Genomic DNA, 122,538 nt, shown 5'->3' with positions numbered 1-122,538 from the left:
TGGGGTGGGGGGGGGGGGGGGGGGGGGGGGGGTTCTGGATAAGACTGTTTATTTGTCATTGTGCTTTATATGACATTTTGTTACTTTTATTTTTATGGTTATTTGTTGTTCAAGAAAAACAATAAACTAAACTAAACTAAACTAAATATAACTTTTGTCTCCTGAATAGTTCTGTTGCAAACTTCAGTTAGCTTAATTTTATTTTTTATAATATCTAATTTTATTTGTATCACTTTTTTTATTTTTTATTTTGTGTATTTCATTTTTCTACATATATATTTTATTTATTTTATCTATCCTGTGCAGGTGAACTAAAGCTGGGGCAGGATCACAGAAATATAGAGAACCTGTTGTGTAAATGTACCTTGTTTAACTATTCATTTATTCATTCATTCATTCATTCATTCATTCTTCTTCTTCTACCTCTGTTGAGGAAACAATAAAAAGTATAACTGAGAATGTACAAAAGCATGGAGCCTACTTGTGTGAAGCAGGCTGGTTGCCTTTTTGCCCTTCCACTTTTTCCCTGTTTTGTAAGTCCAGTTTATGACTATTAAATGACTCAACAGTTTTGACTGCTGAGTTGTTCATGTGACTAATACAGTAATTACTGATGGTACTGGATCCTCACTGTGATGACAATATTAATTTGCCAAAAACAAAATACACAGACAAAAAATCACAGGACTGAAAAATGTTAACCCTGAAATTCCAGACAGTTCAAAATCCGTCTCACTCTCACAACTCAAAATTAACATCCAAAGAAGAGCTTAGGTTTCATTTCCACATTTGCATCTCTGAAATGGAGGGTTGGGGGTCTTCTGGCAAACAAAAAAACTAGAGCATTTAAGACTTAATTTCATCCATTTGGGTGATTTTTTATGCACCAATTTGTGCCTTTTCTTTTTATTTTTTATTTATTTTATTAAAGGGTTAATTGCAAGCAGATTACCAATTACCAAATTATTTCATTATCCTTTTTTAAACGGTGTGTACCCTGTAAAGTTTTCTCTAACTATTTTACATTGTGAAAAAGGGATGTTAAAGGCATACATTATCAAATTGGGAGTTATTCCAGTACATTACTTTTAAGTTGGTTAGGAGACCAGGCACTCTTGCAGGGATCTATCAGTTTGTCAATACCAAAAATGTGGCAGTGATTGTCGTACGTATGGCATCCATTTTGACCATAACTTCATAAATCTATTCATTTGCCCATGTTCTAGATAATGAGGGGAACATGTCCCCTGCCTCACCTGCCACATCTATGCATCCAAGTTACATGTTATAGTGGTATCACCCCTGGAAAAACAGTGCATTAAGAACATTATTCTTGGAGTTCTGTTTCTGTCTATCTGCACTTACTCTGGTGTGGCATCACAGATTATTGGGTGAGACAAACTCTTCTCTGCTGGTATAAGGAGAGTTGTGGATTTTAACTGATACAGACTGAGCAGTCAAATCAATAACAAGTTTGAGCCCAGAAATATGATGGTTTGTTTCTTCACACAGACAATACGGGGCATGCATGCACACAATTTCTTATCTTAATGTCTTGTTAAAGGAATGTTTGATGAACCCAGACTTAAGAAGGCCATTGTCAGGTTTAACACTGACATTAACAGCATTTACTGTGCCAATAGGTGAAATACATTGCATATGTGCAGTTCCTGTAGCCATAGCTGTCCTTACTGGGCAGAATTTAATGTATTTTGTAGTGGTATATAGCATTGGTCTGTGAAATGCCACAGCACTTACTTGAACCTTTGTATTATTTTAATGTTATTCTTTTCCCCCCTGCGACACAGCAGTTATTGGAAAAACCATTTGCTGTACAGCCATTTTGTCAGACAGTCAATTAGTGTTCGACAAAGCTTCTCCTTTCCATCTGACAAGCAGTTAACAACAATGGAATGAAAGGTTACCAGGAGCACGTAGGTGTTTGATGCTGCACCGCTGTAAAGGTCAGCTTATGATTATAGTGGCTTTCTTCTGGGAAGGCGGCCGTACCCACAGAAGCATAAGAAGGTATTAAAATAAAAGTGCAGCAATGTAATACTGGTCGGAAACAAGTAGCTAATTAATGACAATGTTAGGCATCTTTACTGTGTGTGATTAAAAGGACTTGCCAACCTCTTGTACAGTGTATTTCAGCACCATGGAGAGCTCTGACACTCTGCTCAGAGTAACCTTCCTCCAGCAGGGGTCGCGCTTCAGCAGGTTTTTCTCAGCGGAACCATCGAGCTGTAGCTCTGCGGAGCGGGGGAATGGGAACAGTGTGACACACCACCAAACAGTAGCCGTAACAATGTGAAAAGAAGGTAAATAAATGATTTATCATTGCTACCTTTAGATATTATGTTATTTGTAATATGGCCCTTTGAATTGACAACTTTACAGTTTCATTTATACATTAATTTGAATACGAGTTCGTCGCTTTGTACGTCGTTTGGTCAGTTAAGCTAATAACTGTTAGCTGCTCGTTCAATGTCAAGGCTTCATTGACCTTTATATATTGGAATTCGTTTGCTGTCATCTGACTTTAACTGCCAGAAACCACAATATAACTCATAGTTTCTACGTTTAATAGCATCAAACCTGTAAACTTACAGCTGAACTGCGAAATGCGACAGTCTCAGGTCTGCTGCATGTCTCATGCACCTGTCACAACCCTGTGTTAAGGGATTATCCAGTTTCTTACAATTAGAATATAAAAGGTAATTATACATAGCTTCCTTGGTTTATTACAGGAGATTATTTATGAGTGAAAGTCCACATATTGCCAGGTAGTTATGTTGTCACAGTACGTTAAAACATACAAACTTAATTTGTGTTTCTGTCATTGCAGTTTGTTCATGGTCTGCCATATCTCAAGACATCAGTTGCATGCAGTAGATGAGCAATGTCTCTAATGCAAAGCAATCATAAATCCTTGGATTTGTCATTAAATAAAGAAGATAATTATTTTCTTTGTATCGCTCTTTTGAAGCAAGCACGAAGTGAGAAATAAAATGAATAAAATGCAACTAAAACAGTCATAAAATAAGATAATATAATCCTTTATTAGAACCACAGTGGGGAAATTGGCATCTTTACAGCAGCAAAGGGATTAGTACAAGCAAAAAGCATCAGTAAAATACAAAAAAAAACCCACAAAGCAATATAATAGGAATGCAAATAAAAAGATCTCAAATATGTCTAATAAGTAAACAGTAAAAAACATGGAGCAACTAAATAAGTAAACCATAAAAATAAAAACACAGAGCGATATAATCAGCAAACAGTTAAAAAAAAAAACAGGACAATATAATAAGTAGACAGTTTAAAAAAAAAAAAGAGCAATATAAAAAGTAAACAGTAAGAAATCAAAGAGACAATATAATAAGTTGACAATAAAAAACAGGGAGCAATATAATAAGTAAACAGTAAAATAAATGGCAATATAATAAATTGGCAGGCTGATGAACGTTGGGTATTGCACAGTTAGCATGTACTGATATTGCATCTGATTGATAATTGTAAACAGTAAATGTAAAAGCAAGATATAATAAACAGGCTGAAGATTAGATTCACATTATTGCATGAATAAAGTGTAGATATTGTAGAATTGATATATACTGATATTACACATGACTGACCTGTGGACACTAAAACAACGTGTGGACATTATAACACAACATAGAGAGGATGTGAAATCCAATTATTGTAAAAAAAAAAAAAAAAAAAAAGAAGAAATAAATCAAAAGGGGCAGGTAAACAGTTTAAATAGTCCATAGTCCCTGCAAATCCAGCACCTTAACGAACATCAGCTATTTTTAGAGGAATCATTTCAACCTGGGGGTCACATAGAAAGACCACACTATAAAAAAAATAATTTTAAGGCATTATGGTGTACAAGAAGGTAACCAGTTAAAGGTCTAGTGTGTAGGCTTTAGTGGCATCTAGTGGTGAGGTGGCAGATTGCAACCAAATGAAAATTCGCCCACATGCCAAGTGTGTAGGAAAACTTCGGTGGCCAATATAAAAAGGCATCTAGAGCCAGTGTTTGAGTTGGCTACTGTAGGAACAACATGGCTGACTCCTTGTAAGAAGACCTGCTCGCGTGTAGGTATGAAAGGCTCATTCTAAGGTAACAAAACACAACAATTCTTAAACTAATAGTTATGATTATTACTTTCCATGTCTGCCAATATGTCCCCCTAAATCCTACACACTGGACCTTTAACTAACAAATTCCATGTTTAAAGTGCAACAAGTTCTTTAAATGATGGCTGGATACTCGCCCGAGAGGCTGGCTGCAATAAAACATCTTTCCAACCAATGTGTGAACTGAGGCTGGTGTTAATTTCCCTCTAGGCTTTCTGCACATTCATGTACACATTAAAACAAAATGCCACTGCAGTTGTTCCCCTCCTCCAGCGTCTGACTCTGCCACATTTATTCTTGCCAGTGTTTCTAACTGCTTTGGGTGTCCCGCTGATGAATGAGCAGAGAACGGCTATGCTACGTGTTGCTCACTGGGGCCACCTATACTCACGCTGTGCTCATATATTGTGAGGTGCTTTGGGATTAAAAAAAACTCCCACGACATGACAAATAGGTTATTAAGGTAAATGCAACAAAGGCACACCTCTGCACAGTGTGGCAGGTACTTAAAGTGCAAAATGACTTGTAGATATATGAAGTTGTTCTACACAGTACCCTGTCGAATGTTCTAGATGCTAGCTTCATTCAGTCTTCTCACCTTTGCATCCAAACTTCCACCAATGCTAATGACACTGTCTTCTGCTGTCCTCCAGCGTTCTTTGACAGCGGTGTGAGGAAGTCAACCAAGATGGTCGCCCGCCGTGTTCCACTAGTCTTGCTAGCCTGCGGCTCCTTTAATCCCATCACCAACCAGCACATGAGGCTGTTTGAGCTGGCCAGAGACCACATGCACAGCACAGGTCAGATCCAGACATCACACACTGCGCCTCCTAATTGTTTGTGTGTTTAATATGACTGTCTCGATAATCTTTAGGGCCGAAGAAGCTCCTGTAAAAGTAAAATTATTATTCTTTATATTAACAATGAATCCAACGAGTGTGTATTTTAACAGCGGTAGCTCACAGTGATGAACCTGTCGAGAATTATGACCGAACTCTGCAGCTGTACGGTGCTTTTTAAGACTCCTGCTCATTGGTTTTCTTTTATGGCGTCAAAATTTACTGTTTGGTTCTGTCTCCCCACTTTCATCAGCCTCATTTCCAGCAGCAACAGGCAGCTCCTTCCAGAAAACAAACCCAGATAAACCTTCTGTCTCTGACCTGTACAGCACCAAACAGCAGGCGCACAAAGTTAGAGACAAGCCAGAGGATAAAGTTGAATAGATAGATAGATAGATAGATAGATAGGTGTGTAGCCCTTCTGCCCCCTAGTGGCCCAAATATCAATTTACGCAGCTTTAAACGCTCCACATTCTCGTCCATTTGCTGAGCTACAGAAGAATAATCAATAAAAATCACTTCATTGATTGTTCATAAAGAGTTATATGCCATTTTGTCTGATGCTGCAGAGACCTAGGTTGCACTCCTTGCTCTCTTCTTGTATGACGCAGTCAACCTATGCTTTGTGCATTGTCATGTGCTGCCATTAAACCATGTAACAAGCATGTCAGCAGATACCTTCCAAAGCTGCTCTGCATAAGAGTACTGGCACGGTCACATGGTTACAACAACATCATTATACCTTACACTGTTCCTGAGTCAGCTCTTTGAGTCTAAGATGCTTTATGAATCCGTGCACAGTGCAGCACTTCAGAGGGCAGGAACATAAATAATGCTCTTACAGTTTCCCTTTGACCTCTCACCTACAACACATATCCTGACTAATTTGAGGGTAGCCAGCAGAAAATTAAGCTGCGTGCAGGAGCTGTTTTTATTTTCCTGCAACTGAATGTGCTACAGCTGCAAATACACCTGTTTTTAATCTGTTTTCTTTTTTTCAAACATTAGAAGTAGCACATTTTTCTTCCGTGTCTCCCCATCCAAATTCTAATTTTCAAACTTTTGGTCTGATTAATTGCTCAAAGCAGTTTCTAAACCCTTCAGACTGATTACACAGTATAAGATGCCCCTCATCACCATGTTTGAAAGGGACAGTTCACTCCAAAATCAAAGTACATGTTTTTCTTCTTACCTGCAGTGTTATTTTATCAAACTAGGTTATCTAGGAGATGTCAGCTGTAGAGATGTCTGCCTTCTCTCCAATATAATGGAACTAGATGGCATTCAGCTTGTGGTGCTCAAAGTGCCAAAAATACATTTGTAAAACTCAACAGCAATGTCTCTTTCCAGAAACCATGGCAGGGTTACTCAAGATAATCCACAGACCATGTTGTGAGCAGTTTCATGTTGGAACTATCTTCTTTCTACCAAACTACACCTGCCAACTATATCGCCGTGCAGAAGGGAGCATGCATTGTAGACCTCACCAATGGGGATTGCCCGATTACCTATTTTTAGAGCTGATGATGGAAGTAGCGAAGGAGTGAGCCATCTCACTTCTTTCTAATCTCTGTACCATACCAATATCATTTGGGCACTCGTGAGAAAATGGCGGCATTTAAAGACAAAGTTTATCAGCTGAAGTGTAGGGGAGCATTTCAGTTATTGTGGAAACAGCTGGCTGGTGTAGTTAGATCGAAAGAAAATACAACTACATGAAACTGCTTACAACACGGACTGTGTATTATCTTGAGTAAGCGGGCCAAGATTTCTTGAAAAAGACATTGCTAAAGAGTTTTTCAAACTGATTTTACTGGTGCTTTGAGCACCACAAGCCAAAAGTCATCCACTTCCACTATACTGGAGAGAAGGCAGACATCTCTACAGCTGATATCTCCCACACTGTATTTTTTATTTCAGGGTGAACTGTCCCTTTAAGAAGATCAATTGTAACATTTGTCCTCAACTGTGAGATATGACGAAGCATGAATAATATTACCATCAGTATCTCAGATATTACTTTATCTGCTGATTTATATTCTGTTTCTGTATCAGCTGTCATGACCCAGAAAAACTGTATTAATCTTCCTCTCTCCCCTCAGGCCAGTACCAGGTGGTGGGTGGCATCGTGTCTCCAGTGAGTGACGGCTATGGAAAGCAAGGCCTGGTACTGGCTAAGCACCGAATTGCAATGGCAAAGCTGGCGCTCCAGAGCTCCAACTGGGTCACGGTTGATGAATGGGAGAGCCAGCAGCCAGACTGGACGGAGACTGTGGTCACCATGAGGTATAAAACAAGTTTATAGCAGCATTAGAGTTCACACTGCTTCATTTGAAAAAAGGTTTCCATGCAAGAACATGTTGGGGAATATAAGCCTCTCTGGGCTGTCATTGTGAAATTTGTTTGCAGCTAGACAAAGTATTGGGATCTTAATATTAATAGGTGTCCGTACCTTTAGTTGTTTTTCTGTGCCAACAGAACCAAGCACATCTTGTTCACAGTTTATAATCACCACTCAGTAGGTGCTATTTGTTTTTATTAGCTTTAACTGTCCTCTGTTACATCCTTCTTTCTTGATGGGAGAATATTTTCTCTTTGCTGACATGTCCTCTTAAATGTTTTATTTGGAAATGTTGACAAGCACCAAATTCAGTGAACAAGTACCTGCCTAATCATAATATGATAACCCAGAGGAACAGAAACAGAAACAATGAATGAGGTCACATTTAGCTGTACCCAGTGTCATTATGTAAATACAAATATATACACCGAGCAGCCAAAACATTAAAAGCACTGACAGGTGAAGTAAATAACTGTGATTATCTTATCAGTGCAAAGTTCTGCTGGGAAACCTTGGGTCTTGCATTCATGTGGATGCCACTTGACGTGCTTAACCCACCTAAACACTGCTGCGGACCAAGTACCCCCACTTAATGACAGTGACACTCCCAAATGGCAGTGGCCCCACCAGCAGGACAATGCCACCCCGCAAAAACTGCTCAAGACTGGCCTGAGGAACGTGACGAGTCATTGCAGCTCAAGTCGTTGACCTGGCCTCTAAATTCCCCAGATCCCAATCTGATTGAGCATCCGTGGGATGTGTTGGTACCCCAGTTCGCACCCCACAGGACTCAAAGGATTTGCTTCCAACGCCCCAGCGCCAGCCACCACAGGACACCCCCAGAGGTCCTATGTTCATGCCTCGACAGGTTAGAGCCAATTCCGATCTACAGTGGGGCCTCTGACCTGTCAAGGCATGAACACAGGACCTCTGGGGTGCTGCCAAATCCAACGGGTGCACAATCAGATTGGGATCTAGGGACTTTTGGGGACAGGTCGATATCTTTGGCTCTCTGTAACCTTTCTTTGGCCATTGCTGTGTAGTTTTTGCAGTGTGGCATCAGAGAGTGCTGCTGCCATGAGGGGGTGTACATAGTCTGTAAGAGCTTATTTAAACTCCCTTTATGTATTAAAATTGATACCCCCATTTCAAACACTGCTAATGTCACAGGACTCATACTTCTATGGGGTCTTTATGATAGCATAGCAACAGCCAATAGACTGCACTAGAGGACAGAGTCAAAAGTTTGGCACAACAGATGAGGCGAAGGTGGAGGTCATAATAATGTACCTTTTAATGGAGGAAGCATTGCAGACAGCAGTGGTCTTTGAGGCCAATTAATTACCAATTTGTACTGTTGTGACATTTTTTAAATGTCTTTGTGGTCTCAGTACCACAACCTATGGTGGTACTGCTCCGTTTTGTGCATATCCGTAAGCTTTCAGAAAACATGCACAAATACAGACCAAACGAACACAGAGTAGGCGTAGTTTTAAAGACGCTGTATGTAAGAATGTGGCCAAAACGGTTACTGCACTCAAATTCAAAATACTGCCGCGAGTCGTGTCCGCCCCCCCTCCCCTACAGATTCGAGGTTGCTGGACAGCGGCACGCTGGAGACTGATTTGTTTGCCCACGGGCGGCTGCCGTGGCAGGGCCGCGTCGCCGCGTCCTTGATCTTCGGTTTTCCAGCGGACCGTTCGAGCAAGTCCGGCTTCTCTGCTGCTAACGCTGCTGCCGGGATACAGCTGAGGAGGAGCCGGCTGCTAATGCTATGTACCGGGACACTGCTAATGCTGCTTGCCGTGCTGCTGTAGCTCAGTCGTAACTGTAACTGATGCTGAGACTCTACTGACTGCGTGACTGGTAGACGGCGGTGGGTGGCGCAACAGGCCAAAACACAAATTCAAAACATAAACATGATTTGCGGACCGTAAAAATTTTTTTTAAATGCGAATATTCTGGCTGTACTATTGTTGTCGGTGAGATCAATATGTTATATGAACATTATTCCTTAGTCTCTGTGACATATTAGGAGGATTTTACGACTATTTGCTTTAGATTTCTTACATATAGCTCCTTTAAGTTTACCTAGATATGTTAAAATAGGATCTCCATTGGAGAGAAGTCTCTCCCTGGACTCCCTAAGAGAGTATTTTGTCTTCTCTAACTGGATGAATTACATCAGGTCACTCAGCCACATGGTGGTTAGGTGGATTTATTGATTTCCAATGTTCCAATATTCTTCTACGTACTTGCAGCGTCATAAAAGCAATGGTGTTTTTATGTCTTTTCCTTAATATAGATTGTTTTCTATCTGTGATACCAAATGTGGCTGCTGCTGGGTTGGAAATCAATATTAAGTGCCTCGCTGTTTTAAAGATCACAGACCAGAAAGTTGCCAGAGCAGGGCATTGCCAAACATGGGTTAAAGGGGCAGTCGTGCTATTTATCAGTCTAGATTGTTTTGGTGTGAGTTGCTGGGTGTTGCAGATATCAGCTGTAGAGATGTCTGCCTTCTCTCTAATATAATGAAACTAGATGGCAATCAGCTTGTGGTGCTCCAAGTATCAACAAAATACATTTGAAAAACTCTGATGAACTTTCTGGTCGACTAACGTTTGGTCGACTATTAGGGGGCAGTCCTACACCCACCAACCGTATCACCATATCAGTTTGGTAGAAAGAAGATAGTTCCTACGTGAAATTGCTCACAACAAGATCTTTGGATTATCCTGAGTAAACAAATCATGATTTCTGGAAAGAGACATTGCTGTTGAGTTTTTTAAACACACTTTTTTTAGCCCCACAAGCCGAGTGCCATCTAGCTTCATTATATTGAAAGAATGCAGACATCTCCAAGGACGATATCTCTATCTCACAGCAACTCACACCACAACAGTCTAGATTGATAACTAGCACCACAGGCAAGAGGAAAAATATGTATTTTTGATTTGGGGGTGAAGTGTCCCTTTAATTTAACACCAGTATTTTGACATCTGTCTTCACTTGCGTCTGTTTTAGGGTATATTTTAGCCAGTCTTGCTTTGGGAAAGTGATGTAGAACTTTGCTGACATGCCCTAGTTTTACCACGGCACCAGCAGAGCTCACAGGGATGTACTCTCCTTTGCTGCTCCTCTGCCTGCCCGGCTTCTCACCAACTTCAACTGCTTATGTAACAGAGTGTTGCCAGGTTCTGGCCTCTTGGGGGCTGCCAGGCTAGACTGGACTCATGTCAGGTCTGGTTTTTTCATGAGGTGAAATCGGGGGCACCTGCTGTTAAATTTACCGGCAGAGTGGGAATGGTGGAGTTGCAGAAGGCAGTCTTGGACGTGAATATGGGTGAAGAGAGGCAGGCATAGGTGATGTGAGTAAGGAACATCTTTTTTGAGGATTGGCTCGCTCCATATCGCAGTTTACTGTGCAGAAATATGAAATTGATTTGCAGCCGGGCCTTATCAAGAGTTTGACCCCAAGGAATGAATGGATTACTGCACACACCTACTGTATGTGAGGAGTATGTAGGCTTATTTTAGAAAGGTCTCTTACACTTGCGTCATTCAACTCTTTCCGTTTCATTCACTCTCCTTCCTCCCTGCTTCTCGTTTCTCACAAATCCCCTCATGAGTGTTTGCGCAATGTGGGTGCTGATCAAGGCATGAAGTGGCCTGTTGTTGTCCAGAGGCTGTGAACAGGCCACGTCACAAGTCCTCTCACTCCCCAACACTCACACACAGAAATAACACCTCTAAGAAGCTTTACTTGAAAACAGTTTGTTTTTTGTTTTTTTTACAAGTTCCTCTGTGACTCATAGATATTTCTCTTTCCTAAATCGGTTCTGTTGGATGAGGCTTTATTGGCATGATTGATGTTTAGATTGACAAACATGTTGCTTATGCATGGAGATGCATGGAGTATGGAGATGCTCAAAATCAGAATAAGGAAAAATATGTGTTACCATTTCTAAAATGAAAGGAACAAAGTCTCACTCTTTCAAACCTTTTGTTGTTGGGCAGGTATCATTATGGGCGGATTCTGAAGGAGTACGAACAAAGCACAGGGACGCACAATGAATCCAGTGGAAACACCCCTCCCCTGTCAAGTAAGAACCTCCTACTGTTGGGATCAGCTCAGTAACCCTTTGACCTCTGAGTGTTTTCAGGCTTTTAATATTTGGTTTTAATACGTGGTGGTCAAGTGCATGTATTTTGGTTGGCTGGTCTATCATTTTGGTCCAAATATAATTTAAAAATAAAGGTTTTGTTCAGATATTCATGGTCACCAGAGGATAAATTCTAACCTACGGGTCCATTTTTGAAAACCTGAACCTACCCATACCCGTAAAGCTCAGTACAAGAACCAACCTGTTATCCGTCATTATGTCTGAGTCAAAGCTGCACCTGCCCGCACCTGTTAATAAAAGTCCCGTGACCCAACCCGTAGCCATGATTAAACAATCACAGGCTACAGTCGCTCACATTAAGCTGGGTTATCAATTTTTGAATTACAAATCCAGCGGAGGAAAAGTCTCTTTTACTGGCTGTGCTCGATGCCCAGATGCAAAAATATTCTGCACAGTCACTGCCAGGTTAGGAAACATTTTAGCATGGTCCTTCCACTTCAATAAAACCTCAAAAGGATCCTCCTTGGGTGTCTTGAACGGACGGCAAAGTTTCATCACTGGAGTCGTCCACATTGGTGACGAATGTGACAAAGGGCTCACAGCTTTTTGCGGGTTACCTGACCCACTGCAGGGCTCTGGCGAACATGATAAACATTACACCTGCTTAGCATCAGCATGTTCATGTTCTCATTGTAGGAATGTTAGCATGCTTACGTTAGCATTGTGGTGCAGAAGCACAGCCTCACAGATCCACTAGCACAGTGGTTCTCAACCAGGGGTCTGGGAACCCCTGGGGGTCCTTGAGGGAGTTCCAGGGGGTCCCCAGAAAAATAGGGAAAAGTTTATTTTCACTTTTTAATTCACTATAGAGGTGAGCTCGATAAAGATAAGAGTCATAAAGGGACTATTCTGAACGCTGGTTTTACTTCCTCCATGGTTGTCTCCTCTCCTGTAGTTAACAACTATAAAATTTTGGTCTTATTCATATCTGACTAATAATATACTAGTATTTTCAGATGGAGGTCCCTGAAGTGAAGTCTTATCAAATATTGGTCCGTGACCTAATGTGGATCAATTTAGGAGTCCTTGACACAAAAAGGTTGAGAACCACTGCTCTGCCGTGGCTGTTAAGGCACGCTGTTTTAGCAATTCTGCCTAGTCAAAAGGAACATTTCCGATATCTACAATGACATCCTTCCAAGGACTTCCATTCATGTGTACTGGGCCTTTAATTTCAGATATCCACAATGTCATTTTAACTATCAATAATGTAATTCCAACAGACACCCACATCACATATCTGGATATCTGCGTTGTTACAAGTCTTAATTTTAATTGTAGAAATGGCATTTTTACTTTTCATAATGCCAGTTTTGGATATACGTAATGACATTTTTGCTAGTAAAAAATGTATTTTCAAATATTCACAATAACATTACGGATATCTGGAATGTTTTTTTTATTTTGGATATCTGAAATTAAAAATATGGCTAGTAATAATTGGACAATAAATATTTTGATGGGAGTTTTTCCTTCTAATAATTCTACTGCAGATATCTGAATATTTATTCTGGATATCTAATGACATTGTGGATGTCTGACACTAAAAGCTCAATACACATGAATATTTAAAAGGGATGCCATGTACCTAAGGAAGAATGACAATGAGCAAATCTGAAATGTTCTCTTTGACAAGGAAGAACTGAATTATGGATATCTGCAACGATATCTGAAATTTAATTTTGACAAGCACAATTGAAGTTGTGGATATTTTAAAATTCAGTTTCTTATATTAAGATTGTTGAATTGCTTTTCCATTGCAATAGTCTGTGGAAATGCTAGTACAAATGGTGTGTCATAGGCTGTAGGCTCTAAGAGTATAGATGATCATGATATTCTTTAATGTATAAATCACATACTGCTTGATTTTCATCACGTCTTTAACAAGCCCTCTAACAGTGTTAGGGTTAAGGATTTGTACCATTCCCACATAATGTGCCTGTGCTTAACACGTTCAAAGTAGAGGCCCAAATGGTGCTCTGTGGACCTGGCTAACGGTGGTTACAGGGTATTAGGAGTAGGTTTAATACTTTGAAGACTTTGTATGCATGCATGCGTGTGTGTAAATTCTCAAAGGACGGACAAAGTCACAAATGCATAGCTGTAGTATGTGTTAACATGATGGTTGTTGTGTAACTGGAAGCTAGCCAATCAGTATTCAGGAACGTTTTTCAGGATTATCTATGATTTATTGAACTCATTTACAAGGATGTTTGTTTGAGCCCAACACAACACTGCATAATAACTTTAATAAAAATTAAATTGTGAATAAGAGTCACTGTGAGATCTGTTGTGAATTTAGTGGATAAAATATGTATGCAACCAAAATTAGGAAGAAAAGTTTGCTGTTTTAGTCTCATTTTTAGTTAATCCTATGTCGAGTCACAGTTCAGTTTGAGTTTTATTGGGAAAGGTTGAACTCCCTGAGAGTTTGGTGTTGCCATGTTTTGATGTAGCCTCGAGCACCATGAATATCTTGGTTGTGTAATTTTTAGAACTAGTGAGTCCATTTTAGTAATGTTCAGACTTTTCATTTGCCTGCTCTAGACTCAAAATACTCACTAATTATTTTCCTCCATATTCACATCATTATTGCCTCCAGTTTTTTTCTCCTCAGCAGTATGAGCACTCTTTGAAGAGACTGTTCAATAATTTCTTAGGGGATTGCAATTTTTTTTTAGCTTGATTGTGAACTAGCCAGTTGGCACGCATCCACTGGACTGTTTCCAGGAATTAAAAACTAAGCACCACTTGAGGATTATGTCACTCTTTGCCATTGTAATTGTTCAGAAAAAAAATATCAACGATTTATTGCACAGGCTGATCACAGAATGATTATTTTTGGGTAAAATCATTTGAAGGAAATTAGTGTTACCAGACCCCAGTGTCTGATGAGTGAATACCTGTTGAGGATAAAAAAAGGATTAAGAGGACTGAGATGAGGCAAACCTGTTGATATTCAAATGATATTAGTTTTGAAACACCTAACTAATGCTAAGTTAATGCCTAGCATCCACACTTCTCTGGTGTTTCCGAACCCCTAAAATGGATATGAGCTCATTCAAAGGCACAGAGTGCACAGCACTGTTAGTCCTTGTAACTTGGTGCAGGTGATGGCAGGAATAAGTAGATGTTTCACACACAAGAGGGCTAAATTGCTTCTTTTAATTAAATCTTCACTTAAAACGTTACAAACAACGCGTTTCGCCCATGGCCTCATCAGGTTTGCTGTACAATACAATGCACAGGTGTTAGCTGCACCCTGAAATGGAGACTTTTGAAAATACTGCTTGAAAGCTCTGGGGTTATTCTTCGGTTTGGACAAGCAGGTGGGGATTTTTTTGGAAATGATGAAGCCGACACGTACGACTTGACAGTCACAACATGTCAAGTCAGAACATTATAGCTAGGGCTTTATACCTTTGGTGATTTCATCCTTCCTTTGCTATTTCCGTAGTATTTTCTATAACCAAGTAACCAGCCTCAAAGCAGACAATCTTCTTCCTGTTTGCGTCGGCACGTGCATGCCCAGTGTATGTGTATTTTTTTATTCTAAAAGTGAGTAATATCAAGCAGTTGCTGCAACCCCTCACTACATATTAACTCTTCTCTCAGCTTTATGTCATGCCATGTCTTATTGTTTTACAGTTTTTATGTTAAAGGTCCAGTGTGGAGGATTTAGGGGCATCAATCAGCGGAAATGGTGTATAATAATCCTAGCTATGTTTTTAGTTAGTTTTAGTTTATAACCACCTGAAAATAAGAATGTCTGTTTTCGATGCCCTAGAATGAGCTGTTTATATCTGCACACGGAGCGGGTCCTCTTTCATGCAGTCTGTCATGTTGTTCTACAGTAGCCCAGAACAGACAAATCAAACACTGGCTTTAGATAGGGCCATTCATGTTTTTGCCCATCGTGTCAGCCTCCGTAGTTCTCCTACATGCTTGGCACACAGGAGAAGTTTCAGTTCTGCAACCTCACCGCTAGATGCCACTAAATCCTTCACACTGGCACTTTAAATATTAAAAGATATCTTGGTTAGTAAAGAGCAAAGGTCCTCTTCACTGTCTTACTCCGCCTCTCCCCGCAGGCCCCCGTCCCCAGTTGAAGCTCCTGTGTGGAGCTGATTTCCTCAACACTTTCAAGATCCCTGGCATGTGGCTGGACGACCACGTGGAGGAGGTGGCCGGACGTTTTGGCCTTGTCTGCATCAGTCGAGGGGAGCTTCAGCCCGAGCGAGCCGTGAATGAATCGGACATGCTCTCACACCACCTGCAAAACATTTTCTTCGTAAAGGAATGGGTGAGGAATGAGACAAGCGCCACCGAGGTGCGTCGGGCTCTGAGACGGAATCACAGTGTGAAATATCTGATCCCAGACTCTGTGATAGAATATATTCACCAGCACAACCTCTACACAGAGGACAGCGAGAGGAAAAATGAGGGCACAGTGCTGAGGCCGCTCACCAAACAGGCACAACAGCCAGTGAAGAGTCTTGATGACTGATAGATGAGCTGCTACAGCGCTGAGCTGGACGCTGGCCCTCGAAGTGTGAAGTCACTCACAGATCAGTGCGTCTCTTCAGGGACTGGAAGCTCTGTTAACGTCCACTGGACTGCCGTGTGATAGGGGTTTGCGCCACATGCAGAGAAACACATATCAAGTGTTTTTAAAGCATCGCTTGTTTTCAGTAGGAAGCATCTACACAGTGCTGTGGTGTCTTTGAATCATACTCATGGAGTGTTGCAAATACTGAGCCTCATCTTTGTGCCACAGTGTCGATGAACATTTGTTTGCTAAAAGTTTTCATCCTTCGTAGTTTTACATATTTCACATCATAGTAGTATATACATATATTTATAATATCATGTATATTTGAAGTATTTTTGACTGACTGATGTTTGTTCCTTTTGCTGAATAAATATATAAAATAATAACCACAATCAGGATTTTAGAAATAATGAGGTTATGAGTCCAACAACCCACATCCCACCCACAAAAACACACAAAAAGAAGCTACTAGGGTTTCAGTTTATCGACATCATTCTAATATATTTCTCAAAATACATATCAGAGTTTGTTAGAGATAAAAAGATAAAGTCCTGGACTTTTTATCTTTTCATCTCTGTCCTTGATGTTTACACAGTCAGCCAACATTTATTAAAACAGAGACAGGAATTCAGTTCCTGGCATTAAGATATGTTAGAAAATAAAACCTAAAGACCTTTAAAACTGAGTCATATGAGCAAATAATTGATTTTATTTTCAGAAGCAGGAAAAGTAGAGAAAAGCAACCAAGAAAAGTTACTAAATGGTTATGAAACATAGTTCAGGGTGCAAATATCCACTAAGATGTTTCGTAATTAAAGAGTGACATGATGGTCTAATTCAGGGGTGTCAAACATGTGGCCCGCAGGCCAGACCCAGCCCTCCAAAGGGTCCAATTATGACTTTATACACCTAATATTGATGTACTTCTGAAGACTAAGAGTGGACAGGTTTCAGGAAAAGGTTAAACAGTGAGTAGCTACTTCTTGTAAAATACTGTTTTAGAGGCTTGACAGGAATATGGTCATCCATAAAAACAATGAATACTTACTATTGTTATATTATGGATATTGAACATTGTGCAAAGTGTTGTCAATCAGCAACTTGGGTACAAAAGAATCTTTATCAGACTAAAAACAATATTGTTGGAGCCGTACGACACTGCCAAAACTTTTTATCTGTAAATTGTTTGTAAGGCGAAAGATAATGTGCTTCCTCTCTAGCTTCCAATTTAGTTTGGTTTAATGATACCAGCATTATTACACAGGAGTGGAAATGTATGTAAAAGTAGTAGCAGACTGATTGAATGTGGAAAAACTAAAACATATTGTTGTAAACTGAACATATGTTTCTTAATACATCTCAGGCTGTTCATTGTTTTGTAGATGGATGAACATTTTCAGAATGTTCTTTACATTAAAAAAGGAAACACTTGGGAGGTGTTGTTATTTATAGGTTGATATGTGGTAGTTTTATTGGTCTGGTCATGGATGGATAAATGAACAGGCCTACAGGGAACAGGCCCAGGGACCCAAAATGTCAGGGGCCCTCCTGACCTTTAACTGTAAAATGTCACTCAAATTAACACATCCACACATGAGGAGGCTTAAAATGACTAAAAAGAAACATAAAACGACACAAAACAACTACAAAGAGATGCTAAACAGCTGCAAAGAAACACAAAGAGACTTACAATTAGCAAAACAAGCACAAAGAGATAAAAAATGACCACTAAGAGATGCAAAGCACCTACAAAGGGACACAAAAACACCACAAAGGGACACAACGCAACTACAAAGAGAAGCAATATAGCTACAAAGAGACTCAAGGAGACTCAGAACAGCTGTGACGGGGTAAAACAACAATGAGATACAAAATGACTACTAAGAAATGCATTGCAACTACAAAGAGAGACACAATGAGTACAAAGAATCAAAAAACTTAAAAGAGAGACTCAAAGAAACAAAAAATGACCACTAACGGATTCAAAGCATCTACAGGGAGACACAAAAAGACCATGAAGAGACACAACGCAGCTACAAAGAAAAGCAAAACAGCTGCAAGGAACCACAAAGAGACACAAAATGACCAGAAAAAGGCTTAAAATGATCAAAGATGCAAAGGAACTACAAAGAGACTCTAAATGACTACAAAGAGACACAAAAGGGGGGGGGCGTCGGTGGCTTAGTGGATAGAGCAGGCGCCCCATGTACAAGGGATTCACTATGAGTTCAAAAAGGGACAAACAACCATAAAAAGACAAAAAATGACCATTACGTGATGCAAAGCACACAAAGAGACTCAGAACAGATATGAAAGGAAGCAAAACAACCATAAAGAGACATAAAGTGACTACCAAGAGATGCATAGCATCTACAAAGGGACACAAAAAGACCACAAAGAAACACAACACAACTACAAAGAGACACAAAACAGCTGCCAAGAGACACAAAGAGACTCAGAGCAGATATGAAACGGGACAAAAAAAGGAGACATAAAATGCCTACTAAAAATGCTTAGATACTACAAGGAGACACAAAATAACATGACACGAAGCAACTACAAAGAGATGCAAAACAGCTGCAAAGAGATTGACAATGAGTTCAAAAAGGGGCAAACAACCACAAAAAGACAAAAAAAGGACCACTAAGAGATTCAAAGCATCTATAAAGAGATGCAAAAAGACCGCAAAGAGATGCAAAACAGCTACAAAGAGACACAAAACAGCTACATAGAGATGCAAAACAGCTACAAAGAGACACATAAAATCTACAAAGAGATGCAAAATGGCTACAGAAAGACACAAAATGACCACAAAGAGACACAAAACAGCCACAAAGAGACACAAAGTGACCACAAAGAGACAAAAAACAGCTACATAGAGATGCAAAACAGCTACAAAGAGACACGAAACAGCTACAAAGAGATGCAAAACAGCTAGAAAGAGGCACAAAAAAGCTACAAAGACATGCATAATGGCTACAAAGAGACACAAAATGACCACAAAGAGACACAAAACAGCCACAAAGAGACACAAAACAGCTACAAAGAGATGCAAAACAGCTACAAAGAGATACAAAATGACTGTAAAGAGACATAAAACAACTACAAAGAGATGCAAAACAGCTGCAAAGAGACTCACAATGAGTTCAAAAAGGGACAAAACAACCACAAAGACACAAAAAATGACCACCAAGAGATTTAAAGCATCTAAAAAGAGACACAAAAAGAACACAAAGAGACACAGAACAACTACAAAGAGATGCAAAATGACCAGAAAAAGGCTTAAAATTACTGTAGATGCAAAGCAACTACAAAGACATTCTAAATGACGACAAAGAGACACAACGTGACAATTACAAAAGGGACAAACCAACCGCAGACACAAAAAACTGCAAAGAGATGGAAACAGTACCACATAGAGACACAAAACCCCAGAGAGATGCGTAACGGTTACTAAGAGACACAAAACAACAAAAAGAGGCTAAACAACTGTTAAGTCTGTGTCTTAGCTCCTTCGTAGGAGAGGCAGTGGGGTCTTCTGCTTGTCTGTGCCCTCGGGTCCGGTCTACTTGAGATCAAATTAGGCCCATTAACTAAGATGACTTTGACACCCCCAGTCTATATGCTGTTTAAAGGTGTGGGGAACTATTGAAGTCTTTAATTAGGTGTTCATTTTTTGTTGGCCCTATGTGTAAAACTGAGAATCACACTTGAAAAAAACCACCATGTGTGTTTGTGTATATATATATGATACATATTAGATGGTGAACATCTTAATCGTCAGCCTGCCAGACCGCCCCATTTGTAGGATTTTAATTGTAGACATCTAAGCTGGATCCTGATTTAAATTTCCTCTCATATGAAGATCATTGTTGGTGTGTCTACTCTGCAGCAGCCTCCCAACAGCAATTCATTGTGGATCTATTCAGTTCCCCCATTATCATCCACACACTGTGTCTGCGAGCCTGTATTTTTTCCACCAAAGGATTTAAAGTAATCCTGACAGTTGCTCAGCTACAGGAGGTGTTTTCTCACTGAGGCCAATGGCTGAAAGCGCCACTGTGACTGATACTGACTGGCATCCTTTGAAAGATGGTGTGTATGTGTGTGTCTTTGTCTGTGTCCCAGTCAGTGAAGGATTTAGACAGTGGGTTTGCTGCAGCTGGTCCAAAAGAGAGATTATCAAATTAATTGAGTTATTTAGGCGAAACAAAAGATATGACAGTCCTATTGTGCTGCATTTAATTGTTCCAGTCGGATCATTTTAAGCTCAGGTGATTCTGCTTTTGTACTGTTCATATCATCTGCGCTGTGTGCTGCGCTCAGCCACATTCACAAGCTGATCTGTGTTTTGATAGATCTTTGTGGGATTTTACCCCATTAGGCTGATTGTTGATGGTCCTGCATCATGATTAAAACCTCATCTTATACAACAGAAGCAGGCCAAATCTGCCACACGTGGAACTCTGCAGAAGTGGGCCTGTGTCAATTAATAAAGGAAGTGTATTCATCCTAATCCTACGCAGGCGGAGTAAGCACTCTCCAACATAAAGCACACAAGTGTATTCGACATTATGTATGTATCCCTGCACACAATATGTAGGGAAAGCGTGGGGAGGATTGAGGGGTTACGTGGAGTCGACCGAGGGAGGGAAGTGGGAGGTAATCGGATTAAAGTGAGTTTGGTTCAAATTGAGGCTTTTGACAGCAGGTTCTGCACTCGGTCACAAGTAGCCATCCACAGCGGACCTCTTCATCATTCACTGGGAGTAAGGAAGGCAGCAGAGCAACAGCCAACATGCCAGTTGACTTGAACGGATATTGGAAAATGATTTCCAATGAGAACTTCGAGGAGTACCTGAAGGCTCTTGGTGAGTTTGTAGGAGGCGATAAAGGAGGATAGGCCTGGTACAGATGAAAGCATGGGAGCAAACATACCATCATTAGAGCTCTTAAAAGCAAGGTTGTCATTTTGGATAAATAAAATCCTAATATTTCAACTGTAGTAGAACAAGACTGCAGCCATCTTGTGTTATGTTTCATGTCTCACATTGTAGCAGTACAATAACGAGAGACATCCAAATTTATTGACATACCTAATATCTTCCAGTTACTTTTACGCAATAACTAAAGTTATTGTCAGCAATACTGGGCATTTATTAAATCTTAAACCAACAAAAATGTTCCACCTTACCTCAAAATAAACAAGCTGGATTGAAAAACGTCATATCAACACAGCTGCATCACACAACTTTAAAAATCTGTGCATACATGTGTGAGTCTCTTGTCATGTTTCTCATTCATTTTCCTCTTGCAGATGTAAACGTTGCCATCAGGAAAATTGCCACCCTGCTGAAGCCTGACAAGGACATCACCCACGATGGGGACCACATAATCATCAAAACCCTCAGCACCTTCAAAAACTACAACATGGACTTCCATGTGGGTAAAGAGTTTGAGGAGGATCTGTCTGGAGTGGACGACAGGAAGTGCATGGTGAGCATTTAGAGCTGATGTATCCAGAGGGGATTTAATACAATTTAAAGGTCCCATACTGAACTCATTTTCAGGTTCATACTTGTATTTGGGGTTTCTACTAGAACATGTTTACATGCTTTAATGTTCATAAAACAATATATTTGTCTCATACTGTCGGTCTGAATGTACCTGTACTCACCCTCTGTCTGGAACGCTCCATTTTAGCTCCTGTCTCTATAAGCCCCTCTCCTGTAAAGCCCACTCTGCTCCGATTGGTCAGTTTTTACTGGGTTTTTTTACATGTGTTATCAGCATCTCTGCACCATCATTGCAGCCGAGTAATCACAGTAACAACAATGTAGCAGCAGTTTCTACCTTTATACAGTATGGTTGTGGCATGACAACCTCACGGAAGTCCTGACGGCATGTTTATGGCGACCTGGTCTCACTCAGAAGTCAGCGAAATCTGATGCATGGGCAGTGACTTGCGGTGTCAGACACTGACAAAAAAGCGGTCCTTTAACGTTGGCATGATACGCAGCTGGTCACCAAAATAATTTAACGACACTCGGCAGTGTCGGGGGGAAACACGGTGGGAAAAGAACGGATGTTAAGGCGACGAAAGTCAGAGTAGGGCAGGCGTGATGGGTGGTGGATGGGTCCAACAAACACGGACTGTCACCTGGGAGAGCGGTGTTTGTGTCCTTTAAGATTCTAAAGCCAAACCCTGTTTTTTTTCCTAAACCTAGCCACCTACTTTTGTTGCCTAAACCCAACAACGTGCGTTAGTTTTTGGACAAAAAAAAGGTCAATTTGCGATGTTGTACTGACGTAGTGCGTCTATTTTGAAAGAGACTGTATGTAAACTGTAAATTTCCTGTGAAAATGGAAGTGTATTTTGAAAGAAGACAATGCATTTGAGAGGCAGAACTTGACATGGCGTCCCAGAACATCAACAACCAACGTACCCAGGGTACCTTGCACGCTGTATCTGGATGTGGAAGGTCCAACTGTTTTTAAGTATGGCCTGTGCATTTCTTTTTGATACCCTCACAGTATTTATATAGCACCTAAACCTACTGTAATATCTAACTCACAGTATGAGACCTTTAATGAATAAACACGTGATACATTACTGTTTCAAACTTCTAGGAAACCTGTTAAACCTTCACGTTCTCCCATTAGTGCAAACCCCTGTAAACTAACTTTTCCTCTGTGGCGTCCCTCCAGACTATAATGAGCATATGGTGGGCTGAGGTTTTATACAAAACTTTCTACTTACGAAACTTTCCTCAAACTTTTCACACCTGTGTCAGTGAATTGATGTAATGAAGACCGGTGTCAGATACTGCATGAGAAGAAGTGGGGGAGCCAAAGAAATGAGTCAAGACTCACATTCTTTTAATCAGATTGTGTCCCTGAATACTGAATAGGATCAAAGATTATCTGTGGTCCCCCTTGAAAAACGTTTTTTTTTTTTTTTTGGTATGCTGATAGGCTGATTATAGATAAGCTATAAGCTGTTTGGATGAGAGAAAAAGGGTCATGTGCGTCTGTATGTGCAGATTGTATCGCGGTAATTATTTTTAATAGGGGTGCAGGAATACGGAGCCTCTCGCTCGGCATATAAATGTTTGAATCTATATGTTCACGCATCCACATTGTTAAAGCCTCCACTGTTGCATCCTGTGTTATAATCCCATTTTCTCCGTGACTTGTGACCTCATGCAGACCACCATCACCTGGGAGGGAGACAAGCTGGTGTGCGTGCAGAAGGGAGAGATTGAAGGAAGAGGCTGGACCCACTGGGTGGATGGTGATGAGCTTCATCTGGTAAGAAAACACCAGCTCCTGCCATGAATATTAATGTATGCAATTTGGAGACTTTAATCCAAATCCAAAATGCCTCTCAGCACTGTATGTGCAGCGCATATATTTTTATGTGTGAGAATTGGCCCACTAGCTCCGGTGGTACTAACATTAGACCGTGTGAGGTGCATGTGTAACTCGTTTACTGCCAAGGAAATCATATTATTTCTGCATAAGGAACTGCCTCTAAAGGTAAAACAGACTTAAATATTTTGTTTCTTAAGTGCGACTCATTTATTCTGTATTTCTGTCTGTCACCACTAACTGAGACCTCCAGCGATCCGGCACATATCAACATCCGCCACTGCCATGTTATTCTCTTGACTTTTTCAATCTCATTTCTGTTAGTACTTCAATAACTTTTATTTTCTCCTCTGTGAAATTCATAGTGTGGCCCAGTGTGGCCTGTAATGAAACCATTAGCATCTGAAAAGACTTTAAAGTAATGACTAGCACATTACCATTTTCATTAGCTCAGCATTATCAGATTTCCCTCTGTGTGATTACTGCTATCAAAGATAAGCAAAACAATCTGCCAAATTATTTGGTTTAAGTGATGCCAACAGATGTTTTCAATCAGCGGCCATGAAATTAGTTATTAGTTGGAAGTTCCCAAGAGCTGGAGGAGGGTTTGAATGTGGAGCAACAGTGGCCTCTGGTGGCAGGAAATACATTGCAAGGTGGATGAAAGAATTTTGTCCCAGACACACACAAGCACAAATGTATTTTAATGGTGGATTTCTATGCTAAATGCACTCATAAATCATTATATATATATATATATATATATAACACATTATTAGGATACTTTATTATGTGTTGTTTTTTCTGTCCATTTCAATGGATGGAGAATGTGAATGCAGAAATCAACAAATAGTAAAAATGACAATAAATGGCCTAACAGACCCACCCACCCTAACAGAGTTTATTAATTTTTCATGAATGGTTAACGCATATCAACAAATAAAGTAAATTAAAAAAAATAATAAAATGAAGTGGATAGCAAGGTGGTGCAGTGGTTAGCATTGTCACCTCACAGCAAGAGGGTTCCCGGCTCGAACCTACGTAGGAGGCCCGAACCCCTGGGGTGGAGGAGCCCCCCTGTGCGGACCCTGCATGTTCTCCCCGTGTCAGCGTGGGTTTTCTCCGGGTATTCCGGCTTCCTCCCACAGTCCAAAGACATGCAGGTTAATTGGTGACTCTAAATTGTCCGTAGGTGTGAATGTGAGTGTGAATGGTTGTCTGTCTCTATGTGTCAGCCCTGTGATAGTCTGGTGACCTGTACCCTGCCTCTCGTCCTGTCAGTTGAGATAGGCTCCAGCCCCCCTGCGACCCCTAACAGGATAGGCAGTTATGAACACGATAGAAAGTTGTTGCTGTTTTTTGTACCCTAAATCAGAGGTTCCCAACTGGTCCAGCCGCAGGGTCCAGATTTCTCCTTGGTCATTAGTTCAAGGTCCACACAGTTTAATATATTCAGTGTCGTACTTGGGTTTGGACATGTTGTTGAGCTAGTGTCTATGCATCTTTTACCAACAATAGACCAATGCTCAGTCCCTCCCACCCATAGTAACTGTTGCTAAGTCAGACAAATCTTTGTAAGTGATTGTACGACTTAGGGAAGACAGTAGGGCCTAGGATCCTCCATCTGATCATTCCCATTAGTCAAAATTACAGTCTGAGTCTGTTTGAATCTAAGAATGTGTCAGTCTAAAAACTCTAATTGTCTTTTGTTCTCTGCAGGAGCTGAGAGCTGCGGGAGTTGTTAGCAAGCAGGTCTTCAAGAAGACTTAAGATGGGTCTTATTGGACGAGACAGCGCTCCCGGCTGACATCGACTTAAAGAAACACCAGACACATACCATCCACCCTCCCTTTGGTCCATTTGTACACTCCTTCACCTCTCCGTCCACCCATGTTTTCTGTTATGCATATTATTTTCATGAAGCACACATTTATATTCCATCAAGACTGTTGCTCTTCTCTCAGTGTGTAACATGCAGTACTGTATATCTGTCTCAGGGTGGGTGCTCTTCTGATTAACAAGTTTAGATGTGTTGGACGCATGCAGCTGATCTGATGGGTGACCACTGGGAAAGTAAAGGATGGCAGTGACGTTAAGAGAGCAGTGGGTTAATCCAGTTTTAGTTCTTTGAATGCTGTGAATGGAAAAATGAAAGTGTTTGAGGGCTGTAAACATCTGTGCTGCTGATGTTTAGTCTCCAGAATGTATATCAGATATGATGTGTGTATTTATCCATCCTAATTGCTTTGGGAATGTGCCATTGATAGTGAATCAACCAATAAAGTAAGCAGTGCTCAATAATTTGATTTGTCTTTTTCTGAGAGTTTAAACCTGACGTTTATTTTGCTAAACCGACTTGCTGGGAAAGCAAATGATTTGTTTGGCAGCTCAGTCATAGAGAGGCAAACCATTTAAATGACTGGTTGATGTTAAGTTTCACAGGCCAACAGATCAGCTGTTTGAAGCTCCTTTTTTATCACAAAATGCCTTTCCAGACATGCACGAGGAATCTGAAGGCCTCTTCTTAAGAATTTCAGTGAGTGAAGTGAAGCCTGTGGAGCTTCGGCCAGACAATTCGAGCCACGCTGTGCTCTGAATCAGCTTATCTGTCAGCTCACTTTGTGCATTGCCATTACCAATTGGGCCGTCTGTATAAACTGTCCAACTCACTTGCTCATTCTTTGCTGCTACTGCTGCTGCTGCTGCTGCTGCTCACCCTGCTGTTCAGCCTCCTGCCGCTTCTTGTGCATTCACGCCCCACCACCACCCCTGTGTCTACCTGCGGAGCTCTGTTTATTTATGGTTCCCCAGGGGGTTGTTATTGATCTCTCCCTGCTCTTGCTTTGGCTGGTTGAAAAAAATTATGGTCTCAGAGAGGGGTCGAAACGGAGTCTGGCGCCAGGGTAAAATCTGCATTTGCATTTATTCTCAATAAAACGTTTCCACTAAGTGCAGGGGTGGTCTGGCGGAAAGTCAGTAACTCAACTCTTATTTTTATCAGCAATCAACAGGCGAGCAGCTCAATACAGCAGAGGATTTTCAGCCGTTGATTTTGGTCCAACTCTGCTGAAAATTATGTTTTTCTTATTGCTATTTCACTTCGGTGTTTAACCTTCACTGTACAGAATGATGTATGTGCAGAATGTGACACGAGGAGACTGCTTTCACATTTATCTGCTGAAAGAAGGAAAGTTTCTCTGGGTGCACTTTAAATCTGTGTTTAAGGCGTGTATGCATCATTTTGTGACATCACAACTTGCTTGTAGAATAAACCATGGTTCCATGGACACTTACATACTGTACACAGAGAGTGGACAGTGAGTAGGAGACATCTTCTGTCCAGCTGTAAAAAGTCTATTGAGTAGAATTTAGGGAGATATATGAGCATAAATTAAATATAATAATTATAACTATATTTTCATTAGTGTATAATCACTGGACACTAAGAATAGTTGTGTTTTCGTTACCTTAGAATGAGTCATTCATATCCACATACAGAGTGGGTCCCCTTCTGTGGAGTTTGCCATGTTGTTTCTACAGTAGCCCAGAATGGACAAACCAAACACTGGCTCTAGATAGGGCCATTTGCGTTTTCGTGTCAGCCATTGTAGCTCTCCTATGTGCTTGGCACACAGGAGAATTTCCAGTTGGTTGCAATCTGCAACCTCTCCGCTAGATGCTTCTGTATTATCTTTGTTTTTTAAGAAAATCCTGCATTATATATCTTTAAAAGTTCTGTATACGACATTCAACATATGCTCTAAATGTTGCTCACAGCTCCTTTAAACTTTTGAAGAAAATCGTAACAGGTAGGTAGATAGATAGATAGATAGATAGATAGATAGATAGATAGAATTATTTCCAAATATCAGCATAAATGCTGATTTTTTAAAACTTGAAAACCAGTTGAACTTTATTAACCTCCATGCTCAAAGTTCGGGTATTCTGGATTAGCATGTGAACTTCAGAAAAAGAACAAATAGAGAGCGCACACTGTTGGCAGATGTTACAAAACAGCTTCTCCTGTCTGTACATTGTACAGTGACCATCACTGCAGCGTCTGCATGTGTATGTGTGTAAAAGTGCATGTGTGTGTACATGAGAAGTGGTGTGTGTGTGTGTGTGTGTGTGTGTGTGTGTGTGTGTGTGTGTGTGTGTGTGTGTGTCACATATGCCCTTCACAACCTCCCCCAGTGATCGCACAAAGACTGAAAGAAGAGGGTGAGTTTCCCCCCTCCCCCTCCAAAACAACTGCCCCTGCCAATCCCCTTCAAGCCATAAATTTACTTATCAATAGTTCTCTGCCCTCATGCCCCCTGACTCGTATAAAGCAGGAGGACGCCCTGCACCTTCCCCCTCTATACACTGTCTAAAGTCTACACACCAGCTGCCAACATGCCTGCAGACTTCAGTGGGAAGTGGATACTGGAAACCAATGATAAATTTGAGGAGTATTTGAAAGTGTTGGGTAAGAAACTTTTAATCTGGGTGGGCTTCATTTTGCTCAAGATGTTAAAGTAGTGTTTCAGGGTGATGTTGCAGGTTGCACAAGCTGCACAGAGAACAAAATCATCCAATTTTGTGGTCTTATAATTTTTAAAAAAGTGTTTGTCCCTTGTGTTCAATCTAATCTGAAGGTAAGGCAAAAATGTTTTTCTGCAGCATTTATCTCACCTCTGATTATTGAGTATACAACAATTATGATGTAAAATACTAAAAATATTCAGATTTGAATATCATACCTTGTCAGCTGTATCATTTGTCATGGACATTAGGTCTTGATTTCTGCATCATTAACACAATTCAAGGCCTAATTTTCAACAAAAATATTAAGTATAAACATAGAAGTGAGTCAAACTCTCAGCACTACATCTATTCCTATAAAGAATTTAATTAAGTACAATAATCTCTGTTCTGCCCTTGTATAATGAAGTCTCTGTATTCTGACTCTAGATATTGACTTTGCCACAAGGAAAATTGCCATCTCGCTGTCTCAGACCAAAGTGGTATCCCAAAATGGAGACAAGTTTGAATTCAAAACGCTGAGCACCTTCAGGAATTATGAGCTCTCCTTCACTGTAGGGGTTGAGTTTGATGAGTACACCAAAGGACTCGACAGCAGAAACATCAAGGTGGGTCGACCTCTCATATATGGAGTCCTTGAAGGGATAAGAGTCAAGGATAGCTTATGTGATGAGTCAGTATTTCCCATTATACCTCTTGATTGTATGATAATGAGAGCGTGTTATCTGTGCATGTGCAGGGTAGAGATTGGCCTGTGGTTGCTGTGTGTAACATCAGTGCTGAAAACAGATGCAACAAACAGTGTACAGATGATAAAAAATGCCCAGTGACTTGCAGAGATGCACCATTACACTGAGTGCCAACGGGGGAACGACATATGAAAAATAAGTCCAGGGAAAAGGAAGGTTTAAATATCTTATTAATATCTTCAGTCTCTCCTTAAATCGCTGACATCCAACTGCTTCTTTGCACAAAATGCATCAGATACTTGCAGGTATTTTAGCCATACAATTTTCATGCCACAAAGGGCATAGAAAATGCTGTTGTGAGGGTAAATTGTATTAATGAAATAAGTGGAGACCTGTTTTTACAGGTCAGTATGTTAAAGTGTATTAAACTGGTTATTAGTTGATAGTGTATGCTCAGTTATTATTTTGAGACATCAGACCGCTTATTAGTGACAATTTTCATTTCAGGGGCACATTTCAGAAATATAACTAGATTAAAAAAAAGCTAATATTATCAGTCTATACTGAAGGCATTCAGCCCTAATTACACGTCAACTGGAAAAGCAACCCTAAACTGGTGAGTCTTAATGGCAGCAGTAGCCGTCAGGTTAGAGGAGTTAGCCTGTGAGTGGTAAAAGTTGTCATTTCAGAGGGGAAGGCAGGTAATTTTAGTGACAGGCAGTGGTGGAATGTAACTAAGTACATTTACTCAAGTACAGTACAAATTCAGGGTACTTGCACCTTACTTGAGTATTTACATGTTCTGCAACTTTCTGCTTCTACTCCATTAGGCCTACATCTCAGCAGCACATATTGTACTTGTTACTCACTCACTACATGTGTCTAAAAGCTTTAGCTACACATTACTTTTCAAATTACAAATTTTCATACCTTTATTACCCAAATCTGGTGATTCTGAAATTAAAATTTTCTAATAAACTAAGGATTTAAGGTTTCTTATGCAGGGCATAAGAGGGCAAAGTTTCTGGGGCCAAGCCACAGAGGGGGCCCATGCAGGACAGCAATTATCATGTCAGGGGCGTAAATATAGACAGTGAAGGCAGTGCGGTTGCACCGGGGCCCGTGAGGTGGGGGGCCGATAGAGAGAATGGGCCCTCTAACAATGTGTTGGGTGGAGAATGGGCTGTTATAAGTCACTGCATGACTTCAACCTTGAAAATATGCCTGTGTTCAAAGAAGAACTCCCATTAAATTAAAAACAGTGCCATTTTGCTATATATTCCCTCAAAAAAGGCAAACCCATCTTAGTCCTGTTTCTTTTGTAAAATAGTCTATAGCATCTGTAACAAGTTATATGCTTATTCAAAATAAACTATAATAAACTATTAAAACTGTTAAATCAAACTAATAATTTCTTATTTTCTTTGATATTTTTGTCATACACAGATATGCACTGATGATTGTTGGGTACTATGTTTGTTGATGTTATCCAATGTAAAGTCTCTGATCATGTGATGAGAGGATATGTGCACAATAGTGTGCATTGGGGTGCGTCACAGCTACCTTATGCCACTGAATCATGTTCATCCTAAAGATAACCAATGATGACCACATATTATTTCAAACCAAAATATTCACCATTACCTTCTATAAGAAGGAAAATAGACATTGTATTTATCCTTGCTTTCATAAAATGTAGCCTGAATATTAAAAACTCCCTCTTCTGAAAATGGTATGGGCTTTTTTTTTTTTTTTTTTTTTTTAAACGCAACCAGTGTGAAAAAAAATGCTGGCGTGGACATGACCTGAAAAATTTACTGATCTAAACTAGGATAGAAGAGACGGATCATGTGCGTGCTTTGATATGTGTTAAGCAGCTTTTTGGAGGGCCCTTCACTAGACCTTTTCAGGGGCCCTGCTATTTCTATGGGCCACCCTGCCTTTAAATTCCCCTACTACTTAAGCTTAATAAACTCTTTAAAAACCCTCTTGGATCAGCTGGAAATGCATCACCACAAAGCTCAACACAGAGCTGTTTTTCTGACACCTTCAAAAGTTGACTTTTTGGAGATATGTGGTTTTTACAGGACGGCCATGCTACAAACATATGATGATCTTGTTGAATATGATGCAGCGCTGTCGATTAAACTACTTAACAGTGTATAAAGGCGTTAAATTAGCACAACACCTACAGCAGTAAAATGAAACATACACACTAATGCAGCAGTAAGATTAACACAAAAAACATCATATATCATAGTAAAATGGACACAATCAATACCTTCACTATAAGTACTTTAAGTACATTTGGCTGATGTTTAGATAACTCAACTTAAATAAGGTTTTTAATGCAGGACCTTTAATTGTAGTGGAGTATTTTCACTGTGCTGTAATAATATTTAAGTAAAGGATCTGAATACTTTTTCTACCACTGGTGACAGGCTTATCTGCAGAGGAGTGAATAAATACTTAAAATATGTGTTCAATAATTAATTAAGTTCACTGTTTAATGAGCACACTATATGTTGTCTGGTAGTGTCTGGTGACCTGGGAGGGGGACAAGCTGGTGTGCACTCAGAAAGGAGAGAAGGCAAACCGTGGCTGGAAACACTGGATCGAAGGAGGCAAACTCTACCTGGTGGGTTCACTATCTGTCATATTAATTAGATTTTTGTTGAAATATTTGAGCCTAGCTGATGAATAAAGGAGATATGTGTTGGATTAGTGGGACGTATTGTGCAGCAGAATGTGATTGTTGAGTCTGATGAGGACAGTTTTATCACAGTTATTGCTCTAATCTTTCCCTCTTGTCCTCCACAGGAGCTGACATGTGAAGATGTAGTTTGTGTTCAGGTGTTCAAGAGGAAAGAATAAAAGGCAAATATCTGTTTTAGGTTTTCATTCCCTCAGTAAAGTATTTGTTTGCTCCTTAATAACATGTTTTCCTACATATGAACAAAACAAATAAAGGTGCTTTTCAGACATACATATCATGTTGACAATGAGCAGAGACAAACCTGTTACTGCAATAAATAAACTTTAAATCTGAGTGTTCACAGTGGGCGTAACATCAGAGGAAGTGACAGTACTGTTTGACAGAGGAGAGTGAAAGAATAACCTCACACAAGGTGCTAACTAACCAGTATTTTTCATTCTGAAACACTTGTAATCAACATAACCTGACATATCTCCTGTTGAGGGGTTTTAACAGCTGCCTGTGAAGTCACATACAAAAAGACTGATTTAGAAGGGTTTTAACTTTCACATTGTTTATCAGTTACACACTGCATTGAACACAGCTTACAGTCACTACAGTGGGGCATTTTATAAACCAATGCTTGAATCGCCATCTGCTGGAACAATATGGTAATAAGTGAGAGGAGATGACCTCTAATAATAAAAGAGTGTAGGTTTTGTTTCTACATTGGAGAGGACAAACGTGAAATGGGGGGTTTGGGGTCGTCAAGCACTTAATTTCCTGCATTCTTGTGATTTTTTATGCACCAGTTTGTGCCATTTCTGCATCGATTCACAATGTAAATGTCTTTAATTCTGTCAAAATAAAAGTCCTCTGCTACTTTCATGTTTTTACTGGGGGAGACAAATGCACAAGGGTCCATAAATTGAGGGGAACTTGTTTCCTACACCCCCACATCCCCAAAATATATACATAATATCATAATAACCAAAGGATGTAAGCCTCAGAAATGACAGCTTGAACTCTGTTCATATAGAGCAGTGTGTAACTTTCTACTACTATTATTAATAAGCAAATTGATTTAAAGTGGAATATTTAATTCATATTTAATTTATTTATTTACTTATTTCATTTAATATCTAACTATTTTATTATTTATTGTGAAATAAATCCATACCATATGCATTATACCTTGTGCAAAATGATGGTTTGTTGGGAAACTAGTGGCTAGATGGTCAAGTATATTTGAATCATTAACACTCCTCCTCACTTACTAGCATCAGTTTGTACTCTTCAGGGTGCACATGATGTTTTGTAAAGAAATGAATGACAGCTCTTTGTAATCGGGCCATGCTTTGATGACAGTTGGGTTATAGCAACATTTTCTTGTGACAAGATAACCATCTTGTTGGAATCCGTTTACTCATGATCAACAAAACAACTTAACAAGTTATGCTTATGTATATATTTTATGTATATTTTTGCTATGATGAGGAAAAAGTAATTAAAAAAAAGAACATGTTTTCATTGCAAACATCAAATTCAGTGCAATATCAGTGTCCTCAGTCTCCTCTATAGTGTAATGAATTTAATTTAATCAGCTCAGTGATGAGGAATTTGAAAAAATATGTCCCACCAGAGGCGTAAAGTAGTTACAAGGGGCCCCAGTGCATGCTACATGACAGGCCCTAAGGCATTACGCTATGGTTACTTAGGGTTATGTGCCTAAACTAGCTACCGTTTAATCTTATCGTCACATTATCATCAAATAGAGACTTGATATTGACTTGATAACACCAACTTACATATGACCCAGGTATCATCATGGCATATATATGACAAAAATACCAATGGAAATAAGAGATTATTTGTTTAATTGTACAGTTTTTTTTATAGTTTATGTTGAGTAAGCATATATTTTGTAACATATTTTGTTATAGATTCTTACTGACTATTTAAAAAGAGAAAAAGAAAACAATATGAGGGAGATGGGTTTACCTTTTCAAAGGTATATCTAGCAAATGGCAAATGGAGTTTGTCTTTAAACATAGGAATATTTCAAAGGTAGCAATCTAAATTACTCACAAAGGCCTGTCCTCTGCCTAACGTATGCTTGGAGGGCTCCCTCTCTTTATGGGTCCCCTCACCCCATGGGCCCCAGTGCAACCACCCCACCACTGTCCATATTTACGCCTCTGCCTCCCATTAAGGTCCTCTCCATTGCTCAGTTAATCTCAGAAAATAGAGCAAATTAGTAATCTGAAAACATATTGATGTAATGTCATCTCAGTGTGACATAAAACTACTGACAGCAACAAACTGGGCAGACTTTTACTCCCTGTCATCGTGTCATCCATCGCCTGTTGCAGACAGCAGCATTTCATGTCACGTCACCACTTCCAGCGCAACTCTCGCGAGATTGGGTTTCAGGAAGTTCCACGTCAGTATCCAGTGCTCTGTTCACTGAAGTCGCAACATTTGGACCCCGATAGCAACTGTTCGCAACTCATTTATTTGATCTTATTGCGACAACACGGGGATAAAACATGGTAAGACACATTTACAGGAGTTCCCGGTATGTTTTGTTTTCTTACATGTCATCTAAAGGTCCCGGTTTTTTTTAAAAGGACAGTGAAACTGGCAAATAATAATGCATTATTGTAAATAGCTTAGCGGCTAACTAGCTTCAGTTAGCATGAGAGCTTGTAACTAACGGCTGTTAACGTTTATAACAATGGTTGTTTGTGAGCTTTATGTGTGCTTACAGTAGTTTTGAGTCCATTGTCGATTTCATTATTATAGGATGTATGCGTGTAGGATTGTTGGGATCATTTAAATATATTAGGGCCAGTGTTAGCATGCTAACGGTTTTTGGCTTTACTGTCCTGTTATTCCGGAGCTATACGTTGACGCTACTGTGTTTAATAAATCCTTAAATGCCCGTGTAAGGTCACTCAAGTTGAGAGTTTGAACGGTGTAGGAAATGACTTTGACGTCCTCTGTCTTTTCAGCCTCTGAGGCTGGACATTAAGCGGAGGCTGACAGCCAGGTCAGACCGAGTGAAGAGTGTGGACCTTCACCCAACCGAGCCATGGATGCTGGCTAGTCTGTACAACGGCAGTGTCTGTGTGTGGAACCACGAAACACAGGTGGGATCACAAATCAATGGGCCATCCATACAGAGTTTCACCACACAGTATGGAAACACATTCTCTCTTGAATATGTCATTTTGTAGCCAGAGACTGACATCACAAACACATAGAAGCAGTTATGATACTGTGAACCTGAACTGAATCTGTAATGTCCTTTTTTCTAGACTCTTGTCAAGACCTTTGAAGTATGTGACCTCCCTGTCAGAGCATCCAAATTTGTGGCAAGGAAGAACTGGGTCATTACAGGAGCGGTGAGTTACGTCCATTGTTTGTGTAGTGATCACAACTCTGACAGTTGTCATCTATAACACCAGTCTTTATACAAGTTAATAGTATAAACAGAGTGTGAGCTCTTGTTTAATTTGGCGTTGTGTTATGTGGGCAGTGGTGTCACATCACAGTGTTTACATTTAGCCTTTACGTCTGATTATCTTGCCTTACGTTTTTCTCGTTGTGTTAGACTCAAATATCATATACTAATGGCAGATTCTGTAATGTATTTTGCTCGTTTGTCTTTTTCATGTGTCCATTAACCTAATAACCTGTGTATTCATAAGTTAATATTCAAACTGTTTTCCCTGCACAGGATGACATGCAGATCCGAGTGTTCAATTACAACACCTTGGAGCGTGTCCACATGTTTGAGGCCCACTCGGACTACATCCGATGCATTGCTGTCCATCCCACCCAGCCCTATATCCTCACCAGCAGTGGTACGCTTGTACACTTATGATATTAATTGGTACCATATCATTGAGAGACTCAATAGTCTCTTTATACCAGTGTCTTCAAATGTATGTGTTGCGTTCACATGCATGAATGTATTTCTCTTTCTGTGCAGATGACATGTTGATCAAGCTGTGGGACTGGGAGAAGAAGTGGTCGTGCAGCCAGGTGTTTGAGGGTCATACTCACTATGTCATGCAGATTGTCATCAACCCCAAGGACAACAACCAGTTTGCCAGTGCCTCCCTGGACAGGACAATTAAGGTAGGTACTGCTTGCTGTTGTCACCTTTACTGCTGCTAATTTATCTTGTCAGTGGGTGAACGCTGTGGACACTCTTCTTTAATGTCTATAGATTTAGCTTGCCTTAAGTACATATAATTAAAGGCCTCTGAAGTGCATTCATTGACTCTCTGTCGTGTCCTCTGGGTTGTTCCAGGTTTGGCAGCTAGGCTCTTCGTCTCCCAATTTCACTTTGGAGGGTCACGAGAAAGGAGTCAATTGTATTGACTACTACAGTGGAGGAGACAAACCCTACCTCATCTCAGGGGCTGATGACCGCCAAGTAAAGATCTGGGACTACCAGGTTAGAAAACTTTTAATTCACTTCCTTCTCAGGAAGGTGAGAGTAAGCCACAGAAGACTGATCATAGAACAATTAAGCACTTACAGTCTCATTTCCTGCTTTTGTTTCATTATGTTTAAGTCAGTGATTACAGCTCACTAAAAGAGCTGATAGTTCTAAAAAATATATGTTTTCCTAATTGATCTGCTACATCCTTTCTGTGAGCATCTTTTTGCATTGTGTCTGTATATAAATGTTTAACTGTTCCTTTGTGTGTTGCAGAACAAGACCTGTGTTCAGACTCTGGAGGGCCACGCCCAGAACGTCTCTTGTGTCAGCTTCCACCCCGAGCTGCCAATCATCATCACTGGATCAGAGGACGGTGAGCAGGAATCCCACTCGTTCACCCCTGTACACAAACACCCCCAGAATGCAGCTCACCTCATGGCTTTATTGATCCTTGCTTCATGCAATGTTACCTCCTCCCTCTGTAGGTACGGTGCGTATCTGGCACTCAAGCACGTACCGCCTGGAGAGCACTCTGAACTATGGCATGGAGAGAGTGTGGTGTGTGTGCGGCCTCAGGGGCTCCAACAATGTGGCGCTGGGCTACGACGAAGGCAGCATCATTATCAAGGTGAGCGGAAGAGAGAGTAATTCTTAAAATATGTATTTGAAACTTTTACACAAGGCACATCCAACCTGCTAAATACAGAAGAAAAATGAGTTGTGCAGAAAAAAAACAATCAGCTTACAAAGGAATTTTATCTATAAAAGACATCAAGATGAAATATTTTATGGATATTATCAAAACTTAAATCTTTCTGCTCTGTCTCCCTCTGCTGTGCAGGTGGGTCGGGAGGAGCCAGCAATGTCTATGGATACAAATGGAAAAATCATCTGGGCTAAACACAGTGAAATACAGCAAGCCAACCTGAAGGCCATGGGTGACGCTGAGATCAAGGATGGAGAGAGGCTGCCATTGGCTGTTAAAGACATGGGCAGCTGTGAGATTTACCCCCAAACCATCCAGCATAACCCTAATGGAAGGTATGCACACAGGCCCTTTGACTGGTTATGATTGTAACAAACAGGCAGACATGAGCACTACATATGTTTAACTCTTTTCAGGCAGACTAGAGGTGAATTTAAATAAGATCTCTGTCATTCATTTATGCATTTTTGTGTGCACCAGGTTTGTCGTGGTGTGCGGAGATGGAGAGTATATCATCTACACTGCCATGGCTTTGAGGAACAAGAGCTTTGGCTCAGCACAGGAGTTTGTCTGGGCGCATGACTCATCTGAGTAAGTATGCAGTTTGAATTAGGTGTGATAGGTGTGACTTCGCTGCTTTATACCTCTGTGTCAGTGAGTTAACTGCTATACTCTTTTTTTTTTTTTTTTTCAACAACAGATATGCCATCAGAGAAAGCAACAGTATCGTCAAAATCTTCAAAAATTTCAAAGAAAAGAAATCCTTCAAGCCTGACTTTGGAGCTGAAGGTAACATGAACATTGTTGTTTAGATGTGTAGTTTTGGAAGTTGATAGTTCCCACTGATTTCCTCAATGGATGTGTTCCCATTCTTCCCTGCAGGGATCTATGGAGGTTTCTTGCTTGGGGTGAGGTCAGTGAATGGCCTGGCATTTTATGACTGGGAGAACACAGAGCTGATCCGCCGCATTGAGATCCAGCCCAAACACGTAAGACTGACTTTTCACTTTCACTTTTTTTTTAAACGTTAGGGTGTAAAAGTCGTTATATAGTCTTACATTTTAATTTCTTAGGTCTAAATTACCACAAACATTTTATATAATTTATGTATCTTTAAATTTCTGTTTGTCAAAATGAGTCATGGCCAAGAAAGGCTGTTATTTTATTCGCTCCCTGTTTCTGTCTGATTCTCTACATTGTCATTTTTTTCCCTTATTAATAATTTGTCCAGATCTTCTGGTCAGACTCTGGTGAACTGGTCTGCATCGCCACAGAGGAGTCCTTCTTCATTCTGCGTTACATGTCAGATAAAGTAGCTGCTTCTCAAGAGAACAATGAAGGAGTGACTGAGGATGGTATTGAAGATGCCTTTGAGGTGGGTGCATTTAAGTTAAATCTCAAAGAAGTACTCACTGGGTTTAATATCTGTCCCAGTGAATTTTGTTTGTACCCACAAGGTGCTATTCCAGCTTCAACTAAAAACTTTGTGTGCTTGTTTTTTTTAAATGTGCAGGTCCAGGGAGAGATCCAGGAGATTGTTAAGACTGGACTCTGGGTCGGAGACTGCTTCATCTACACCAGCTCTGTGAACAGACTCAACTACTATGTAGGAGGAGAGATAGTCACTATTGCTCACCTGGACAGGTACAAATACAGCATATAGTTCAGCTTCAATTTAAGTGGGTATATGATTTGCTGAATAAAATGTAATTATGAAAAAATGTAATAGTCTGGAGAAATAGAAGCTTATCTCTAAAAGTTTAATTGGTTGCTGTGAAGGATGCTGCATCTTTTTCACCTGCTGCCTTCTCTCCCTGCAGAACCATGTACCTGCTGGGTTACATTCCAAAAGATGACCGTCTGTACCTGGGAGACAAGGAGCTCAACATTGTCAGCTACTCCCTGCTGGTCTCCGTCCTGGAGTACCAAACTGCTGTCATGAGGAGGGACTTTGGCATGGCTGACAAGGTGCTTCCCACAATTCCTAAAGAACAGCGCACCAGGGTGGCCCATTTCCTGGAGAAACAGGTAAGGAAATACAGCAGGAGTTGATTTTCTCTGTTATTTAATTGCAGTCTTTTAGTTTAATAGAAAAGATGCCAATTTTTTTGTACACAACTTGATAAGAGGTCATGCACGGGCACCATCAGTGATACCAGATGATCGTCTAATTGATAATGTATTTAGCTTTTACTCCAACAATGATGAACAGTTTGTGCTTGTAGGATGCTGATAGGTTTTGTTTTTGTTTCTTCAGGGCTTCAAGCAGCAGGCGCTGGCTGTGTCCACAGACCCCGAGCACAGGTTTGAGCTGGCGCTGCAGCTGGGAGAGTTGAAGATCGCCTACCAGCTGGCTGTGGAGGCAGAGGTAAGAGCACACTAGCTGGCTTACCACATCTTCTGACCTTCTAAAAACCTTGCCAGACAATTCACAATGACTCACAAGATTTTGTCCATCGCCTCCCTGTAATGTCATTACTGATCAGGTCCTCTGTCCAGTACATTTCTAATATTTGTCATTTTAACTCCTGCAGTCAGAGCAGAAGTGGAAGCAGTTGGCGGAGCTGGCTATCAGCAAGTGCCAATTCGGCCTGGCCCAGGAGTGCCTGCACCATGCCCAGGATTACGGTGGCCTGCTGCTCCTTGCCACAGCGTCCGGTAACGCCACAATGGTGGGCAAGCTGGCTGAGGGCGCAGAGAGAGACGGCAAGAACAATGTGGCCTTCATGACCTATTTCCTGCAGGGAAAGTGAGTACCAGCTGAATGTGACATTGGTGGACAAATTGGGGAATAGATGTGTATTGATCACATAAAATTTGTTGTAACTACATATAATCTTTTTTGCACAGTCTGGATCAGTGTTTGGAGCTTCTGATCAGGACAAACCGACTGCCTGAAGCTGCCTTCCTGGCTCGCACCTACCTGCCCAGCCAGGTGTCCCGTGTGGTTAAATTGTGGAGGGAGAACCTCGCTAAGGTCAACCAGAAGGCAGCCGAGTCTTTAGCAGACCCCACAGAGTATGAGAATCTCTTCCCCGGGCTGAAGGAAGCCTTTGCAGCTGAGCATTACCTCCGAGAGTCCTGCTTGGGCACCACTAGGCCTGCCAAAGATTATCCTCTTGTCACGGTGAGTTTTATGTTGACAAATGAGGTAGTGGTGTTGCATGCAGGCAACATTTCTATAGTTGTATCTCAGTCCTCTCTCCTGTATTTTAACAAACTCCAACATTTTTCAGCTCAACGAAGACAGGAATATTCTTGAGGAGGCTCAGGGATACGAGCCCAAAGGAACCTTTATTCCTACTGTCCCCAAGGTTTGTCTGCTCTATCCAACATTTTCTATTCAGCCAACTTTTATCTAATAGTAACCTGAGTACATACATTTTGCAACAGTCAAAACTTTTTCTTAAACTTTATTTGACTCGCTCTTTCCCAGCAGACACATGACAGTGATGAGGAAGTGGCAGCAGCTCCTGTCATCGCTGCAGCGGTAGCAGCTGTGGCGTCTTCACAGCCTGAACCTGTTGTGCCTGCAGCAGTGGACAAAGAAGAGGAGGAGGAGGAGGAGGAGGAGGAGGAGGAGGAAGTCCCTGAATTCTCCACATCACAAAAAGAGGTTGGACATGTTCTTCTTCTGTTTTTGTCTGTTGATTATACTGTCTGTTTATAACCAAAAAAAATTGTGGCATTATGTACTTTTAGGAATATAATACAAGGAAATGTTCTCAATTGGTAGTTATATTCTTGATGAGTAATGCTTATAAAATCTATTTCTCCTTTGTGCGTGTCTTTATGTAGACTCTGGACGAGCTGGAAGTGGACCTGGACAACATGGAGCTTGATGACATCGACACCACAGACGTTAACCTCGATGATGACTTTCTAGACGACTGAGACCTGACGCCACTCTGCTCTCCAGCACTCTTCAGAGCTTATTTAAAAAAAGAAGAAGAAGAAAGAGACCAAATCCCCTTTTCCCTTTTTTGTATTTGTACGTAAAAATATTATATTGTCAAGCCCGCCCACTGCAGCGGCAGGATTTAAGTAGATAATTATGATGATGATGATGATAATGATGATGATATCAGTAATGTTTTATTCGCAGAAGAACAGTAGACTCTCCACGTCTATTTCAGACTCTCCATTTTGTACACCTTCTATTGATTGAGTAACTTTCATTAACTGTCCATTGAGCGATATGGTATATTTACTCTTTGCTTTGTAATGTCTGTTATGGCAAATCAAAGTTCATTCAGTCCAATAAACTCCGGTTGCTGTACATATTCACATTTGACTTGAGAGCGTATATTACTAGATGCTAAAACACAGGAGTTCATGATATTAACCTGTCACTTGTTGTGTCATGCCATCTGTCTACATTTATGTAATTGGAGGTGAAGAACTAATTGGTCAGCTTATGTAACTGGCATAGTGCAAATGTAAAAATGCTGGTATAACTCAAGTAAGCTTGATGCCAAATACACTTGAAAAAAGGTATTTCAGACATAAAATCAATCACACTACCACCGGTGTTTTCATTTACTCAGGCTAATTAGACCTCTGCTCAGGTTGGGCGGAGCAACAATATGAATTTGAGAAATCCCAAATCCATAAAGTGATTAAAATTGTGAAGGTTTTTTTATGGCATTGGTGCAAGAAAATAGAGAAAAGACTGAGATACAAGTCACTGTACCTGCCTATAGAGCACTGAGAAGAGGTCATAATAAGCCATGATAACCACTATTTGCTATCTAAAGATATGGTGGAGCAACGGTTTCCTTTGTCCTCTGGTTCCCCCCCAGTTTACACTGTTAGAACTGTTGTCATGCATTAGCACTGTTTATAGAATTAGCATTGTTAGCTGCTAGCCACTGGCTCAACCACCTCCATGTTGGCAGCCATGTCCAGACAACTTACATGCTCTAAATTTCACATAGAGCCCCTTTAAAACACCTGTGGGTGTACCAGCTGTGGGTAAGTGTCTTGGGTTTATTATAGTGCTTCTTAAGATGCACAAGGATGTTTCCATTATGCTTTTTTATTTTACTTACTTTTATTTATTTAAGAAAAGGGACAGTGTGCATTAATTAACAGTTTAACAAACGTAAAGGCACCCAAATTATCTGAAAGGCTAGTTTTCATCAGCAGTCCCTTCACCAGCTGTAAAAAGGCATCCTAGAACAATTAAAAACAACAATAAAATACAGCAGCAGCAGGTGAGTGCAAATGTTTAAACTGAGTAGCAGGTGGCACCTTGTATGGTAGCCTCAGCCACTAGTGCAGGGGTGTCAAACATAAGACCAGGCCCGGCCCACCAGAGCGTCCAATCCAACCCTCTAGATGACTTTGCACACCAAATGTCAATGCACTTGTGAAGGCTAACAGGTTTCAGGAGCACTTTAAAGAGTGAGCAGATACTTCATGTAAAATTCAGCCTCAGATGCTTTTCACCCTGACCAGAATACAGCTCTCTGAAATAACAATGAGTACTTACTGTGATCATATTCACAGATATTGAAGACTGTGCAAAATATTGTCAACCAGCAGCTTCAGTACAAAATAATCTGTATCAGACTTCTATATTAGAACAATATTGGTTTAACCCTGTTGCTAAGGCACTGACAAAATTTCAGTAAATTTGTAAATGGTTTGTAAGGCAGGAGATGACTTCACCTGCTTCTTCAATAGCTTCTAGTTTAGTGGAAAATTATGAAAAAATACACATGTAATGAAAGTGAGTAGTAGACTGAGTGAATGTGGAAAAAACAGACATACTGTTGAATGTGCACATCTTTTTTTAGGATATTGCAGGCTGTTCATCATTTGTTTTCAGAATGTATTTGAAGAGGTTTTTTATTTGTTGGTTATTATGCAGTGGTTTTGCAGGTCCGGCCCACTTGAGATCAAATTGGGCTGTATGTGGCCCCTGAACTAAAATGAGTTTGACACCCCTGGCTGCAGTGGTGTATGAATGTGTGAATGTAAGATGTAGTGTAAAAGCACATTGAGTGGTTGGAAGTGTAGAAAGGCACTATATATAGCACAATCTCTGAGCCATTAATCCCACATCATATATTCCCTGCCACATGTGGCCCCTCTGGCTGCAGGGGCCTGCTGCCTCTATCTGTATGACCGCCTCTGTTGACTCACGCACTGCAGCAGGAGTAACGTAAAGCTGTCAGTCTCCTCCTCTCCTGTGGATGGCGCCCCTCCGAGACAGGCTTGGACGATTTTGTGCAGTTTCGTGTGCAACAAAGTCCCGACTGAGCCTGGCAGCTAGCGAGAGGAGAAAACCGACCCTTCACAGATTGTTTATCTTCACCTCGTTTTCAAACAGTTTTCCAGTCATTTCTAAGCTTTCTGCGGCGCATTGAAAGTTTAATACAAACGGGAACTAACGCGGTTCAGTCCTCGGGCGGTGTTGGGACGCTTCGTGGAGGAGCAAGGGTTTTTTTTAATAGAAAGGCAGGCGTAACGCTAGCGAACTGGCGTAGAGAAAGAGAGAACCAGGGCTACGTAGCGAGCTGGTCAGCCAGGGAGAGCCGGGAGGACCACGGCACAGCCGCCGCCAGCGCCACGGGGAGTCGGGGCCCGAGAGGGAGCCTGCCAGGCCCTCGGCTTGATGCACCCTGCCTGCCTCGCCTCAGCCGCAGTCCGAGATGGGGGAGACCAAGATTATCTACCACCTCGACGACCAGGAGACACCGTATCTGGTGAAGCTGTCGGTGCCGGCGGACAAAGTCACTCTGGCAGACTTCAAAAATGTCCTCAAGAAGCCAAATTACAAATTCTTCTTCAAATCTATGGACGATGACTTCGGGTAACTGTTGAAGGGTTTATTGTGTTTAACATGGATACAGCACAACACACCAGTGGTTTCTGTACATTAGAGCAGCTACATTAACGTTAACTTAGTTGCTACCTCTCCCAGCTGGCTTGTCATCGGTTTAAACGTTACCTGGCTGTCGATCATTAGCTAGCTAGTTCCTTTGTTAGCCGTTAGCTCGCGGCGTTAGCAGGTCTGTTTAGCGTCCCGACCCCGTTTGTTTACATTGCCTGTGTGGCTAGCTTATGCGTCTTGTGCCTTGACTTTGTCTGACCAAGTTTGGTGTTTGTCAGTTTCACCAACACTAGTGAAAGCCCCCAATGGCATTTAGCCCATCTTAGGTGAACTGGGGTAGTTGACAACACTGATAATAACCAGTTACTGGTCACACCGCTGTCAGTTGGTGGCTAATGTATGGCAGGTTTATGCTAACAGGCTAAAGTCAGAATGTAAACGACCAGTTTCAGTTAGTCAGTGAGTTCAGCAGGGCCCTGCTGTTGTTGTCTATTAGCCCGAGGAATGCAGAGTTGGACACAGGAATGCCCTGTTCATCACTCTGGCAGCTTTATGAGCATGTCCTTTTGTGTTAAAACACGGCTGGAAAAGTAGATGTTTAATGCTCCTCCAGACTGTGCCTTCTGCAGAGTTTAAAAACAGAGGAAATGTACTGTTTTAAAACATTTCAGCCAGGTTTCCAAAGTTGGTTTTGGCCTGGGTCAAACTAGGGTGGGGCAGCAACTTCTTAACATTTACAAGTGGGGAAAGACATGTTTTGAAAGGACCCACAGCTATTCATATTCTGAAGAGTGGAGGGATATTCTGGAAATAGACCATTGAAACCTTTACTGCAAACGGTGGTGTACTCTGAGCAACCTGTCAGACTGGAACAGAGACTGACTGGTGTCCATATACACCAAGACTCTTACAGTAATACTCACTGACTATCACTATTCCCTTTCTCTAAGAGGCACAGCTAATTGCCAGTAGTCTGAGGCATGCCTGATTTGTTCTTGATCCTCGCAAGCAGGCAGTTAAAGATTCATTGACTGGGAAAGTTTGCTGCAAATTCATCCACTTGAATTGGTTAAAAACACAGGCAGAGCCGTGTTTGCGCAGAAAATCTTTACATGCCTTGTTCATTTCAGAGCCAAGAGCTTTCCTTTTTAGCAGCCTTTGATGTACAGACAGACACTTCTTGATGCCTGGACAGATTTACGTCAAGCTTGCCCTCCATGCCTGTGCTGGAAGCGTCTGACATGTAGTGATGTTTGCTGCCCCCTGAGATTCTGGGATTTTGTTTAACATGGTTAAACTGTGCAGTAGCATGCAGAAATGTTGCTCCTGTGCTTTTTTGGATTCCTTAAATATGTTGTTTCTTCAGCTTGGTTATATATTACTTTCTAACTAACAAAGCATGAAGGAGCAGGTTTATTTTTGCAGAAAGATTTAGAGAATACGTTTGATTTGTTGGCCTGCATTTATTACACAATAATCAGCACTGACTTTTTTCCTGTTGGCAATATTGTATATCTGTGGCTGGCAGTATGAATCAGCAGTGTAGTAAGTGCACCATTAAATCAGCATTTGTTGTCAGTGTCTGTCCTGATTGGAAGCATTGCCCATCTCCAGGCTCGAGTTTATTGCCCTGAGAGTGCTTTTGTGTTGGTTACGGTTTACTGAAACAGAGCTTTGTTCTCTTTACAGGGTGGTAAAGGAGGAAATATCTGATGACAACGCTAAACTACCCTGTTTTAACGGACGCGTGGTGTCATGGGTAGGTTCAAAATACATCCTGAAATAATTTTCTGGTTTGTTTATTTATTTTTTGTTGTTGTGCCCTTGTCTTTGCTCACTGTATTTGTGTGGTATAAGTGGCTATGTGGCAACTGCGTGCGTGCATGTATAACAATGATTCCCATCTGTTTGCCTGTGACCACGATCATACTGCGTCTCCAGGGAGATGCCCTATGCATCTGCGTGATAATATCATTATCACATAATGATCCCTAGGAGCAACAGACACATGCAAACACCCTGCTCCTCTTCTGTCCTCTTGTGTTTTTAAGCATGTTTAAGAAAATGAGCTGCAGTAGTTTTTAAGTTATTTCAAGTCCCCACACATGCTAGTCACCACACGCAGCACATACATACATGTACTTGCATGCAGTGTCTCATATAGAGGCTCTGAGCAGTAATTCTCCCGTCTCCACAACACAAGAGACATCTGGTGCTCCCTTCCTCTCCCCTCGACATTGAAATTGGGTTAAGAGCAAGTGAAATCACAGGATAGGAAGAAAATACCCCGTAACAAAGCTTCACTGCATGTCCTCTAACAAGAAGATTGAATCTCACAGGGTGGGGAGAGTGAAGTTGAGAGAAAGAGTGCTCTGTTTCATGATGTGAAAGGCTGATGCAGTCGGTTAATTTATTACAATGTGGTTATAATTATAGGTTTTATTTTGGAGTCATCAACAGAGTGTTATCGCTGGATGTTTGAGTGCATAATCCAGCGTGCTCGTCTTGATGTTTTCCTCTGTTGTGGTCATTTTCATTAGACTGTGTGGTGGTTTGGTTGGCTGTGGTTCAAAGCCTATTCCTCTCTTTGTGTGTGTGTGGTTGAATATGTTAGTTATCTCTCAGGGGTTCTTGAAATGTTCCATGTACAATGAAACGTTATCTCTGTTACAGTGTGTCCCATGTGTTTGTCTCCACCGTTCATCTGTTATTTCAATGATGTGATTGAGTGTTCTCTGGGGTCCAAGGGGCCTGGCTCGCTATCAGCACATCATCACAACAGGCCAGCACACTCAGTCTGGCCTGTTGTACATATTGTCAGCTGACAACCAGATCTTGTCTATCACATTAAATTTTGCACCTTATCTGAGTGCACCTTAACTGTGCTGTTGTAAATGCACTTCTCCCCTCTCTGCACACCAAAGTGTCTCCTCTTAGAACTGGAAATAAAACAGTGCAAACTCAGTATGTAGGTCAAAACTTGATTAAAGGCTAAACAAGATGAGGATAAGGGTTCATGGTCAATATTCTTTTATATGTCTACCTCTATTATGTCTGTACAGGTGTCTGTCCAAGCTAAAAAAGTGAAGTCTTTCTATGGTGTATGGTAGAGCAGAAGTGTTTTATTGATTAAAACGCAAACATTTCATGGCTCCATCTTTTCAAATATGATTTGATTTACTGTTTCCCTTTGATGTACCATCTAGTAAGCTGCTTCAAATCAGGGCTCAATGTAAATATTTTTTTTTTAACTTGCCTGGTTGGGCAAGTGGGTCAGAAATCTACTTGGCTTAAGTCAATTTTTACTTGCCCCTTATACAAATTGATGATTTGCTGTGCTAGTAAGTTTTGGTACCTGACTTGCCTTAGCGTTCATGTACCATACAAGCACTGGTAAGGCCTCGGAGGAGGAGCTGTCAGCAATGAAATTTTACGTGCCTTAAAAAACAGCCCCATTTCATCCACCGTCCTCTCAAACTTGCGGATAAATGTGCAGTACACTGTTGGAAGTTTGCCCGTATCCTCTAATGCCACCCAATTACACTTTTGTTTCCAGGATAATTGAAATTTATGCTTCTGCTTTGTCTTTACTCACCATAATTTTCTTGTGAGTGCCAGATTGGTACTGCACACGTGCAAATCTCAGTAGAGATGAGAAGAAAGCAATATGGCTCACTCCTTTGCTACTTCCATCATAAGCTCCAGAAAAAAAAAATTGTGTTTGATAAGTTATTACCACTTGCACGATCAGGCAAATGAGTTGCTATATTTACTAGCCCAATATGGCATTTTAGGGTCGGATTAAGTAATGTGACATATTAAAAAAAAGTTGAGCGGACCATTTTCTGGCAATAGACGAAACGTTTTTGGCCATCTGATCTTCATCGCGATGGCCAAAAAAAACATTTCTGAGTTTAAATGGATACATACATCTAGTATAACACACCAGTTGGTCAGAGCGCAGTGGCAACCCTCCAAACAGTCTAGTCTTTGTGTTTTGGACTCGTGGTCAGACGAAAAAAAGACATTATCTGGGCACTTTTTGTAATTATTTGACTTTTTATAGTCCAAATGGTCAATTGATAATAGCATTAAATGGAAGTTAATTGGCCCAAGTGTATAGTATTGCAAAACACTTAAGATAAAATATGCAATGTGTGATTAATTTGATAGGCGTGGTGATGCTAACCTGACACAACCTGGGCCTGTTATGTATAAAATTAAATTGAACCACATTCGTTGGTCTGGACTCTAGTGCAAACAGCTGTATTTCTTATTATACAACAGCCAGAGTGTGCTTGTTAAAATAGTGAAGAATTATTGTCCTAAATATCCCAACTATGACATAAACAGCAAGCAAATCTTTGCCTCTCAACCACCTGTAGGGTGCTAATAGTGGGGACAGTTTCACACTGATCTAATGTCAGCCTTTAAGCTTGTTTTTGCCTGCAAATCATGCAAGTACGTGTTTCTTTTCTGATATGGACAACATCCAAGATGCCACAGATCTCCAGATCTATGGCAGAACGTCAAAAAAAAGATTGAGTGAGCAGGACTAAGTTCACTGGAATGTGCTGAAAGTAAAAGCAAAAAGGGGGGGAAATGATGGAAGTGTTGACAGATGAATATATTGATGTTAAAATTCATCAGTCGTGTTCTTCTCCTAAAACACAGTCATGGTCTATTGGACTGTGCTTTTTTCAGCACACTGTGGTAAGTTGGGCAATGCTGTCAGGTAGACAATCACAACTTGGCACAGGCTCCGTCTTTCACAACGCTTTGAAAACCACAGCTGCCTTTGGACAGCTTTGCATTTTCAGCAGGAAATTAGCAGAAGACAAATTGATTTTTATATTTAACAGACATTGTACTCCCGAACAGTCCCTGGATGCTGCCAAGCCTTTAGGCAGTGACAATTAAACAGGATATACCACCCAGCTCCTGAATATGGCGTAGTGTAAACACAGGGGTGCTCTGACGTGGGTGTGCTGCCCACTTGTTCCGTGTCTTTCAGTGTATTCTTCCCTCTGAGTGTTAGTCTCATCCCTCTGACCTGACTCTCTGTCTGTTGACAGTTGGTCTCTGGAGACGGGGCCCACACAGATGCAGGCTCAGTGGCAGACAGCATAGAGCCGACACCCCCTTTGGAGAGGACCGGGGGCATCGGAGACTCAAGACCACCCTCTTATCAGTCAGTATATTCAAGATTTTGTGGTGTATTTCTTTTAGTGTGTGTGTGTGTGTGTGTGTGTGTGTGTGTGTGTGAGAAAGAGAAGGATGCCATGCATACTTTATATTTGCCTCTGTATGTGTCATGAATGAGTCCTTCTGTGTTCCCTTATAACCACTGTAACAGGGGAAACGGCAAATTGAATGGAAAAAGTAGGACACCTTGTGACTGCATAGGAAGAAATAAAATCTACCTTTTTTCTTCTGCTCTTCTTATCATGAGGTTATCTTCAGTCTGGAAATAAATCAGACACGGAGCACACTGATTTCTCTCACTCATGCTTCATTTTAGCAGTCTTCTAGTTACGAAAAGTACAGTAGAGTCTCATTGTAGCCGTAGGGATCTTGTAGGGATTCTTTCGGTAATAATGTCAGACACTGTGAAGAACAATGTGAGCCTGTCAGTGCCAAAAACAAGCACTTTTGATGGACGTAAATTGACACTACACAAATGCCTAAAGGGATTACATTGCAGCCTGTTTTGCTGCTGCAGCTTCAGTGGCCTTGCTCAACACTGGACTGGTTTCAAAAACTGTTGTCTCCATTAGTCACATAGACACAGAAACCTGGGAAAATAGAGTCCGGGTTCAAAAATATAGAAAAAAGTTTCCCTTTAACTTATATATTTTGTCCCAACTCAGTTTTAATGAAGCTAGCTTGCTAGTTAGCTTCTAGCAAGTAATTCAACATGTATTCATGCTGATAATGTAATGCTGGTAACAAAACATTTAGTGTTAGCTTGCTAGCTAACTTGCAGGCTGTATCCCTTCAAAAGGGTGATTAATTAGACATGGAATCCTGCTTGAACAGCGCTAATATTTTGTTGAAAATATCCGCCTAGCTTTCTGAATGCAGGAAACAGGCTTCATGCATCTTAAAATTAGAAATATGTGTGCTTTGACTGCCACCATGAACATCTAAACAAGCGGATGCCTATAAATAACTGTTCATGTGCCTGAACACTTGTAAGATTTCTTAATGAAATGCACAATCCAAAAACACCAGTTATCCAAGTTCGGTGACAACCTTGACGGCTGAGTTGGAGAACAGTTAAATGCAAATCCAGATGACAGTTCAGCTGAGGAGCTCTAATGATCTTCTCGGGGAAGAAAGCGAGAATGACAGGTGAGATGCTGCAGGCATTTATAAAGGGGGACAGGCTGGCCCGTGCAACTCAAGATGATTGGTCTGTCTCCTGACAGACATGGTGTTATTGATCGGTCACGCCTGACCATTCCTGTTCTACGTCTTCAACCAATGATCTACGTGGGCTTTTGTTTCAGTGGCTGTTGAATGAGCTGCATTTATAATGATGCAGTGGTATTCTGTCTCTTTTTAACACTAACTCTGACGTCTATGCACCATCTTTGTCTGAAGTGGGAAAGCAGCAAGTGGTCGAGACAGTCTGGACAATGACACTGAGACCGGCTCCATGGTGTCGCAACGGAGAGAGAGGGAGAGGCCGCGACGGAAACACGGCAACGACCACGGTAAGAGATGCATTTGTTATGTTGTGTTTTTGTTTTTCTCATCGTATGTATGTATCTCACAAGTCACCAATGTCTTCTATCTGGTGGGTGAAAATTGTAACTGTATGAGGATGTTGCAGAAAAGCAGCGTTAGAGCTTAGTCAGAGTAACGTAGGTTTTTTTAAAATGGTGACAAGGTTAGATTGGCATCAAGAAAATAATCTCAGCTTTTATTTTTGGCAACATAACACCTATATTTTCATGTGTCTGGTTTAAACTTGAGTCATTCTGATCCTAATGCTGTCCCACTGCAGGCGGAAGACAGAACGGATACTCGTCGCGTTCAATGGGACGCGGGGGCCCCGAGTACGACAGCTGCTCATCCTTCATGAGCAGCGAGCTGGAGTCCACTTCCTGTTTCGATTCAGAAGATGATGACGCAACCAGCAGGTCAGATGTTGTTCTGTTTATCTGTTCAGCTTTTCCCAATAAGAAAAGGGCATTTTGTCTCGAGGAATGCATCTGGAATTACAGATGATGGGTTTTGGCGGAGATTAGCACAGTCTAATTGTCTGGTGGTTTTTGTGGTTACCCCCCGGGGTCTCCTCCAGGAGTCATAAAAATATGTGCAACCCACTTTAGAGACTGTGCTGTTCTCAGTCGTTAGGCATCTCCCAGGATGTCGTCTTTTTCCCGTTGATGCAGATCTGGATAATAGCTTCATCAGTGCATGAATTTCCCTCCACCGCAGAAAGAAATGGATTTTTGCCCAAACACAATTCCTGGATATTGGTGCCAAGTGATGATTTGTCAGTCAGGTCATAACTTCTAAATAAAGTGGGTTGGATGCCGTTTTACAAAGACTTAAAGCTAGTGTGACTCCTGGCAAGCAGCACTTTCATTATGGAAACAGAGTTTTAAAGGGCTTTTTATTATGTAGGCAACACTTAGACTTTAATGTGATGTTTAAACAAGTTAAATGGGGAAGATTGCTTCTATTTAAGTCCAGGTATTTATATTCATATTATGATGTGCAATCTTTTTACTTTTAAATCTGAACTTATATGGTATAATGCCTTTAATCAATTAGTAATGTAGCAATAAAAATTTGGTAATATCACATATGTTTTTCATATGTGTGTGTATAGTCTCTAAAAAGATTCTTCTTTTCTTGATTTCAGATTTAGCAGCTCCACTGAGCAGAGCTCCTCTCGTCTAATGAGACGACACCGTCGTCGCCGAAGGAAACCCAAGGCATCTAATATGGACAGGGTGAGACGACACACTTGAATGTACAGGGCTGCAAATCAGCCCCAGACTTCTTTACTAGAATTCCGTTCCAATTTGTGACTTTTATTCTTCTTCTCACATTTAATTTCTCCCCTCACAATTTCCTTCACTCTTCTCTCCAGTCCTCGTCATTCAGCAGCATCACAGACTCCACCATGTCTCTGAACATCATCACTGTCACTCTCAACATGGGTAAGTGACTTTGACATGAGGAAGCTGCACAGAGAATTCAATTTCTTGGGATAAATAGTCCCTTTTTTTCCTTGAATAAAGACTCCTTATACAATCACACAATGAGCCTAAGTTAAAAAAAATCCTTTCACAAGACAAATGTAACCAATTAATTTCATTTTGATGCAGGTCATCATCATCTGTTTTGCCTTTATTTAACGGTGCCGCTGCTTCACGTCACTCTGTATGCATGTATGCATGATGTCTGTTCCTCTCCTGTTCACAGAGAAGTACAACTTCTTGGGCATCAGTATTGTGGGTCAGAGCAACGAGAGAGGAGACGGAGGAATCTATATTGGCTCTATCATGAAGGGAGGCGCTGTAGCTGCAGACGGACGCATCGAGCCTGGGGACATGCTGCTGCAGGTGTGTGTTGTAAGACAACGTGGGGGTGACACACACATAGAGAATGAAACGTGTGTGTGTTGGAGTGGTGGATGCATGTTGTGGTCAGTGCCAGCGCCCGCAGTGAAATGAATGTGAGACCAATTTCAAAGTTTTTTAGTCCAGATGCACATGTGCAAAGGATAAAAAAACATATTTTTGAATTTAAGTCAGCGCTATTAATCCACATGGCAGTATATCATTATACAACATGTAATTTAAGATTTTAAGGACATTTATTTTTTGCAATATTTGCCTTTTCCCATTTTTCTCCCACCCACTTTTATCTGTTACCTCAATCACAGCTGTGTTTCTGATAATTTTCCATTTTTATTATTGCAAAGCCACTTCCAAATTTGAACGTGGCATACCATGTTGAACATTGCCAGTCCTGTTAATGGCTTTGTGTAGTGGGATTTATTGGAGTAAGTGTAACTCTTTGAAAGTGTTGTACCTAGTTAGTTACGTTATGTTGTTTCATTTTTATCCCTGCAGGTGAACGACATAAACTTCGAGAACATGAGCAATGACGATGCAGTTCGAGTACTGAGGGACATAGTGCACAAGCCAGGGTAAGCAGCAGCAAACAGACACACATTATTACATACATTTATATTCACAAAGATTTCTCTCTTACTGCCTCATCACAGCAAAAAAAAAAAGTACATTCCTACGTTGAAAATGTGTCTACATGATCTAACCAGTGCATTACATTTGGAAAGGATAAGATATGTAAACGGAAAACTTCCACAATTTGGCATCCACTCATACCACAGCTTGCATATAGAAGTTCTGAGTAGTAGCTTGTACTTACACACCGTTTCGTTTTATTTAAAGGAGCTGTATGTGACATTCAGAGCATATCTATGATTCACACTGTCTGCACATGGTTGTCAACATGGAGGTGGATAACCCGGCGGCAAGCAGCTAATGGTGCTAACAGTGTAAACAGCACTATCAATAGCAACAGTGCAGATAGAGCTAACATTATTAACCAAGGGGGAACCAGAGGATGCTTGCTGTGACCATATACCACAGCAACAAATAGAGAAGCTCTTATTACAACACACACGGAGCGTGACTTCATTTTCTGCTCAGGATGCTATTACTCCACTATATCTTTACATAGCAAATAGTTGTTTGCTGCCGTATTAATGTCCTGAATGTTGCATACAGAGCCTTAAACGAGTTAATAAGTGAGAGAAGGGTAGAGGAAAGAGACACGGGACAGGTTTTGGAAGGTAAAGAAGACTAAGGGGGAAGATAAAGGAGGGGTATCAGTGGTCTGAGACTGTCTTATCTGAGTTATGTTCCTGCTCTTAGATTTACATTTATTTTCATGTCTCACTTGTTGAGTATATATACATTATTTTTTCTTTGTCAATTTTTGTTTAACTTATATTTGATACTGTTCTAATATTAAAAAGCAATCCTATATCTTTTATGTCCTCATTTTTATATCTTTGAATGTACATAAATATAAAATGTTGTTATTTCATTTTATGTATAATCTTCTTTGGCTCAAAAAATATTTAAAATACAATAATATTCTTTAACAGCAATAAATATATTCTTCCGTAAAACACAGGTGTAAAACAAGGACATAAATGAATTCCATTCAAGATGAAGCTAACATCATTCTCTGTCTCTGTGTTAATGAACAGCCCCATTACTCTGACTGTGGCCAAGTGTTGGGACCCAAACCCTCGGAGCTGCTTTGCTCTGCCCAGGAGTGAGTGTTTGTCTCATTTGTTCCCTTTTTACTTTCCATTTCAATAAATTAATACCTGCAAACACATGCAACTTCTAACCCTACATTTAATTCAACAGGTGAGCCGATCAGGCCCATTGACCCAGCTGCGTGGGTGTCCCACACGGCGGCTATGACCGGGGTATACCCTGCATATGGCATGAGCCCTTCCATGAGCACTGTTACCTCCACCAGCTCCTCCATCAGCAGCTCTATCCCAGAGACTGAACGTGAGTCACATCACCCCCTGCAGCGCTACTCAAGCAGCTTACAACCTGATGTAACTCTTAGTCACAGTTTTCCATTCAGTTACCTTTTGTCTTTTGTTGCTTATTTGCCTTCCCCTTTATGAATTTGAAATTTTTCTGCTCCTCTTTTATAAACTGTACTTTCTGTTGACTTTTTGATAACCTACTTGTTTTTGATCATTCACATTGTTATGATAAGAGGAATAAAATCCTTCGGGATTGTTGATATTTCAGGATTTTACTTTTTAAACATTCAGCTTCAACCTCCAAAAGTGCAGTATTATCTCCCTCAGCCGTGTTTGTAAATCTCGGTGTAAAGTGTGGCCCTGCCCTCTCACTGCATTCCTGTGACAACTCTCTGTTCCAGCTTTTAGTGTGTTCAGCCTCACAGCTTCCATCTGCTCAATAACTCTTGTCAAAACTGAGCCATAACTCACAGCTTTCATCTCCCCTGTAATCTTTGGAAGAGCAGGGATGTTTTCTTTTGCTTTCTTTCTGGAAAAAAAAACCTTTTCTCTCTCAACACACTTTCTTGGCCAAATTGATATGATTGACGTGACAGACAGAACATAAATTTCACTTGATTGCATGCTTAAATGTTGCATTTATGGGTACTACTTATGGTTTATTTATGGTTATTGCATTTTTCGTATACTTTGGATAATTGTCCAACTGTATTGCTGGCAGGATTTATTTCAAGTGCAGCTACAGTAGCCATGTCTCCACAGAAGATCGCATTAGAAAAGCTCTATGGAAACAGCACAATTTAATAAAACTTCCTCAGTTGTTCAAAAAAGTTTTTATCCTCTTTTGAGGTGGTTTTTGTCTTTGTCAAAAAAGAGACATAAGATTCAACTTACATGACTCATCAGCTGTTTCTGTTGTCAATAAATTCATGTGAAGTAGAATCATTGCAATAATTTGTTTTAGTTTCTGGACAGTGTGAAACATGGCCAATACTAGCTGACATGAAAGTACTTGCCCAGTTGAAACAAATTCCTGGTGGTCTCTCGCTAGTTTTCTCTCATAGATGGGTCAGATGGCCAAGGCAACTTGTTTTGTTTCCGGTTCACAACCTCTGCTTCTTCTACTCTGTTTACTGGTGGATTAAAGCCATGTGTAAAGCAAAGCCTATACCGCCAACTTCTGACGAAACTACGCTTTGCAAAGCCCAGTTTAATTGCTCAAACCAGTTGATGGAAACACATCTAGTACTCTTCCTTTTTGCAATATTACAAAGATTTGTGCTTGACAATTTCATAGAAACACAGCCAGTGATGCTAAAGTCATGGTGAGTCAAGGAGAAAAAATGTCTGCAGCCTAAAATACCAGTGTTGGAGTTCAGTTGGTGCCTCGAAATCAGAGCAGCTGCTTCTTTCTACACTGTTTTGCACCAGTGTTAGACAGTCAAATGGGGAGAAATTCAACAGGGACAAGAAAGCTCTAACAGTATGTAATGCAATGCAGCCACCTAAAAGGTTGAGTTTTGCATAAAGGGTGCAGCTGTCATCAATATGCACTGAAAACAGCTGGCACTGCTATTGAAACAACAAGAACAAAAATACTGTTGTATTTGTGAATGCTGGAGGCTTTTACACTAGAGGTATGAAAAAAAATGGCTTCTCAAATACTAAATGAGTTTCAAGTAGTCTCTTCTCTAAGAGGATTTAGACAGATATTCAATCATTTACTTCTGCTTGTTAACAAGTTATCAAACTGTCACATGTACAATACTCCCAAGAGGATGGTCACAAAGCATTCTGGGAATTAGAGGAAATCACTGATTGAAGTGGAAGTAGATTAGACAAGTTGAGGGGAAGTGGGAACACCAAAATGTAAATTACAACACTTCTTATCTTATCTTGAAATTCAGCTAAACCTCAGTGAGATGATATGTTACGATGTAAATGTGTTCAGGGGAGGACATTGTATTCATTACGATCGGGCTTTTGTTGGTGTTCAGTGAAGACAAGCTCAGTCGTAGTCCAATTCAAACAAAGATCGAGTCTAATCGGTCTGATTCATGATGAGACAGAACTGGGGTCACGTTACAGTCCAGACCACAGGAAACCAAATATTATTTGAGGCAAATTCCAAAACAGACCAACATTTTTGGAGTTGACAGAGATGCAGTAACAACATGCAGCTGTGCTTTCAATAGGAAACAAAATAAAATACACCAACGGGTCTGTGTGAGATGAATTTCATTGTCCTTAAAACAGGTTCAGTGGTGTTAAACATAAAAATCTCTGAGACCGATCAGACCCAAACTATTTCCGCTCCAACAGGAGGATGTGGTTCAGCTCCTGTGATAACGCATCTTTTGTTCTTTCCCAGGCTTCGATGACTTCCACCTCTCCATCCACAGTGACATGGCAACAGTTGCTAAGGCCATGGCGTGCCCAGAGTCGGGTCTGGAGGTGCGGGACAGGATGTGGCTCAAGATAACCATCGCTAACGCCTTTATCGGTATGTGTATCTAAGCAGGGGGCATGGTCCAGCATTTATTATTTCCCTCATCAGAATGCACACACATACCTATTCTTTGTTTGATCAGTTCAGTCTGTAGAATTCTGTCACAGTGTCTCAGTGAAAAAATGAATAATAATCATACCAATAATACACTCCTTTATAGCTCCAAGTTTCATATCTTAGCTGTTTTTTTTTTTCTTTGTTTCATCCAGTAAAAAATACTTGGCTTGGTTGCTGGCCAAAACAGTGGAAATATCAGCTATGGACAGATAAATGCCACATGAATCATCATCTTGGATATTATTCTGTATCATGAAATAGTCATCGAATGAGATGAGCAACACTGTGCCTAAAATATGTGCATTTTTGTGTCCTCAGGTTCTGATGTGGTGGACTGGCTCTTCCATCACGTGGAAGGGTTTTCAGATCGTAGAGAAGCCCGTAAATACGCCAGCAACCTGCTGAAGGCCGGGTACATCCGACACACCGTCAACAAGATCACCTTCTCTGAACAGTGCTACTACGTCTTTGGAGACCTCTGTGGCAGTAAGTGGACGCTCGGCTCTTTGGTCAGCTAACGCAAATCTCCACAGAGTGGTTAAGTTGTATCTGTATCTATAAGTGGTGTGTTAGTGTGGAAGTCTAAATCCTTCTTCCTTCTATTTATCTCAGATATGACCCACCTGTCTCTCCATGATCATGATGGTTCCAGTGGGGGAGCCTCAGATCAGGACACTCTCCCCCCTCTGCCCCATCCTGGTGCGGCCCCCTGGCCAATGACTATGCCCTATCAGTTCCCCATTCCACACCCATATGACCTGCAGCAGCCCTTCCATGGTGGACCAGGCGCTGGCAGTGCAGGAAGCCAGCACAGCGGTGAGTGCAGTTTGAACATACAGAACTAGAATCATCTTCTCCTTCCTGGATCCAGACCTCTGTGTCTGCCCACTCCACTGAGTTCATGTTGACTGGAAATGGAGTGTAACTAGTTGACAATTCTGTCTGATATCAGGCAAATCTCCCTCATCCATTTGTATGCTGCAGACAATATGTTCCACAGTGTGCTGTCAAAACACATCTAAAATATTACATTTCCAGCAGAGCTCCACAGCTTACAGGAGGTAAACACAGAAACTGTAAAGAGTTGTTAGAGTAATTCTAACTGACATGAATTCATCCTAGCTACAGCTGCATTTCTCGTGAAGGAGCAAACTGCAAACCTTTAGCGATCACTTTTCAAGCCTACAGAGACAGATATTTTGGCAGGAGTGTCACTTTGCACAGGGAGATTTAAAGGAACACTCCCATCATTTTGCTGTGGTTAGTATCGTGTTTGCTGTCTTACCCAGAGCCAGATGAAAAAAGAAAAAGAAAATCAGCGTTCATTTTATCTCCACACTTTCCGTGCAGTTGTAGGTCCAGTGCATGTTTGAATTAGCGTACTTCAAAGACTTGAAGAAAAGAGACTTGCTCTTTCAAGAGTGGAAAATGTTCCTTCCAGCAGCTCCACAGCTGGATTATTTACATGTTTTATTTTGTGTATTTAACATGTGTAGAAATAGAAAGCCAGACATTGTGGTTTTAGGAACAGTTTGCATACGCAATGGAGATATTTGCTGACCAACAACAGCTGGGCCCACTGACTGCACACAACATCTCAGATGTCCTGTGCTCAGTTTGTGGTTGCACACTACCATTCAGTGCACTGTATTCAAAATGTCAGAATGTTCCTCAAAGCATAGAAACCGTTATGGTTTTAAATTCATAAGTCTGAAGAACTTCCCTCTGAAGCAAGCAGGCGTTCTGTGGTAATAAAATGAAAACATGTAATTGCCTTCAGAGCTGTTTGGCCTGTGAGAGCCAGCGATTGCTCCATGAGCATGTCTGCATTAGTCATGCAGCTCTCCTGAGAGTCTCCCACAAACTGGGTCAGTACTGCCTGCGTCACTTCACTGGCACTCAGACGGGAGTGAGTGGTTCATGTAGGTCACTTTGATTTAATTAACAAAACATGATGTATCACACTGAGGGTAATAATCATTGTCTCTTCTTCTCTGTCCACAGGAAGCAGTGGCTCTAACTGCAGTAAGAATGAGGGGCGGAAGTCCGGTGGCAGTGGCAGCGAAACTGAGATCAGGAGCCACCGAGCTCCAAGCGAGCGCTCAGTGGCTCCCCCTAGTGAGCGAAGCGTACGGAGCTCTGTCAGCCACCGCAGTGCCAACTCCCATTCAATAGCCTACGGTCCTGGCCTCGTCTACGGCCCCCCTGGCCTGCCCCCCCAGCCCCCACACCTGTCTACAGCTGCACCTGGCGCCCCACCAGGCAGAGAGCTCGCCTCTGTGCCCCCTGAGCTCACTGCCTCACGCCAGTCTCTGCGCATGGCGGTGGGCAATGCCGGAGAATTCTTTGTCGATGTGATGTAACGAAGGTTGTAGGCCGATAACAAAGTAGCAGATTGGGCTTTCTCGTGTCATTATCAGACTGAGAAGGACAGCGTGACAGGACAGGAGGGAGGGAAGATTGCAAAAGCTGTAACCCAAGGCCTTGATTCCACTCTCCTAAAAGCAGAAATGGAACCAACCGTGTTGTGTGTGTGTGTTGAGAAATATTGTTCCTCCTCCCCTGTGCTTTTCTTCCTAGTAGTAGCAGCCATACTTTCTTCAGTGAAGAAACCCTCTGGCTCAAGATGGAACCAAAGCGCCTTTCTCAGTTTCCACTCCTCAGTGGGGAAGAGTTAGCGTCAGGAAAAAGAGCAGGAGAGGGAGGGAGGCGGTGGAAACGGACAGCTGGGGAAGATGACTCGGCGCTTTTCTACATGGATGTTTTTCATTTGTTCTTCTCTTCATTCTTCTCCCTCCTCTCTGCCTCCGTTATCTAACGCTTTCTGTCCTCACCCACCCCTGTTCACCTCCAAACTGCGAGACATAAGCCTCTTCCCTCCTTCTGTTCTTTCAACTCCCACTTGCTGACCTCCTAACAAGAAAAGAAAAAGCTGAAATGAACACTAACTGTTAACCCTATTCAGACTTTTTAAATGTTTGCTTGACTTTAAGAGAGAAAGAAATGGAAAAATGTGTATGTAGTGCAAGAGAACTGCAGTCCTTCTTACTGTAAGAATGCATTTGTTTTATTATATACGTAGTTGGTCACAACTAGTTTCATTTTTCAACGCTAAACATGAGCATCAAGCTTCAAGAGTCATTTTTACCCTACACAACTGCATTTTCATCTGTTAACCAGAGCATTTTCCGACTCTGTCTTGTGATATTGTATAGTGGAAAAAAAATTTCTTACCATGTCTTTCACACTACTCTTTTATCAAGGAAAAAATTTCTTTTTATTTATAAATATAGTTTTATGACTTAACTTTGCTGCTTTGTGTTACGTGTTTCATTTGAGTGTGTGTGCATGTGTTCGCGAAGCCAATTTGCAATCCAGTGTTGCTATTTTTTTAATAGTACCTGAGGTAATGTTTGCATTTAAAGCCAGTGGATTCTAGACTGTCCAGGACCTGGAATGTGAAGGTTTGGCAATCTGGTGCACAGATGTGTGTGTGTGGGCTGGGTGTGTGCAAGAGATCAGTCTGAGTACATTTAGACTTGCTTCAGAGCTGAATGACCCTATGCAAAATGTTCCCTGTGGTAAAAGGAGGGGGGAGCTCCTGTTGAGAGGTGATTTGATTCAACTTGGACAAAAAAGAGGAGTTGATTCAGATGGACTCTGCAGGACAGAAAAAAACAAGACCACCCACACAACCATGAGTTTAAAAAGACAAACATATTCCCACAGGGAAATAAGTGTTTTTTGCTCCCATTCACTGGAGGTGGGAGTTTAGAGCAGTTATCCACCTCTGGAGCAAGAGAGGAATACCACTCTTGCGCAAGAAAATTTAATTAAGCAAGTTGGAAACATGCCAACATGGTCCCAGGTTTATTTAAAAAAAAAAAAAAGGGGGGGGGGGGGGGGGGGTAATCCAACCTCACAGCCCTTTATATTTATTATAAACATAATTAATGAACTAATATGACACAAAAGTGACCAGTAGCCCCTGTAGCTTATCACAACAAGGCCTGGGTGCGGTTTACACATCGCTCCAGCCGCGCCTTTTCCTGTCACAACGGAACGGTTGTGCGTAAGGACGGCGGGTCAGCTGACAGCTATCAGAGGACCAGGAGGAAGGAGCGGAATTAGCGGGTGTGTGAACTGGGAACCTACTGGATCCTGACAGAATATCCGAGGCCAAACGGGGAGCGAAAGACTGGTGGCATTCGCGAGAGAACTAGGGTAAGTTCACCAAAGTCGAGACGGTAACACGTCTCTCGCCTTAATTATCCAACTGTAGCCCGATAACCGTTTGGGAAAGCCGGCGAAACGGTTTCATTCCGGGGGTGATGCTAGCATTAGCAATGTTAGCTGCCGCTCCGTTAGCTAACGTCAAGCTAGCAGCGGCAAAGTAGCATGATAACGGAAAAGAGGCGGGTTTTCTCCAAAAAATAAAAGCATTTAGCAGGGTACTTCTGCAATTTATCAACAATTTGGTGTCATTTAGAAACAATGGGCGCTGTAATTTCGAATTGTTAATTCGTAAATTAGCGATAATTAATTGTATTCCATGTTAAACTGTCGTCAGATTTTTCACCGGAAGTCCATTTAAAATACCGCTCGGCTCGACGCTGGTTCGCTGAACACCACCGCCAGCTAGCCTGCTATCGTAAGCTAAATTAGCTAGCTACCTCTCACTCGGTCTATTCTCCATCACTTTGATCTTAGCTGAAGGTCAAGCCTCCATCGATGTTTTAGCCACTTAAGAACGCTTAAAATTAAGTGTTTCAAGCAAACATGTCCCTCACCGGTCGAGGAATAAATTAGAAAATATGAAAAATTTATGAACGTTAGGAAATGGCCCGAGTGAGCAGACATCTTGACTTCGGCCAATAAAAGGGCGATTAAACCCGATCATGTCTTGTGCACGGTTTATTCGGTCACGACCCGGGAATGTCCATATGGGGCAATTATTTAGCAGATATTGTGCATGTGATTGTGTTGTAGACTTCCTATGGGCACCGTGTGTTTAAGTTGTCTGGCCTCTGTCTTCGAGGAATTTCAAGCATGTCCTTCATCCCCTGGTTTTCCAGAAGCTTCATTCTTGAATGAGAGCAAACTGCTACTATGATTTGTTGGTCACAGCTAAAAGCAGGCAATGCTAACACCTGCACTGCCTCTAGATGAATACTGCTGTCCTTGGGTTTTCATCTCACTGTGGATTCCATGTTTAGTCTATCCAGATCCCGACTGCACCTGGCAGTAAAATGCAACCCAGTAAGAGCAACAGATTTGTAGCTGGCTATTTGGTGGCATCCTGCTTCAAACTGGTGGCTGCTAATCTGCTGTTAATCTTACTTTAGAAGGAAACAAGGATTTGACTGTGGTGAAGGTGGCGGTAGCGGAGTCTCCTAAGCCTATATTATAGTGATTTTTGGTGTGTGTGTATGCACATGCACGCAACAAAAATGAGTCACCACAGTGAGGCAGCTGCAGGGTATATTCAATTGGCAATTGTGTGTGTGTGGTGTGTGAGAGCGAGAGAGAGAAAGAGAGACACAGAAAGCGGATGTGAGGGACAAGCGCTTCCCTGTACTGTTGGTCACTCCCTCACTTTTCACTGCTTTCACTTCTCTATCACCCCTTTTTCCTTTCCCCGTTTCCTTCCTTCAATCTCTTGCTCCATTTCTATCTCCTCTCAGGCGGGGTTTGGTTTCACCATGGCCAGTTGGGACTGAGAAGCAGCCACAATGATTGGAGGATTGTTCATCTACAACCACAAGGGGGAGGTCCTCATCTCCCGGGTCTACCGAGATGACATCGGGTACGTTTCACAGGAGCAAAGTTGATGTAACATCCCTAAATTTTGGGGGACTTCATGTCAGTGACAAGGGCCTGTTCCTGCGGGGGTGGACAGGATAGGATTGTTTCCAAAGGGATGAGAGAGGATTATGTCTCTCTTCCTGGCCGAGTAGTTTACATTTGTCTGTTTTGTTATCTTCTATAAAATGCGCTTAAAAAATAGCTAAACCGGGATTATCTTTAGGACAATGTTACCAAGCCTTAAACAAAAAATGCAGTTTGGTATGATTAGAGTAAAATAACCTTAAAATGTATTTATTTTCATTATAAAAGCATGAAGCAGTGATTCCTTCAAGAACTGAATAACACAAAAGGGACTATAATAATATTTTTAAAAACACACACAAGAATTAGTATGCACAATCAGGAAAAAATGTCCTCATTTAATATTTTGCATGTTGTATGAGCTAATGATACAGTTCATTTATTCTTATCAAACCACACCTATGTAAAAGATTAGGTGCAGCTGTGTGAAAAGCTCTTCCAAAATGACCTCAGTGTTGATACAAGTTATTTATTTGTACCATATGGAAATGAGATACTCATAGCTGATAGCATGCACCTTTTGCCTCTCCGTGAAGAAAATCTTTTTCTTACGTTAAGCATGGAGGGATGGGGGAATTAATAATTGTCTGGCTGGAAAAAAAACGTGTTAAAGTGGCTTAAAAGGAGTCTTAAGGGGCGCCCAGTAACTGTCCTATCAAATAAAGGCAAAAGCCAAAGAAATAATTAACAAGAAAGAATCATTAGTGGGTCACTTTAAAAGGTGGAAGTAAGAAGAAACTTTAAACTAACAACTAAACAGAGCTGAAACAGGAGCCTATACAAAGATGCCAAAGATCAGGTGTTGGTGAAAAGGAAATTGTTCCTGTTCCCTAAGATGGACGACTAAAAACATGGCTGAGTCATATCATGTGAACACCGGGAGCAGTAGGTTAAAAACCCAGCCAAATGTGGCCTAACCATGTTGTAAACAATGTCGGTCAAGGTTGCTGCTCAATATGTGTCAGGTGAAAGGCTACATCCACATAGATCCACATAGACCCACATACCAATAGCTATGTTATGAATAGGAACTCAGCTGTGTGGCCAGAAGAATTCACTTTTGTGAAGATCTGACTTGTGTACTGTCTGTCTTTCTTTCTTCCTTTCCTCTTCCTTATTTGTGTGTTTGTAACACCTTGTCATTGTGATTCACTTGTAGTGGACATATCATGTCTTCATGCTTACACCCAGTAATTAGTGTGTTTTGTGTAAACCCAGTCACATTTGGTGATTGAGTGGGGGGCAGGCATCTCTCCAGAACAGCCTCCAGTCCAGTGCCTTGTAGATTTACACAGTGAGTGTTGGCAAGGTACAGAGAGGGCACAAGGGTAGAAATAGATTTTTCTAGTGTCAATGATGTGGGCAAACAGCAGCAGTGCTGGGTCAGTAGGTTATTTTTTTGTGTAGACCCTTGAGGCACTTTCAACATTTTATCTCTGAACAGTTTAGCTGAAGTCGTAGGGTTACAGGCACGGTGGAGACTAGTAGATAAAGGCAGAAATAGAGTAGTATATGTTGTATTTCAGAGCTGTTCAGTGTATGAGCAGACTGAGACTGCGCCATTATATAGTCTGTTTGAAATAGATGAGTGCAAGGTCTGCAGGTTTGTGACATACGGACTTATGTGTGCAAGATCCCTTCCATCTTTTGTCTCGTTTCCAGGCAGCAGTCAGTAATGTAATTGTGTTTGATTTGTTTTTAATCATTGTCTAGCAGTAGCATGAATACTGTTCAGCTGCTTGCCTCAGACACAACGTGCACTACTGAATAGCAATGAAAGGAAACAGTAATTGAAATTCACACCCTCATCACCACAGTTCGTTTTAGTTTTAGAGTTTACATATTGTGCTCAGTAAAAAAAAAAGAAAAAAGAATCCATTCATTTTGTCCGCACATCTCCACTGTGGTCCTGGCATCAGTTGCTTCTGGTGATCCTCCCTGCTGCTGCAACAGCGCAGAGTAATCCAGACTTATTATATTGCTCTAATGGCTGCAGGGTATGTTCATTAATATTGTGTTGACATTCATGGTTGCATTTGTTTGATATTGCAACAGAGCTTTTAATTATAGCTGAAATACAAAGAGATCCACTTGAAATAATTAAGCTGTTACAGAGTGATTCAAATAATCAATACGCGCTTGCCGTGCTTTCTTACAGATAACACACAATAGAGATTGAAGAGCAATACAGTGGTGCTGACTTGTTGCAGACATATTCAGTTACAATGTCTGCATCATAATCAGAGCTGGGTGTCAGTACTTGATACCTTTTAAAGCTATAGACCGAAATAGCTCTCACCCAAGTAGTAACAAAACTTCTCCAGTTGGACGATACCTGCGTTCGATCCTTTTTGTATTCAGATCTAGAAAAAAATGATGATTTTTATGGTATAACTTGCAGCCAAATACCGCAAGTGTTATTCGATTTATTTCAACATGTGATTGGCCCACTACAGCAGCAGCTACAACCCATACAGTCTGTGGTGTGGTGCTTATGCCAGTTCAGCGTGCCGAGATGTCACCAAAATTTTTTATAGTATGGCTGTACTACACTCCTGTGGCATTTTATGCAACTGAATGCTTCCATTCACATGATGGGTATCGAATGAAGTAGGAAAAAAAGTTAACAAATGAAGTACCCTATTGGTATCGGTATCACTTTAAGGGTACTGGTACTGGTAGGTATCGTAACTTTTTAAACGAAACCCAGTACTAGTCATAATAAACACCATGTTACTCACTCTGTCTGTGTACATGATGCACGAAAATGTCTCTTGTGCATTTTTGTCTCCTCTCCTTTTACTTCATCCTTTTTTCCTCTCTATCCTCTGTATCACCATTTTCCTCCATCTGTTCATCTTGGCCCCTGTAGGAATAGGTAAGAGATGCTCCAGCCTATCAAGCATGACCCCTCCCCTCTCATGGCCACCGATCAATGACCCCCCTGAAACCCTTAACTGCATGCCCATTGATTCCACGGTCAACCTCCTGATACTTCCTCTAAGCATGAGTCACCTGTCATGACATTGCAGCGGTAAATAAACCACCAGATACTGAGAAATACAGCTAATCCAATCAAAGGCACCAAATTCAGCCACTACCGGAGCCCTTCAGTGAGTATTGATGCTCACAACAGCTCTGTCAGTGCCTAAGCATGTAGTCTGAGCATGGGATATGATAGTTAATTAAGTCCTCATCCTTTGATCCTGCTCTTTCACAAGGAAATTGAATATTGTTTAAATAATTTTAGCTTGATTGTAGGGGCTCTCATTTGTAGAAGTGGGCCCTGAGTTAGGTAAAATCCACAACTATGATTTTGTTTGCAGTTTAAAAAAAAAAGACATTCATTTTAATTCAAAGCTTTAAGGGTGACTTTGTTATTATTTAATCTGCACCTTATTTTACATTTTTTTGTGTCTAAATGACTAATGGGAACAACAAGTTGGAAGAGGGATCCCTCCTCAGTTGCTCTTCCTGAGGTTTCTACCATTTTTTCCCCCCGTTAAAGGTTTTTTTTTGGGGGGGGGGGTTCTTTATCCGTTGCGAGGGTCCAAAGGACAGAGGGATGTCGTACGCTGTAAAGCCCTGTGAGGCAAATTGTGATTTGTGATATTGGGCTTTATAAATAAAATTGATTGAAAATTGAACAAGTTTTGCAGGTGGTCCAGTTTTGAGCAAGAGTGCTGCAGCCAGCAACGGCTGCAATGTAACCACGCAGGCATGTTTGCCTGTCAATTTCCATCCATTTAAAGTGCTTGTTTTTGCCACTGACAGGCTCAGATTGTTATTCTAAGTGTCTGCCATCATAATGGAAAGGATCCCCACAGTGGTAGAGTTTTTTGTTGAAGAGTAAGATCATTTTGTCAAACCAGAAACAGCCCCATAATTGGTATCTCAAAATGCACCAGACTCCATTTAAATAATCAGTAATTTTATCATCGTAAAACACAGTTCATTCAAAGTCCACAGAAACTAAATAAATTCACAAAAACTTCTTGGTTCGTCTGTCCACTGTTCCTATAATCACCAAGTCTGGTGTGGGTAAAATAAACCTTTAATTCATGCAGTAATTACTGTTTATTTAAATGGAGGTTGGTTGGTTGGTTTGGCGATAGTGATTTCAGGGTCGTTCATGGTTGAACAAAAAGGATCTTGCTAAGGTCTATCTCTGTAGGGATCCTTTACATAATGTTGTCAGACACTTAGAATAATAATCTGAGCCTGTCAGTGGCAAAAATGACCACATTTAGTGGATGTGCATTGACGGTGCATAACTGCCCCGAGTGCCTGTATTTGCTGCCTCTGGCTGCAGCACTCTGACTCAATACTGGACCAATGTCAAAAAATGTTTTTCCCATTAGCCACTTAGACACAAATACATGACCAAATATGGTCCAGTTTGAAATATACCAAAGTTACCCTTTAAATGCTGTTTCATACATTTCAAAGAAGATTCAATATTTTTCAGCCTATAAGGTGTTGATCTGCGTTTGTTGTGATATGGATGCAGTTTGATGCAAAAGGCAGACATCATGGCATCCTCTTAGACTGTTATATTGTACAGTTGTCTTCATTTGATAATTGTTTAATTAAATTTGTAATCTTGGGAACATAGATGTTGACATTTTGATGCTTTACAGACGTAGTAGAAATTATATCTATCTTTGCAGCCATATGTCTCTCAGGGATCAATGTTGACAAAAACGAAATTGTATCTGTTGTATTTTATGTGTTTTAAGTCCATTTGTTCTTCATGGTACCATTAACAAAATAGTAGCGAACAGTGTAAAAAAAGTGCTGACATTGTTTACCTGTAGACTTGGCTCCTCTAACAGTAATACAGTAAGGTAACATTTTTACATCAAGTCTTGAATATCAGTAAGGTTGACATTTTGTGCAGGTTTAGGCCTTTAGACGTTGTCAGGGGTTTCTCAGAGGGATTTGGTATTCCTGTCAGAACGTGTTGCATCTTCTGCATTAAGCCCTGTTATTTATAAATTCACATTAATCGGGGCTGTGTCTCCATAGAGCATCATACTGCTAAGGTATACTTCAAGGTAAACGTAATCTCACTGACTTCTCAGTATCAGTAAAACAATGTTAAAATCGTCCCTGTTCAATTTTTTAAATAAAGGAATAGACCAAAACTTCGGATTCCGTTTTGACCATACATTTTGTTTTGTTCCCATGGAGATCAAGTAATTATGAAGCTGTTGCGTAGTGTCAGCCCTAATTCTCAGAGCCTTCTCTCTCCCTCCTGGTAATTATCTCCATTTACACAAAACAACACTCCCTCTCTCTGTCGAAATGCGCCAACTCAAGTTGTCTTTTTCCAGCTGGTTGGAAAATGTTTTGATTATGGCTCATTCTTGAAATGGGTGGATATGCTGTTGAGGTCTGAAAGGGTTGTTCGTTTGAATCCAGTGCAGAGCTGGATATCAAACACCGCAACATTCTCACAGGATGTCACAGAGTGGGAGAGTGTCAACAACAGCCTCACTGTTATTTAAATGTCTGAAACAATTCTCTCAACTCCTGACTCAAATGTCCCTCTGTCTCTATTTCTTTTATTCAATCTCAGGCGTAATGCGGTGGATGCGTTCCGTGTAAACGTGATTCACGCCCGGCAGCAGGTTCGATCCCCGGTGACCAACATCGCCCGCACCAGCTTCTTCCATGTCAAGCGCTCCAACATCTGGTTGGCGGCCGTCACCAAGCAGAATGTCAACGCCGCCATGGTGTTCGAGTTCCTTTACAAGATGTGCGACGTCATGACAGCCTATTTTGGCAAGATCAGCGAGGAGAACATCAAGAACAACTTTGTGCTCATCTACGAGCTGCTGGATGGTAGGAGACCATCATTTTGATTTTTGTGTGGAATCAATGGTGTTATACAAAATATAATGAGATAAATCTGAGAACCGAGCAGCTCTGGAGCATACAGTATCAAATTATTATCGTATGTAGTCGATATTAATATTGATTTTTTTTTGTGTTTGTCCTCCCAGTGAAATGTTGATGTAATGTCTCACTGAGTTAACATGTCCCAGGTTTTTCTTATCTCTCACAATCTGTTATCTGTTTGTGTTCATACAGAGATCCTGGACTTTGGATACCCCCAGAACTCAGAGACCGGAGCTCTGAAGACCTTCATCACCCAGCAGGGCATTAAGGGACAGGTTAGTAAGACAAGTCTAGTGTCAGAGTGGATTTTATTGTGTTGAGAAAACAAGGATACACACTCAGTTGTCACTTGATGAACCGCAACATTCAATATATGTCGAAACAGTTTAGAGTGGTGTTGATTCAACTTCATGGTCATTTTAGAGGCTGTATTTTGCATCATACTAAGATTTATGTTCCTCTTTGACATCAGTGAGGGCAGACTGAATATTAGAAACACCTCTCAGTATATTTCAGGACCTGGAGAATCACAAGTGACAGACAGGTGATAAATACATTGTTTTATGGGGATGATCTGAGACAGTTTGCTTAATCCTGATCAGATGAATGAAGACATTTTTATTAGAGTGGTGCGTCAAGCAATAACTGACCGTGTATGTAATGATATTCATACTGACTGCGTTAGAGTGACGCTGGTGTCTTTATGGAAATCATTTGATACAAAACATTACAGGAAGCTATTGGAGAAATGCTGTAATGCTGGTATTTAACTGCCAATCATCTGAACTGAAGTAATAAAAAATGCTTTGAACTAACATCTTATATTTCTGTTTTTCTCTTCGTTTCCCCTCAACTGCGATCTTGGATACATCATAATTCAGCACCAGGTAATAAACAGCCCACTGAGCTCAGGAAATTTATTTCATCCATGTATGGATCCATGTCACATTTGTTTCCCCCCCCCCTCTTCCTGTAGTGCTAATAATCCCTTTTCATCGCCTCCTTTCATTTGTCAGTCTTTCAGCCTTCTCCTTTTGTTGGTAGTGATACGGTTTCTCTCCCTGTCTCCCAGACAAAAGAGGAGCAGTCTCAGATCACCAGCCAGGTGACGGGGCAGATCGGCTGGCGTCGTGAAGGCATCAAGTATCGCCGCAATGAGCTTTTCCTGGACGTACTGGAGAGCGTCAACCTGCTCATGTCACCACAAGGTCTGTTTAATATGGCCGTGCTGAACTGGGTGGGGACAGCTGACATGAATGGTTTATTAAAATTAGGAAAAATGAAAGAACAACCAGTGACTGAAGTTATTGTTGAGTTTTATTGCTGAAAATGATAAATTCCAATCTCGTGTTTTGATTTTAGATCACATAGTTTACATTTAGGTCTTAGATTTTAACTTTAAATAGAGTAAAGTCTTCAGAAGAATTAGAGTACAGACACAAATGGGAAAAAAATGATTTGTAGTTTGGCCAGTTTTAGACTCTGAAAGTCACGTTCTTTCCTGTCCTTTACAGGCCAGGTCCTGAGTGCTCACGTGTCGGGCCGAGTAGTGATGAAGAGCTACCTTAGCGGGATGCCCGAGTGCAAATTTGGCATGAACGACAAGATTGTCATCGACAAGCAGGGCAAGGGAGGAGCGTCTGATGATGCAGGGAAGAGGTGAGTGACACAAAAAGCAGACGGCAAACTGATATCAACCATATTTTGCTAAGCGAGGCTGAAAGTCATTTAGATAATTTGAAATTCCTTTGAGACTGGTGCTTTTATATTATTTCCACCTTGAAAACCCTGACAAGGAAATTTCATTGTTGAGTCCAAATTTAAGAGACCACCTTGTCTGTTAGCCCCGTGTCTTTGTTATGAGTGTTGTCTTGCTGTTTACAACAAGACAGGCTGTACAATTTATTTTTATTTTTTCTTTCCTTTGGATGCATCTCTCCTTTCTTTCCCTCTCTTTCTTTTCTATGTGCTGTACCTCAGTGATTTAGGGGGAGGAAGGTACTGTACTGACAAGTGTCCTCACCTTCTGCCACCTCAACACGCAGACACACACACCTGTCTTGTCTAAGCCCTTTAGCACATTAAGAATCATCTCATGCACTTTTGCTCCCCACACACTCAACACAACTCAATATAACTCTTGAGTGTACATCCCGGTGGTTGTTTCCCTATTTTGTGGAATGGCTGGTTTGTTTTATTACCCCACTTAACATCTAACAGGAACTGTGATGTGTTTTATTGCACAGTAGTGTCATTAACCTCCACCAGATCTTAATGTCTTGATACTAGCAGTTTTGTCCCTCTCTGTGTACTTCTTTTTTTTAATAATGGACATGAATTGAGGGCGAGTAGTAGTTTTGTCTTTTGGAGAATTGGTATCATAATTATTAGATATAATTAATACTGCAAAACAAGTGAACTAATGTTCTTTTGTCTCTTTTGTGTGTGTCTCTGATGTGTTTTTTCTCCCGGCAGTGGGAAGCAGTCCATAGCCATCGACGACTGCACTTTCCACCAGTGTGTGCGCCTCAGTAAGTTTGACTCGGAGCGTAGCATCAGCTTCATCCCCCCTGATGGAGAATACGAGCTCATGAGGTAAGTAGATGGATTTTCAAAATCTTTGAACGCTTCTGTTTATTTCGAAGCTGTCTAGACTAAAGCTGAATGTGACAGTAAAGTGTGGGAGGTCACAGGGCATATGTGAGATGTAAGCTGTCTTTAAGTAGTTTGTTTTAAGAAAAATGAATGAGAAAGGCATGGATGAACACTGAAGTAGCCTCAGGAAATCCTTGTTTGTGCTTTATAAAATGACATAATTTTGTCACATGAACCACTTTTCTGCTCCCCCTTCCTGCAGGTATCGCACCACTAAAGACATCATCCTGCCGTTCCGAGTTATTCCTCTGGTCAGGGAGGTTGGCCGCACTAAACTGGAGGTTAAAGTGGTCATCAAGTCCAACTTCAAACCCTCGCTGCTGGCTCAAAAGATCGAGGTGAGCAAAGTCCAGATGCTGATAAATGCAAACAGCCATTAGCAGCACACACAGATCCTAATTGAAAAATTAGTAATTTTTCCTCACAGCGCAAACATGCCCGAATATAATCAGAGACACTTTGGATCCGTTCGTTTGATTGCTTTAATATTAACTTTGCTCTTCTTTGTTATCACCTCCTCAGGTGCGCATCCCAACGCCCCTCAACACCAGCGGCGTGCAGGTGATTTGTATGAAGGGAAAAGCCAAGTACAAGGCCAGTGAGAACGCCATTGTCTGGAAGTGAGTAGTCACTTTGTCTATATATTCATGAGATACAACCAGACTCACTGTTTTATGCTCTCTGTGTCAAGTTAATGATTAACAGCTTCTCTTTAGTGTCTGTATGTTTAACCTCTCACACACACTACTCTTTTGTAAACCCTCTATTTACTTATTTATTTATTTTTGTGAATGTTTAAATATTAGGTTTATTGTTGGTGAAACCTGTACGACACTTACAAAGCTCCCTGTATGTGTGTAGGATCAAACGCATGGCTGGGATGAAGGAGTCTCAGATCAGTGCTGAGATCGAGCTGCTGCCGACCAACGATAAGAAGAAATGGGCCAGGCCTCCCATCTCTATGAACTTTGAGGTCAGAACACGTGATTGGTTAAAAGTCTCTGCCTTCCTCTCAGTCGCACATGAAGTTTGTTGAATCAGAAACAATATTTCCTGATTAGGCTTTACCTCCTGATTAAATATGCTACATCCTGTTTGTACAAAGTTCTGTTGAGAGACGCATTTAGCAGAGTTGGCAACCAAACAAATGGACTATGGATTAAATGTGATCCCAGTATCAGTCATGCAAATCACAACCTGCTGACTGTTAACTCACACACACAAACAGTTCCTGCTCAAAGCTCACCTAATTTTCACACCCACAGTAAGAGCCACCAACCTGTGTGGCCGACTGCTCCCAGCATGCCCCAACACGTCTTAACCTCTGCTGGGTTTTGAAACTGGTTGTAAATGCTAAGAAAACAAAGTTTATGTTCTTCTTAACAGCTAGCTCACAGTTGATTGATGATTTGAGCATTGTTACATCCGATTTTCAGCTTAATCAGCTGTGACAGGTGACTGTCTCAGGTACAGGTGATCCTGTGCTAATCAGATGTACATGCATGCGCCACACAGTGGTTCACATTGCAGTCAAAGAAGCACACAAACAGAAGCTGACTATTGTCCTAGCCTCAGCAACTGGTTTTCATTCCCAGATGCTTTGCCATGCCTCCTCCTCTTAGTGACTTAATTTCGAAAAAGAGACTAGCAACAAATTTTGCAATTTATTTAGACTGTTAGTGACTGACTCTTCTGCCTGCAGTCTCTCCCCTCCTCATGCACCGTGCTAACAGTGTGGGATCTTTACATTCTTTTAAATAGATACTCATTCATAAAAAGTTTTGTACAAATAAATTGATAAATTAATCGTTTGGACAGATAATAAATAGTTTATTATTATTTTCTCAGATTTTTCTCTGATATGTAAACAGTTCATTTGAGCATATCATGACCTGTTTCACCTATTCTTTTTTGGAAGTAAAACATGTTAGATAAAGTGGGATATACTGCGATAGTTTGATTTTATTTGGACAAAAAAGTTTTGGTTAGTAACCTGGAGCACTTTTTAATTTGAGTGAGAGTGAGAGAAGGTCCTGAGATCTGGTGCAGTTTTAGAGAAAATGTAAATGATATTTAATAGTCAGTGTTTTACTATGTACATGCAATTGAATTTTCCATCCAGGGCATCATAAAGAATGTATTAATGGAGGCATGTGTTTGTTTTTTTCCAGTGTTCAATAACTATTTTTATCTCAGTGGGACTTCCTGGTAAAATGAAACCTCCCTCTTCTTCCCCTGCAGGTTCCTTTTGCTCCGTCTGGTCTGAAGGTGCGCTACTTGAAGGTGTTTGAGTCCAAGCTCAACTACAGTGACCACGATGTCATCAAATGGGTGCGGTACATCGGCCGCTCCGGCATCTACGAAACGCGCTGCTAAAGTTCAACCCGCGCCAGGCAGCGAACTGACCACTCTCCTCCCATCTATCCTGTTAAGATTTTTTTCTTCTGCCCCTTCCTACTTTGTCTCTCTCCTCCCCTCAGTCCTTATAGCTTCTCTCATACAACCCCCGCCCACCCTTCCACCACCGCCCTCAACCCTTCCTAACTAGGTGTTGGAGATTGAATTTACATCGTTAAAAAAAATTAAATAAATATGATATAATGCACAGATATATGCAAAATGTGAACCATTGTATCGTATATATCTCGTAGTGATGAGTAAACCTGTAAACCAACTGGTGTCCGAAAGATAAAGACAAGTGATGCAGATGGGGACCAGGGGGAGAGGACTGGAGGCACCTGTGGGTGTCTTAAGGGGTACTCTCGTGTTTATTCAGTGTTGTTATTCCACTATACTCTCCAGTTCCTTTAGACGTCCCACAAGTCCTAGAGTTGTAGCTGTTGTGGTTGAAATCCCGATATCGTTCCCTGTATATGAACTTCTGTCGACCCTTTAAATAAAGATGCATTGTCTGATTCTGTATTGTGGACTGATCTATATTTGATCTGTTTTGTGGGAGCGGTCATTCGGATCAAAAGTCTTATTGGGGTAGCTAAAAAAAGAGGAATCTATAGTGACCGACTGTTTTTGTACTTTCTGGAGAGTGTATTCTTTCCCTTGCTATTTTTCCATTATCAGTTTTGCCGGCGTTCAGTTAGCACAGAGGGTAACATTCCAGACAGTTCTGAGGTCCGACCGTCATCTCGAAGAGCTAGTTCGTGACCCACATTTCCTGTTTCTTAGGCGCCAAGATCAACTTTGTCACACTCTTTTTGATTCAAAGATGCTTTTGGAGAAATCTGGCACTGGGAGTGTGTTTGCAGTGAGGTGAGGTCTCCCCCTGGTGTTTGCCTCGTCACTGTCTGCTTCTTCATGTTTGTAGCCCTGGTGACCGTTCTGTCCAATAAAATCTGACTATGTAACCAAACACGCCTAGCGTCTGAGTGATTGTCTTTTTGTTTGATATAATATAAACTCTGTTGTATCAGTGTTTCCTCTTCCTGTAGTCTGAAATGAGGGAGGGGTCGGTGTAGGAACAATGGGTCTGGGCCTCCAGAGTTGTTTTAGTTTTGTGTTTTTAATTCTGTTTAGTTTGTTATTTTCCAGAGGGGGAATGCTCATTTCAGTCTTGTTCTTACTGTTTAAAAATGTTGAGTTTTATTATCTTGTTTATTTGTTTTTAATAATAGGGGGGTATTAGTCAGGGACAAGATTTGATAAGGTCAGAATAGGTACTACAATACAAACATGCAGCATTTTGTGAAGGCCATCGACTCACAGTCATGTAGAAGCCTCAGTCTCAAATATATGAAACAATGCCTCCTTGTGCTTGTGTCTACAAATTTGACCAAACTGACAGAGAATCCAAGTCGCTTAAAGTCCAGTGATGATTTGGGGTGCCATGTCATCTGCTGGAGTTGGTCCATTGTGTTATATCAAGTCCAAATTCAACATGGCTATCTACTACGAGATTCTAGAGCACTTGATGCTTCTGTCTGCTGACAAGCTTTATGGAGAAGACTACCACTAGTAACTGGTTTGCTAACCATGGTGTTACTGTGCTTGACTGGCCAGCCAGCTCACCTTACCTGAACCCCACAGAGAATCTATGATGTATTGTCAAGAGGAAGATGAGAGACACCAGACCCAACAACACAGATGAGCTGAAGGCTGCTATCAAAGCAACCTGGGCTTCCATAACTCAGCAGTGCTGCAGGCTGATGGCCTCCGTGTCGTAATTTGTGCAATAGGAGCATCGACCAAGTATTGAGTGCATAAATGAACATACTTTTCACAAGGGCTTATGTAATGTTCAAATATTTTGAGATACTGGATTTTTGATTTTCGTGAACTGTAAGCTGTAATAATCAAAATTAAAACCAAAAAAGGCTTGAAATATTTCACTGTATGTGTCATGAAACAAGAATATATGAAAGGTTCACTTTTTGAATTAAATTAAGGGGAAAAAATTAACTTTTCCTTGATATTCTTTTATTTGAGATGCACCTGTAGACTATCCAGTAAAGGAAAAAACATGTGTTTATGGGTAGTCTGTAGGTCCGTCCCATTCTCATGAACACATCTCAAGAATGCTTCAAGTTTCTTCAAATTTGGCACAAATGTCCACTTGACCTCGAGGATGAAATGATTAGAATTTGGTGATCAAAGGTCAAAGTCACTGTGACCTCACAAAACACACTCTGGGCCTAACTCAAGAATTCTTATTCTAATTATGATAACAGTTCACACAAATAAAACTAGAATAATGTGACATCATAATGTTATGCAAAAAGTTTTTTTATCGCCATCATTCAACGCCATAACTCAGGAACATTTGGTTGGATACTGAATTGGTGACACTAATCTTAGGTATCCATCTTGAAACTGTGCTGATTGTGTAGCTCTTCTGTGCTGCCAGGTCGAAGATGTGTGAAGCATCCATGTTTTATTTATGGCTTCTCTGCAGCCACATCCATCCATCCATATTTAAAGCATTGTTTCCTGTCATGGCTACACGAGTCTCGAGACAGACATGGATGTAAACTGTAACTGTAACTAGAGGACATCTAACACTTGCATCTTAATCTATACGGCCTTGCTATTCAAACTACCAGGACACCTGTCATCCTTAGTTGTGTACCAAAATCATGGACATGGAACCAGATCACAAGAAAGACTGGTTTCAAACGTCCCTCAGAACACGAGTGTGGGAATAGTGATTTCTGGTACAAAGCACCTCATTACTGGAACAGTTTGAACTTAGAAACACTCAATTGACTTGACTGGTTGAGGTAGGCATACAACTGTGAGGCATTAATTCTAGTTTCAGTTAACTTAAATGTTTTAGTTTTAGCTAACCTTGCATTGACTCAGGTTAGTTCAGTTTTCATCTTATCCATCCATTTGACAAATATACTCACTCAAAACCTTCTTTTGAAAGAAAACAAAACTGACTTGAGAGTGCCCAAACCCAACCGACTGTCAGAATAAGTACTCAATCCAGAAAAACTCTCAACAGTTATTAAACCACAGGAGACAAAATGACTGGTCGAGGTCAAGAAATGCTTTGGCCAACATGTTTAATACATTTTTCCTGTCTTGCCCTTCCTCTACATCCAGGACATTAAACAAAAAATAACCCCAAACAGTAAAATAATACGATTAAAACGCAGTTAAAAACATTTAAATGTGTATCTAGCAGTAGTGGCTGTTACTGGCTTGCCACTCGAGACTTTGCCTCCATGAACTCGTGGACATGCTCTTACTGAGAGGTTCACACTGATTTAAAGATTCCACAAGAATCGAGGCGAGGGTTCCCAAAAGTAGCTTAGCACCGAAACTGTGGCTGGATTTCCTCAGCAAACTTTTAATACTAAAAGTATGCACTCATGACCGTTGGAATCCTTTAGAGTTATTCCCCAACAGAGGCAGACTGTGGTGCTGCAGCAAAGATTGATTTAAACCACACAAGATCATTTTGGGAAACCAAGCCTTGAACAGACGTCTGCCAACATTTATATTAGAGTCATCTAACAGTATTGCATTCAAATCACCTGTGATGTTTCACTTTTCGGTTATACGGGAGACACGACACATGCTTTAGAGATGCAGGACACGGACTCTGAGGCAGGAAAATCTCAAATATTTGACCCAGTCACTTCGCTTCAGTGCTGCAACAATGGCTCTGTTCAGAAAGGAAGAATGATGCTCATACTTTGTGCTCATCTCAGGAAACAGAATCAGTTCAGGGAAGAAGGAGGTAGCTACGTAAACGTTGATGTGGAGTTTCATGGATGCACAAGTCTGAATGCCTCGCACCATTATTACCCCTTTAACACCAAATCAGCTCTGGTTCTTAAACGTACAGGATTCTTGGAACTGTGGTGCTATCGACAGAACCGGCCTGCGTTTCCACCAGTTTTGAGCGGAATCATTGTAATCAACAATGTGATATATGATAACCTTTTTCAGCTTTTGTTCTGTTGCTACACATTCATTCATTCACTTTTCCATAACCTCTTATACTGTAGAGGGTCTCATGGGGGCTGGAGCCTATCCCAGCTGATATTGGGCGAGAGATGGGGTACACCCTGGACAGGTCACCAGACTATCACAGGGCTAACACATGGAGACAGACAACCATTCACACTCACATTCACACCTACGGACAATTTAGAGTCAACAATTAACCTGCATGTCTTTGGACTGTGGGAGGAAGCTGGAGTACCACGTTTTCAGGTTCTGAACAAGTTCATTTTTGGTCTAAACGGTTCAATATTAGGTCCAGGAACCAGAACAAAACCCACGTTGGTGGAAAAGGGGTATCAGTGACATGGTGCAGTCCTGTCTGCCGGTCTTTAAACCCATGCAGACTGTGTGCACAGACTCAGTTTAGCAGAAGACCTGCAGACTGGTGCAAGAACTGGAAAAGCCCCAAACGTTTGGGATGGCCTTGTATGTTTTGCAATGATTGTATGCTACCAATCAGGAGGCCTTTTTCATAAAAGTGTGCTTATGGCTCCAACTAACTATTCAGGAAATGTATTCAGACAGTTCTGAGGTCTTCTTCAATATTAAAACTACTGTCATCAAGTGTGCATCTCTTGATACACATGATTACTTCCCTACAGGCCCAGGATCTGCATTATAAAAAAGGAAATAAAAATATAACTCCAGCCTTGCTCGTGTTGATTCACTGCTCAAACTGTCAAAGCACTGCTAAACAGAGATGATTAAGATCATTATCTGTACAGGGGGTTAAGGAAAGGAAAACAGAAATCTACAAAAATAAGTATTTCTACATCAACATTTCAACAGGTCGCTCTTGCAAGACTTTCTTCCTCTGCCACAAGAAAGGTGCCCCGCTTGAAACTAGTCTTACGAAGACTGAATCTTGTCGACAGACAAAAACGTTTAAAAGCAAATTTATTACTATATGTAGTCAAGTCAACGCTGAACCCAGATCTGTCAACAGATGGCTGACACATGCCGACGTAAGAGCTTGCACGCACAAACATCACATGCACATACACGCGTAGCCCCAAAGCAGGCAGACAAACTTGGGGAAAAGCTGCTGTTTAGTAGACGTTTAACACTCGACTCTCAGGTTCGGCTCCGATTTGATGTAATCTGGAGTTTCCCTGTTGTTCAAAAAAAAGAAAAAAAAGAAGTCAGGTTGTTTTTTCGTGTTAGTATGAGCAGAATATAAACTGCCCCACATGAGCAGATCATTTAAATGTCCAGTTTTCTGACCTGCTCTAAAAACCTCCCCCGGAGAGATTCAACAGTGTCTCCATGAGGTCTCACACACCAAAACTAGATGTGCTGTTCCAGCAAGTGCCCAAAAAACCTGCGCACCCTCCCGCTTAGCCGTGACAAAAACACAAACCCCTACCTCACTACCATGCCAGCCTTAAGAACATGGTCATAGCTGGAAGAGTGCACACTGCGTGTAACCCCTGCAAATATTCCTAAGTGACAGTGAGTGACTAATAAACTTAACATCCAAAGTGACTGAGATAAATGAGACTAATTTTCAAAGTAAATCAGGTGACTAGTGGTGACTTTAACTGACCGTTACATGAAAAACAAAGGGGACAAAATTGGCTGTTAAAAATAAGAGCTGTGGACAAAGTGGCTGTTAACAGTTAATGTGACACTGGAGTGCTAAAAAAGTAAAATCATAACAAATGAAAAAAAAAAAAAAAAATGGAAGCAGGACCTCGATGGAAACCATATTACTCAACAGCTCAGTTAACTGGTAGCGCTGACTGCGGCTCGACGACAATGACGGATTCAAATGTGCTCTAGTTTTTGTCGTCTTCATCATCCTCGTCGTCCTCGTCGTCGTCCTCGCTGATGAGGTATCCGCGGGCTCCGCTGTGGTGGGGCGGAGGCGAGGGAGGCGGGGAGGTCTTGGTGAAGAAGGGGAGACGGAAGGTGGGAGAGGGGGAGCGCTCCTCGCGGGTGGGGCTGCTGTCGGGACTGTGCCTCGGGCTGATGGCCTGCAGCATGCGGCCCTTCCCTTCTTTCAGCATGTGCTTCTGTGGAGGTGAGACGGAAACATCTGTTATATCAGCTGATGATACAACTGATTTACTGTAAGCACAAGACGTGAACACAGGATGAGTTAGGGATAAAAAATCTGACTCAAACTGAGATGTTTGTGAGGGGGTTTGTGATGACCTTTTAATCATTTTGGCTTTGACCCTTTAAATTTAAAAATACTGTGCAAGCCAGGCAGGCTGTTTTATTACCTACATGTGAAGCTACGCTGAGTATCTGATGGCTGTAGCTTCATATTTAACAGACAGATACAAACATGGTATCAAACTTCTCATCTAACTCTTTGCGATAAGCAAATTAACATATTTCCCAAAAAGTTAAAACTAGGTTACTGAGAATAACTGAATGATATGACGACGTGCACTAGAAAGACAGTCAGAAGTATGATAACATTCCCATCTGACACCAAGTAATAATGTCATGTCATTCCCTGCTCTCATATTGCAACTCATGAAATGGTACATAGACATCAACCAGAGGTTAAAACACATGAGCCCACAGTGGACAGCTGAACTACACAAATAGGTAGGTTGTGTTTCATCTCGTAAATACCTGACGATTGTCTTTCTTTTAAGCCACATTTTGAACTACTTGCGAAAAGGCTGAAGCTGAAACTGTTTTTTTTTTTTACTTTGGAAATAGGAAGTGCTTCCCTTTCTTGGCCAAAAAAAAAAGACTTGTCTCTACTATATAATTGACTGTGCTTGATTATGGGGATGTATTATATATGAATGTACCTTCTCAGCATGCTCTGGACTCTGTGTACCATGGTGCATTGAGATTTACAACCAACTGTGAGCCCCTAACTCATCACTGTATCCTGTATGCTCGGGTTGGATGGCTGCCTTTAAAATTTCGTAGGCTTTTTCCATCAGCATTCTCTTGTTTACAAAGCTATTCTTGGCCTACTTCCAGCATATTTATGTGTATATTAAGCAAAAAATTGAAAATGGCTACACTCACTGTTCACAGAACAAGCTCTTATTGTCTGTATCTAGGGTGCGTATGGAGTTTGGCAAAGAGCCTTTATGTATGCAGCTCCTTATATGTGGAATCTTCTACAGAGGGACTTAAAATTGCACTCATTGTTTCCTCTTGGCCATTGCAAAACACTGTTGCAGGAATTTTGTATGCAATCATCTATACGCCAATGTTATAGCTGGTGTTTTTAATTGCTTGTAGCTGCCCTTGTTTTTCTGGGCAACTTATAGCTTATAATAAAATAAAATAAAACAAATAAAGTAAATTAAATTAAATTAAAATGGCTACATTTACATTTTGTGTCAGCCAAAATATTTTATACATCAATTATTTTATTTTATTATATTTTATCAACATATTTCATATATTATTTTCAAAACCAGAGCTGTGTTGTGCTTCGGCCCCAGTCTTGAAGGGCTGCAGTAGGTTTTACTAGCCACCAGATGTCCCTGTGTTTGCTGCGTGTGAAGCCCTGAGGCTTCACAAACAGAAAGAAAGCCCTAAAGCTTTATAAGGCTTCAACTGTCCATCCCCAGTGCACAGTGCTCTGCATGTTCTGTGAGCATACCAAAGGTTTTTAGGATATTTAATGTTTTTCATACTTCACATAGAGTCAACAGATAAAAGGTCACACCAGTGCAGAGGTGGAATAACTTCTCTGTTATGCAAGTCACAAGTTTGTCTCAAATCCTGGCTATGAAGCCAAGTCCAAATCCTTAGCCATAAACAAGTCATTATAGGCACTGCCTTTTTAAAATGTACAGTACATTTAAAGCAGTTGATTAAGTTTACTGAAATAATGACTGCATTCTAATGTGTGTATTTATTACTATTAAATAAACATAATCACAAAATGATCAGTTGTGCCCTTGTGTGGTATTATATGTGTGTCACGGAGTCAAATGTTTTCCAAGTGGCGTGTGTCATAGATGATAAATTCTTCCTTCCCTCTGCAACATGTCTCTCAGGTCATCAGCAGTGGAAAGAAGAATGTGTTCTTAGTCACGCTGCCTGATTAAACAGTGATTAAAGACCAAACTAAACCAACATCCTCACCAGAGCTCCCTCAGGGCCAAACATCTGCAGGAAGTTGCCAATGAACTCCCTGGATTTCTCCTCCCATTTCTGGATGAGGTCAATGCTCTTTTCCTCCACCTTCTGGACGAACTCTTTGCTCTTCTCCTCCACGTCACGTACCTTCCTCTTCACCTTGTCCACGCGCTCCTGCAGGTGGTACTTCTTCTCCTGATAAAGAAAAGCAGGGACAGCAGAGCTTACAGAGCGAAGTAATGAATGACCTCACACACAAACTACCTTCACCTTACAAGCTACGTCACTCTCACACCTACACTCACAGTTAAACCAAAGTTAAGTTTCGTACATTAATGAAGCTGACGTTGAGTTCCTTCGCTGTGTATCCTCGCTGCAGGTTGCGTCTGACGTACACGTCATAGTCACGGACTATGCGTGTGATGATGTCAGAGGTAGAGATGCCCTCTGTCCGCTGGGTAGGAGCAAACATACCTGTGGAAAGCAGAGGGTAAAGAAGAGGTAAGTCGTCACCAGATACAGACGTATGAATAGTTAGCCCCTTTACTTTATATGTTTTTACTTTATGTGTAAATGTATGTGTGTTGATCTCACCGGGACTTACCTGGTTAAATATGGGTTAAATAAAATAAATAAATTGATTTACACAGGGATTTTTTGTACTTTTAATATAAATAGCTTGCCAGAGTGCATTTTGAAAAGTATCAAAATAGAGCTTGTTAATTAAAAATAAGTGCCGACCCCACAACAGAAGTCTGGGCCAATTATTTATGAATCATTAATGTTTATTTATTACTGCCCCCTGGCCTCCTGCCATTTTGCAAAAGTGGCCCATGGGTAAAGCAAGCTCGATACCTCTGCAATACATATTTGGAGGATACATCATTGGTATTAATATATACTGTGCTAAATTTCACTGACCCATGTTTCATTTTATTTTAAGCAACACAACTTTAACATGTAAAAATGTATCAAAGTAGTTTATATTTATATATAGGGCTGTACCGAATAGTTTGAAGCTTCAAAGCCTTATTCATAATGTTGTTATTTGAATTCTGCTCAGCCTTTTTTTGTTTTGAACGACTATTCACTGTTAAAACACAGTATTCCTGCACAGTTGCAGATAAAGATCAGGATCAGGCTGCACAGAATTGTTTTAGACGGGTGTGTGATCCAAACATTTCCAATAACTCCAGAGCGCTGTAATAAGTCCAAAAGTCTAAATATACTGAAAAAAGATAGATGTTATCATTTCTAAAATTCACGACATGTTTTTTATCTGATGAATTATAAATGATTCAATCCATATTTGTTGGCGTTTAGCTTTTCAAAAACATTTTTACTACATTTAAAAAGCTAGACAGAAAGGGAGAGATGCACTTAACAGGGCAGTCAAGCAGTAATCTAATAGTACCATAAAGTACATCTACTCATTAAAGAAATTTGATTTAATTAAAAAAAGACTGACTCATTTAATCAAATTGTGTATTTTGTTGGAGAATTTCAAGTTTCTTTAAGGTGATGAATTCATAAAATATGATGACAGACATTCATTCGAAAAACATAAGAAGCTTTAAATTAAAAAAAAATGACATTCAGCACAGCCTTATTTCTATATATTATATTTTAAATGACAGTATTATGCAGCACCATATGTGCAGTGGAGGCAGTAGTAAACACTGAACTGTATATCCTGTAATTACTTGCGTGCCACACCACTGATCTTGTTTACTCACCGGCTTCTTTGATGTGCTTGTAAATGTCATCACTGCCCGCTGAGGAGTATGGGATGTCATCGTGGGCCACGAAGTCAATCTGGAGAGGTCATTACAACACACATCAACACAGTAGATTCACATCTACACATTGTACAAAAACAAAAAGTACAAAAAACAAAACAGCAGGAAAAGGGTTAAAGAAGATCAGGGATGTTAGTCTGCCAACTCATTCTGCAAGATTATTCTACTGTCTCAACAGATCAAGTGTCTCTGATTGTGTTGTCTTTTAACTTCCTCTCTATCATCTACTCACGCGATGTTTTGCAAGGAACTCTGGCGTTAACGTCCAGGGAGCGTTTCGCACCACTTCATCCACATAGCGGCAATGTCTGATGGCATCATATCGTTCGTCCTCATTCATCACCGTGAAGCCCTTGTATTTGTGGGTCAGGTCATCACTGCACACTTTGAATAGAGGAAAAAACAAATACAGAAATTGTTTGAAATGCGTTAACAATCATTTTAATTAAAAAAAAAAACATGTATCTAAATGATAGTTAGTTCAGCTTGTGATTTTTACTGATTGTTTATCCTAAGAAAGACTTTTCTCAGTCAGAAGAAGCACAATGTGGTGGTAGATGACCCTCTCGAGATTTATAAAACAGACCTAAGTACATCCAATAATATCTTGCTATATTCCACAATTAAGTTTCCACATCTTCCATTATTAAATGTCGGTTATCTAACTTTTCCCAGACTTCTAATGGAACTGTCTTGACTGTCCTCCTGTTTGTCTAGTTTCACACTGATGAACGAAGCAGCTGCTAAGAGGTCTGCTGCTGTTAAACGCCCATATTGGACACACACATTCACAGACTTACCTCCTACGATGAGGTGTGTATTTGGGAAGAGGCATTTAGCCTGCATGAGCGCTCTGGCGTGACCTGAGTGGAAAACATCAAAGATGCCATCTGCATACACCCGCACCGGTCTGTCTGCTGGATGGAGAGAGACGAGACATGCAGAGATGAATGATTTATTTATTCCTGTAGAGTGAATCTAAAATTGCACTTGTTTGTTCACATGTACAGTTTGGCTGTACACTGACATTGGGGAAAAATAAGAATGGAGAATGTGTATAAGAAACACAGCATGAAAGGTTTCATAAGACCAAGAGGCATAAATCCGACTGTGTGAAAGAAAGACAACAGAAAGATTGAAAGAATCAGACTCACGTGGGGTTCCCCTCTTCGCCTCCTCCATGTTGACTCTCTCATAGGGCTTATTATCAGGCACCAGCTCATCTGCGAAAGGTGCAGGGTGCTTCAACCCCTAAAAGACCCACGATGACAGCAGAGGAAGACTTCAGGGATCCAAAGTGAATAACCTTCTCTTCGCTAGTTGTAAAATTATCACGCTCGTATTTTGTAATATTCTTTACTTAAATGATCTGATGTGGAAATTGAAGTTGTTGTTGTTTAGGTTAAACTGTTTGATGCCTACATGAAATCTGACATGGGATGCACTGCACACAGCAGCAGATATAAACTGATTTCAGATCTCTGTAGTGAAATGTTAAAGAAATGTTTCATCTTAAATAATGTGGGACATAAGCTCTAACACTGCACCCTTCTAACGACTTGCACATGCATGGAGCCTATAGATGCTGCTGGACAAACACGCTTCTCAATGACAACCAAAGAACACAGCTGACTCACCACAGTACATCTGGGGATTTTCCCAAGCCTCTCTCCTTCCTCGGTCTCCCGATTGGAACTCTCTCTTTTTCTCTTTCTGGACAGCAGCAGCTCGCTGGAGCTTTGGGCCTCCATCTGTGTCAAACACCAGGACAAATATAATTTAAACATGGCACACTTCACATACACCGTGCACTGTTCTTGCCACCTTGAAGTATGATTAAAAAAGGAACACACAGATGCAGACACTTAATATGCCCACGTTCTGGACATAAAGTCTATGTTACATAATTACAGTGAGCATAACACAGCATACAGCACGGACAGACTGTAAATCTAGACCGCAGCAACATTCTGCAGGTGCCGTACCCTGAGTCAACCATGACCCAGTCACAGAGTGAGAACACAGTATGTGCCTCGGCTCAATAAACCAACAGGAAGTATTGGATACAAAAATAGCAACTTTCACCTACACACACAAAGGTCAACTGAAAATGAAGATAACTCCACCTGTTTCAACATAAAACATTCTGTCCTAAAACATACAGAAAATTAAACAAGTCCAGCCTGCTGTTATTCTGCTGTTGTTCCCAAAACTCAGGGTTGACTGAGATCGAGTTAACGTCCCATTTGGCGTCAGTGGGCGAACTGTCATATTAGATGCTGACCGATTTCAGCCAGCTGGATGACTTTCCAGTGGTCGCACATGGGTATGTTTAGTGCTACTTGACTCAATCGTCAAGTATATCAAAAACAAAAAAGTTATTTAAAGTCTTGCAAAAGTGTTATATATATATATTTAAGATTACAACAAGCTCAACATCCTGAGTATTTGTACTAAACATCATTAAGTAGGCCTGAAAATAGCTAATCACTTCAATCATTGCTTAATAATCTGCTGATTATTTTCTAATCTGTGAATTGTTTGGAACAGAAACATCAGGAAACAGTAGGTATTGGTAAACAGCTTGAAATATTGTGCACTCAAAAACACAACCATAATCTATTTATGATGATATAAAATAGATAAAAGCAGAGACAAAGACAGAGGCAAATAACTCTGGAAGAGTTTACGTTCAGTTTCTTAATGGAGTCTATAACTGTCCTGTGTATCCTGGTAGAACAGGACTGGGACCTAAAATAGTCTTTTAATTTTAACATCACATTAAGTTCTGTAAGTAGAGTTTGAAACACCTTCAACATCCAATCCACGATGATGATGTGACAGCCAACCTATCTGTCCATACTTAGCGGAACAATAGAAGCTACTGCAGATATCCTACAGCAAGGGTTCCTGTGTTATGGGTTTAAGCTCTGCCCCATTCCACAAATTCCATTACGCCATCAAAAATAAAGCCACAGGTCATTAAAGGGAGGGGCTCATTATTTTGAAACGTCTGGCATTGTCACGTCTTTAACTTGCTGATTATATCCTAACAACCTTGGGCTGGACTTTTGTTGCTGTGTCAGTTACGAAAACGTGACTCAGTACAACGAGCGACAGACGTGGCAGGACACGATCCTGGTGGTGACAGCGACCTGATCCACCACTGGACACTTGCACAAGCAACCCCCTGCCTCCTGCTCGTGGCAACAGCTGAGATTGAGAAGCCCTGCAGAGATCTCACACCCTGACAGAGGAGATTTACGTGAACAGCACATGTCATCATAACTGAGGCAGCGTGCTATAATAAGAAGGCAACAAAAGGACAGAGCCAGATCTTGCTGAACCAGATGCTTTGCAAAAGAGGTCAATGACAGCCCCTGCAGTCTAATGTAGTAAGACAATGACTCTCAACAAAAAAATAAATAAAAAATTGAGAGAATTTTTTAACTCATGTTGATACTTGCTGCCTGTCGCTGCACAAGCATGCACCCAAGAGTAGCTTATAAGACTTATATTTGCAATAGCTACCAGTATTCAGGGCTAGGGTTACAGCAGTATACTGGTTTGAAAGTATACCGTGATGTTAAAATTGATGGTCATCATACCACGTACATTTAAAGGACGGAGAATTCCAACTTTATTTTACTTTTTACAACAAAAAAAAATAACCCCTCTGTTTTTATTCCTTTAAGGGTCATTTTGACTTATGATTATAATTCTGTAATACCGTGATCCTGTGAAACTGCAATATTTTCATGGACGGTTATCATACTGTGGCTGTAACTAACAAATATTTTCATTACTGACTGATCAATTAATGATTTGCTCATTAACTGTTAATCATTAATTGTATGAAAATACAGTAAATAGAGGAAAAATACCCATCTCAATTTCCCAGAGTGCCAGGTGAAGTTTCAAAATTGCTTCTTTAATTTAACCAACAATCTTAAAAACTAAGATATCATATTTACAATCATATAAATGCAGCAAATCGTCACATTTTTGGGAGCTGAAACCAGAGAATGTTTGATATTTTGCTTGGTAAAAGACTCAAATGTTTAATTGATGATCAAAATAGTCGCTAATTAGTTTTTTAATTGACTACTAGACTAAATTTTCCATCTTTAGGAGTGCAGTGCTAACTGTAAAGTGTATTTTGGGTATAACAGTGTGGACATATAGATCCATGAAAAAGTCACAGCTGTATTCTGTTATTATACTTTCAGGTAAAGTTAAAATGCAGGCATCAAAATCATTTGTTGAAGGTCTACTGGGATACTTCCCCGGCCTCCTGATGGCTCCCGGACCAGACCTTGAGAACCACAGGCTTGAAGTGCATTTCACACAATGTTCCCAATGTCTGCTTTCTCACTCATTTGAATATGTCACTTAGAAAACGTCACACAGACATGCCAAAAGTTAACCTGAGTGAGCACAATACACATTCTTGGACTTATGACAGACGTTAAACCAATGACTGAAACAGCTGACAGAGGAGTTGTACTGGTGACACTGGTTGTGCAGCTCTACTGTCAAACATTGGCTGACTGGACGCTTTACCCTCCGGCAAAAATCCTTACAGTCAATATGTTACCCACCCCGGATAATAACGTTAGCAAACGTTTGACAGCTACTTTGAGTTTCTGCGTACTTACTGTGCGCTCTTTTGTCCGGAATGCTGCTTTGCAGGAGTGGGCGGCTTCCTAGCCCTCGTACTTCCAGCAGACTATCTAGCTAACTGCAACAAAGCTAGCTAACGCTGCTAGCTGCTGTCGAATGCTAGCTAGCAAGCTAGCTGTAAAGCGGGTTGGGTTGTTAGCTAACTTTAGCAGTTAGCTCGCGGTTTAGCTGACACCAGCAAGAACGTTAAGTTCAAACAATCCTATGAGTCCGCCGCTCTTGAGCTCGCTGTGTTGCTGGCCGAAAACTGTTACTACCAGAAGGACAGACAAATTATCAGCAGTGACAGCTTGTACTACAACGCTGACAGGTCAACAACCGAGGAACTACAAAACTTCGACATCCTTAAAGGAACTGACATAACGAGTCCGACACTTCCGGTGTTGTTTCGTGCTGCCACCTAGAGGAGACTGTGTGACAGAAGGACACTTACAGGACATGCCCTTCATTTGATAACCAAGTTATCATGCTTCCCACAGATCTAAATGTTATTATATAGTAAAATATGACATGCACATTTCTAATGGAGAATCCACTTCTCTCATGAAACAGGGTAACAACCTTTTTTCTAGATGAATGCATTGCTCAGGCGTTCAAACAGCCTACTATGTAATAATATCCACTAAAACTATACTGAAATATGAATATATTAGTACTTCATCTGTTTTCTTGAGCTGTCCCACCACCATGGGTATTTCATTGTTTATATTTTCCACATTATTCAACATTAATTTTTATTATTTACACCTGTGCTTTTCCTACTTTGACATGACATGTCCTGTAGTATACTTTAAACCTTAATTTTAAAGCATTTTATCCCGATTCTTACCAGTTTTTATAATGTCTAACTGTTATGTACTTAAGTGAAGTTATCATTTTAGAATAACATAACACTATACAGCCTTAATTGTAAGAATAAGACAAGGCAAGTTTATTTATATAGCACATTTTGGCAACAAGGTAATTCAAAGTGCTTTGCATAAAACCAAAAGGGTCGAGACACTGCAAAAGAAACACATTGTAAAAGGACATTTAAATACAAGTAAAAAGCCATTATAGGGCTTCATGAGAATACAAAAAATAAAAATAAAAACAAGACATGTAAAAAATACAAGAATAAAAGTTACAGTGCAGTGTAAGAAATGAATAGATATTTGAATGACTCAGAAAAGTCTTTGGCCTTGATCTAAAAGAACTTAGACTTGTAGGGAACCTGCAATTTTCTGAGAGTTTGTTCCACATTTGTGGTGTATAAAAACTAAACGCTGGTTCCCTGTGTTTAGTCTAGACTCTGGGGACACACGGAAATGTTTTTGGGCCCTAAACCATTCAGTGCTTTATAAACCAACAATAGTATTTTGAAATCAATTATCTGAGAGACAGGAAACCAGTTCAAAGTCTTCAGAACAGGAGTGATGTGGTGCACCCTCTAGCTCAGTGGGAAGACTGTCCACTCCATGTAGGCTGAGTCCTTTACAGCAGCTCAGGCTCAATTCCAACCTGCAGCCCTTTGCTGCGTGTAAAGGCTTATACCAGTGCTAAAACTTGTCTGGGCCTGTTTAGGACCAACTTATGGCCAGCTGTGTTGATACAATCAGCTGAGAGAAGGTTACATCATGGCCCATGCACAGTCCTGTTCTGGCAACCAGATCTTAATCACCCACAGGCTGACATTCTTATGTGGGCTGAGTGAAAGTGGACTAAATTAGACCAGTGTGGACCAAATTTGCTATGTGGGTTCCTTTCAGCCCATTTGACTCAAGAACTGCAGAAAATTCTTATATCTGCAATATCTGCAAACTGAGCCTCACCTTCTTAACGTGCACAGTGGTGATGTGGCCCAGACAGAGAGGTAACATAGCAATGGAACGAGGGGCACAGAGCTGAAAACATTGGTCTTGAGCTTTTCGTCTTGTGTCCTGCAGAGAGCTCCAGGACAAGGTGTAATTTCACTTGAAGATCAGAGGGGCACAAGTTATGATAATTGATACCCTGAAGGTGGTGGTAAAGTTGTGCAACAAACTCTGCTGTACATTTCAGTACTGTAGCTACCCTGTGGTCCCCTTCATTATTGGTTTGACTTGAAATGAAGAACAGAGAGCGTTACAGTCATTTTCTGCTTTTTAGAAGCATTTAAAGCCACCAAGGAGAAGGATTTCGGGTCACTGGTCAACATCTCTTGAAAAAAATATGTTTTAGGATAGTGTAACTAACAGCTTGGATGTAGGATCCTTGCAGCTTATTTTTATTTTTCAATCACAAAAGAATGGAGATATGATTTAGGATACTGTTAAACTGCCACAAGGCTCATCCATTCATTTAATCCATAACAAGTACTACTACTACTATACTACTAATGGCACAATCTGTTTATTAAATATTGCCAATATGATATACGAGTGTTTCTCTGACAAGTCTGCATAAATAATGACAGATAATGTCAGATCCCTGAGGGCATTTTTGCCCTACTTACACCCTCTATAAAACAACTTGATTTATTTTTTGAGGCGACTCTTTGTCTCAGCATACAGGTGAAATAAATGTATATCATTCAAGCATAACAGGTACCCTTCCATTTTTGTCATGTGCACAGAGCAATTACAGTATGATGTTCACCATTAGCCACCTGGCAGAGCCCCCATAGACTCCCTGTCTCCTTGTTGCACTCTTTGATCACAGGCTTACCTGCTGGTTAGAGGGACAGAACGCCTCACTGTTGAAATGACAAACACTGAGCAGGCAGGCGGGCCTGAAAGTCAAAAGATGACCTGAGAATGTAATGAAGCAAAATCGGTCAGCTAGGAAAAGTACCTGGCTGAGCTGGAGAAGGTTGTAGAATATGTTCAGTACAAAAATGCACGCACACAAAAAGCATTTGACTCTAATGGGTTTCATCCTACATCATCCTTTACTACCATCAGTAATCTTTAACACTGCCCATTCACACTTGTAGAACTGTATGATTATGTGATCAAAACCGTGGTTTTGCACAGGCCCTGCCACAATGTATTCTGGATTACCTGTGATATAGTTTGACACTGTGACCCACACTGATATCCTGATCTGAATATAAGACAAAGGAAAAATGTTCTGGTGGGAAATAACCTCAAAATTGTGTATGTTTTAAACATGTATTCAATGTGGAAACTAATAAAAATGGTGTTTTGAAGTCTCTAAACACCAATTTCCCAGGCTGTGTTACAGTGACCTGGTGTTTGGACAAGCTAGCCCATAATTCCTGCATATTTCTTTGGGACTTAAACAGTGGTTGACTCTGCTCGCCCCCTATTTTCTGACTGGCCAAGACCAAAGTTAAAAGGACATATCCAGCTGTTTTGGGACAGAGGGTCAATTTTACCTTCCAGGCATGTTTTGTCAAGAATTAGGCTACAGTAGCTCTGTGCGTGGCACCATGTTTTGCATATTTGGTCCTTAAAACAAGCCGCCATGCTATGGATTCAGGAGGATGCATTTTTGGATGCATGAATTCTACCTCCACTGATTCATCCAAGACTATGACCCCATAGAAAGAGCTGAATACTGGACTGCCTGTGCACCCAGTAGGTACCCTGCTGTTACAGTACTGCTACTTGTGGCTTTACGAGGAGTCCCATCTTGTTTGAAGTTGGTCTTTACTGCTGGCCATGCTCTGTGTGTTAATGAGCTCGTCCACGTCTCATCAAAAAATGCATGAGGGGTGGAGTTAGGCCTACTTGCAGCTCAGTGGCCAATGGAAAGGTGCCAGTATTAACAGCAGTATTTATGAACAGTTATGCTGCACAGCAGATTAGAACAGGACTGAGGAGATGCAACAACAGGTGAGCAGTTTTCCGTTACTGTCTACTAGCCAAGTCAAGTTTAAAAGCAGAGCTGTTTTGTGAATAACAGCAGTGATGTAAAACAGAATGCAAAATAATTGAGCTTTTGCATGCCATTGCAGTTGCAGATGTCGAGGATGATTTCACAGGTGTCCCTGTTGAGGGCGCTTTGCTATGTGCTGTTAATGCCAGGTTAGTCTGAGTAAAATTATTCTCCTGTCATCTGACCTTTATGTAGGAGTTAAAATTATGCCAGTTAAAGTTGAATGATGGTTGTATTATAACAAAATGACAGATAATTGAGTGTCTCCTTTAGTTGTTTGTAGATTGTTTTCATGCCACGTCATGCCAGAGAAATCTTTTTCAAATAGGCGAAAAAGATATCACACTAATAAACGCTGAACATCCTAATTTCTCGGCAGATGGAAATTGCATAGTTTGATTATAATTTTAGCAAAATGTTACATGCATGAAATGATTTGGCTTGAAGACTACCCTCTTATACTTTTAAAGATACCAATTTTAAAATGTACTTGAATACTACTGAAATTTTAAAACTTTAAAATTATAAATTGGCAACAACTATTAGATTATTTAGACAATTCAAATGTACTCAATTTGTTTAGCAGACCCCAGAGGTTTTTGTTTTTGATATTTTTGTTTTCTTTCCTGCATCTTGTTTATTTGTTTTACAATAAAATTATTTTTGCATTATTTTTTTACATTAGGAAACATAGTTCCTTTAACTTTTATAATCAGATCAAATCAAACTTTATTTATATAGTACCTTTCATACAATTGTGCAGCTCAAAGTGCTTTACAGATCAGAAGTAACAGCACAGAAAATGTAACAAGTGAATATCTAGACATTACAACAATAAACGATAAAATATTTTAAATAAATAATATGTAAAAGGACAAAAAATACGAAAGGGAAATAATGGAAATCTGGAACTAACATTTCCCTGTAATGAATGTATTTAATAAAGTTGAATTTAAAGACAAAGTTGCTGTTTATTGCTTTGCAGAGTGAAGTGCTGTGTTGTCTAACATGTTCTCTGCCTCCCTCCAGGTTTGCTCGAAGCAACATCTTTAATGAAAGTAAAGAATCCTGCAGGTATTTGACCCACCTTCTTGCAGATCGCAATACAAGTTGATATTTCAATTTTCCTGAACTTAATATAACTGTTAAATAATCCATGATTCTTGTACTTATATTTCTATGGAACTTTAAAGGCCCCTGCTAATGCTAACAATTGAAAAACTAAAAGAAGCAGTTTTACAGTAAGTTTAAGTGATGAGAACAAGCTATCAGTTGGAATTTAAATAGCAATCCTTGATTCTGTGTTCTTCCAGTTAACATTGACTCTACTAAGGCTCATGATTTCCTGACTAACTCGCGACCTAAGAGAAACATTGACCCAAAGTGGTACCGAGGCGCTCCTGATTTCCAGTCCTACTACCGCTTCTATAACAGTATTGGACACATTGAAGGAGTGAGTTAACACTGACTGGAGATTTTTACATATATTTTCTTGGATTACACTAATCAGCAAAAAAAAAAGTTTTTCATTTCCTCTCTGTTTCTGTGTTTCTAAATCAGCTCTATGAGATCGACAGGATCAGGATGTTGTATCAGCAGATGCGTCATTTGGAGCTGACCTATGGCCCAGATGCCTCCAGTTACCAAAGTGTCATGGGTGTGCTCACAAGCACTGCAGCACCAACTACAACCACTCAGCCCCCCACCACCCCTGCTCCTACACCAGACCCTCTGGAGAACGCACCAAGGTTCTATCTGTGTAACCCCAGAGACCCACTGTGCAAACCTAAGATCGTCTACCTTCCGACAGGGGCTGTTCCAGTACTGTGTGACCCACGAGTCAACCCTGCCTGCATACCCAAAACAGAGGTGGAGATAAAAGCTGCTGCTCCTCCCCAACCACCTCCAGCTCCTCCTGCTCCCAAAAAATCTGCCCCACCTCCTCCTCCTGTTCCTAAAGCAATGGAGTACGACTGTGACCCATACTGGGACCCTGACTGCCTCATCGATCACCCTCCCCGCCCCATCCAGGAAACATCAGCACCAGAGGCACCTGCTGAGGAGAAAGTGGAGAAAGAAGAAGTAGCAATTGTTGAGGAAATTGTCCCTGCAACACCAGCCTCCAAGAAACCCCTCCACCCTTACTATGACCCTTATGATTTTAAACGGGACCTTTATGACCCCTTTCGTTATGCCAACCCAGCTCCACAGTAAAAACAAAGCGCTTAAGAAATAATAGGATAAAGTTCAAATCATGCAAATCATCAGATGTTGTACAGACAGACATGTTGACAATGATGTTACAGTATGATCACTGTTTTTCCACATGACAAACTCACACTCTGACCGATTTGTATGCTGTTCATAAGAATGCACAAAAACTTTTGTATGGAATAAAAACAATTAAAAAAGAATAAAAAAATTATTGACTAATGGTAATAAATATGTGTGGTTTTATATTTCACTTTAGTTATTTAGTTATTTTGTGTTATTCTATATCCTACAGAATGTCTACCCGCTATGCTTGAATTTCAGGACAGAGCTGGGCACAATGAGTGTAAGTTCCTATTGAGATTTCACATTTTAGACACAGAAGTGAAACTTGGGGAGTTATTTTATGTCTTTTACTGGGAGCGATTTGCAAGCAGTGCAGAATTTTATTTTGTAACATTCTAGTATATCTTCCTTTTATAGTTCCACACAGTGGCATAGGAAGCTACGACGGGCCCCAGTGCACGCTATCGTCTATGTATTGTCTTGATACAAATAGAAACTTGACATTGGACATCATCAACACTTTACCCAGCAATGTGAATTGCGTATCTGACAAAAATACCAAATAAGAAAATAAAATTAGTCATTTAACTGCATAGTTTTTTAGAGTATATTTATAAATTTTACAACATATGTAGAAAAAGCATATAATTTTGTTTTAGATAGCTACCGACTATTTGAAAAAATAAAGATAAAAAAGAAAGCCATGATGCAGATGGGTTTACCTTTTTGAGGACATATGTAACAAATGGCACTGTTTAAAATAAGAAATATTCTTTTTTTTAATCATTTATCTTTGAACACAGGTATACACTGATCAGCCAAAACATTAAAACCACTGACAGGTGAAATGAATAACATTGATTATCTTGTTAAAATGCAGTGTTCTGCTGGGAAACCTTGGGTCCTGGCATATATGTGGATGTTACTTGATGCACTCCACTCGGCTAAACACTCCCAGATGGCAGTGGTCCCCCCAGCAGCACGATGTGCCAAGTCACACCACAAAAACTGCTCAGGAATGACCCAAGGAACATGACAAGGAGCTCAAGGCATTGACCTGGCCGCCAAAGTCCCCAATTCCCAATCTGACTGAGCATCTGTGGGACGTGCCAATACAATACAAATACATATAATAAAATAATCTAGAGCATTTTACTGTATTGTTTTGTAATGCTGTACTGTAGTATTCCTGTATTTACTCAAGATATAAATACTTTTCTCATTTATATTGACCATTTCTCCAGGGCAATATAATGTTCTGCCAGTCGGGGGCGATGATACTCTACTTCAACCACTGTGCCCAACCGCCGAAGAAGAAGACCGCGGCGGAGTAAACTACTGTGTCTCTTCCAGCATCATCAGTCTCCACCATCCCTCCTCTTCAACCTAAACCCACACAAAACTGGACTCTATTTCCCTCCTTCGACTCATATATAACACCGGATATCAGGTATTTTATTCTGCCTTCATGACTGTGTTGTTTTTATTCGTGTCAGTAAACGGGAAAGTGAAGAAGAGAGGCTCGGGCGTTGGTTTGCGATGCTCCCGTTACCGTTACCGTTAGTCGCTTATTGTGACAGCAGCTAGGCCCGCCGGCCGGGTGCCATGGAGATTAGCATGCTAACAGCCAGGATAGCTGTCCGTGCTGACTTTGTAGCCGTTAATTAGATTATAGAAATGTTTAAACAAATCCTTGACCCGGTAGAAAACCTCCATAAGATGAGGGGTTCACTATATAAGAACAAAGGTGAAGGTGAAACGGAAACAATAGCTAGTTTTTGTATTTATCTGCAGTTAGTCTGACAGCGGTTGGAGAGGTGTTGGATTAGGATGGATTGGATTGGATGTTGGATAGGATTAGGACATTAATATGACTAGTTTGTAGCTACCGTGTGTATATAATGACATGACTACAGCTAGCTCTGACTTTTAATATAATGTATAATAGTCACGTTAATTAACTGAGAGTATTTATTTGTAATTGTAACTGAGCCTAATAGTTTATATTTGGAATAGTACACACTCTCAGTCATTCAAAGTTAGCTGTGTCATTATGGAAAAAAAGGCAGATAAAGAGGACATTGTTATCAACAGCTGGCTGGTGTTCACATGCCACCAGTATGACAGGCCCTGGGCTACAGTGGTATTAATGCTGCATAGCTACTGGGTCAGACATCACAGTCAGGATCCAGTAGGACCGATATGTGGAGTTTGCATGCTGGAAAAGGTGAATTTCCTGGTGCTAATCTTAAAACGTATTACCTTTAAGTTGTTAAATATACTGTACCTTTGTTACTCAGCACAGCACCCACTTTTTTAAACTGTCTTTGGGCAGCTTTTTTTGTTTCATACAACAGTCCAAAAGTCAAACATATTTAGTTTGCTACCATGTTTGAAAAGCAGAAAATCAGTTTGGTGTTTTTTGCTAGAAAAATCTAAATTGATAATCAAAATTGTTGATTTATTTTCTGTCAATTAACTCATCAACTTATGAACTAATCATTCTGTTGTATTGTTTTTGAGCATCTGCAATTAGACCACCATGGCCCAGGGTTGGTGGGTTTGTTTGTATGTATGATGATGATGATGATGATAATATTAATAATTTTGTAATACTCCAAGGATAAGCCCATTGAGGGAAATTTACGATATTATCTTCCTCCCCTTGGTCTGTCTTAATTGCAAGGTCATAGGTCATGTTAAGTCACAGTACAGCAGTGTTGTTGCAAATGCTGAGGCTTTAACTTTTGTCTCCTGTCTTTCTTTTTCCTGAAACATTAGGGCTGAAATAATTAATTGATTAATAGATTGGTTGTTTGACTGAAAAATTAATTGGCTGCTATTTTGATAATTGATAATTCACTTGTTTTATTGTATTTGTTTTCAAGCAAAAATGCCAGTTGATGGTACAAGCTGAGAACTTGCTGTGACTTCTTGTCCATGAATATATTTCAGTTTTGAACTGCTGGTTGGACAAAACAACAAAAAAATTAATGTTTTGATGAGCATTTGATGGTTCAAGCTTCTAGATTCTGTTGCTTTTCTCCTTTTTATATCATTGGAGGTAAAATATCTTTGGGTTTTTTAGTGTTGGTTGGACAAAACTGACCTTTTAGACCAAATGATTAATCAATTAGAAAATAATGGGCAGATTAACTGATAATAAAAGTAATATGTAATAGCTACAGCTCTACTGAGGGTGCTGTAAGCCTAGTATTTACATTCAGATGTATAGTTGAGGGTCCTGATCAGGGCAGCTTATATGAGTCAAAGAGAAAAAATAAGAGCAAGGAGTGAAGTATTAGATAATGTCTTCATTGTGCTGTAAGATCTTCTCTTCCTCCTACAGTATGTCTGACAAGAGTGAGCTGAAGGCTGAATTGGAGAGGAAGAAGCAACGGATCGCCCAGATTCGAGAGGAGAAGAAGAGAAAAGAAGAGGAGAAGAAAAAGAAGGATGTAAGTGACTGAAACAAGAACTTAAACATATTGAATTTCACGTATCATGGAAGAACCTGCCGGGCTGCTGCTTTGTTTTTAGCTTGTTCTCTGCTCTACAGGGAGACTCAAAGCGTGGAGCCGAGGCGGGCGGTGGGTCCTCAGGTGGCCATGAAGACTCTGACCTGGAGAGGAAGAGGAGGGAGGCGGAGGCGCTGCTGCAGAGTGTCGGCATCACCCCTGACATACCCCACGGTAAACACTCATCGATTGCATGCTCCTATTATTATCTCTCACCTTCACTTATCTCTCATCGTTTTCTGGTTGTTTGCTTGAACTGTTTTATAAATGTCACCTCTAACTTTGTGGCCTGGCTTGGTTACCGTCACTTCCCCTCCCCCTCCCCCCTCCCCCCTCCCCACCTCATATGATATCTGAACATTTTACATGTTGTTAACTATGTTGTGCATGACACCTAAAACCTGCCTGCCATTTATTTTCATTCTCTCTTCTCTCCCCTCTGTCTGTCCTCTTGTGTTTTGTCTTCCCCACTGCATGCAAACTCATTCACTCACTCATTCACACACTTCTGCCATATCTCACTCCCTCCCTCACTCACTCACTCTCCCCCTCACTCACTCACTCACCCATTCATTGACTTGCGCACTTACAAACACGCACTCACAGCTCAGCCCCTGAGGGTAGTAACAGAGGATACGTGTCTGTTTCACTACCTAGTCCCCGCCCCCATGTCTCCCTCCAACAAATCAGTGGGCAGCGATGCAGGAAGCCAAGATTCTGGGGATGGAAACGCAGGACCAAGGTCTGTGTGTGTGTGAGACAGAGGGAGAGATGGGGATTGGTTGTTGAGATCATGTTTATATAATGTTGGGTTGTACCTGCATGCCAAGTGTTTGTGTGTGTGTATTAACATGGTAAATATACTTGATGAACTCTGACCTGTCTCCTCTTTGCCTTTTCACCGGCACGCTGACGTTTCTCAATTAACACGCACTCCGTTCTTCTTCTCTCTCTGTCTTTCTTCCTCTCTGTTTGCTGTCTTTTCCCATCTCTTAACTGGCTTACCTATTGCCTGTCTCTTGCGTTGGGTTTCATCCTCTTGTTTTTCCTTTCTGTCCTGTCTTTCTCTAACTAACACCATCCGGTGGTTTGGCTGTATTAGGACATTGCATTGGGATCCTGACCCCTCTACTCTGCAACTCCACTCCGACTCTGAGATGATGGGGTACTGCTCCTCCTCTCTCCTTTAGCTTGTCTTCCAGCTTTTTTCAGTTTTTGTGGTTTCATCTTAGATTTGTCTAAATGTGTTATATTATGTCTGTACATCAATATTTATGTCTCTACATGTAAAAATTGCATTTACGTCTGCTTCGTATTGCAAACCTGTTTATGTGTGTGCTTAATTCAATGATGGCGTGCATGTGTGTGTGTGTGTAGACGTGGAGCGGTGAGGCTGGGCATGTCCAAAATGACCCAGGTGGACTTTGTCCCAAAGGAAATGGTGTCCTACTCCAAAGAAACACAGACACCCACTGAGGCAGTGACACACACCGATCAGAAACCAGGTAAATAAACATCAGGGTTCCTTAAAAACTTGACATTTAATTCATTAAATATCCAAAAATAAGGCCTTAAAAAGACTCAAATCAGTCTTTCAAAAGTCTTGAAACAGCTAAGATAGGATTTTGAGTTGGGATTTTTTCTGATGTTGCATGATAAAATCTCAAAATAAAAGGTAACATCTGTTTCTTTTAAATAATTTACTGAAGGCCCCCTAACATCACACAGATCAAAAAAGCAAAAGTAACAACACTCATATTTTGTTTTCTGCCTGGATGCTTTGAGCAGAGGACCCACTGTCTGCTAGCTAACTGTCGCTGTACCCTGGACGACATGGCGGAGTGCAAAGTCGACAAAAATTGGCCATTTAACCAAGATTTTTCAGCATGACTCATACTATTACAAGGCAGTTCATACCAACCTTGGTGAATTTATGCAAAAGATTTTCAAACTCGGCATAATGGTAATCAAGACCGTGGAATCCTACATGCAGGTTGAGAAATACAAGTTGAAAACTGGCATTAAAAAGTCTTAAATCCAATTTTCCATAAGCTGTAGAAACCCTGAAACTTAGACCTGTTTCCCCAACTTTTTACCTTTGCTTAAAATCGAACAAAAATTAACTTTGTACTGTGTGTGTGTGTGTGTGTGTGTGTGTGTGTGTGTTCCAGATGAGGAAGAGGATGAGGAGATAACTGCTCCACCAGCCGAGGATGCCCAGGAGGAGAAAGATGAACATGGCGAACAGCAGGAGGAGGGTAAGGACAGACGTTTGTGTGAGCTGGCTGTTAATGGCCTTTGATTTTTGGATACCAATAACTCTGGCAGGCAATTCACTGTGCTTTAATAATGCTGATCAATAGTGGGAAAAGTCTTGACTGTTAGGCTTTTACTACATTTTTACTCTTACCACACTAATTTCTATCTATCCTGCAATATGTTACCAGTAAGCAAGATCTTTTCTAGTATTTTTCCTTATCTCTGTATTAAATTCTCTGCGTATAGATATTCCCAAAGAGCTGACAGAAGAAGAGAAACTGCAGGTCTTGCACTCCGAGGAGTTCCTGTCGTTTTTCGAGCGAGGCAGCAGAATTGTGGAGAGAGCTCTTGCTGAACATGTGGATGTCTGCTTCGATTACAGCGGCAGAGATCTAGAGGATAAGGAGGGGTGAGGCACATGAAAAAAAACTTGCATAATGACAAACAGATGTATAAGCTGGGGTGATAATCTGTTTTGTTTGGTTCCTCCCAGTGACTTGCAGGCAGGTGCAAAGCTGGTTCTGAACAGACAGTTTGCAGATGAGCGCTGGACTAAAAACAGAGTGGTCACCTGTCTCGACTGGTCCCCTCAGGTGAGGAGAAAAATCTTCGTATTACGCTAACAAAAAAGCACCCTTGGTCGGGATTCAGTCAGAACAGACTGGAAATCCTCTGCGATTACTGTGTTGATTTATTTGTGACTCTTAAATGATTCCTTCCTTGCTTTTCTCTGCATTAAATAACGGCTGCTCTGTTCCTTTCAGTATCCAGAGCTGTTGGTGGCCTCGTATAACAACAACGAGGATGCTCCCCATGAGCCTGATGGCGTGGCGCTGGTCTGGAACATGAAGTACAAGAAGGCCACACCAGAGTACATCTTCCACTGCCAGGTAAAGAAACAGTTCACATGCAATTACGCTACAAACCTCAGACATAAAGACATGATCTTTAAGAGAATTAACATGTTTATTTCAAGCAAATGCTCAGGCAGAAGCAGATATATTTTATTGTAACATTTTCTTCCTCCAGTCTATGGTGATGTCAGCCGGATTTGCAAAGTTCCACCCCAACCTCGTGGTGGGTGGGACGTACTCCGGACAGATTGTCTTATGGGACAACAGGAGCAACAAGCGCACCCCTGTTCAGAGAACCCCCCTGTCTGCAGCTGCACACACAGTAATGCACTGGAGCTCACACACCTTTATGACTACACACACTCACTTAGGGTGCTTTCACACCTGCCCTGTTTGGTTCGGTTTAGTCGAGCTCAAGTTCATTTGCCCCCTAAGTGAGGTCTGTTTGGGCAGGTGTGAACACAGCAATCGCACTCGGGTGTGCACCAAAACAACCGGACTGAGACCTTCTTGAAGAGGTGGTCTCGGTTCGTTTACAAATGAACTCTCGTGCAGTTCACTTGTGGTGAGAACCTGTTCCGAACTTGATCTGAACCAACTGCAGTCGCATTACACGTTGTTGTGTAGTGTACTCTTCTTCAACATTTTGTTTACTTCCTGGATTTTTCCTGCATGGAAATTCTGACCAGTCAAGACCAGCTTTCTTGCGCAAAGCATTTTACCTGGTCCGCTTGTAAATGCTGCCGTGAGAACACAAACCAACCCTAGGCTATATTTTGAAATTTTGTAACAAACGTAGTCCCTGATTCGGACCAAAGCAAGACAACTCTACGTCTGAAAGCACCCTTAATTTAAGTTCTTATAACATGATTGACTCAATTTTCCTCACGGTTACATCTGGCTGACTTCTCCTGGTAAGTGCATGTTGTCTAACTCCTCTGTTTGTGCTCTTCTGTGTTCAGCACCCAGTCTACTGTGTGAATGTGGTGGGAACCCAAAATGCTCACAACCTCATCAGCATTTCCACTGATGGCAAAATGTGCTCTTGGAGCCTCGACATGCTCTCCCAGCCGCAGGTACATTGAACTTGAATGGATGATGCACAGACATGCTGTCATAAATATCAGATGGTGGAGTCTGAGGCCGCATGTTGTTTTCCCTGCAGGACAGTCTGGAGCTGGTGTTCAAACAGAGCAAAGCGGTGGCAGTCACCTCCATGGCCTTTCCTCTGGGGGATGTCAACAACTTTGTGGTGGGGAGCGAGGACGGCTCGGTCTACACAGCCTGTCGCCATGGGAGGTGTGTGATCTGTGACCTCTGTCCTCAGTAGCAACAAGTGTCTTCCTATGGGCAGATTGTTTGTTTTATAACCAGGGAGGAAAGGTGGTAATTAGTTGTCCTCACAGTTGTTTTTATGTGTGTGTTACAGTAAGGCGGGTATCACTGAGGTGTTTGAGGGCCATCATGGTCCTGTGACTGGGCTGAGCTGTCACAGTGCTGGAGGACCTGTTGACTTCTCTCACCTCTTCATCTCCTCGTCTTTTGACTGGACTGTCAAACTCTGGAGCACAAAGGTGAGACATTTACAGTCACACACAAGCTATTGAACTATTAGTTGTTTCTTAAAATGAGTCAATTTTTCCCTTTGTTCTTCTGTACAGAGTACCCGTCCATTATACTCATTTGAGGACAGTTGTGATTATGTCTATGATGCCATGTGGTCTCCGACACACCCTGCTCTGTTTGCTTGTGTGGATCTAGCTGGACGCCTGGACCTGTGGAACCTTAATAATGATACGGAAGTATGCAAACACACAATGCACTGAAACCTAAAACCTTAATTCCACCCTTTCACATTCAGGGAAATTTGCTTTTCTGACCTCTTGCCAAGATTTAGATGAGATGGTCGACACCACCCAGCAAGCATTTTCTGGTTTAAAAAACGTCTAATAGCTTTCTACATGAAGACCTGACGTCTAGGCTAAATCACGGCTGAATTTGGGCTGCCAGTGAAAATTTGGTAGACATCTAACCATAGCCAAAGTGTAGACGTCATCAATTATACGGCTATGTAGAGACCATGTCCAAAAAATGGAGATACACATATTTTAATTACTGTTGACTCTCCATACGTGATTGAATATCATACCGCACGCCATCTGCAATGGCGAAAATTACATTTAATCAGTTTCAAAATTAAATCGGCTAGATTTGGGTTACATGTAACTAGACTAAATCGGAGCTAAATATAGCCAATACGTTTAAATCACGACTATTGCTTGCTGGGCACAATGAGGCCTGCAAAGTAAATATGTAGGTAGAGCCAGGAGGTGGTTCGCTTAAAAGGTGACTTTGGTATTTTTTAACCTGGACCTTATTTCCCCATGTTGTTGTGCTCAAGTGACTCATAGGGGCAAAAGTTCTTGAAAATGGTCCAGTATTTTTATTTATTTATTTTTTAAAAGAAAAAAAAAAAGAAAATGGTCCAGTATTTAGTGAGATGGCTGCTGCTGGCAGCGGCAAAACAGCCTGCAGTGTGACCACTCAAAACATGTTCGCACCATCAGTGTAAGACCACTAAAAGTTCTTGTTTTTGTCACTGACAGGCTCAGATTGTTTAAAGTGTCTCACAACATTATGGAAAGGATCCCTACTATGATAGACCGTTTTGTTAAGAGTAAGATCCTTTTTGTTTAGCTCGTTAAAGCCTCAAAAGAACTATCACCAAACCCACCAGACCCCATTTAAATAAGCAGTAATTTTACTATCATAAAACACACTTAACTCGAAGTCGACAGAAAGAAAATAAAACTCATATAAACCATCCTGGTTCTTCTTTCCACTGTTCCAATTATCACTAACTCTAGTTTGGTTGAAAAAAAAAAAACCTTTAATTCACCCAGTTAGAGGTGAAAATGTGCTGGCTCTATACATGCTAAAATTAGTGTTTATTCAAATGGAGTCTGGTGGGTTTGCTGATAGCAATTTCAGGCTGTTTCTGGTTAAACAAAAAGGATCTTACTCTTTAACAAAAGGCTCAGTCTCTGTAAGGATCCTTTCCATAATGTTATTGCACACTTACAACAATAATTTGAGCCTGTCAGTGGCAAAAACAAACACTTTTAGTGGGCTTATATTGATGTGTGAACTGCCCCAAGTAGTTAACATTGCAGCCTGTTGTGCTGCCGCCCTCTCATTCAGTACTGGACCATTTAAAAAAAAATGCTATTCCCATTAGTCACTGTGACACACAAACATTGGAAAAATAGGGTCCAGGTTGAACAACACTGAGGTTAGCCTTTAATTTAGCACCAAGACAGTCTTCAAGTACAGCTAAATCATACCATTGTGAGCTAAAATCCCTGATGTTATTCCATGCGCCACATGAACATGTTGTAGTCTTATAATGGGAATGCTGCTGACTGAGAATCTGCTTCTCCTGGTGTGTGTTTTTAGGTTCCCACTGCCAGTGTGTTTGTGGAGGGGGCTCCTGCACTGAACCGTGTGAGATGGGCTCACTCTGGCAAAGAGATTGCCACCGGGGACTCGGAGGGACAGGTGCAGGTCTACGACGTAGGGGAGGTGAGAGGTCATCCCTTGATTAGGCTTTGGTTATTTCCATGTGGGATTGAATTACTTACTAATTCAGTACATACATCTTCTGATACTTTTTTGGTGTCACTCTCTTCAACTCTTTCTGTACATACTGATTATATGCATTGTCCTCTGCAGCAAATCTGCGTGCCTAAGGCTGATGAGTGGACGCGCTTCGTCAGGACGCTGGCTGAGATCAATGAGAACCGAGATGAAGCGGAGGAACTGGCCAACGTCTGATGTCACAATCCCCCACACTGCTAATACATTTCTGTCCAGTACACTACACCACCTATAGCACACTACACGACACTGCCGGAGGAGCAGCGCTCTCCTCTCTCTGGCTTCCAGCTTTTCCACCTACTACAACATGAATTGGCCTGAGGAGATTTGCAGAGCTAGAATGGATAGGAAAGAGTTTTAGACAAGTTTTAGATGTGTTTTTAAATGTGTCTTTAAGGGTTTTAGAGTACACTAGTAGGGAGATGAATGTCATGTGTAGCAGTAGTAGAAGAGAAACCACAGTGACGTGGTTTGAAGTTGAACTGACGGGAGTACAGGGAAGTGACGTGAAGCATAGATGCGACTTCTAGCTTGGATAACATCCTCAGGGCTCCAGAAACTGCTCTTCTCCTGAGGCCTCAACCAACTCAGCCCTTTTTTAAATATGCAAACCTTTGTACTTGCACCTTTTTATTACCATTTGAGTGTTTTTACATGTTTTAATATTTTCCAGACGCACTTGTGCACACGGCAGAGAGAAGTAGGAAAAGCTGACATATCACAATCAGATCCTCTTAATTCTCAGCAGCACTTGAATTTGATGACTAAAACAGCTGATGTGCTCTCACATGCACACTCTGGCCTGTGCAGGAGTGTGTCATTCTTACATTTCAACCACTACAATATTTAATATTTATTCTGGTGGTTGCACTTATTTAAATATTTTGTGTATCGTTTTAAAAGAAAATGCTGCTTTGTACTAAAAGCTTGAGTAATACATTCCTAAGATAAGCACTACAAGCTTTTTAACCAGGCAAAATCTGTTAGTGTACTTGCCTTGGATTTCTTGACACTAGTACAGTTTAAAAGTGATTTCTGTACCAAAGGTTATTGTTTTATACTCTGTACCTGTGTAATGAGTAGTCGAAACAGTTACCTGACACGTCCTCTTTATGAGGATCTAAGTAAACTACATGAAGTTTTAAATGGGGGTGTAAAGCTGGGGTTGGAAATTAGTTTTTAACGCAGAACATTAATTCATTTTCATTATTTTCCTTTTCCATCCAATGTTTGATTCCTTCCAGGATGCAGCAGTCCAACCTCAGCATGATAAATTTCAGCTTCAGACGCTTTCTCTTAAATGTTTAAAATGAAAAAAAAAAAAAAGCACTGTAGCAACCATATTTGATATAACATGAACAAGATCAGTATTCTGCATAGACTAATTGTACTGTATACTTTCCTGTTACTGTTCCTCATACAGTTAATGGTTGCACTTTTCCATTGGAATAAAACTCAAGACCTATTGGTAAAATTAAAACCATATGGATGATTTATTTCAATAAAATACAATGACTGAATTGAGATACATTTAATTTATTAATATCTAATTCTCTTCTCATGATTCTTGTTTTATCAAGAAAACACTTAATTGAAAAGTTCTGTACATCAGTAAGAGTGATTCTCAGAGACCAGGACCAAAGGCCCCACATTGCCATAACATTACAGTTACTGTATAATGGTGCTGAATGAACGTTACGGAGCTTCGCCTTGTAACATTTTCCTTCCTGTCAATGTGCTGTCTCGGTACAGTTTTACAATATGTACAGTATGCTGCCCCCTGTGTGAGGACCAACCATAGTGAAGCCCCACACACCATGCTGACCAATCTAATATTTCCTATGCCCGCTGTCCAATAAGAGAAGTCCTACTCGCACTGAGTATCAGACAGAAAACAGAATAAAAATCAAATCAGCTACTCATGAGAGAGAGAGGAGTGCCGGAGGCTCCGTTTTATACCAATGCTGGAGAGAAGAACACAAAAGATGGAGGTTCCAGGAGCGTACAGCCACTGAAGATACGACACAGTCAGCACTCTGGTCCCGTTGTCTGCTCCGTTACGTCCTCAGCTGCAGCCAGGTCTCCTTCTCTGGCTAGGGACCAGTGGAGCTCACCTTCACCCTGGTGTTTGTTCCTAAATTCGCCCCCCCCCCCCCTATTCATGGAGTGTATTTTAGCTCTGTGTGTGTGCGTATTTTATTTGTGTATCTATCTAAGTGTCTGGCTCCTGGTAGAGGAGAGGGATGATGGCAAAGTGATATGGAGATTCAGACCCTTTATGGGGCCTGAGCCGGCGTGGCAACGACTGGCTCTGGGAGATGTATGGAAGCCACGCCGGAGGACTTGAATTTGGGGAGGTGGAGGCCAAATTTGTTCTCCACCCCGGCAAAGGTAGCCGCAGCCAGGCGGTAGCCTCCAACATGGTCGGCATTGATGGGAGGAAGCTCTGAGATGCGTGACTTGGGAGTGGGCTCAGATCCTGACGGACGACTGCAGAGAGAAAAGAGGGGGACGGGAGTGATCATTACACAAACATAAGGGTATTTCTAATATAGAAAGGAAGGGAAAACATGTTTTTAGCATTTATAGTTATATAAGCCACCATAGTTCTCCTACTTGCTTGGCACATGGGAGAAGTTTCAGCAGGCACCACTACAAATACTAAATCCTTAACAATAATGAATTTACTCATTGTCCCCAAAGTGTCGCATGACTGAAGGGGACACTGTTATGACCATTTTCTCCCCAAATACCCTTCGATTTTTAACTTGTTTTTCAGTCCAGAAAAGCACAAATGACCCTGGAATCATTACTGAGGCACAACGGTGCAATTTGGATCTAAATATTTTGGGAAGCTGTTTTCTGGGCCCTCTGTAGTCAACTCTGTGGTTAGATTAATTAGGTTTAAACTGTAATTTGTCAGACCACAGTATGATCAGCTGATATTCCTTAATCTAGCTCCAACAGTGCTTATGCTAGACTAACTATTTCTGTGGTAAAGTTTGAAGAACAGCTTTACTAAATCAGCACATTGCCTGTTATCTCCAGCTTGGTGTAGGTATTATTGTGCACTTGTCACTGAAACAGGAACCTGTTCTTGTTTAAATCTGCTCAGCTTCCAGTATCTTTTACCAATGACTGGTCATTTCTTCTATAGAGAACATGAAGCTGAGCCAAGCTGGGTTAATTTATTCAAGAGGGACACCATCTTGTGAGGATCCCTCTGTGTTTCCCTTTTGCCTGCTACAGAGGATCAAGCAACAGTATTTGGAATGAGAAATTATAAATGGACTGCACTTGTATAGCACCTTTCTAGTCTTCCAACCACTAAAGGTGCTTTTACACTACATCACGGGCTGTCATACATGTTGCCACCTGCTACTCAGTAACCATTCACACGCGCTTACACTGATGGAACAGCCATCGGGAGCTATTTGAGATGCAGCATCTTGCCCAAGGATACTCTGACACACAGCAATAATGCACTACCTCCACTCATACCCAGACACTGTAAATGATCTTGTTTTTGGGCTAAGTGCATACACTTTGATAACAGATAACAGAGCGCTAATCTCACAAGATGGCACACCCATCCCACACAGCGTGAAGCATATAAGAACATTCTCTGTTCTTACATCACTGTTGCACAGAGTTATCTTTGTCTCTTTGTGCCTCGTCAGTCTGGTTGAACCACTTTACAGTGTTTTGTTCTTCATGTACAAACATGACAACCTAAAAAGGGTAAGCGTACAGTCAGCCAAGTGACTGCACCAAATCAAGCTTCTGTGGCAGGTGAGTCCAAACGTTTGACCAGCAGTGCATATTTGCATATCTTTAGTGCAACAGGTATCATCTTATCATGTCATCAAGTGGAATGTGATTCATCTACTAACAAAACAAATCACATGCTAACAAAATGTCATTTGGTAAACCATCAAGTAGGGTGAGACAAATATGAGGACAGGTACTTCAAATTATTTTTTAACAGAAATTTAAAAGAAATAGAAAGAAAAATATGGCATCAAGAGGCAGTTGCGGAGTTTTATTTCCTGCCTCTGAAGCTGAATGTTCTGTATTTCCATACCGGCCATGAATCCCAAAAGTGCATCCTCACATGCACCCTCCCTGTCTGCTTTACAGCTGCCCAAGTTAGACCAAAAAGGGCTACAAAAGGGACTAAACAGCTCCTTTAAACAAAAGAAGATTGACTTACTGTCCTCCAAAGTCAATGTAGAACCACCGCTGTAGGAGCTCATAAGTCACCAGAGTCACACCAAACTGAGGAGAGGACCGGCACATACGAGCTGGAGAAAAGAAAGAGACACACAATACAAATACAACATGGTTTTAAAATAAATAAAACATCTGAGACACACACTGGATCTCTGCATTCAGGAGTACACACACACCTCCAGCTCCCTTCCACAAAGCCCTGAACCCTTCCTCTCTCATGATCTTCCTGAAGCAATCGATGACTCCTGAGTAAGTGGTCTGTCCTGCCCTCGCAGCAACTTGCAGACGCGTCTTGATGACATCAGCAGGCGTTACAAGGGAGGCTGCAGGGATACCTGCGGGACAGAGTTACAAAGAAGTCAGATGGCGCATGTTTGTCAGTTGAATGGTATTCATTTCCCTTATGCACAGTGCAGCTACAGCGATGGCATACTGCTTCTGCTGTTCTAGGTCATAATCTGAGGTTACCTGCTATTGCTCCAGCAGTGAGAAGCTGCAAAGGTCCCAGCCTGCCCTGCTCATCAGCAAACAAGGTCTTGAGGTGGGCATATGCTGGGAAATAGATGGCAGAGAAGGGGATGTCTCTCAGGAAACAAGCTTTAGCACCCTGGAGAGACACAAAGAGCAGACAGATGTATGAGACTGTGCTCGAGAACAGACAATGAAAGAGTGTGAGGCAAAGAAAGAGTGCATACATACCAGACAGATTGAACTTTAGTGGTAATTTTAGTATTTTTCAACCATGACCATATTTTCCCAAGTTTTGCATCTAAATGACTAAAAGAATTAACAGTTTTTGAAGTGGTCCAGTATCGAGCAAGAGTGCTGCAGCTGGCAGCCGCTGAGCAGCCTGCAATGTTACCACTCAGGTAATAATACATCTTCAATTTACATCCACTGAAGGTGCTTATTTTCTTACTGACAGGCTCAGAATGTTATTCTAAGTGTCTGACACCTTCATGGAACGGATCCCTACAGAGATAGACCTTTTTGTTTAAGAGTAAGATCCCTTTTGTTTAACCAGAAACAGCCGAAATATCACTATTGCCAAAGCCACCAGACTACATTTAAATAGAGTGATTTTAGTGACGTAAAACACACTTCATTCACAGTCTACAGAAACAAAATAAAACTCACAAAAAAACGTCTAGGTTCGTCTTTCTACTATACAAACAATCACCAACTCTGGTTTGGTTAAAATAAGCCTTTAATTGACCCAGTTAGATGTGAATAATATGCTGACTCTATACACGCTAAAATTACTCATTATTTAAATGGAGTCTGGTGGGTTTGGTGACAGCGATTTTGGGGCTGATTCTGGGTTAAAAAAAAGGATCTTACTCTTTGACAAACGTTAGTAACCCTTTAAATAGGAATCTTTCTCCAACCATTCATACAACCATCTGTGGTGCATTCAAAGACACGTTACCTTGTAGAGGCCGAAGAAGCCCAGGTCACGAACCACGCTCACTGCGCTGACACGAGGTCCGGTGGTGATCTCGCCTGCCACCTGCAGGCGGATCTTCACAATCTCCAGAGGGTTGGTGAAGATCACCTGAGAGCCTCCAGCCTGGAGAGGTGGGGAGAGGACGAGCTTGTTTATACATTTACATAAAAAAAAGGATCACTGCTCATGCATCTTACATGTACGTAGCTGAGGAATGGGATCCAAGTCTTGAACATGAAAGTATGAAAAGTAACAATTAACCTGGATTAATTATTCGCTTTGCCGTTTCCTGAGACATTAAATTGTGCTAGGCCAATGAGAGTAAGGATGAACAATGCTGGCAAAAACAGAAAATAGTGGCATTGTGTGGTAACAGTTTAACTCTGGATGTAATTAAACACGGCAGTCCGCTGTTAGTAACGTCATTTGGAACTCTGCAAGCAAGTTAATACAACAAATAAACAGACTGCATGCTTGAGTTACTTTTTAATGGCCTTCACATCTAAGGAGACACACACCCTCGAGTGACTGGATGCATTTCTTTTCATCTAGTGTTCATTTAAACAAACAGATAAAGCAGGCTAAAAGGGTGTTTGGGACAGTGTACTTACACAACCACCGGCTAAAACCTCAGCAAAAAAAGGAATCGTGTCATCCTTGCTCGTGAACTTGTCCCTTACAAAGTCATTCACCTGCGGGACACAAACACAAGCAAAGACAATTCAGGTTAATGCTCAATACCACTGCAACATAACACGTGTGTGTGCTAAGTAAACATAGAGTCAAGGAGGATTATGTGTTGTGTATGTGAACAGGGGTACTCACTGTGAGTTTGATAGCCTTCTCAGGCGCCACACCTATAAGCTGAGGGACCAGACCTGCAGGGCATCATGGGAGACTGATTAACAGGAGAATCTAATTTGATAAGTATTGCCGGACGAACAGTTATAAAAGGAGATATCAAACGGAAATAAGAAGATGGAAAATAAGACATGAGATCAAGACTGAAAGAAACACACGGAGCTTTTACTGATGATCTGAGAGATTAGGAAGCTAAAGATAGGAAAGGAAAATTTGATCACAATAGGGGTGGAAAGCTGATGATGGCTGCACTCGTTGTGTCGCTGTGTATGAAACACTTGTGTGACAGCTTACGTAAAACAAAGGATTGGATTGAGCTCTATATAGCTAAAAATAGCCAATCCTGATGTGTAAAAAATGCCTTGATTGGCCCACCGATCAAATCAGGACAAGCCTATGCTGAAGGCTTCTTCAATAAGCTAACTGCAATTTCAAGACAACATATGTGTTCAAGACATAACTGGCATGGTGAGAAAAAATATCATAAAGTGGAGAAAGATGAAACACGACAAAATGAAAGCCCGGACACTAAACCCCAAATCACTGGCGTTGTGACTGCAGACAGGAAATAACAAAGGTGCCTTTCTGGCCTACCTCTATAGAAGCCGAAGAAGCCCTCGTAGCGAAGCACCTTCTTAGCACAGTCAAAGCTGTTCTTGTACATCAGCTCTCCAACAAAGGATCCTGTGGACCTCTGGTTCTGCATACGAGTCTTCACCAGGTCAATAGGGTACACTGCTGTCGCTCCCGTAGCTGTGTAAAACGCACACAAACAAATTAGATATATTAGATGCTGCAGTGCGACTAAGCATCAGACAGCCATGTGTCTCTGGCCACAGGATAACTCACCTCCAGCGATGGAGCCCAGGGTAAACCTGTAGGCCGACTCTGCAATCTGGAGCCACACAGGCCTGGAACTATCCCCATGGGCCTGATGGGAAAATCACATACAAGACCACAAATGTCAATGATGCCAAAACTGCAAATAGTTTGTGGTGTAAATGTAGAATGTTTGTTATGTATCATAAGTAGCTCTGGTGTTTAAAGATATTACAGGCAGATGGTGAAACACTGGTCAATGAGTAGTTGTACACAAAGATCCCTCAGCATCCTACCTGTTTTTGGGTTTCAGCCAGGTGGTAGGGCAGACATCCTTCCTCTAACGGAGCTATCCTCTCAATGTCAGAAAGATTCAGGCGCCTGATACACAGATATTTACTTCCTGTTACTTACTGTCATTATACAGATCATACTATTCACCAGGAAATATCAGTAAAGAAGAGAAGTCTGAGTTAAATTTTAGGATTTGCGCCTGACTGACTCTCTCACAGACTTTAACTGAGTATCAGAGTAAGTGCTTACCCAGAGGGGGAGTGCAGGCCTGACAGCTGATACAGGATGTCAATTTCCATGGGAGTAATCTGACCGAACTTGTTGGCAGCATGAACAAACTCCTCTGCAAAGACACAGAGATAAGAGAATTTTTTAAATAATGACATGGACATTCCTGACACACTCATGCAACGTCTTGAGCTGCAAGTCAAAGACACAGCATCACAGTAATGTAACAGTTTGTGCACCTTTGGTCACGAGTGTGTCCTTCCGCGTGCCAGCCAGTGTGCTATAGATCTTGCGAATCAGCTCCATGTTGTTCAGGAGGGAGTTGAAGGCGTTGAAGTACGAGAAGCTGACCAGGTGAGAGGTGCTTCCACCTGCAGCCTGGCAGAGGAAGGACATGTTAGGTACTGCTTTTATTTAAATATTTAACTCTTAATGAGATGGAAAACATATTGCTCAATGCTGTGTTATGTAAATTAAAACTGTAACTGAGTAACTCTACTCCTAAAGTCATCATATTGTATTCTCAGAATTTTTAATTTGTGTCCATGTTTTTCTGACTAAGTGACTAATGGGAACAATGTTTTTTGAAACTGGGCCAGTATTGAGCAAGAGGGCTGCTGCTGGCAGCGGCAAAACAGGCTGTAGTGTAACCACTCGGGTGATTTGGCACGGTCAGTGTACGTCCACTAAAAGTGCTTGTTTTTGCCACTGACAGGCATGTATTGTTATTTCACGCATCTGACAATTTATGGACAGTATTCTTATGGAGACAGACCTGAAGACCCTTTTTGTTTAATCAGAAACAGCTCTGAAATCGCCACCACCATACCCACCAGACTCCATTTATATAAACTTTTATCATCGTAAAATACACCTCATTCAAAGTCGACAGAAACAAAATAAAACTTGCAAAACCGGCTTGGTTCATCTTTCCACTGGTTCAGCAATCACAAACTCTGGTTTGGTTAAAACAAACATTTAATTCACCCAGTTAGATGTAAAAATATGCCGGCTCTACACACGCTATAATCACTGTTAGTTTAAATGGAGTCTGGTGGGTTTGGTGGTGGTGGTTTCAGGGCTGTTTCTGGTCAAACAAAAAAGGATCTTACTCTTAAACAAAAAGGTCTATGACTATGGGGAAGCTTTCCATAATGTTGTCAGACACTTCTTTCTGTCAGTGGCAAAAAAAATCACTTTTAATGGACGTAAACTGACGGGCAAACACACCCTGTGTCATTACACTGCAGCCTGTTTTGCTGCTGCTAGCTGCAGTGCTCTCGCTCAATTCTGGACCAATTTCAAAAACTGTTGTTCCCATAAATCACTTAGACACAAAAGGTTGAAAAATACATAACTGAGTCTTTAATAATTCATCTCTTGGCAGTGAGGAAAACAAATTTATAACACAAAAATACATTCCTAACTCAGGATAGCACCTCAGTGTTAACCACCACAATTAACCCCGTCAACAAGTGTTGGAGATCATAGTGGGAATTTATCTAAACACCTATCGCAAGAAAACACTGAGGAGCCTGAGCAAATGACCAGTATGCTTTAAGGCTAATAACCACAGCTGCAAAGCGGATGAGGATTTACATCTGCTGAGCGTGTATACTTACATAACCTCAAAGGTCAGAGTGGATTATATTGCCACTAGCCAGTGATCAAAACATCAGTATTGTTCTCATGGTTTGCAGCAAATTAAAAAATGTATGTCCCTGTTCTCCTTGATATATTCACAGTTTGCTGCTCCACAAATTGGGAGATGCTGTACCCTAGTAAAAAACTGAAATGACTAGGCTTCCAGCTATGAAAATTAATTTAGAGCTGTGGTTCACTGAAAATAACACTCATCCTCCAGTCAATCAGAACGGGATATTCTCAGTGTTCTCAGCTCTACATGCACACACAAACACTCACAGAGACGAGGTTCTCCTCCACAAAAGGTGTGAGCATGTGGTGTCTGATGGTGGCCATAATGTCACTGAAGTCCATGGCGGTGATGACGCCATTCTTCCCTTTGTCCTTCTGGGCGAATGCCTGACGTGCATGCTCCAACTGCAGCTCCTAAGAACATGACACCACAAGGCTGAGTGTAAATATAGAGTACTGTTAAACTTAAGGAAGGAGAGATAGAGTGAAAAAATAGAGAAATTAGAAAAACTGATCAGTGTGAGTGTGTGTAATCGGCACACCTGCAGGAACTGGGTGAACTCGAGGTAGCTGAGGTGTTTCTTGCGGTCGTGCCCAAAGTGCAGACGGATGAACTCGCAGTCCCAGTTGAAGGGAATGTGGTGGTGCACTGTGGTCTGGCTGAAGATGTCCCGCACATTCTCTGCAGCACAAGTACACATTCAAACAAGGAATCAATCTTTGGGACAATTTCAATAAACAACAGTTAAGTCATTCAAATGCCGTAACACAAAGCTTTGTATGTGTGATTTAAGAAAGTAGGTAGAGGCAGGAAGGAAAGCGGAACGAGTGCGTGAGAGCTATTATGTAAGTCTATCCATGTGTAATATCTTAGACTGAGGAGTAATCTGGTTAACAATGCCATGTTAGGAAATTCTTTCTCCACGGTGCACTGCAGGAAAACTTTATGAATGCTCTGATGACACAGCACACAAACACGTCAGGGATGGATTCAGTGCTACTGCAATTTAACTGGAAAATTTCCTCCAAAAACTGACGATGAAAATATTCCACACAATGTAAAGTGAGAGATTTAAATTGTAATTCTTTGTATTCATTAAAATCATGTGAACAGAAGTCAAAGTGGAAACACAGGAAACACATTGACCCGTACCAAAGGAAATGTTTCCAGTTCCATTCTTGTCAAACAGCTGGAAGGCGACTATGAAGAGAGTGTCAGGCGCACACAACACCGATTCGAATGCAAGAAACTCCTGGAAAGAGATCAGCCTGCATATGTGGTGTAAAAGAAAACACAAATACATATTGTTAAAACAAACACAGCACAGACTTTGAAATAAAGCAAAGATCAGATCATATTGTATTTCTTAAAGGAGCAGTTCAGGTGTAGTAGTTGGTATTTTTCAACCTGGACCCTATTTCCCATGTTTTTGTGTCAAATAGACAATTTTCTTTTGGTCTAGTGTTAAGCGATGTGCTGCAGACGGAAGCTGTCTCTCAGCTGCTTTCAATTTACATCCATTTAAAGTGCCTGTTTTTGCCACTGACAGGCTCAGATCATTATTTTAAGTGTCTGGAAAGAATCCCTACAGAGAGAAAACGTTTTGTTTAACAGGAAACAACCCCAAAATCTTTATCGCCAATTCCACCAGACTCCATCTGAATTAACTGTAATTTTATCACTGTAAAACAACTTCATTCAAAGTGGACAGAAACAAAATAAAACTTGCGTAAACCGTCTTGGTTCACCTTCAATAACCAACTCTGGTTTGGTTAAAATAAACCCTTAATTCACCCAGTTAGATGTGAAAATACGCTGGCTCTATACACACTAAATTTACTGTTTATTTCAATGGAGTGTGGTGCAATTGGTGATAGCAATTTCGGGGCTGCTTTTCATTTAACAAAAAAGGATTTCACTCTTAAAAAAGGTCTGTCTTTGTAAGGATTCCTTCCACAATGTTGTCAGACATTTAAAACAATAATCTGAGCCAGTCAGTGGCAAAAACAAACACTTTTGTTGGACGTAAATTGAGGGTGTGGACATGCCCCAGGTGATTTCACTACAGCCTGTTTCACGGCTGCTGGCTGCAGTGCTCTCTCTCAATACTGGAGCAATTTCAAACATTGTTGTTCCCATTAGCCATTAAGACACAAACACATGGGAAAATAGGATCCCAGGTGAAAAATACTGGACTCTCCCTTTAACTGAAACGCCAGACAACAAATGAACTACGACTGACTTTCAGGTCTGGGTAAATTGTCACTAAGGTTTCCTGAACACATCCGAGCACTTGGTCACTTGATCAGTGGAGTGTGTTTGTAATTTGTGCGCACATAACAGCATGCACAGAGTTTTATCTTATCTGTAAGTGGTAATAATAGCAAGTGCTGATCAGCTTGGCTCAATAAAATGTCAATTACTATTGATAAGCTGCGTGTAAGCATGTGTGTGTGCATGCACAGTACGTACCCGTCCTTTGTGGTGTCAGCGACAGCAGCAATGAGCTGGACAGTTTTGGGGTTGTGGTGGATCTGCGTGTGAAGTCCTAGATACCTCTGGACAAAGTCTCCTGGGGTCATGAACTTCTCGCCATCCTTGTCCACAACACTGGCATACTGGGAGGAGAAAGATAAAACGACATCAGTGTGGATACCTAAACGTTCGCAGGCGCCAACTTCTTTTCCCTCAACCCTAAGTGAACTACTTGACAGTGACTGAATTATTCATCGTCATGCAATTTATCCAGTCTACAGAGTAAACTGCTTGTACACCTCCAGTTATCTCTGTAAATGGTGTGCAACCTTTATATAACCTAGAGTATATCCTTCTCACTTCTCATTAACGGCTTTGGTGACCCTCACAGTGCCCTAGCTAATGACCTGTTGGGTCAGTGTTCAGAGGCATGAGTGTGGAGCATGACAAGAATATGGCTCTGAGTGAACCACAGGTCACAAGCTTTGACTATTGAACACCATAATATGCTGCATGTGCTACTACTACACTACACTATACTGACTTCGCCTTTCTTTAACGTTCTTACAGATGCAAACTATTGACAACAGCGTTCAAACAGAATTATTTTGAGGTTACTGGCTCACAAAAACATCAGCTCTGTCACTGGTCTTTTAAGCTCTGCTGGCGATTCATGCAGCACATGAAGGTCATCAATCTTGCTGTGGTGGCACGACATGTCAGAAGTACACTGGCCCACACTGCGCACGCATGAGCAGGGAAATGTGCACTGATGTTTTTAGCTTGAGCTGGTAAGCTATTTGGCCTTTGTAAATCAGGGTACTGACAACTGCTGGCCCATACAGAGGGCAACACAGTCACCTCACGGCACACAGTGGAGCAAAGTAAAGGTTATCCAAATCCACTCAAGGTACTGATTACATCTTGTGTTTCTACACAGATCGGCCTGCCTTCATATGCGTTGACATGCAACAGCCTTTACTCTGACTCAAAATGTTTCTATATACATATCATGACCACTGGTATGACACTGTGGTTCATGAGCCACGAAGTACAAGGACATTGTGGTCCTTGCTTGCTTGCTTGCGTGAAACACAAACAGACAATTATGCCTGAACTGGAACTCAAACTATGGACCTTAAGATTTAAAGCACTGAGCTCCACAGGCTATCAATGACACTGCAACACATTCCTTTAACATGTTACAACAGTCAAAGCAGACTTCTCATGCAACCAAAATAACCACTCCACACACAATGGCTGCTGCTAGGTCAACAACTATGATCCACTATTAGATTGTGTTTAAGCTTCAACCTCTGTCAGAAAACACAATAATCCCAATTTGAGCACTGACAAGCTGGTTAGTTACAGTTATGTATGCTTTAGTGTAACAACAGAAGTCTGTGCTAGACTTTTAACTGTGGCTAATGCTGTAATTCAAACCCCGTGACAAACCTACAAGTTCACTCCCCCAGTGAAAACACTGCTGGGTGAGCTGTTATCTACCAACACAAATACAGCTGATGCATATGCTATATTTATGAGTAATCTGACATTGACTAAAGACACATTTGAGGCTGATTTTGTCTTACCTTCTGGAAGATTGATTTCAGCTCACTTGGGTCCCCGCGTTTGGTAGATTGCACCTAAAATAATGCACATTAAAACAGCATTATGACACTGTTTTGCAGGAGGTGTACTGGACTTAACATGAAGCAAAACATGCAAGCTGCTCTGAGTGAATGTCTCCTTGAAACGTCCACTACTGTGGAGGAGACACACAACCCACTGCAGCAGACATGACACACACACACACACACACACAAAGCGAAACGACTACACCTTGGCTTCACCTCATGTTGAGCAAGTTAGGCAGCTAGCTGAATAATGGAGCAGCCAAACCACTAAAGCACAAGCCCCAAACTAACGATACAGCTGTGTAGCCGGCTAGCAAGCACAAACTACTCATGTGAGGAGGACACGAACCGTTGCAATGACACGTTAAGCTTTACATCGGCAAAACGCGACAGGACGAGAGCAAAGCGACAAACTGTGCTCTTGCTATGACAAGATGGCACTTCAGCTAGCGTTTGTGGTTTTGTCACGACAGCCTCTGATAGCTGTTTTAGCATTCTCTCGCTAACTCCGAGGTTATGGATGTCTCATCAAGGCCAGCAGCCACCGCCGGGCGGCAGCTAGCCCAGTGATGCTACAGCCTCCCGGTACACCCCGTCACAGACACCCCACCCGGACAGCACCGGGGAGTCTAGCTTTAACGACCCCCTACGCGAGAAAACGAGCAGAAGGCATGCAGACATGTTAAAGGAGAGGTTTGAAAATCGCTAAAGGAGCGATGCCGAAGTCACCTTGACCGCCATGCTGGTTTGACGTCACGTACAGTGAGAGAGGAAGGCGCAGACGCCCTCGTACGTGAAGTGTAGTGTGGTGTAGTGACATGAAAACGAAACAGCGTTGCCTCTCAAGGATAGAAACAGCCTGTCAGTAAATGCCACCATCAATCATACAACCAGTTCCCATCAAATCACTTGAGGGTTAAATGAAGGTTTTATTGTGATGACTGTATCTTGTACCTTATAGTAAGTGAACGCGCGCGTGCATGCACTCTTTCTCTCATGATGATGCAAGAGGTGTTTATCTTGCACTGACATGTAATTATAGTGCACATACTTTTGAGTGAGACCTTGCAGCTGGATATTCTCACTACCACTTTTACTACCAGTACTGACGGAAGTGCGCAGATCTTTAAGGCTGCAGGACCACAACATGGGCGGATTCTAACCCAATGACCCCCCTGTGCACAGACATGCAAAAGTCCCCACCCCCTCTCCTGCATTTGTGTCTCTCTAAGGGCGCATTCACACCAGGATAGTCCAGGGGACTCTGTTCAATTGGTCAATGAATGGTTCACTCTCACACTGCACATTTTAAAGCAGACCAAACCGCCTGGACAACAGCTGCTCGTTTGAGGGCGGTATTGCCTGAAACGACCACTGACCAGGAAGTAAAAAAGCATGAGGAAGAAGAAAACATGGCTCGTCGATTGGCCAGGACCGAAAATGGAAATCCATCGCCTTAATATATTGCTGTCGCAGTTTTTTTTTTTTTTTACCTTGATGCAACACTGATCCGCCGACTGATTAAATCCGCCTGCCATGATCCTCTCGTTAAACAGTTTAAAAACTGCTTCTCCTGGTTTACACTGTTGGCTTTGTTTTTTCTACCCAAAATGCCATGCGCTGTACATCACTTCTTCTCTTTAGTTCAATTCCTCTCTTTGGTTCACTTCCTCTCTTTGGTCCGCTGGATAGTCCATTTGCATTTCCCACTGTAAAAGAACCGCACCAGGGTTCACTTGCAAGTGAACCGAGACTCCCAGTTTTCAAGTGGACCAGGGTGCGCTCGTTTGGTCCGCACTAGAGTTCGGAAGAGCGTTCACACCACTCCAAACAAACCGATCTATCCACTGAAGCGGACCAGGGTTTGTTTTAAGCGGACCAAATAGCGCCAATGTGAATGCATCCTAAGAAGCCTTTTCCACCAACATTAGCACATGTATGCAGGTTTTCTTAACACGGGTAAAGGCCTTTGCGCACTGAGTCTGTTTTTTTTTTTGTGGATGGTTTTTTTAAATCCCCATCTGAAAAAAGTTTGGTGTGAAAATTTGGTGCAATACCTGACAAAATGAGAAGACACATTCCCTCTATTGCCTCTCTCCACCGAAGTTACTCTTCCTGTCTCAAATCTGGCACTGCAGCTGCATGAAGAAGCAAAGCTTTGCTCCCTGTCTCCACATTCTGTGTGCAGTCCACATCCTCCTCCTCCTCATCATCATCCACCTGAATATGACTATCTGACCTGTTGAAAGTGAGCTGTCTCAGTTATGAAAGGATTCTGTGCGCCCCGTTCCTCTGTCTTGTCACAGATGTGTCCCGCCACCACATTTCCTTCACTGATTCTTGGTCAAACGTCTCTAAAAGCTTCTGATGGATGCGAAAAACGCAGAAAATATGATGGACGAAAATTTCCGACTCAGTGTGCAAACGTAATTAACATGACGTAAGGTTGTATTTATTTTTAGATGTACAACAATTTCAGACATAAAAACGGACTCAGTGTGCAAAGGCCTTAAACCTGCTAAAAAGGCTGTAGACTTCTTTCCCACTGTCAGTAAACCACAACTGTTTACATGGCTCTGCAGCAGACAAATATGCCTGGGGTGTGGTGTTTGTGTGTCACATTCAGTATCACAGACAGGCTGGAAAACAGTGCAACTCAGTGCAGACTAATGTGGAATGTTTGAGCGCTGCTTGTGCGGACATGGATGGTATTTTGAGGTGGTGCATCGTTGCATCTCACCTGTAAAGCAGCTAAAATACAACAAGTATTGTGTTCCCATGAATGTTGATCGGAGCCGGAGCTAATAAATATCCTTTACTACTGCAGAATCATTTGACCTGGGAATGTACGCCAATTAAAACCTTTCCCACTGCATTAAAAAGCCAGATATTAGCAGGTGTTAGCAGTAGCAGTTTCCACTGGACAAAAACCTACTGACACCCACTAATGTCTGGCTTTCGTATGTAATGGGAAAGGTTACAATCAGCATTCCCACCCGGGTCAAATGACTCTGCAGCAGCCATGGTTATTTCTCCAGCTACAGTTACGGCTCCGATTGGCTGTGATGGAAATACCACAGCTGGTTGAACGTGCCAAGTTTAGACAAGCAGACAAACTTCATTCTTACAAGGCTACTTAAGCTATAGCCTACTTCAGCTAATACTATCACTACTGCTACTGCTATTACTATTACTGCTGCCATTATAGTGTCACTACTACTATCCTAGTAGTGCTGCTACTGCAGTTTAGTCACTACTTGGCTGCTTCTGCTGTGAAAATACCTCTTGTGCCAATGGCCTCTTCTTTTTATCTGACCTCTATCCACCCAGTTGCTGTAACTGGTATTAAAATATTTTCAGCACAAAAATAAACAATTGTTATCTCGCCACCCTTGGTGAGGTGTCCATATGAGGTATCAACAGTGTTTGTTGTCACTGATAAGGCAGTGACCTGTTGCAGTATCTCCACTACCTGCACTACAGCATGAGTTATGTAACTTTGTTTAACAATGGAGGGAATGCCGTCTACTGTGGGGAGTAAAGTCCCATAAAAGGTGTTTGAGGGGAGGTTTGGTTTCAGAGGGGGTGGGGGGGTGGGAAGGGTGGTGTTGAAGCCCTCCACCCAGTTTATAAGACTGAAACCTGTCCTGTGGATGCACAGACACATACATAGCAATATTTAGTAATACTTTAGGCTCTACTGACCTCCTGCTTGTGGTTACTTGATTAAACAAAAAGTTAACTAAGAACATACATTGACTTAATATTTACCCAGCTAGACAAAACAATAATGCAAACCTTTGGTTCTGGTATTCATGTGGATACCACCTGACATGTTCTACCCACTCAAACACAGTTGCAGACCATGTACACGCCCCCTCATGGCAACAGCACTGCCCAATGGAAGTGCAGGATAATACACCACGCCACACTGCAAACATCACTCAGGAATGGCCCAGGGAATGTCACAAAGACCTCAAAGTGTCATCCTGGCCTCCAAATTCTCCTGATCCCAATCTGAATGAGCATCTGTGGCACGTGCCATTAACCCACCTCACAACCCACTAGACTTAATGGATCTGTCGCCAACGCACTGGTGCCAGACACCATAGGACACTCCCAGAGATCCTGTGTCCATACCTTGACAGGTCAGAGCCAAGTCCAATCCAAGGAGGCTCCACCTTGGATTAGGGGTTCATCTGGGTTACCGGCACATCACAAGAATCATTGAGCAGATTGGGACCTGGGAAATTTAGAAGCCAGGTCGCCACCTTAAGCTTTTTGTCACGCTCCACAGGCCATTTCTAAACAGTTTTTGTAGTGTGGCATGCTGCTTTTTTCTGCTGGGGGAAATTATCACAGAAACAAACAGTTGAACAATAAAAACAAGAACTGAAGAGGACAGCAACATAGTGGACAACAACAATTATTTAATTATATATAATTATATATTATATATTGTTTAAAAAAAAAACAATAAAAAGAAGGCAGGACTGAGGGAAAATAAAAAGGAAAATA

General features: G+C 41.2%; 9 protein-coding genes across 14 annotated transcripts; 7 read left to right on the top strand and 2 right to left on the bottom strand.

Annotated features, from left to right (window-relative positions):
* Window positions 1-2,240: 2,240 nt before the first annotated feature.
* Window positions 2,241-31,632, top strand: LOC126409169 (uncharacterized). Its single transcript, XM_050075132.1, has 12 exons — window positions 2,241-2,321; window positions 4,800-4,946; window positions 7,088-7,271; window positions 11,344-11,429; window positions 15,602-16,015; window positions 21,380-21,558; window positions 23,272-23,373; window positions 25,153-25,181; window positions 27,768-27,901; window positions 28,387-28,565; window positions 31,183-31,284; window positions 31,467-31,632. The coding sequence occupies exons 2-12, from the start codon at window positions 4,835-4,837 to the stop codon at window positions 31,518-31,520; spliced, it is 1,575 nt and encodes a 524-aa protein (XP_049931089.1). The 5' UTR covers window positions 2,241-2,321; window positions 4,800-4,834; the 3' UTR covers window positions 31,521-31,632.
* rbp1.1 (retinol binding protein 1, cellular, tandem duplicate 1) lies at window positions 20,735-25,734 on the top strand. The gene is made up of 4 exons (XM_050032855.1): window positions 20,735-20,933; window positions 21,380-21,558; window positions 23,272-23,373; window positions 25,153-25,734. The coding sequence occupies exons 1-4, from the start codon at window positions 20,861-20,863 to the stop codon at window positions 25,201-25,203; spliced, it is 405 nt and encodes a 134-aa protein (XP_049888812.1). The 5' UTR covers window positions 20,735-20,860; the 3' UTR covers window positions 25,204-25,734.
* A 2,141-nt stretch (window positions 31,633-33,773) lies between the features above and the next one.
* Window positions 33,774-40,790, top strand: copb2 (COPI coat complex subunit beta 2). 2 transcript variants are annotated; one of them, XM_050032971.1, is made up of 21 exons: window positions 33,774-33,893; window positions 34,356-34,493; window positions 34,662-34,748; window positions 35,084-35,210; window positions 35,339-35,487; window positions 35,663-35,809; window positions 36,071-36,170; window positions 36,283-36,425; window positions 36,639-36,838; window positions 36,984-37,094; window positions 37,204-37,292; window positions 37,386-37,492; window positions 37,735-37,878; window positions 38,017-38,147; window positions 38,324-38,531; window positions 38,761-38,871; window positions 39,038-39,252; window positions 39,354-39,630; window positions 39,740-39,817; window positions 39,943-40,119; window positions 40,302-40,790. In XM_050032971.1, the coding sequence occupies exons 1-21, from the start codon at window positions 33,891-33,893 to the stop codon at window positions 40,395-40,397; spliced, it is 2,838 nt and encodes a 945-aa protein (XP_049888928.1). In that variant the 5' UTR covers window positions 33,774-33,890; the 3' UTR covers window positions 40,398-40,790. The 2 variants fall into 2 exon arrangements, with proteins under 2 accessions (XP_049888928.1, XP_049888927.1); XM_050032970.1 differs by having other exon boundaries at window positions 39,940-40,119.
* A 1,928-nt stretch (window positions 40,791-42,718) lies between these two features.
* Window positions 42,719-59,783, top strand: LOC126382806 (segment polarity protein dishevelled homolog DVL-3-like). Its single transcript, XM_050032888.1, has 15 exons — window positions 42,719-43,323; window positions 45,034-45,103; window positions 48,420-48,535; window positions 49,951-50,063; window positions 50,357-50,492; window positions 51,224-51,314; window positions 51,455-51,524; window positions 51,790-51,929; window positions 52,443-52,519; window positions 53,612-53,679; window positions 53,778-53,927; window positions 56,283-56,414; window positions 56,796-56,963; window positions 57,090-57,293; window positions 58,482-59,783. Exons 1-15 carry the CDS (start codon window positions 43,163-43,165, stop codon window positions 58,838-58,840), a joined length of 2,055 nt encoding a protein of 684 aa, XP_049888845.1. The 5' UTR covers window positions 42,719-43,162; the 3' UTR covers window positions 58,841-59,783.
* A 759-nt stretch (window positions 59,784-60,542) lies between these two features.
* Window positions 60,543-74,292, top strand: LOC126408763 (AP-2 complex subunit mu-A-like). The gene is made up of 13 exons (XM_050074431.1): window positions 60,543-60,701; window positions 62,162-62,283; window positions 67,948-68,213; window positions 68,463-68,545; window positions 69,152-69,157; window positions 69,343-69,478; window positions 69,785-69,929; window positions 70,251-70,268; window positions 70,746-70,865; window positions 71,128-71,263; window positions 71,448-71,545; window positions 71,787-71,898; window positions 73,167-74,292. The coding sequence occupies exons 2-13, from the start codon at window positions 62,210-62,212 to the stop codon at window positions 73,299-73,301; spliced, it is 1,329 nt and encodes a 442-aa protein (XP_049930388.1). The 5' UTR covers window positions 60,543-60,701; window positions 62,162-62,209; the 3' UTR covers window positions 73,302-74,292.
* A 2,137-nt stretch (window positions 74,293-76,429) lies between these two features.
* On the bottom strand, window positions 76,430-88,278 carry pcyt1aa (phosphate cytidylyltransferase 1A, choline a). 2 transcript variants are annotated; one of them, XM_050074429.1, is made up of 9 exons: window positions 87,919-88,278; window positions 84,898-85,011; window positions 84,415-84,511; window positions 84,061-84,177; window positions 83,493-83,644; window positions 83,198-83,276; window positions 81,793-81,935; window positions 81,468-81,656; window positions 76,430-79,408 (listed from the first exon to the last, which is right to left on the bottom strand). In XM_050074429.1, exons 2-9 carry the CDS (start codon window positions 85,009-85,011, stop codon window positions 79,172-79,174), a joined length of 1,128 nt encoding a protein of 375 aa, XP_049930386.1. In that variant the 5' UTR covers window positions 87,919-88,278; the 3' UTR covers window positions 76,430-79,171. The 2 variants fall into 2 exon arrangements, with proteins under 2 accessions (XP_049930386.1, XP_049930387.1); XM_050074430.1 differs by having other exon boundaries at window positions 84,061-84,174.
* A 3,406-nt stretch (window positions 88,279-91,684) lies between these two features.
* Window positions 91,685-94,235, top strand: and3 (actinodin3). Its single transcript, XM_050032763.1, has 5 exons — window positions 91,685-91,761; window positions 91,884-91,953; window positions 92,834-92,878; window positions 93,118-93,257; window positions 93,365-94,235. The coding sequence occupies exons 1-5, from the start codon at window positions 91,750-91,752 to the stop codon at window positions 94,016-94,018; spliced, it is 921 nt and encodes a 306-aa protein (XP_049888720.1). The 5' UTR covers window positions 91,685-91,749; the 3' UTR covers window positions 94,019-94,235.
* Window positions 94,236-95,399: 1,164 nt separating this feature from the next.
* LOC126409175 (dynein, cytoplasmic 1, intermediate chain 2a-like) lies at window positions 95,400-105,849 on the top strand. 4 transcript variants are annotated; one of them, XM_050075140.1, is made up of 17 exons: window positions 95,400-95,531; window positions 97,431-97,539; window positions 97,641-97,773; window positions 98,257-98,341; window positions 98,702-98,764; window positions 98,977-99,104; window positions 99,771-99,857; window positions 100,105-100,267; window positions 100,352-100,451; window positions 100,623-100,748; window positions 100,888-101,034; window positions 101,675-101,788; window positions 101,878-102,011; window positions 102,142-102,286; window positions 102,374-102,514; window positions 104,169-104,294; window positions 104,445-105,849. In XM_050075140.1, exons 2-17 carry the CDS (start codon window positions 97,432-97,434, stop codon window positions 104,544-104,546), a joined length of 1,902 nt encoding a protein of 633 aa, XP_049931097.1. In that variant the 5' UTR covers window positions 95,400-95,531; window position 97,431; the 3' UTR covers window positions 104,547-105,849. The 4 variants fall into 4 exon arrangements, with proteins under 4 accessions (XP_049931097.1, XP_049931096.1, XP_049931099.1 ...); XM_050075139.1 differs by having other exon boundaries at window positions 98,206-98,341; XM_050075142.1 differs by lacking the exon at window positions 98,702-98,764.
* On the bottom strand, window positions 105,839-118,835 carry LOC126409174 (electrogenic aspartate/glutamate antiporter SLC25A12, mitochondrial-like). The gene is made up of 18 exons (XM_050075138.1): window positions 118,750-118,835; window positions 117,976-118,029; window positions 116,381-116,526; window positions 115,061-115,176; window positions 114,450-114,589; window positions 114,175-114,321; window positions 112,491-112,629; window positions 112,273-112,366; window positions 112,026-112,110; window positions 111,760-111,841; window positions 111,505-111,663; window positions 110,875-110,927; window positions 110,661-110,741; window positions 110,032-110,172; window positions 109,071-109,209; window positions 108,779-108,937; window positions 108,583-108,673; window positions 105,839-106,859 (listed from the first exon to the last, which is right to left on the bottom strand). The coding sequence occupies exons 1-18, from the start codon at window positions 118,759-118,761 to the stop codon at window positions 106,646-106,648; spliced, it is 2,052 nt and encodes a 683-aa protein (XP_049931095.1). The 5' UTR covers window positions 118,762-118,835; the 3' UTR covers window positions 105,839-106,645.
* Between the last annotated feature and the right edge of the window lie 3,703 nt (window positions 118,836-122,538).

The sequence above is a fragment of the Epinephelus moara genome, chromosome 21 (genome assembly GCF_006386435.1).
Source record: "Epinephelus moara isolate mb chromosome 21, YSFRI_EMoa_1.0, whole genome shotgun sequence".
Lineage (NCBI taxonomy): Eukaryota > Metazoa > Chordata > Actinopteri > Perciformes > Serranidae > Epinephelus > Epinephelus moara.
The sequence above is the reverse complement of the archived record's forward strand: the minus strand, read 5'-3'. Positions and strand labels throughout refer to the sequence as shown.

Coding starts and splice junctions, on each gene's coding strand:
- and3 (XM_050032763.1), top strand. Junction 91,954..92,833: donor CTATGTGCTGTTAATGCCAG/GTTAGTCTGAGT, acceptor GCCTCCCTCCAG/GTTTGCTCGAAGCAACATCT. Junction 93,258..93,364: donor GTATTGGACACATTGAAGGA/GTGAGTTAACAC, acceptor TTTCTAAATCAG/CTCTATGAGATCGACAGGAT.
- LOC126409174 (XM_050075138.1), bottom strand. Junction 116,527..117,975: donor TGAAATCAATCTTCCAGAAG/GTAAGACAAAAT, acceptor TTCTCCTCCCAG/TATGCCAGTGTTGTGGACAA. Junction 109,210..110,031: donor GCTTCTTCGGCCTCTACAAG/GTAACGTGTCTT, acceptor GTGTCTCTCCAG/GGTGCTAAAGCTTGTTTCCT.
- pcyt1aa (XM_050074429.1), bottom strand. CDS start 85,011: ATGGAGGCCCAAAGCTCCAGCGAGCTGCTGCTGTCCAGAAAGAGAAAA. Junction 81,936..83,197: donor CAAGCACATCAAAGAAGCCG/GTGAGTAAACAA, acceptor TGCTTTCCACAG/GTATGTTTGCTCCTACCCAG. Junction 79,409..81,467: donor TTGGCCCTGAGGGAGCTCTG/GTGAGGATGTTG, acceptor TCACCTCCACAG/AAGCACATGCTGAAAGAAGG.
- LOC126409175 (XM_050075139.1), top strand. CDS start 97,432: ATGTCTGACAAGAGTGAGCTGAAGGCTGAATTGGAGAGGAAGAAGCAA. Junction 99,105..99,770: donor ACACACCGATCAGAAACCAG/GTAAATAAACAT, acceptor TGTGTGTTCCAG/ATGAGGAAGAGGATGAGGAG. Junction 100,749..100,887: donor AGTACATCTTCCACTGCCAG/GTAAAGAAACAG, acceptor TTCTTCCTCCAG/TCTATGGTGATGTCAGCCGG.
- LOC126382806 (XM_050032888.1), top strand. CDS start 43,163: ATGGGGGAGACCAAGATTATCTACCACCTCGACGACCAGGAGACACCG. Junction 48,536..49,950: donor TCAAGACCACCCTCTTATCA/GTCAGTATATTC, acceptor CTTTGTCTGAAG/TGGGAAAGCAGCAAGTGGTC. Junction 51,930..52,442: donor CTGGGGACATGCTGCTGCAG/GTGTGTGTTGTA, acceptor TTATCCCTGCAG/GTGAACGACATAAACTTCGA.
- rbp1.1 (XM_050032855.1), top strand. CDS start 20,861: ATGCCAGTTGACTTGAACGGATATTGGAAAATGATTTCCAATGAGAAC. Junction 21,559..23,271: donor TGGACGACAGGAAGTGCATG/GTGAGCATTTAG, acceptor GACCTCATGCAG/ACCACCATCACCTGGGAGGG. Junction 23,374..25,152: donor ATGGTGATGAGCTTCATCTG/GTAAGAAAACAC, acceptor TGTTCTCTGCAG/GAGCTGAGAGCTGCGGGAGT.
- copb2 (XM_050032970.1), top strand. Junction 34,494..34,661: donor TGTGGAACCACGAAACACAG/GTGGGATCACAA, acceptor CCTTTTTTCTAG/ACTCTTGTCAAGACCTTTGA. Junction 36,171..36,282: donor CATCACTGGATCAGAGGACG/GTGAGCAGGAAT, acceptor CTCCCTCTGTAG/GTACGGTGCGTATCTGGCAC.
- LOC126409169 (XM_050075132.1), top strand. CDS start 4,835: ATGGTCGCCCGCCGTGTTCCACTAGTCTTGCTAGCCTGCGGCTCCTTT. Junction 4,947..7,087: donor AGACCACATGCACAGCACAG/GTCAGATCCAGA, acceptor CTCTCCCCTCAG/GCCAGTACCAGGTGGTGGGT. Junction 28,566..31,182: donor TCGACAGCAGAAACATCAAG/GTGGGTCGACCT, acceptor GTTGTCTGGTAG/TGTCTGGTGACCTGGGAGGG.
- LOC126408763 (XM_050074431.1), top strand. CDS start 62,210: ATGATTGGAGGATTGTTCATCTACAACCACAAGGGGGAGGTCCTCATC. Junction 70,866..71,127: donor GGAGAATACGAGCTCATGAG/GTAAGTAGATGG, acceptor CCCTTCCTGCAG/GTATCGCACCACTAAAGACA. Junction 71,899..73,166: donor CCATCTCTATGAACTTTGAG/GTCAGAACACGT, acceptor CTTCCCCTGCAG/GTTCCTTTTGCTCCGTCTGG.